Consider the following 144179-nt stretch of genomic DNA (forward strand, 5'->3'; position numbering starts at 1 on the left):
ATAAAAGATTTTTAAACAATTTAGAAAATGAGATTTAAAAATTTGCAAAATATAGAATAATGGATAAAAATTTAATAATATTTTTATATGTTTTATGTCATTTCCATGCATTTGATATTAGCATTTATTTTGTGTTGTTAGAGGAATCCCTCTAGATCTCATAACATTACAAAACGTGGTTGAATGTTCAAAAAGTATAAGTATTTCCTTACATCATTAAATCTTAATAATTGTCATAGACTATGTGCATTAAAAAAAATTGAACCAATAAGAAAACCAAATAAGAATGTCAATAAATACCATTTCTTAAATAATTTTATTAAAAAATTTACATCCCAACTGTACTGAAAATGAATATTTGTTTTAAATAAAAATCTATTTTTTAGTTCCTGCCCATGGCAGGAATACTATTGCATTCATCATGTTTTTAAAATGCTTAACTAGTTATTATTTATTGTCCTTGACAACCAATCAGTGTTTACAATTTTTTAAACTAAAATAATTTTTTGTTTTTCCAAAAGTTGACATGCACAATTTTTAAGAGAAATATTTTAAAACATGATTTATTTTTCATTTGATTGGTCTACATTAATTTCAGTAGGCCTAATATTTAATTTTTATCAAAAAAATAAAATAAAATTTTCCTATAATTATTATTACTGACATCACTTTTTATACTCCATTAAATTAAATATCAAAATCACATTTAAAGAATGAAGTACATAACTAAATATTTTAATATAAATTTGACATGCCATTAATTACGAAACTTCCAATGTAACATATTTTAATATTTTAAATGTACATGATAAACCATGTGCATCGTTTAACATGCATGTGGGCTCTAATTTTTTATGGATGTTATTGCAAATTTGGCTGCTGAGTAGTAGGTCCCACGTGGAATTCTACAAAGTTCATTGCTTCCTTACATTTATTTGGAGGGAACAATGTCACGTCATCCATGGAGGATATTATTAAATTTTATTAGAAGGTTTATATTATTATTTTTTATAAGAGTTTAAAATTTTAATTTGTTGATTATGTGGCAATTTGTATTTAACGATAAGTTGGCATTTGGAGGTACAAGTTCACTTCAAGTAAATTAATTTTATATTATAAATTATTATGAATAAGATTATTTAATAAATTATATATTGTCATTTATTTTTTATTGTTATATTAATTATACATACATTAATTTTTATTATTTTAAAATATTTTATATTAATTATATGAGAAGTTTTAAATTTATTAGATTTCTTATAAAAATAATAATATATAATTATAAATATAAGTATATTATTATTTTAAAAATTGATTTATATTATATAAAAATAAAACTTACAAAATATGTTTTAATGTCTATATAAGGTTCATTCAAACGGAAATTTTTGTGGATATTATGATATTAAGATTTTTATTAAGAATTTTATGAATCCAAATAATATTTTAAATAATATAACTTATATTATTATATCATGTGTAAATTCATTTAAAAATATATATTATGATTATATATTGCATTTTATAGTAAAAATTATTAGATATAAATATAATATAATATATAATTATTATTAGAGGGATGAATATATATAATCTAGTAACACTCATTTTAAACAATTAAAATTAAATCTTTTCAACTACAAGAGTATTTTAATTAAAATTTTCTAATATTCATTTTCTAATATTAAAAAGGAATTTTAATATATTAAATTAAAATTTGATAACACTAACTTCTCTTCTCTCCCTTCTTCTCCCTCTCTACCTATCTCACTTTAGCTCCCCCCCTCTCTCTATGTGCTTCTATCCCTTTCTCTCTCTATCATTTTATCATATTGCCACATATACCTCTATTTATCCCTTTCCCTCTCCCTATATACCTATCTATCTCTTCCACTCCCTATATACTCATCTATCTCTCTCTCTCTCTTTCTCTCTATCTCTCTACCTTTATCTCTCCCTCTACCTCTTCCTCTCTATCTATCTATCTCCTTATCTATATCTCTCTCTTTTTATTTTTATCTTTTCCTCCACCTTTCTCTACCCCTCTATGTATTTCTCTCCCTCTCCCTCTCCCTCTATTTCTATTTTTATTTACTCTAAACTAATTATACTAATGGCAAGAACTTGACGCTTTGCGTCCTTGTTTATAATTTGTCAACCAATACAACTAATTATAACTCCCTAAATACATGTCAATTGGCTTTAAAGGCTGGTACTAGTAAAATTTAAAACAACAGTGAATGCATTGAAGTGGCTGGCATCCATTCTATAATTGTTCTTCTGTTTGCCAATAAATTATTGAGAATGGAGGGCACTACAGTAGAAGGCAGAGGATCTGCGCGAGTTAGACGATATCCCGGCAATGCCTGAAAATCCCTTAGATCGTCCCTTGACGTTGGCACAACATATGCCAATCATATCTTTTAGAAGTTTGCTTTGCTGATTTTTAGGTTGAGATGCAAATTCTTCTATCGCCATCCACTGAAAAAAAATGTTATTTGAACATCAGTTAAACGAATAGAAACTATCCTGCTAAACAATATTGAATCACCGCCGCATGTTTAAACGCGTACCTTGGCTGCAGAAATTTCGGTATCTTGCACAACAATATTAGAAGAAACAGATCTCAACATACACACGAAGAGAAAATCTGATTTTCCGAAAGGGGCATTATGACCATCCCTGCAGTTCATCCAGGTATAACTATTAGAGAACTAAAAATTACTAGTTCAAACTTATCCTTCTTTGTACTAACTATGAAACGAGTTACAACTTTGTGTAATGAAAGTTTTGCTTACCTAAACCCAACCACTTCTACGAATTCTGCATCAATATTCTGTAAAAGCCCAAGAATATAGTTTGAACTATAAAAAATGTCGAAAATTGTATAGCAAAGAAGTTAAAAATTCTGATTCAAAGAAAAAAAGTAAGCTAAGTGACAATTACCCGAGTTTCTTCGTGAACTTCTCTTATGGCCCCTTCCTTAATGCCTTCCCCCTACCAGAAACAAATTGCCCATAATGCATTAGTCGGCGTCTTGTAATTTCATGTAAAAATTGCAGTGTCAGAAATTTAGTTTGATAACGGAATCTGACCCTGATACCTGCATCTTCCACAACCGGGAATGTTTGTAAGGTCCACACTTTTCCTGAACTACTAGAGCCTACGTTGTCATTGCCATCATAATTTATGTATTAGATTTATCATTTCAAGCCACTGAACCACAACCGCTATTAGAATAACATTAACGGGTAGTCATTATACTAATTATACATTTTCCCAGTGATGTAAGAAAAGCAAATCCTCTTAACACGAACAAACACTTCAAATAGTGAATATATTTTCGCAGTTACATTGCTATGGAGAGGAAGAGAATATTAAGCAGAACAAATTCAATATACAAGAATAATAGAAAGCAGAACTGCGCTACATTAAGACGTGCTTAATATTAGAGTTACCTGTCCCTCCTCGTTGAATACAAAAGCTGCAATTCCCACTTGATGTGAAGCATTATCAGGGATGGTAGGAGAAGTTTGAGGGATCTAATAAACTAACATCACATATGAAGGCTCAGCATGGTGGTACCAAAATCCGACCTGCAATTCACCAAACTCTATTGAAGCTTAAACAAATGGCTTGGAGTGAAAAAAGCATGAATGGTGGTAGCGGATTTTTGAAAAACTGACCTCAATCGCAACGGGGACTAGCTTCGCCTGGTCCTTGGGCACTTTAATCCACACCCCCTTCTTTCCCTGTATACCCATTGACCCAACAGGTGTTATGAATTGAAGGTATTATTTACTATTGGCTTGAGGGATTTGTATTTAGAGTTAACAAAGCAGTAAGCACTGACCTGGCGTGCCCATTGAGAAAGTGATGCCTTGAGTGAAGCTGCAAAACGAGAAGCATCGTTCTGCATATTCTCTATGTCAACAATTACACCATTGTATCTGTCTTCATGGGCTTTGAGCACTTCACATATTTCGTTCAAAACTGTTTCAACATCATTAGCGGTAGCCGAAACCTCGTTCGTTGGGAATGCCGTTGAGCAGTGTAATCAGCGACCTCATGCCAAAAAATTGTTCAATAACTAGCACATTGAAATGAAAAGGAACCATAGTAGTGCAGGAAGAGATGCAGCAAGATTGAATTTGACTTCTTTCTAACAGATTATATTAAATCAGTAGTGCAATAGCAATATGCGTTAGAGGGAGGAAGTGTATATATACAATATAGGGAACAACCAGAGGAGGTTTCTGGGATTTCAGACGAATTCTTCCGCGCTGGTAACAACCAACTACCGCTACCCTTCCTTACAGCTTAAGCGTTGCAAAATCCAAAAAAGAAAACTGAAAACTTGTATGCAGAGCAACGACAAATAGTGAATAACTTATCTTAAAAAAAGCTTGGGACACGCAAGCTATTTATTAGTTTTCTTCGTAATTTTGCAGAGGGGCTATCGAAACTTCTTATTAATGAAAAAGTATGCTGCTAGGCTTTCGAAACTTCTTGATAATGAACATGTATGCTGCTACGTGATCTTAATAGTAATAATAATACGGAAAAGCGAAGTGATGAAGCGTTTCACCCTGCTACGCAGGTTCTTGGGACTGTCCTACCTCTTTCCGCTTGCGAATTCCGTATTTTATTGACTTTCAATATACGACGACTATTTATTCACGTTCACATCACATCACACCATGCATTGTTTCTTCCTTATCCCTAGTGTTTTCCATTACATCACATCATCTATCTTTCAAAATTTCACTTGAAATTTCAATCCTAGTCGTCCTCATCTACCTATAATTATTGTTGGAAGATTTAATTTCTCCCATGAATGAAATGTAGTCATTAAATGAAAAGGAAAAAAAAAAACCAAAAATCTAGATAAGGAGGGAAATATTTAAGAAAGAATAAAATATAATTAACATTAAAAAATACAAAAAATTGTGGAGGGTAAAAATGAATCTCTTCTATGAGCACACACTAAGCTTTGACTGCTTAGGTGGCTAGTGTGGGCCCTTCAAGTCGTGTTGTTCACCATTCCGCTTGCCATTACGTGGTATTGTGAACACATAATAAATCATATAAAAACAAAAATTATTTTATTGAAAACATGTAAGAACCATACAATTTTTGGCAAACTCTATGAAAGAGAGTTGTATGCCCTTCAGTCTATCCAATTTGGGCAAACTCTGTAAAAGAGAGTTGTATGCCCGAAATCTATCCAATTTGGACAAACTCTTTGAAAGAGAGTTGTATGCCCAAGCCCGTACAAGTTAGCCAATCTTGTGAAGGAGCGTATGCCTGTGGACTTCATGAGAGCTGATACAAATTGGCTAACTCGACAGACGAGATGCATGGCATAGTTTTACAAACTCGTTCTATGAGTTGTATGCATGTAACTCTCCAATCTCTCTAACTCCCTCCAATTGGATTCGAATTGGGCTTATTTATAAGCTTTCAAAGAAGCTGAACAACCACTACATTAGAAATTGAAGAGACAATCCAATATTGAAAGATTTGAACAAAAATTGATTAAAGATTAAAATATTTCATTTAATTGAATACTCAAACTTATTTCTGATCACTCCGTTAGCCGTTACTTCCGCGTGCACTTTATTTTTTAACCGTTTTCCCACCCGTAACATCTCCATAAGCAGTTTTCTAACCAAACAATTTTCATTTGTGTAGGTACTCCCGACTTCTACTAAAATGGGAGCTTTGGGATAGGGTATGGGCATTTATTGAAGCGATTATTGCCAGATTTCTATAGTCACAAATGCTCTCGTAAACATTTATGCAAAAATGTGGACGCATAGACAGGCTGTGTGTATTGTTTGATCAAAGAAATTTGGTCTCGTCGACTGCTATAATTGAAGGATATGCACAATGTGTGTTTGTTCAAAAGGATTTAGAAACTTTCAAACAAATGCGATTGGCAGGTGTAAAGCTAAAGTCCGCAACTTCCGCCAACATCCTCTCAGCCCGTGCAAAAATGGGGGCTTTGGAATAGGGTACGGACATTTATTGAATTTTTTATCATGTAGGGGAAAGGACCCAGTAGTTGTGCACCCTAACTTCGTGCTTCTCAAAATCCTACGTGGAAATTTCAAATCACTCTGATTTTTTTACAGCAACTTACTTGGCAAGTCCCCTACTTATAACTAAGGTTTCACGATCACATCATCAAATATGATGCCACATCAGCATGCTTTTTGCCCAGGTGTCCAAAACAGCCCCCCAAAAAAGTGAGACCAATAGGTGTGTCAAAGGGCCCCAATACTTGTGCAGCTAATGTGGCATCACATGATTGGTTACTTCTCACAACAAATAGTATATTTCATTCAACTATTGGTACTTATCATACAACTATTGGTGCAATTTTGTACAAAAGTTGGACATTAAATCAGCAAGTATGGGCGTATTAAATCAACAACTTCTATCACAAGAATTGGAACGCACTCAACTACTGGGTCCTTTCCCCTAGTCTGGCAGCGGCACAGAAATTTGATTTAACATTGGAGATGTTCCTTTAACATTGGAGATTTGCTCCTTTAACTTTGAAATAAGATGTGCTTAGTGGGAGTTGAAAGATTGCCCTCTTCCTCTCTATAGTTTCGCTAGATTTTATTTTAGACAAGCCCAACTGCAAATGAATTGAAGAAAGCTAGATTTTTTTTAGATAAGCCCAGCTACAAATGAATAGAAGAAAGATCTGCTCAATTTAAGTTGAAAGTCAGTCCCCTTCCTCTGCATAGCCCATTTATTTTTGTTGTCTATTTGTTATTGTGGTTTGGTAGATTTTATCTCAAAAATGCCTTTTTTCTAGCATTTCCTACTTTATTTTATATTAAAATAAAGTAGGAACTCCATGGCACTACAATATGCATATTTTGCTCTTAGATCATTTCAATGTCATACTCTATCTTTTTTTTCTCTTATGGTAAAAAATAGTTCCTTACCATGAATAGTTTTTAATCTTTTCAATCCGAGAAATAATTTTAATAATTTAATTCAAATAATTAATCTTTTAACTCAAATAATTTTACTAATTATAATTAATATTAAGTATAATTTAGTAGTACAACCTACTCAATATATATCAATCAATTTATTTAATTGATTAATATTTATGATTAATTAATTTAAATTAGTTAATTATTATTTCACATTATAGCATTTTTCGTATATGAATGAATGATAGAAGAATTTTGCAAATGGTGTAGTTGCAGCTGCCCTTAGAGACATGCATGTAAAATGTGTAAGCATAAACAAGGCATTTGAATTGTTTGGAAGAATGCATCCAAGATATTTGTTTCCATGGAATAACCTAATTGTAGCATATACAAAATGTGTAAGCACAAACAAGGCACCTGAACTATTTGATAGAATTCCTTAAAGTGCACTATTCTAATGGAACGCCTTGATTGTTGGATATTAGTAGAAAGGGTTTATTGAAAAGGCTTTGGAATCTTATCCTTCCTAGGTTCCTCATAGGAGAAGTAGGTAGCAATTACATGCAAAATAAATCTTCACAAGAAAGCTTTGAAATGACCTTTATGCAGAATGTCTTGACATAGAATTTTAATTATTTTCTTTAGTCTCTTTTATTAAAGGTCTATTGTGTATTTGATGCAATAGTTTTGGATGGGTAGTGTATTTGACATTCATTAGGAGTTTTCACAATAAAGAAGTGTAAAATTCAAATATGAGATATTGAGTAAAATTTATAAATCCCCATGTCTGTAGGAAATTTTAAGTATCATCAAATGTCAAGATTGAAATTGAGCACTCTAATAATTTAAAATAAAATTCTTATGTCCATGATGGTATACTATTTTTTCATAAAATCATACTATTTTGGGAACTAAGAGCCTACACATGTATCAAAAAAATTGAAGTCCCCACATTTATGGCAAATACTCATGGATTTTCTAACTTTGATGCCCTATTTGAATATGTATCAACTAATCTACTAGAGTAAATATTTAAATACATGTGTTAATAGATACTTGAGGATTGGAAGCTAATTGTTAGTAAATTCAAACTTAAGTGCACATATTACTTAAAGTTCATAGGCTTCTTAGGTTGGTAGAACTTAGAGATAAATCCTTTAAGGTCCAAAACCAAGCTCCCAAATAAATTAGGATCAATAATATGTTTGTGCCAAATATGTTGAGAGTTAAGAAACCTAACAATTAGTGCATGTCATGTATTTATATTAAACAAAGCCCTAAGAAAACAAATTTTAATTATTAAACTTAAACTAAAAGTTCGTCAAATTAGCTTGAGATTTGATGAATGTGAGAATATATCAATTGGAGTTGGCCATGTGTTCACATGTCAATTAATTTAAAATTTGATGGTTCAACCTATATTAAATCTTGTCTTACAGCCCATCTCTTAGATGTCACCTTAGTTTAAGATAAAATAATAGCTTTTTATAAAAGAGAAAATAGTCAAATGCTTAGTAACAGGAGAAAAGTCCACAAAAGGGAAGTGGAAGAGAATGTAAGAAAATTTTGTAGAACTAGGTATGGGAACAATAGGATAGACAAATATTTGGATTTCTATTAGGATCCCATAGAAGAGGGAAAGAACAAAGATTAAAGGAAGGAAGGGATTAATAGAGTTTGTAGAAATATTATGACATAATATAGTGGAGGAATAAAGGTTGAGAAGAATGTCTAGATCTAGGGGTGGAACAAAGAGAAATGGAAGAATTAAAGAAAGTGATAGAGCTTATAGATATTTTAGGTGGGAATTGACACTAGAACCAAATATTAGACTAGTAGGAAGTCTTGATGTCCACTAAAAGTCTAGAAATTTCTAGAAAACTAGAAAATATAAAAAAGCCACATATACATAATTTTCTTAGGGTTTTGAAACTTTCAATATATGGTAGAAATATGGGGGGTAAAGGATAACAATACTTGAGAATTTATTTTACAAAAGGGAACCTATTTGAAGATCTCTCAAATCAATTGTCTATGATGGGGAAATGACGCATAAATGTGCAAAGGGTCTATGAATTAGGAAGAAATGCATAATAGTGAGTCCTACTTGTGGGACATCATAATTTTGGATGGGGAGGGGAAGGAAAAATGTAAAACGATTTTTTCTAAGATGAATACATAAATACCTTCAAATGACTTTGTCTATTCAACATTTAATATTTAACATTTTTTTGCACATGGAAAGGACCCTTTTGCTTGGTTTCTTATTGTTTAAATCATACAAAACTTACACAATAAATATGAAGGGAAATTTTATTGGAATAGTTCTATGTAAATAGAAAAGATGCTTTATTAATTAAAGACTAAACATCAAGTTTTGAATGAAGTTTGTGTTCTACTAGGTAGTTTAACATATTTACCTATTGCACATTGTTGTCAATGGTTGGCCTAGACTTATAAATATATGGGACAAACAACACATTTAATCTTGGTGTTTTTTATTAAGAGTAGAGTAGGTTTTTAAGGGACCCAAAACCCTTTTTTATAATATGTTGCTTACAAGATAAATACAACCTACCAATAGTGAACAAGAAACTAAAAACATACAAAAAAAGACACTAAAGGAAAATCGTATTGCATCTTTTTGAGAGTTTCAACTACCTCCAAGTCCTGTTGATAAAAGCTCTTGTGCAGATCGACTAGACCCAATAACTCTTGTCTCATCATCAAAGGATTCCTTCATGTTATTATGATTTCAAGAACTCAACCCTTCTTTTGTTTCCTATCTGTACTATGATTAATTTTTTTCTACTAATCTGTAAATTTTATATTCAAAGCTTTGTACTTGAGAAACTTGTGAGAGACTCCAAAATATTTTGCATGTGTTCCTTGATATTTTGATTAAGATGTTGCACAAATTGATGAATTTCAAAATGGAATTGAATTTAATATCTATTTGAGATATTTAGGTCCAACATGAGGAATATAATTTCTAAATAAAGAAAGTATAACATGATGATTATTTTCTAAAGCATTTCATGATTTCATCATCTTAAATTTATTGGATAGAAAATCTCCTAATGATCAAAAACTATTTTAGAAATCTTTTAGAAATGCTAAACTGTATCATCTTGAAATGTATCTCAATACCCATATATCTTTAAACTATCAAAAACTTTATTTGTTATATCACCACCTCATAAACTATCATACTAATTTATTAAAGATATGAACCAAAGAGACTAATATATGTAACAATAGATTTTAAAAATCCATGTGATTGCCAAAATATATATAAATAGATAAAAAAAATCTTAATAATATAGTTTTTATTTTATTAAATTATTTTAGCTGACTATCTCAAGTATTTACCATCTTTATTTTATAATTAGGAAAACATGCAGTTTATTGTTTTAGAAAAAAAAAATTTAATAATCTCATTACTATTAATTTATGTGATGTTATTTGCTAATTAGTTTCAATGATATATTTCTTAAGAAGTTAAATATAATAAATATCTTTTTAAATTTTAAAGAGTAAATATTAGTTAGTGGTTTTATTAGTATAATGTGATGTTTTCAATTAAATCAATCAATTTTATAATTTTAAAATACTTCCCAGAATTTAAAGTATATTATGAAATATTTTTAAAAAGAAACATTTAAGATGCAAATTAATTACATAAATAGTAATAAAATAATAAACTAAATCAATAGATTTTATTGTTGATAATTTTTTTTACCAAGTTATGTCATTTTTTCAATTTTACTTTTTATTTCTATGTATGATAATTTATTATAAATTATAATTATAATTCTTTAAAACCAAACTATATCACATTTTATCAACCATTTGATAAGTATTAAGACTTGGATTTATAGAGAACCTAAAATAATGATGAGAGAGTACTCTTTGCATCATGCACTATTATATGATGATTTTCAACTAATAACTTTGCATCTTACATATAACACATTCTTGTTATTCATCCTTTTTACATTTATTTCCCCTCCAAACATCAAAATTTCATTAACAATATTATATAACTTCAAAATTACCCAGCAACAATGGCACTGGTAAATTTAGCTCCCTCCCTAATTATTCAAGTGAACCTACCAAAGCAATCAGTAATGATGAGGAGATCATTAATGCACAATGTAATAGCTTCCAAATCTTGGAGAATAGAACTGGGGCTACTGAAAAAAGGCTGGAAGGGATTGAGAATACGCTCAAGAAGATTGGGGAGCAGAGACATAAGATCTTAAAGGCTGCCTCTACAAGCATGAAGGTTCTTATCAGCAAGCTTGATAATGATCAAGGGGAAAAGGCCTCTGGGGACATCACTGAGGTAAAGGAAGACACCCCCGAAGATAAGGAGATCGATCATGGTAGATGAACTCGCGCGAGTACCAGAAAAAAAAAAAAAAAAAAAGCCAAAGTAGGGAGATTGAGGAAATTAAACGGATTGTTGAGAACATGGAGAAATTGGAGCTAGAAGTTACAGAGCTACTTAAGAACTTTACCTAGCCTTGGCTTTTTCTTTGTCGGTCTTGTCCATTGTCTTTCTATTGCTGACCTTTTGGTTACTGGTCAATTGTCTTTTCTATGTTTGTTGTCTCTTGCTTTGTGTAGTGCTTTAATGGCTATCTTTTGATCTTATGTTGTAATGGGTTTCAGGGGCCCATCAAAACCTTTTTTCCCTTAATAAAAAACAATAAAATTCTTAATTTTTTACTTTTTTCCATGTCACAATACAACAATGTGTTACAAATTAATTTGAGAGTACTTGTTGACATGTATCAAACATAAATACATAATCATTAAACCACATGTTTGACAAAGAAATAATTATATTGGTTGTAATGTAATTAGTCCTATATTAGTCTTTTGTATTAGTAATAGTTATGATAAGGTTTTGTAGATCATTATAGCCAACAATTATAGGCATACTATGTTTTTCTTATAGATTATGTCTTTTTGGGTTGATGAATTTTGATCTCTTTATCTATTTTTCTAATGAATTTCTTTTTATGCAAATATCGAGTAAGCATAATAAAGATAAATCTAGATTAGAAACACAATTACTGAAAATATTTATATTATATAAATATGCTCAATATTTTTATATAATTTTAAACATATCTATTATGTTGAATATTTTTATATAATTTTAAACATATCTATTATGTTGAATGTGATGTTTTATGTTTGTTTTATAATGTTAATTTAAATAGCTAGATTTATGTCATCATTATCATTTCTTTCATATACATTTACATGAAATCTAAATAATATTATCATGAACCAACATAAAATATCTAAAAATATTTATAAAATAAATAACAAATTGAAATATGTTTAAAAAAAAAAATCTAACAAAAGCTTGAGTTTATTTTGATTATTGTAATTGAAATTATTGTCAAATATGTGAAAGCTAAGAAACAGAATCTTTTCCTAAAAAAACCACACTACCTAGAAAATTCAGGTAGTGGAAAAAATCAACAATAATTAACATATGTTTCATATGAAAATTTAATAGATGATGTTTCATTTGAAAATTTAACAAATGAATGGTAAAGGCATTCAAGAAGGGAAGGCTATGAAAACATGTTAGTGGTGAGGTATTAAATGACAGTTGCAAGGTAGATGAGTGCCCTCTATAATTCCCTTTGTCCTATGCAATCAAACTAGCAAGAACATTGTTTATTGAATTTGAATGTTAACGGAGATTATTTAAAAAAAAAAATGGGAGTGAACGTTAAGAGAGAAGGAATGGGCCCACAGCCACCCAAGCAGTCAAACCTTAGTGTATGTTGTTTAAGGTTGGCCCTCTTCGACAGGTGGATAACAACCTCTCGAAGATTCACTAACTAGCCACTCCACTCAAGATGTAGTATGTCTCTGTACATCCTCTAATATCTCTCTGTAGAAGGACACGTGAGCAAATTATGGACAACAGCACGACGTGCTAGCTTCTTATATGGACAAAATGCAGAGTTCTCATAGAAGGGCACAATATAACATATATGTGTTCTAGATTAATTTAAATGTGATAAATGTATATAAAAGAAGGTAAAACGATTTATGTAAATGAAATGAAAGCCACAAAGGAAAGGCTTAAGATAATCTCACAACCGGTCCACGATATGAAGCCTCCAGCTAGATAAAACTTCTCTAATGCAACCTACACACAAGCCAAAAAGTAAAAATGTTTGGGGCTGCTTGGGGACTTGCCTCAGTCAAATCCATGTTTTGGTGTTTCCACCTCCACAGATAGCTAGATAGATTGATAGAAAAAAAGATAAATGCAAGATAAGATAAATGATAAATGATAAATGATAAATGATTTGATGGATAAGGGATGTGATGAAACCCAAGATGCTCAAAGATGAGATAGCTAGGATGATAGAAAGATATTACCAAAGGGGATTCAGAAAGCCAAGAGTGTAATGCCTCACCAAGAACCCCAAAGGAATAACCACAACAAGGGGTGAAATAAAAAAAAATTTAAAGTATAAATCACATAAGTGCATTAATTACTACATTGCACAATAATAACACAAGTGGAAGACTTACACCAAAATTCCTAAAGGGTTACCAATGAAGAATTAAACTAAAAGTTAAATTCCACAATTACAATTAATCCAATTAACCATCATTACTCATAGAGAAAAATGAGCCATATCCAATGATAGGTTACACCATTTAAGATTGAAAGGATACAATATAATTTCTCTTCAATAAAGCATATACATCAATCATATAGAAAGTTGATATACAACATCCAAAACTTAGGATTACATTGATCTTCCCATACATGGCTCTCAATATATACATAAAGTTAACAACTTAACCAAAAACAATGTTACATAAGTTCATTGATACAACTGACCAGATAGGTCTCCAAAGACTAATAATCTCCAACATGAGATAGAGCATGAGTCACAAACCACAGGAACACCTACGAAGCCAATCCTCGCATGAAGGTACGAACAAGAACATCCAATGGGAAGTGGCACTACCACCTGACCATGTGATCCCAAACTGGAATCACCCCACCGTGCTAGGAGATAGCAGAGGACCCTCAAGAAAGCAAAAGAATGACATGGTCGACAGAACAAACGACTCCATGACAGTACAATACAACTCCACAATATTCCAGGTGACTCAAAATGACAATACACAAGTGGCTCAACATCACAATACATAAGTGACTCGACATCACAATACACAAGTGACCCTAAAGAAAGAGTGTCATCGCATAGCTTATGATGGTTACCATGGTAGGTCTCCATAGGTCCCAGCCCCCATCCTGGGTTATCCTGGTAACCTTTCCCAAACCTCTGGCTCCATCTAAGTCTCATACGGACCCTACCAACCCTTCATGAAGACAAGGTGGTCGGTTTGCCATTTCAGGCCTTCCCACTACATCTAGAGCCTATATGACCACTCAACCATGCACGGGGTATAATATCTTATATAATGTTATAAACTACCCACCTCCTAATCAATTATTAAGTTATCACTTATTAACTAACTTTCGAGGGGTTATCTTGCCATCCACTTCGCGTGCGGCCCCCACTCAAAAATCCACTCTCTCAAAGGACACTAAATAAAGATGGTCACTCCATGAGGACCCTATGGCAAAGCAGATAGCCATAACACCACTATCCAAATACAAGTGGTCAAAACAAATACATACTAACTCTTGGTTAACCATAAGGAAAAGACACTACATGATTAAGGCAACGAGGTCATCATATATCACTTGATCAAAAGGTACCAAATACGCCACAACAAGACGACTGAACCACATACGAGAAATAACCACCAATAATACTTTTTGCAAGAAAGGCTAATTTCACTAAGTCTACACACAGAGAATCTTTGAGAAAATCAGCATCATAAACACTTGCAAATTCATTGATTGAAAATTCAATAAAAACGCCCTTCATTTAATGCATCATTCAGAAACGTCATTCATTTCTATATAATTTCCAAATTCAACACTTCAACAAGAATAAAATCCATATTAAATATTTCACCGAATAAAAATATGAATTATAATAAACATATGATCTATTTCCAAAAATACATCCAAATTTATCAGTTTGAATTAAAATCCCAAGCCTTGATTTTCAATAAATAAATCTATTAAATAAATATTAAAAACCAACATATAAAAATCAAATTATAAATTACCATTTAACATAGCATTTAAACAATCTTAAAAATTCATTGCATTTAATAAAAATAATCAACGACACACTAAATTGTGTTGCGAAGGATAAAAGGGCACGCGGTGGGCCAAGGCCCTACCCATGGTAGTGTTTGCTGCTACTACTCATTGGTAGTATTGGTACCACCGGTAACAACCACTACTTACTGGTAGTATTGCTACCCACATAGCAGACACTACCGACCGGTAGTGCTACCTCGGTAGTATCTACTACCCGCGTAGCAGTCACAACCGACCAGTAGTGTTGCTACTACAGTAGAAAGAAAATACCATCCCACGTGGTGGGGCTATCTCGCCACATGGGTAAGGGTTAATTAATTTAATGAAACTTCTTTTAAAAACAATTTAATCATAACATTAAAACATCCCCTATTCATCATTTTCACGAGAGCACATACAAAGTGCCAAAATCCAAAATATGAAAAGATTATTTTTAATAAGGATAAATTTGCAAATTAATAACACACAAGAGTCCCTATCATAAATATTTCAAGCAAAAATAGAAGACTTTAAAAGATAGGAGAAGGACTAAGATAAATTTCTTCACTTCCATTACACATGAAGAATTCCTTCCATCTTGCAAGAGGCAAATAACCAAATTTTGCCAACATAAGCCCCAAATCTTGGGCAAATAGATACTAGAAAACACACAGCAAACTAAATCTATTCCTTTCTATAACAAATAGAAGAGATAATTCAAGAACTTGATTTTGCAAGAACAAATAACAAACAACAAATGGAAAGATGAATCATTTCTTTTTAACATGCACCCATTTGATATGAATTCAACAAAATCATTAATAACAACCACTCTTTCTTTCATTCCAATCATTCAACAAGAATTTATAAAGAGATTTACACTTTTCCAACACACGGGAAGCAACTAAAACATTCAAAATTAAATTGCAAAACAAGAAGACATTATCCAACCTTCAAGCAAACCAGGAAGCAAATGGATGGAAGAATCCCAATCTTGCAAACCAAAACCAACTCCAACTCCTCTTCCAAAATGGTTTTCCAAATTTCTCCTTCAAAATTTTGCCTCTCTTCTTCCCGTGAACTCCGAGGAATATATGGGAAAAATATATTTCAACCTAAACTTCCTAGGTTAAAATTTTTCTCCGCCAATTAGATTAAACTATTTAAAAAGTAAAAACAATCAGATTTACCTTTTTCCATAAACAATTCTTTTCCAACAAAATAAAATACAAAAGTCAAATGGAAAGGTAAAAGGTAAAAGCTTTTATTTATTTTATTTTCTATTTTCATAATACTTTCTTTCAACATAAGCATTTAATATTTAAATGGCAAGGTGCCCAATCACTTATTTCTTTTCACAAAATAATAATACAACTATAACACAATGAAATAAGCCATTTTAACCATTTAATTCTAGCAAATCTTTTATTTAATTAAATCAATAATCTCAAGATCATAATAATTAACTAATTATGCCAACACAAAAATAACACCATTTAAATAAACAGAAACACGCAAAATGAGAAATGATCAAACGATGACCCACAAGATGAAACACTAAAGCACTCTTACTCGCATATCGATCAACCAGGAAAAGACGACTGACTAACAACACTCACATGAGTGTAACTGCGAGTCAAGCTAGGGTCCAACAACTATCTCCTCCACTCCCCATCGGACATATAAGGCACGCTCAGACCTGTGAAACTAGGTGGAGTCAATACCCCATACCTACCTAGTACTTGTACCGGCAATGTCCTGCACCAAAGAACCACACATGCATATAGACAAATATATAAATAGACACGACACACATACTAATGAAGGAGAATTGTGGTGTTCCCTGTCTCACCAGAGTGAGTGAAGGAAAATCATGCCCTCGCATCCCATACACTTGCAAACATGAAACATATAATAACGCATCGCACATATAAGGTAAAAGTGTCAGTCCATGATAATGATCCATATAATAACATTAATCATAAGCATTGAGATACTGCATAAAAGCATACGCCACAAATCCAGATAAAGCATGAAATAACATCCATAAATCTTAATCAATATACAATAATGTATCCACAGAATAGTCAACTGAAGTCAAACATAAATACAAATAGAGTTTGATCAAGGAGGTTTACTACAAAGAGAGTTTCAAGAGATTATTGTGAGAGCTTGAGAGCGTTGTAGAAAACTAGAGACTTATGTAGTAAGAGAAAGTTGTGAGAGTCAAGAGAATGAGAGAGATTGTGTCCAGAATCTAGATAGCTTGAATGAAGAGAGAGGATGGGTTTAAAATGAGAGAAGAGGAGGGAAAAAGAGGGTCACGAGCTATTTCAGAAGATTGCAAGGCATTTTCAACGACATGTGCAGGTAAAAAGAGGAAAGGTGTGCTCAGAACCAGCATTCGAATGTTAAGGTGTTGCAGGATGAATGTGCATCTCCTGGACGTTCGCGTGGTGTGCTAGTATCTAAACAAATCACTATCATAAATGACAAGTGACAAGAGAAACACATGGTTGATAGGAAACATAAGCAAAAGGATAGCTGTCGAAAGGTGTCTTGACCATCCTAAGAGGGAAAAGACTGATGAAAAGGGTTGAAGTGAGCCTACTCAAGTGCTAGGGGAATGGACACCAAAGTGGTTACAAAAGATGTAGGTCAAATTACAAAGGGGTATGCAATTTTTGACACTACAAAATATATGATCAAGTCAGCCTTTGTTGCAGAATCATCTACATAATCTCTAGAATTGCCTCTGTAATCTCAAAAGATGTCTATATATTGAGGCATTTGTCATTATATTAGGCATTAGGTATTAGTTGATCAAGATGATCAATTTATCAAGAAGATGTGAATTTTGTAGCATTTAGAGTATTTGTAATATTTATAATCAATGGAAGTGTTGTAGCATGCTCAAGTGTTTTGGTAAAATTTCGTGTTTCCTCTAAACAACATCGATCATGTCCTTTTGTTTTAGTTTCTTCACCATTGGAATGACGATCATAGTTTTTTTATACATCTTACAATCTCATAGAAACTCTTAAACATCTCAAAAAGAAAATAGTGTCTTACATACCATACTACAATTTTCAAGTGACATTATTTTTTTTTGTCATTCCCAAAGAATCATAAGATTCCTTCCAATTAGGGTGCCTGTTTCCATGTGGCCTGCATGATTACAATGTATTCTAATATTAAATAGATACAATTTATACTTGGATTCACTAGACAAGAAAAATGAAATCCTAGAAATTTTAGCATACTTTCCCATGGTGAATAGAACACTCTTTGTTCCACAAGTGGAGTTAGCTACTTCAACACTAGTTAATATATAAGAAAAAAATTTGAGTACATAATAACATATCACACTTATCTCTTATGTAATTCAAGAAAATATTTTATCTCGAAGCATCAAATGACACACTCTTACCATCTATGAGTGGTTTGTTTGAAACTAGTGTTTTAGTAAGTTTCTCCTCTCCAAGCAACTATCCATAGAGAGCTCAACTTTACCATACTTAAGGTGAAGCTTTGGATAGAATGTTTATCATACTTTTAAATCAAAATATTTCCATCTAATACTTGTTATAAATCTGCAAATATATAAATTAATTTATTGAGTACCTTCCTTGAGTGTGCCATGACCTTTCTCTTACCTTGGCCATGGTGACTGGATTCATATTTCCCCTCTTGAATTTGGGTCTTTCTTTGATCTTCATTTTTGCATTGTTACTCTATCTTTTGAGTTATCTTACAATTATCTTCTGGCATTACAAAACTAATTTTAGAGAAAAAGAAATTAAATCTTTTAGATTTCTCTTGATTTGTGCTTAGTGAAAACCTCTTGGAATTTTCTCCACTATTCATGCGTGTAAAACAAAGGATCATGCGTATAGTAATTTTACTTTGCTATGATATGTTGACATGTTCTTTGGTCATCCTTTCCAAATCCTCTTTCATCATATCACATACTTGTAAGCAATTTAGAGCCTACACATTTGATATACATTTCAAAATTATAACATGTTTTTATTTGTACTCCCTTGTTTATTATCCAAAAATGAATTTCACTATATGGTGTATCATTTACTTTGATGGATCTCCTTTGCAAGGTTTTGTTTGGTGAATCCCTTCTCTTTTCTAGATAATATTCTCTATTTATATTTTATATTGGTAAAAGTCCCCCTTAAATGGACTTTCATAACCCTTTTTTTACTCAACACAAATTGCTTTCTCTCTATTCATCATGATATACAATGATGTGGGAATATCATTAAAATAGAAGCACTAGGGACCTTCCTTGGAACACTACCACATTTAAATAGTATTATAGAGATGTTGTGACCATAAAATAATAAAAAACTCAAATGCTAAAGGAAAGGCAAGTTTAATTTGTGAGACACTTATCAATGAAGTAGTAAGAATTTAGTGCCACTATACAAGTTCATAGGGCTTTCCCAATTTATTCTACTTGTGACTTGTCATTTTTATCAATTTACTATAAATGATGAGTATTTCTTTAAGTGAAATATTTTAAAACTAAATAATTATTCTAAAAGACATTAGAGGCTTCCTTTGTCCCCATTTTTTTTATAACATATTACATCATCTATATTTAAGGTAATTTACTTCAAAATTCCAATCCTAGGCATTCTCGTCTTCATCATAATTTTGTTGAATATATGTCTCCAAGTGAGAGAGCCATGAGACTAGTTGAGCTAATTCAAATTACACAATTGTACAAATCATAATTAAAGGATAAATTAAGATTGCATCATTACACTATGAGTAGCTACATATATTAGAGAACTATTGACTAGAATAGAAAATATTATCTAGGGAATCGGTAGAAGATTTCATGCAAGATTGTACAACTAAGCCATCACTATTCTAACTAACATCACCTTACAAACTTATGTATATGAATATTTTAGGAAAAATATTCAACACTAATACCCCCTTAAGTGTATCTAGGTGAATACATAGAAAACACTCTTACAACTTTAGTGGTTAAAATTAAGATAACCTAGTGGGAGAATGTGTAAATTCTTGAGTGATAATATGTCTAGACCTATAGCTATGTTTCCTTGAGAGAGTGTCTTTGATGATGACAAATATTTTCAAAATTCTAATGTTGCCCTAGATTATTTTATCTAATGAACACCCAAAAAATTATGAAGCAAAATAGGAATGTAGAGAACATTTTCAAAATACCCAATGGCAACTCCAACTCTCCCTTGCCCAAATATATTCTCAAAACATCCATCAATTACGAATTTGGTATAGTTTGATGAATAAAGAGAGTTAAGAAAATATTGAAATGGAGATAGGTGGTTGGAGATCCCACAATCATAAACTTCCTGGAGCTATTCAAAGATTATCTCTTCTATTTATTTGAAGCTATCCATTGCTCCCTACAAACACTTTAATCACTCAACCATTGCTGCAAAAGTCTTCTTCTCAAAATTATTTTTCAAGACATTCTTCTGACTAACATACTGATGCAATATACCCTCTATTTTCTTGTTGTATTTCTTCACTTAAAAATATTCTTGCACAAATTTGAAATTCAAATTGACCTACCAACATTAAGAATATCGGCAAAACATTTAGTTTTAGATGTTGTTTGTCAAGAGTAAGTTGGGGATGAGATCTCAGTGTCTACAAGCTACTCCTGATAGGTAGTTGAACGAGAGTGTAGTAAGGCTCTAACAATTAATAATTCCAACACTACTCCTTTGTCCTAAGTCACCTGACCATGCTCAATCTTCATTCTAATCAACAATACCCAAACTTTTTCTTGGGCATTCTAAGCTATCCCTACTCAACGGCTTTGTAAAAATATTTGCAAGTCACTTGTCAGGCCTACAAAACTAGACTTTGATTTCACCATTTTCAACCAGCTCTCTTATGAAATTATATCTAGAATTTCAGTACGTAGGTTACACATTCCATAAAAACAAGGTTTTTCATAAAATCTATTAATGAAACGTTGTCACAAAATATAGTTCTCCCCTATTCTTGTTCTTCATTCAAATCAACTAGAACTCTTCTTATCCAAATAGCTTGACATGAAGCTACATTTGGTGCTATATATTCAGCCTTAGTTGTAGATAGGGAAACTATGGATTGTTTCCTATAAGCCCATGAGATGGCTCAAAATCCCAAATCGGACATATATCCAAATGTGCTCTTCCTATCATCTACACTTCTTGCCCAATCACTATTCATGTATCCAATGAACCATACATATATTAAGGTTCTCTTACTTTCTAATGGGTGTCCTTTGGAATCTACATAAATCTAAAAATTAGACTTATTACATGTATTATATCATGCCTATTTGTTGGTAAATATTGAACCCAGGATAGGATTGAGAGGGTGGGGGTGAATCAGTCCAAATCTTATAAAAGTGGTCAATCAAATTATAAGCAATATTTAACCATTATATAACAAAATGAACACCAGATTTACATGGAAAAGCCAACAAGCAAAAACCAAGATCAGAATTATGCTCACAAAATAATTAAAATTGAATATAATGTTTTAGCCTCATTGTCAAGGAGCATCATGAAGCTAATGGACTTGCAAGACTAAGGCACACTACCTTAGGGAAAGATACATGGACTTTCACAACCGAGGTTCACTACTTCAAGGCAAGATACAAAGAGATTCCAAGAGACCCACTATCTTCTAACTACAAAGAATAGCAAAATTGATATGAGAATAATCTCTTGATCATGAAATTGTCTTTGAACCTTTGTGTCAAGCAACCAATATTAGGGAAAATATATCTGACATCCACCACTATCTTACAATGCTATCACACTGAATATATCACCTTCAAAAACTCTTCAGTAACTAACTTCCGCACACCCACAATGTCAAATATGCTTGCACATCATCCACATTCACTTCACATCAATTCAAACTCTACCACCTATATAATGAATACATCCACACTCCTTGAATACATGTTAGATCATCAGAAAACTTGGTTGAGGATTGACTACAGTTAGAGTAAACAATATTACACAAAATAAGCCACCTGGAAGAAAAATACTCAAAGCAGACCACTCTCAGAGATAAAGGGAACCCAAATACATCATAATACATCCTTCCAAGTCAAATGCAATGAACCACACAAGCTACCTCATCCTCCAAAGTCACTACCAAATGTAACGTGTAGATTGGTAGTAAAAATTAATAATCAATTAGCCAATAACATCTTCCAATGCAAATTACCTAATGTAGATCTCCACACACCATAGTGAGACCCATAACAATTTGTTCTAACTCAGCCTCCAATGCATATCCAAACCAAAAGGTATGATCCAATCAATATAATCCAATTGGCATACTAAAAACATATCAGGATTGAATATACCAAACACAAAGCAACATAACTCATTTGAGGAAGACTAACACCACCAAAAAATTAAATTGAAATACTGCATGAACCAAATAAACATATCCACCAAACCACAACACAAGATTCAACATATTCAAAGGCCACTAAGCACTTTCCAAACTAGAAAGACTAACACCATTAATATCAGAGAACAACAACAACAACAACAACAACAACAACAAGCTTCTATAATTCATGAACCAAAAAACCAAATAATGCAACCATAGAACATAGATAATATATATTTAAAACCACATAATGTAACCTTCATCATCTAGAGGAACGAAAAACATTCTTCCATTGGTAAATTAAGTACTTTTTCCTACATATTGAACTTTCCACAACTATAAATTTTCAAATATATTTCACCAAAACAAATTCAATAGCAACACCAAATAGAGAGACATGCATCAAACTCAACAACAACACCACAAACTCAACATTAACACCAAAGAGAGAAACCTGCAATAGTACAAGATCATATTTGGGCCAAAGTCCATCTAAAACACCAATTTTGGCATCAATGGCAAGATAACTCAGATTTCCAACAATCTCCCCCTTTTTCATTGATGGTAACACTTGAAAAATATGTAGAAGTTTGCAAAAAAGATGTAGAAGGAATTGAAATGTCAATGGTTAGTAAGTTATCATTCTTCCTTGGTTTACAAGTTATGCAATTAGAAGATGGAATTGTCATTTCTCAAGCCAAATTTGTCGAAGAGATGCTAATGAATTTTAAAATGAAGAACTGTAAACCAATTTCAGCCTCTTTGGTTGTTGGTTGAAGTTGAGGAAAGATGATAAATTTCTAGAAGTTAAATAAGAGAAGTACAAATCCATGATTGGAGGATTATTATACTTAACCACCTCTAGACCATATATCATGTAGGTCGTTTGTTTAGTTGCAATATTTCAAGTTAATCCAAAGAAATGGCATGATCAAGTGAAAAAGAAGATTTTTAGGTACTTGAAAGGAACTCCAGATTTTGGTCTTTTGATATAAGAAGAATGGAACTTTAATGATAAAAGCATACACAGATGTTGATTGGGCTAGAAGTATTGATGATAGGAAAACCACAAATGGACATACATTTTTCTTGGGAGACAGGTTGGTCTCTTGGTTAAGTAAGAAGCACGATTCAATATCTCTATCTACTGCAATTTTAAAATACATTGTAGTAGCATCTTGTTGTACTCAAGTTATGAGGATGAAAAAAACTTTTAAATATATTAGAGTAGTGTATGATGAAGTTATTCCCATCATGTGTGATACTATTAGCTCTATAAATATTTCAAAGAATCCAATAATGCATCCAAGAACTAAACAATCTCAATATGGTATCGATTTCTTAAGAGAGAAGGCTGTAGAAAAGGAAGTCAAATTGGAGCATTGGCAAATGATACCTTTGAGTATCTTAGGCTAAAATTAGGGTCACTACCCCTCCTTTCTCTAACTAGATGTGTAGATGAGGTGCATCTTTATTGGAAAAGATTCAAGGTTTATTCTTTGACTAATGTATTGATGCTAACACCAAAAGTTTTCTCCTAATGTGAAGAGTTCTCTCTCCCTTTGACATCAAAGACAAAGGGCACAACATGACATATTGATCTTTGCATCATTCAGTTTGACACCACTCTCTAATAACTAAAAAGAAACCACATACTCTATTGCTCCCCCTGAGAGAAAAAATAGCATATTTGAATGCCTTAGAACAAGGTAAATGCCAAAAAATGGGGGACCAAAAAGGGGCCTTAAGATGCCACTTTTTTTTTAAATCAACAAACCTTGAACTTTGACAAGAAATTGAAGATAGGTACACTCAAAATTTGAAGATGCAACAAAAAACTAAAGTTGAAGTGCTCTAAATATACTTTTTAAACTACTAATTTGTTTTGAAAATGGTGGAGATTAAGGGTTTCAAAAAGGGGCACCACATTTGTTGGTCTTATTTTTATCAGAAAAACATAATATAGCAACAAATGTGGTGACCCTAAAATGTTAACTTATTTTTCGAATTTTGCAAATCACCTCAATGAGAAATTAGAAAACACATTGAAATTTATGCCATATTTTTCAGCTAATTTTTTGATGAATATATGAATTTTTACAAATTTTTTAAGTGGATACTGTATGCGGGAAAAGCGGTGCAATGAAATGGAAATTACAGAAATTCAAAGACTTGCCCACGTACCAATGGGACTCTTGGTGCAAGTTATGGAGCTATGTGGAATAGCTCAACTTCCCAAGGGGTGTTCCATTGTTCTCTATCTCACAAGACCCCTCAAGCCAATGCCTTTGCTCTCAGATCACTGAGAAAAGTGACTTAGGGATGACAATCATGAGAATGAGGGATGCTTTTGATCAATCTTAGTATGAATGCATCCTATCTATGCATGATTGTAGATATGAACTAAACTAGTGATGATAAGATGAAGAGATTTGTAAAATACTATCCTAACATGATATACTAGTTTATATTATTAACTAAGATAATGGAAATGCTTCTAAAAATGATTATTAGATTATATTTTTATTCCAAAGAGAGACTAAATGCTTTGCTAAAAATGAGTATAAGTGTGATGCTAAAGACTTGGATCCTGAGAATGAGGAATGAGGGCTCTATTTATAGGGAAAACAGGGCAATGGATGGTCAAGATTGGATGATCTTATCAAGGGCCAGGATTGAAAGTTATCAATCCATGTTTAAAATTCTCACCAATGAAATGGTGACAATTGTCAACATAAGACTGCTTAAGAGGAGATGTAAGAAGCATTAAATGCTTGAGGAGACCTCATGGCTACCTTAGGAGGCAAGGGTCAAGGTTAGGTTAGGTTTATCCATTAGATAAATCTTTTACCCAAGGGGTAAACTCTTGTGCAAGGGTTAAGGAGATAACCATGGTCAAAACAATGAATGCTTGATGAGACCCCTGGGTTAGATGAGAGTTGAGTTAGGCAGAAAGTCTCTAACCATGCCACAAAGGGTTAGTTAACCATTAATGGTTTGAAAGACTTTGGGGACAAATTTGTAAGAGTCCTTCCAAATTTCGGGGTATTCAACAATTTAGCTTGTTGAAGGCATAAAGGCTTTAATGCCTTTGGAAGACTTTACTCCAAATTCGAGAAGTAACATCCTCAAATTTAGGGAAAGGGGATAATTTAAGGGTTTAGGCTTAATTGATTAGGATTGGATGGGTTCTAGAAGAATTTAGGAAGGGGGTTTAGGAGGCAAGTGGTAGATGTAGGAAAATGCAAGTGGGTGAGGGATAATAGAATTAATCAAAATAAATTGCTTCATTTCAATTGTGTTTGCAAGTGGAGGATTTAAATAAATTAGATTTATTTATTTAGAGTGAACAAGTTAATTAAATGTAAATTTAATTAGAGAAGGGATTTAATTAAATAAAATGATTTATTTAATTAAATGATGTGAAAGGCTTAAGTGAATTTAAATAAATAAATTGAATAATTTATTTAATCAAATAGAGGAATGTGTATGATTTAATTAATTTAGATTTAACTAAATAGAGGAATGAGAATAAAATGAACATTAAATATTCATTTAATAGAAGTAGAGAGAAGGGATTTAATTAAATAAAATGATTTATTTAATTAAATGATGTGAAAGGCTTAAGTGAATTTAAATAAATAAATTGAATAATTTATTTAATCAAATAGAGGAATGTGTATGATTTAATTAATTTAGATTTAACTAAATAGAGGAATGAGAATAAAATGAACATTAAATATTCATTTAGGAATATGGTCATTTTTATACATCTACAGATACATCCTAAAAAACAAAAATTTGAGTGTGTGCTCTTCCCAAAATTTTGTGAAAATTAATTAAAAAATCAATTTTTATTTATTTTTAACTTGTGTAGAATGGAGTCTAGTTTCTAAAAACGTAATTTGTTTCAAAATTTGATAAATGAGTAAAAATTTATGCCCAAAATATGACATGTTGGTTTTTGATAAAAACCGGACACACTAACAAAAGAAATTAGAGATGAAGATTGTAACATAATCAAAATTTAAAAATAATTATATGGTTGGATAGTTAAGAGATATCTCAATGATTGTATGGTGTTTATTTTTATTTTCATTTGAAACACATGCAAACCTGACAGAGAGCACAAACAAAAAGGTGAGAAAATTTTGTATGTTTGCTAAAAAACATGTCTTAAGCCTGAGAAGAACATCCAAGCCTTTGGGTTGGATGCCCAAGGAAAATCCAAACCTAAGGATTGGTTTTTACTAAGGAAGTTACTTTGACACACACCAAATATGGCATGTGCCAAATTAAACAAAATGCAAATTTTGCTTTTAGTGTGTGCCTTATTTGGCATGCGCCATATTTGGCACAAGCCAAATAGGGAGCACGCTAAATTTATTGCATTAATAATTTTTCAATCCCTCCCTCTCTCAATTCGACAGTGCAATATATACTTAAAATATAACATTTAAGTATCATACTTTTAACTTATATTTTATGTATATTTTGGTAGGATGGTTGAGAGTGGTTTCAAACCTATGAGAGTTATAATGTAGAATCTAGTTTTTTAGATTATTCATATAAATTTTAGATAGCCAAATTTTTGTAATCAGTATGCTTGTATCAACATTCTCTCCCTAGTCTCTCCCTCCCTTTCCCCACATTACCTCTCTCTCAGGTCTCTTCCTCTCTTGGACTTGGGCTCTCTCTCTCTCTCTCATCTCTCTCTCTCTCTCTCTCTCTCTCTCTCTCTCTCTCTCTCTCTCTCTCTCTCTCTCTCTCTCTCTCTCTCTCTCTCTCTCTCACACACACACACACACACAACACATGGGCTCTCCCTCTCTTTGCATCAACCTCTCTCTCTCTCTCTATGAGCTATCTCAACCCCCCTCCCTCCCTATAGTCTCTCCCTCTCTTTATATCCCTTCCTCTCTCTCGAGCTCTTCTCTCTAGTCTCTCTATCTCTTTTTATCCCTTCCTCTCACTCAGGAATCTCTCTTATTTCTCTCTTTCTTTCCCTCCCCCTCTCTCTCTCCCTTAACCCCCTTCATAAAGAGGGGGAGAGAGACATGAGAGAGAGAGTACCCAAGATAGAGAGAGGGAGGTAGGGAAAGAGATATGTGTAAAAGAGGGAAAGAGGGAGAGAGGAATGTAGGGGTTGAGGAAAATAGAGGGAGAAACTTGAGAGGGAGAGGGAGGGAGGAAGGGGAGAGGTTGAGGGAAAGAGAGGAAGAGATGAGAGAGAGATCACATGTGAGAGAAAGGGAAGGAGGAACAGAGGGGTTAAGAGAGAGAGAGCCCCAAGTGAGAGAGAGGAAGGAAGGTATGGCTCTCTCTCTCTCTCTCAAGTCTCTCCCTATCATTTTATTAACCCCTACCTTCCCCTCACTCTCTCTCCTTGGTATATCCCTCTCTTTCCATCAACCCTCCATCTCTCTTACTCTCTCTCTCTCTCCTCACTCTTTCCTTTACCCCTCTCTCTCTCTCTCTCCCTCAACCCAATCCTCTCTCTCTCTCTCTCTCATCTCTCTCTCTCTCTCTCTCTCTCTCTCTCTCTCTCTCTCTCTCTCTCTCTCTCTCCTCTCTCTCTCCACTCACTCTCTCACACACACACACAAAATTAGGCTCTCTTTGTGCTCTCTCCCTAGTATATCACCCTCTCTCCATCAACTGCTCCCTTCCATTCTCTCCTCTCTCACTCACTCATTTGGGATCTTTGTATCCCTAGTAATTATCTTTCTTTCCACATCTCTCTCTCTCTCTCTCTCTCTCTCTCTCTCTCTTCTCTCTCTCTCTCTCTCTCTCTCTCTCTCTCTCTCTCTCTCTCTCCATCCCTTCCCCTCTCTCTAGTCTCTTCCTCTCTTTCCCCTCTCTTTCCCTCAAACCCCTCTCTCTTAGGTCTCTCCCTCTCTTTCCCTCTCTCTCACTTGGACTATTCTTGTTTAGAGGTGAGATATGAAGAGCTTATGGAGAGAGGGGATAGAGGTGGGTAATGAGATATGGAGGGAGGGAGAGAGGAAGGGAGGCATGAATAGAGATGAGGGTAAGGAAGTAAGACAAGGTAGAAAAGGAGAGATAGTGGGAGAGACCTAGAGATGGGAGAGGTAGAGAGGTGAGTGAGAGAGATATTTTCACAAGAGAGAAAGAGGGGTAAGGAGAAAGGGAGAGAGATGGAGAGGGGGGTCAAGACCTAGAGCCTAGGGAGTAAGGGGTGAGAGACCTAGGGGGAAAGATACAAGTGAGATCGATATGTCAAGAGAGAGGTGGGTAATGAGATAGGATGGAAAGATAGAGAGATAAAGCTAGAGGGAAGGCTAGACCTAGGGATGGGAGAGATGGAGGGTGGGAGGAAGAAGTAATGATCAAGAGAACAGAGAGAGGGGAGAGAAACAATAAGAAAGGGAGAGAGAGGAAGAGAGCAAGGGATAGAGATAGGGATAAAAAAATGAAGGTGAGGTTTGAAGGGAGATAAGGTGGGAGAGACCTAGATAAATAGAGAGAGAGAGAGAGAGAGAGAGAGAGAGAGAGAGAGAGAGAGAGAGATAATATAGTATAGAGTGAAGGGTAGGAAATAGAGGTAAAGAGATAGTGTAAGATCTTAGGGTTGAGAGGAGAGAGTTAGATAGAGGTAGAAATGGGATAGAGGAAGAGTGATAGAGAGATATGATCTATAGGTTTAGAGTTTGTGGGAGATAAAGACATTTGCATAAAGACAATGAGAGAATGTTGATAGAAGCATGTGATTACTAAAATTTTCACTGTCTGAAAATTAAATGATGGTATAAAACCCTAAAATCTACATTATAACTCTCAGAGATCTAAATCCACTCTCAAACATCTTGCCAATATATAAATGAAATATAAATTAAAGTATAACTTAATGTGACTTATACTTAAATGTTATATTTCATGTATATATTCTCGTTGGGAGGGAGAGAGAGTGAAAGAGAAAGATAATTTGCCACCTTTCAAAATGCATTTCTATTTGGCTAGCACTAAATTTGGTGCTTGCCTTATTTGGCACATACCAAATAGAATTGGCATGACCAAACCTTAGGTTTGACACACCAAATATGGCAAGCTGCCTATTTAGCATGTACCAAATGGCTTCTTTTGGGCAAAAAATATTTTTGGCAACGTTTTGGTCCCCCATCTCGGTGCACTTACCCAATAGGTCATTTGGGAGTGTAGCATCATAAGTAACCAGTCCAATTTACACCTCATTTTTGTGCTCCTACTTTAGTGTGTCCTATCTCCATCCCCTCTCTAGATCCATTTTAGTTCTAAATTATCCAATCTTTGATGTCATGAACACCATTTTGTGGACCTTATCTTGGAGGTTCCTTCCCCGTTTCCCTTTGTGTTGGTCCTATTTGTAGGAGGACCAAGGTGTGGAGCACCCTTGTCTAGACTAGGGCACCCCAAAATACCCTGGTCCCCCTCAAACATGCCCCAATTTGAACTAGAGAAGACCCTTTATCTCCTTAATGGCTTCTGGTCCCCATGGATACACATGACCATGGGAGGTCGGCCTAATTAGTAATTTACCTAGAAAACCCTATATAACTTAGACATCCTATTAATTCATTTTCACCTAGAAGCAATCTAAGTCTTCATACCCTATTATTCATGCATCCATTAAGCATTCATCATCAAGAATTTTCAAAGGTTCAAGGTTGAATTTGATCCTTCAAACATTGTGGAGTAAAGTTGCATCAATCTTCATGCAAGCATGTGTGTGTGATTAGAGTTTTTCATTTTCATGTGTTTGTCATGCCATTGCATTCAACATTTTTGTTTACATTCAAAGAACATTACATCATCATCAATAATTGTAGATCTGAGGTATATCTCCTTAACATTTCTTTTAGTATTTGCATTATTTCATTCAGGGATAATTCCTACACTAGGGTTTCAAGTAGGCAAACCCCTATCCCTGACATCTTTCCATTCCATTTAGTGTGCAGGAAATAGGTGTAGGGTATATATTTGGGAACTCTGATAGAGTCAATAATGATGAACAAATTCATCTTTCGATGGAGGAAATTTCAGAGGAACAAGGTAGATAATATGTGCTACTTGGTCCCAAATATTCAGGCTGAACTTCTAGGAATGGGTTCTAAATCTATTCTTTTGCCTAGATATCAGTTTGTCGCTCCATGGGACATTTGTATCATTCTATATTCATCAATTTACTTCAATTATCCCTCAATTTTCCCTAATTTCACAATTACATTCCAAAGTCAACTATGAAAGACGATAATCTTTCCCAATCAATGTATTTGATAAAAATTTTAGCCCTTTCCCTATTTGGATTGAGGCTAGATCTATCAGGTCCCTTCCTCTTTCAATGTATTGGGGTTAATCTAGTTATTTAGTGAGTTTTTTTATCTTAATTAGTGAAACCCTAATTCAAAATTATACCATTATAGGGAGATGAAGGGACACATTACACAAGTGGTCCAGTTTGGACTCCTCTCACCATTTCTTGACAACAAGATCAAGTTTTCCAAAGATCAAAAGTTGGAATTGCTAGAAAATTATTATATGAATTAGATATATTTCAAGAGTTTGAGCCCATCATCATGTGTAACAAAAGTGGTGATAGTTCTTCAGGCACTTGTTTAATTACAATTTCAGATGTTGTATGTGATTCATAGCTTGCATAATTTTCCATTTAAAGAAACTATTAATTTGGAAAGTCTATGAGACTCTAAAGAAAAAGTAACAATTATCTAAGTAGAGTATGAATCTCTACATCTTGCCTTTTAGAAGCTTTGAGGTTGATTTTTCTTTTATCATTTTTTGTTATTTTATAATTTTAGGTGATTTTGGGTTCCTTGTGAGTCACAAAAATTGTTGAGATGAAATCTACATTTTGATTTGGTGCAAGATACGTGATAAACAACATTTTGGGATTTTAATAAATGCATCAATTTAGAAACAATTTTCTTGATTTATTATTCCTATAAGAGATTTATGGAGGAAAGTGTGTTTTGTTGCTTGATTTCCTTTCATAACGATACTTTCCTTTTAAATCAGGACTAATATCTTGTCATTTCTATGTGCATCTTCATACAAAGGATTGCTAACAACTTCTTTTTGTTGTGTCATTAGTTGGATTAAATACATGAAATCATGGTGCAATTGTTAAAGGGCGAAAGATAGAGCTGTTAATTTTCTCAAAGCATTGTATCAAAGATCCACACATCATTTAGGTAAAATATTTTGAAGAACCAAAAAAGGCACTTCTAAAATTCATGGCATTGTTCCAAGGTTTTAAAGATAGTTAGCAAGTGAAGCCCAACATAGGAGAAAGAAAAGATCCACATGTTTTCAGTGTGATTCTTTGGAGTGAGGAAAATTTTAATAAGATAAAGCATTGTGGTATTAGTCGAATGGTTCTCTTTGGGCACTTGCTCATGTTCATGCAAAATCAAAGGGGGAATGACTATAAATTTCAATAGTCATATACAATGCATGTTTGTGATTCTCATATGATTATGATGTATACATCTAGTTATCTTTTATTCTACTCAAAGATAATTGCCATGATTCCCAATTGCATGTCTTATAAATATCCATGTAATAGATGTAAAATTGATTACCATCTTTTGAAATTAATTATTATTTTTTTATATTCTAGTGAGCCTTAATATGTGCTTCTTATGTAATATTTCTAATATTTTACTTTATGCATGTATGGCCTAATGTATTTTGTTCTCCTTTCAACACTAAAGAGTTTGTGGTTTTTTGTGCTCATAATTTATGGAGTCATTGGTACTTATTTGCTATAGATTTAAATATCTTGTGTAATTTTTGACATAAATATATTGATCAATTCTTTTAAATCATGCGATTTGTAATGCCCCGCCAGGAACCCTAAAGGAAAACAACACAACTAGGCAACTAAAGGGTGAAATAATTTTTTTTTTTGTTAAAGACTAAGTGTACTAACTATAATCATTGCATGTTTAACAACATAGCGGAAGTCAATCATAAGTTTTTCCTAAGGGTAACCAACGAAGATTAATTTTCATAGATTATATTAACACCACAGTTAATCCATTTAATTAAATAAATTGAACTCTTAAGTTTAAAACTACACATACATCCAAATTTCATAATAAAGAAATAAAAGTATTCCAATGTACCCAATTTCCATAAACCATTTAAACATAAGATCAAAACAATAACATTCATTTCACTGACATAATAATATTACAATATCCATAAATACATGGCTTCCAATAATATCACTGGTTACAAGGATACAATATCAAGGTTACATAAAAGTCTAATACAATGACCAGAAGGTCTCAACTGAACAATGATCTCGAACAAGAGCTGGTACATAAAGCACGATCCAAGAACACCAGCAAAGCCTTTCCTCGCCTGAAGATACAATCCAGAACATCCGATGGGAAGTGGCACTACCACCCGACCATGTGATCCCGAAATGAAACCACCCCACCATGCTAGGAGATAGTAGAAAACCCTCAAGCAAGCAAAGCAAGACAAGTACAAAAGGACTACAAGACTCTGCAACCATCCATGTTACACAACTCACAAAACACTAGTGACTCTAAGAAGAGAGTGTCATTGCATAGCTTGATGGTTACCATGGTACAGCCTTCATAGGTCCCGGCCCCCATACTCGGGTTTCTCCTGGTAACCTCTCCCGAGCCTCCGGTCCCAACTAAGTCTCATGCGGACCCTACCAATCCTTTTGTGAAGACAAGGTGGTAAGTTTGCCATTCCAGGCCTTCTCGTAACATCATGAACCCTGTACAAGCACTCATCTATGCACGAGGCACATTTATCTTAATTAATATTTAAATCTACCCACCCCCTAATCAATTATTAGGTTATCACTTTTTAACTAACTTTCGACGGGTTATCCTATCATCCACTTTGGGCACGACCCCCGCTCGAAAGCCACTCTCTCTCTTAGGACATTAACAGGAAATGTTTCTCTCTACGAGCACTCTATGGCGAAACAGGCAACCATAAACAATCTTGACAAACACAGGTGATGGATACACAAATACCAACCCAAGAATGACCATTTGGACAAAGACACACAATGGCTCATATCAAATAGGTTATACAACAACACCTAGTCTAGGAGAAATAATATCATAGGACACAATGACAATTTAATCAAAATTGCAATAAAACTTGACTGAGAACACATTATATGCAAGATCCTATTACAGGCAATCTTTCCTTAAAAACAGTCAAAGCATAAATGACATGCAATTTACAAATTTCCAGATAACAAGAATTTACAACTTTTTAAAAAAAAAACATTCACTTTGTCATTTGTCCAAAAAGATTTAAAATACAAATAATTCTCCTAATGTATTTTCAACATATTTATTTAAATTAACATTCCAAACTGTAATTAAATAATATTTTGAATAACATTTAAAATATTATAATAACTACCAAAAGAAACACACACACACACACACACACACACACACACACACACATATATATATAATAATAATTTTTAATTTATTTAATCCCCTGGGTCCAAAACCCGAAATAGTGAACAGGGTTTAGAATTTAATTTAAAAAGACTAAAAAAAACACTTTTACAATTACCGAAAAGCCCTGTCATGGTAGCCTATGCTACCGCCGGTAGCTAGTACTACCGTCCGGTAGCACTACTACCATAGGTAGCGGCTATCGCTGGTAGCACTGCTACCGTCGGTAGTACTGTGTACTACTGCCGATAGCGGATGCTACCGTGCTGTTTGTTTTATTTTATTTTTTTATAATTTATATATATATATATATATATATATATATTATATTTTTAAACAGGAAAATAATTAAACAATATTTTTTTTTTAATAATTTCATTTTAATAAAATTTTAACAATAATAACAAAAAACAATATTTTTCCAATAATTCCATTTTAACAAAATTTCAATTCTTTTTTTTTTTTTTCAAATTTAATTAACCCAAATAAATTTAATGTGTAATTAAATTTATTTTCTTAAGGTAATTAAAACCATTTCTCAGGTAAATACCCTTTCTCCTAAATCATGCAATTTCCATGCACCATAAAAACTTGGCAAACTTTCTATAATAATTTTCTTAATTTTCACAAAATTACATTCTTTCCACAAACAAGAAATACACATCAGGCATGAGTTTTCAAACAAAACTCGAATTCACCAAAAGAGAGTTTTGGATTTGGCAATTATTTTACACACACATCAAGCAGAGAAAAATAGAAACATTTTTAATAAAACACAAAACTAAGAATTCATCCAACCTGGTATAGCTTTCCTGGAAGAATTTTGTAGAAGAGCCCTAATCCCTTCAATATCTTCCAATAAATTTTCTTCACCTAAATTCTTGACCTGTTCCTGTGTGTTCCTGTTTGTGTTTCTAAAATAAAGACCTAACCCCTATTTAAACTAAAATTCTAGGTTCAATAGCTTTTTCACAAAAAACCTAAATTTAGAATGATAGTATTTTTTTATTTATTTTTCTAAATTTATCACATGCAATAATTTAAAACATTATTCTTTCATTACTTTTCTCATGCACATTAATTAATTTTCTAAATAAAGAATTAATACATAATTTTAATTCCAATTAATTATAAAGAACTAAAACAATACTTTAATTCCAATTAATCCTTTTATTCATTTATTTAATTATAACTTTAGAATACAATTAATCTAATTTATTTTTAAAATAAAAATATATTTTTAATACCATGCAGCTTAATTTAATAATTCCTTTAATTAACCAAATTTATAATCTCAATGCAATAATGAGATAATTTCATAAACTTAATTAATTAATTAATTAAATCCACTAAAACACTCAAATTAAACAAATCTCAAGCAATTACCCATAAAAGATAAAATGACAAAATACGAAGACCGAACTAACTGACAAAACGACTAACTGACGACACTCATATGAGTGTAACTGAGTAAAAATAGGGTCAACTACTATCTCCTCCACTTCCATCAGAAAATATAAGGCACGCTTAGACCTATGAAGCCAGGTGGAGATGATACCCCGTACCTACCCGATACTTGTACCTGCAATATCTTGCATCACCGAACCACACATGCATACATACATATAATATAAAAAACATGGCAAACACATCGATGAAGGAGAATCGCGACATTCCCTGTCTCACCAAAATGAGTGAAGGAAAATCATCCCCTTGCATCCAATACACTCGCAAACACACAACATATAATTGCACATTGCATAATTAAAGTAAAATGTCAGTACATAGCAATAATACATAAAATGCCATAAATCACAAGTAGTGAAATACTGCAAATAAATTATACATCTCATCTCCAAATAAAGCATAATGTCATAAAAATCCGAATAATATGTCATGGTAATGTATCCACTGAAAAACAACCAATAATAAAATATGAGTCTAATAAGTTCAACTAGTAGGGGTACTACACGATTTGCTCTTTCAAAAGTCTCTAGTTACTTTATTACTATTTTTCTCTAATGCTATCCTTTCATAAATACAAAATATCATATCAATTCTTGGTGCATTTCCTTAGGATTAGATAGTCATCTAGTTTCATTATGAGTTTATTTTCTTCCCTTTTCCTAAAACTTAAAATTGATAGAAGAGATGAATTATATAAAACTCCGAGGCTATATTATGAGCCATAATCCCACATTCCTAAGATTTCTTATTGTCAGTTCTTGAATGTAAATTTGAGCAATTAACAATGCCCACAATAGAAATTCATTTTTTTTTGTTAGTTTCTCTCATTTTGATGCCTAAATAGGTGTTCTTAAGGTTTTTAAGGCAGACTAAATATAATGATGGAGTCCATTTCTCTCCAAGATGCACCATTTGATTACTCAAAGAAAATATCACAAAAATAAAGATAATGAATTGTAGATATAGAGCTCTATTATCATGTTGAGTTGATTCTAGAATCTTATAGCTCCTAAGGATCACCCATAATCAAAAATTTATCTCAAAAAGAGAAAAAAAATGAATACATGGATGCAAAGATATACTGATCCAAAAAAGCATGAAACACCATTATGCAACCTCATAATTAACAAATAATATGATGATGAATCATTATAAAAGGAAAAATAAAAAAATAACCCTAGAGAAACCCTAAGTAAGGATAAAAATAGATCATGACATGTGTTGTTGTCATGTGACTCGAGACACAAAAAAGAATATGATCTAAGTCAGATTAAGTAGCTAGTGTAAAAATAGACCTATCTAATTAACAATTAAATAGGTAAATACCTTGTTACTCTAACATTTACAATATCATACCAAAAACTCTAATCTCTCAATTAAGAACTCTAGATCTTAAAACTAAAGCTTTGATATAATGTTAGAAATATAAAATATAAAAATAACCACAATTTTTTTAAGAGAAAAATGACATTTAAAATTATAAATGAATAAAATAAATACATATTAGATATTTAAACAGAGGTTAAGTTGAAAAGATTGTATAAAGAGCTCACAAAGTGAAGCTATAAGAAAAAGTAAAACCACAAGCTTGTGAGTTTTTATAAACTCAAGGAGGGGGTGGAGGTAGCAAGTCCAATCATTGAGTGACCAATAAACGATAAAATAGAAAATATAATTACCTTTTAGGATGATTACACCTAAACAACCAACTTAATCAAACTCACTTTATTAACCTAATAAATATTATTAAAAGTGTAAAAAAAAACTAGGAAAGGGAAACAAAAACCTACACTAACATGTAATCCCTCATCTTTCTCTTATCTCTCAATATCATGTAGAGAAAACCACTTCCATTTCTATGATAATCTCTAGTCATCTAGCTCAATATATTTTAAGTGAAAATAATTTTAGAATGTGTAAAACTTCTTTTAAATATTCATTGTGAACACTAAGCTCTTTTGTTATGTGCATTGTAGGTTTGAGATGAACGTTGAGAAAAATGTGTTATTTGTATCCTCTTTTATAAAGTGTGAGATTTGGCTATGGAGGTAGCCACTCAAGATCTAGAGGCCTAATGGAAAGAACAATAACAAGATAACTAATATGACAAGAATAAATTGTATTCCTAAACAAGATAACAATAACAAGATAACTAATATGACAAGAATACAATAGAATCAATAAATATACATGTGAGACCCCTCGGTTGAATAGGCCAAGGTGAAACATAGGAAGGCATAAGATTTTGAGAAATGTATTAATCTTGTGACATGAGACATAAAGTGATAACTTTTCACCCACCTAAGGTGGAAAAGTGATAACATGATAAAACCACTAAAGGTGGAAGTTCCACATGAGGTGATTATGAAAAGTGTCTTAATCTTATGACATGAGACATAAAGTAATAATTTATCATCCACCTAATGTAGAAAAGTGATAACATGATAAAACCACTAAAGGTGGAAGTTCCACATGAGGTGATTATGAGAATTGTCTTAATCTTATGACATGAGACATAAAGTAATAATTTATCATCCACCTAATGTAGAAAAGTGATAACATGATAAAACCACTAAAGGTGGAAGTTCCACATGAGTCGGGAAGTAATAATGTGATAATACCATCAAAAGTGGGCATCTTCCTATGTGATCCTAAGTAAACTTAAGTGATAAATGTAATTAGAACCGAGGTGAAGAACATACAAGGTACAACACCTTAATTATAAAAGCACACCCTCTTAATTAAAAATTAAGGAGAATACATACACAAAAGAAAACAATGCAAGATGGCTCCCAACTACTAGGCCATGTTAGGTACCCATGTATAAATGAAAACAATCTCTTGCAAATGGAGAAAAGGAGAAAACATAGTAGGGACAAAATCCTCCCCAAAAGAGGGATGGAGATACAAAATACTCTCAATGAAGAATGAGAAGGACACAAGCTCATGTGAGAAAAAATTCCCCTCCCATAAGAGAGAAGAAGAGAGAGCAAATAGCCCCCCCTTAATGTAGAATGTGCACCAAAGGTACATGCTTTAAACTAGACATAGAAGATGGTCCATGACCCTTTGAACAATGTTCCTCCCCTTAGGGAGAAATGAAACCAAAGGTGTATAAATAAAGTCTCCCCAATCCTAAAAGGAATATGTAGGAAGAAATCTCAAAATGTATGTTGAGTCTCTAAAAGATGCTCAAGTGTCCCTTATCATTGTTGAAATTTTTCCCCTCCAAATCAGATGGTGTAGGCCACATCATTAAAAAATACAATCCAAGATCTATTGGAATCAAGGAACATTGAGAGGGGGGGGGTGAATCAATGTTCTACAAATTTTAACTCTATTAATCTGTTCATTCAACCACTTAATACATTAAGCCAAAAGAAATATGCAAGAACACAAAGCAATCAACCACAAAACCATAACACAAAAAATTTATACATAGAAAACCCAATCAAGGTAAAAACCACGGTGGGGATGAGACCCACAAATGAGTATACTCATATATAATGTTTTACAATGGAATGCACATGCATTCAAGCACATTGCCTAGAGCTCACTGCTCAAAACAAAGAAGGGATACAACCCTAGGAAGGCTCACTGCCTTACAAATGAGTTACAAAAGATCACAAGAGAATTTGAACTATTAAACAACATCTACAAATGCTTGGGTATAGTTTTGGTTAAGCATAATATCCACTAATTTTACACTCTGCCTTATATAGCTCTGTTCCACAATTCTGCAATATTTAGAAACATAAATCTTTAACTTGCACACATGTAACTATGCACAATTGATCATGAACATCTCTCACATAACCACTGACACCCAAAATGATCATGACAATCGACCTTATATATCCACAACAAGAAACTAGGTTAGTTACATGTCGGCTTCAAGAATACTATACAAATAATGAAACATGTACACATTGTCGATTGAATCCAAACCAAAATACTCATGTGAACCAAAATTATTGTCCACATGCTACCACAACCTTCAAAATAAACACCTAGACCACAAAAATAATCACCAAAATTGATCCACATAATCTACATAAGGATTATCAACACAAGACTGTTGTATTACATTGATAGACTGAGAAAAGATATACCAGATCTTCTAAATTGCACCACAATTATCACCAGAGGCTAAAATCATGGAATAAGGTACTCCAGATATCTATCAAGCTTCCCTTAGCTCTTCCCTTAGCTCTGCAACACAAAGTATTCAACTGAAATGAAATACCAATCAAGATACTATACTTTGTCGAATGCTCTGTACTAACTATCAGACTTAACCAAATCTTCACTCTAACTTTCGGTAGGATCAAATCACATACTACGGATGGGATAATTGACTTGGTTTGCCATCAATGACAACACTAGATGACCTGTGCAACTTGTCTCTTGCCAACAAGAACTAGTGAAGATGAATGTAGAACAAGATCCAAAGACTCGAGTGTCTGCTTTGAAGATAAAGAGACCTCCCTTAAATGTTGTTCTAAAGCATCTACAATAATGTAAAAAATGAAAGAATGATTATGTAGAGAATGAACAAGAGGGCCATAGTGTTCCCTCACAACAACTAAAGAGGGATCATCTCAATCAAAGAGATGATGAATGTAATCAATGGTGTCTATGAAATCTACAAGATAGGACTCTACAAACAAACTTGCAATGTTTGTCAAGTAGTCATGGGTGATCACACAATACCATGTTACACTTTTTGGTACATCCCAATTTTTGTTGAAATCACACATTTTTAAGAAAATATAATGATTTAAGCCTTGAGAAGTCTCATTTGGAGTAATTTATTGAAGAGTGTTAGATCAAAGATTCCTAGATCAAAATAGCTTGCATAGAACCTCTCTACTCTTAAATCATACCTACAATGACATCTCCTTCATGCTATCAAAATGTTGATTAAAAACCGGTTTTACATTAGCTTTTGGGGGGTCAAATGAATTCATTTAGAAGTTTTGTTTTGTAAATATGTAGTCCTTATTATTATATCTTTTCAATTTTTTTTTTAATATATTTAATTTAATTAATTTATATATATATATATATATATGAATGTAAACTTTTTCATCCAATATTAAGGTTTGTGTTTCACACATGTGGAAAAGTTGGAAAATAGAGAAAAAGTGTTATTAAAAATATCTTTTCAGTAGATATTGATATCCTCATTTAACATAAAAAGAAGAAGTTAATTTAAATGCATACAAAAAGGTTATGCTTTACGAGATACACCTTTGTCCAAATTACAACTACTCTAACTTCAAAAATTAACTAAAATAACTATATGTAACAATTCTTTTTGAAAAAATATCCATCCACTAGATATTGCTATGACAAATGTATATGTTAAAAATTAGAATTTCATTCTTTCTATAAAAAATATTATGCACTACATAGTAAATGTCATTTCTAAAAAACGTTGATTACTATAAATATTAAGTTATTAAAAGTTACTGTAAAAATATGGATAGTTTATTTCTAATTTTAATTTTTTTTTTCTATAATCTCTATAAAAATTCTCACAAATCAATAGTTTACGTCATCTTCAAATTCTTAATGGTTTAGCTGTTATAAGTGTTAGAAAGTGAAGGTCTGGTGCAAAATCTTGATGTCATTGTCAAGTTTGGCCAAAAAGTCTAACCTAGTATTATGGAATCACCTTCATCCCAAGGAATTGTATTTGGAAGATAATATATATCATGTTACACTGAATCATAAGAAGCCAAAATTGTAGCAACACATGTATCATCAAATACAACAGTTAATGAAAGAGATGGAATATCAGCATATGCCTCAAAAACCTTAGTAGAAAGAACTTCAAGATTCAAATGACCATACTAAATCTCCTCAAATGTATCCACACTAGATTCCATTATGTGTACATCAATTGAATTTGTTTTTGTTGAATTTGAATCTTATTTGTAAACCCTAAAGATCCAACCACTAAACCCTATGTTTACAAACTCATTCAACAAAACATCAAGAGATATAAAAATGCATGCAAATAACAATGAAATAAACCAATATAACTTCACATGCACAAGAGGCTTGTCTCCATTGTTCTCTTATCTTCCATGATCTTGCATTTGATAATGTTGCTCTCAAATTTGTGTTGCACTTGCACAAGAGCTCAAAGAAGAATGGATGTGGTTGTGACAATGTATTTCTAGATTAATTTTGACAAAATGTAAGTATGCTCTATATATATGTTATGAAAAATGAGGGGAGGTAACCTCTTTTATAAAGATTGTCCTAAAAATGAAGAGTTTAGATTAAGAAGTTCAAAGATGAATGATGGGGATCACATAGAGGAAAGAGACTCAATAAGATTTGAGGGTAGGTAAAGATGAAGGGAGAAGATAAAGAGGGGAAAATGCAAAGGATAAAGATGAATAGGATTAAGAGGTTAATTTGAAATGAAGGGCTAAAATTAAAGAGTAGGTAATTTAGAGAGATGTGTTGTCATGTGGATAAGAAGAAAAATGTAAATTAATTAATTTATTAAATAAAAATATTTATTTAATTAATAGAGGAAAGGGCTAAATAAATTAAATATATATTTTATTTATTTAATTTAGTAAAGAGGTGGAAGGATTAAATAAATAATAAATATTTATTTAAATTAGAAAGAAGAGGTTTAGTGAATTAATTAAATAAATTAAAATATATATTTAATTAATGGAAGACATTAGGATAAAACAATTAAATAAATAATAAATATTTATTTAATTAAAAGGATAATTTCAGGTGTCTACAAAATCAAAAATAGGAGCAACAATAGATGTGAACTCAATAGGAGGAGATGGAATGCAAGGTTCAAGAACTAGATCACATGTAAGAATACCCAAGTTCAAGTAACCAAATTTCTCCTTAATATCAGAATTCACACTAGAAGTGTGATCATCTTCTGAAGAATCAAAGTCATCAATAAGAACAAAGTCTAAAATGAGTACAACTGAGATGCATGATACACCACCCTAGTGTGATCATCTTCTGAAGAATCAAAGTCATCAATAAGAACAAAGTCTAAAAGGAGTACAACTGAGGTGCATGATACACCACCCTAGTAGCAATGATAGCTCTACTCTCCAAGTCTCTGATGAAAACTAAATTGAGAATGAACTCCACAATCTTTTGTGTTGTACCATGAGTGATTTGATAGATGGAAAGGAGATTGTTTCTCAAGTGAGGTACACACAAAACATCATTGAAGGTGTCATCCCCAATATCAATATAACCCTTTCCAATTACATATATGTATGATTGCCCATCAAAATAGGTGGCATGTTGCAAGACTCAAATGTAGAGAACATAGATTGTGAAGACGCTATATGATGAGAAGCTCCTAAATCTAGAAGCTATCTCCTTGAATCATGACCTGCAGTAGTACAAAGAGCTTTTCCTTTGTTCTTACTTGTCCCAAAAGTGTGTCTCTTATCAAATTCTATTTGTTTGGAAGAAGAAGCTGAAGTAGACATTCTTGAAGGCAAATTGATTCTATTCTTCCCAAGAAGATGCTTCATTTCATCAGTATCCAAGAACTCCTATAACAATAGTGTTCTTCATGTCCCATCTTCTCGCAATATGAACAAGAAGACTTCTCCTTCTTAGATGATTCCCATTGAGAAGGAGAGGATTTATATTCTTTTCTTAGCTTGTTCTTTTTCTTCTCTTGCTTCTTATTAAGATTCTCTATTTCTTTCTTCACCTAAGGCTCCACTGCCATTAATGCTTGGTGTGTAGAAGACTTGATTAGACCCATAAGGCAATATCATGCCCCTTTAGACACTTTTGCATCACATAGGACACCATTGATTATAATAAAAACTTTTAGAAGTTGATTACAATAAAAAAATTTAGAAGTTGATTTTAACGAACCACAAGATCCTTTTATTGTCTTCTCAACTTTTTATATTTTATATAATAAGACAACCTTCCTTTAACTATATCCTCCTCCTTTTAATTTTTTAATATTAATACAACCTCAATTCTTATATTTATTATTAAAATTAATTTTAATACATAAATAAATGCACATCTAAAGTAAACAAGCATACCTATCTTTAGAGGAATACATGTATATTATGTCAAAAGATATCATATTTGTTCATTATTTCACTTAAAAATTTATTATATTATAATTAATCTTAAATTATTATTATATTATGAAATTGCAATTAAACTTAAATTATTATTAAGATATGATTATATTATTATATTTTTATTTTTATTAAGATGATTATGAAGTTAACTTATTGCATGATGGAGATAGATAAATTGATTTATCAATTAAATTCACAATAAATAGCAATAGTTGAATGGTGGAAGTGAAGATATAATTAGCATTAAATAATTATAATTCCACTATTTTTTTTTAACTATTCTATACAACCACTTAAAAAACAAAACAAAACAAAATCCTCTTTAGATTCAAAACCAAACAATCATTAAAAAAGAAGTGGGGATTCCTAGATTTTATCTATTCATAATTTACCTCTAATCTAACGAAAAGGAGAGATGTCCAATGCCTTTGCTTTTAAAAAGCATAAAGACATATTTCAAGATCTAGTAAAAATAAGATATATTAAAAAAAAGCTTATGTGGAGATAGATTTAAAGTTCTAGTGAAAATAAGATATATTAAAAAAAACTCATGTGGAGATGGATTTAAATATGTGTTTTTTTTTTTTGGAAAGTGTCTTGCCTTTTTACTTGAAATCTTAAAAAATAAGATATATATATATATAAAGCTTATGTGGAGATAGATTTAAATATGTGTATTTTTCTGGAAAGTGTAGTAAGGAGTGGTTTATATTTGAAGAAAATTGGTCACATATTCCATATGGCAGATGGGCAAAGTAGAGGTAAATTTGTCCTAACTTATGTAATTTTCGGGGGGTCTGCTTACTACAGCTTTTTTTCTTTTTTCTGAAGGAGTGTTTATCCTTTTCTCTCTGTTGTGGTGTTGTATTTTGATTTACATAGAGAAATGCAGTCATTTGTGCCTACGCGTATGTATGGAAACAGGATGTTCAGTATTGGACTGGAGGTCTTCAATTCAGAAGGGATGTCTAACACTGTTGGTAAGGTATGCAATTTCTGGCTTTTGAGTTTGATTTTCACCCCCCTCCACCCCTCAAAATTCCCTGTGTGAAATGAGCATTTGTGTTGGTTTTAGGGTTTATAGTTAATTACATTGATTTTTTGCAGTGCTCAGTTTGTGTGATCGGTTTGGTCGTTTTGGAATAAAATTGCACAGTGGTGCCAAATCGACTCAACGATAGTAGTATGAGGATTTAATTTGAGCAGTTGGCTGTTTTACCTTTAGCTATAAGATTTGTTTGCATTTTAAAATTCAGCTGTAAAATTTAACTCTTTCGATTTCGCTTGAGAGTTTTTCTTTGTTTTAATTTTTTATAAACTAGGGTTTGGATCAAAGATTTCATTGTTTGCATCTTGCCTTAGAGAGGATATTCGATGCGTTTTATTAGTTGTGTTTTGCGCGGAGGCCTTTTTGTAAACTTGAATTTGTGGCGAAGTCAGAAATTGATTTGTTTTTGTTGGTAAGATACAATTGTTTTTTATGGCAGATGGGCCATGATATACGACTCTTGGTTAGAGAGGTTGAGGTTGCTAAGGGCTGGTTAAGGTTTTGTGTGTTTACAAGAAATGAGGCTTCCATGGGGGATCAACAGGTCATAATCCCAAGAGACATGTTTAGTATTGAATGAAATTTGGTTATATACCGAATTTTAACCCTGGGTGCAACTTGCCAGGCGCAAGTCCGCAAGTACTTCGACTGGGAAGTTAAGTTCAAGTTCTGGGTGACTTTGATTGGTGAGGGAATATAAGGTGGATGGTTACCATGCATGGGGAATTTACAAGGAATGTGGGTTTCATAGGGGATATACAGGCCCATTATCCTAAGAGACATGTTGAGTATTGAAATTTGACTAAATAGTGAATTCAACTCTAGCTGCAACTTTCCAGGTGCATGTTGGCTGATTTTAACTGTGATGCCAAGTGTAAGTCCGGATTGACTTTGACTCGTCATCAATTCTTAGCTAGATGGTTGCCATGCAAGGGGAGTTTACTGATAAGAAGCAAAATGAATTTCCGTTGCATCCTTTTATACCTTGCAAAAAATGAATATTTCCTCTGTCTTGTGAGATTAGTGATCATGTATTTCTTTGAGCATGCTGCAAAGATATGCTATCAAGTCGTTATGTGCACTGAAGCTAACTGTATAGTTCCTGGGCATGGAATGAATAAATACTGGGTCTTTGAGTCTCGATGCTTAGCATTTCTTCTCAGTATTAGTACCTATGAGCTGTCATTTGCCAAAGCTAAATGATTTTGCTGATTAAATGGAATCGCAATGAGTGAAACACAATGAGATTGTTATTTAATATTTATGTTATTGGGAAGTTAGGTGGTAAAAGACAGTCAAGGCATCCTATACATTGTGCGAAGTAGTCCCTTTTATAAGCACAAGCCATGTAATTTCGCTGTCATAAAGAGAAAGGTTTATGTGTAGCTTGACATTAGGATTGGCATCTAAAACATCTATAATATATTACCATGGGGCAGTTGCAGCATTTATTTTGATAACGTGATCATCAAGTTCTGTTTTCTGTATGGTGTTACTGTTAACCACCATGTTTTTTTTGTTAGACATAAGTCGATTGAGAGATTTCTAGTGTTAATATTCAGCTGGGAGAATTTGTGATTGCCGGCCAATATATTAATTATGCCAAAATTCATAACTACAATGGCAGTAAGGGGTCTGTAATGGAGTGAGTAGCTAGTAAAAACTCTCTAACGTAAATAATTTATAGATAATTTATTTAGGTAATGTAAATGCTATATTTGAATATTTATTGTAATTAATAGTAATATTAATTGACTGAGCTAATGAAGGTTTGATATTTAAACCATATCTTTTACATTACATTCTATTTTTAACATATAAATATTCTATTATATATTTAAGTATTATATATATTAATTTTCTTTTGATACTAAGAGAGGGATCTATTGGGGTCCTCAAATGATAAATTTTCTAAATCATAGTAAACGGATTCTCCAATTTGAATAATTTAATTCCTACAAGAGTCTAACTGAAACTAATTCCTATCAAAACTATCCTCTATGGTAGATGCAAGAATCTATCTAACTTAAACTATAGAAATCAATAAATCCTAATGACTGTCAAAATATTATCATACTAAATCATAAGTCTGCTGCAGAATTAATAAAAAAACTACTTATATCTGTTTTGCATGTCTGTTCTTTTAATTATAGACTTGGAAAGGGGTATACAAAGAAGTTATCTGAATATATGAATGATCTCTATGAAGGAAAAGTCTATGCCATATCTCAGTTGACTGAAACACAACAAACTAAACAGAAGATAATCTTACCTTAGACTTAGCTGGTTCTCAGGGTTTGAGGTGCAGTCGAATTTAGTGGGTATCTAAAACTGGCACATGGATTAACCGAGTCTTATTTACAGCTGCCTAAAAGCTGCATTCTAACCGGAAGTGAAACTCAGTCTTTGGTAACTGATGCTGCATGCTACCTGGAAATGTTACCCAGTCTTTGTTAATTGATGCTGCATGCTAACTGAACTATTATTACTGAAGAAGGCTACCTGAGGTACTCTATATTAATGTTACCTATATAATATCAAAAAGCTATTAACAGATATCCAGTATGGACAACAATAACTACATACTAGACCTCCAAGAGGTTGAAGGAGCAGAGAAGAAGCTGTGGAAGAGCCTTTTGGTAATAGGGGCATTCAGCAAATCCAGAAATACAAAAAACATACAAAACCTTTGAAGGCATGAGGGCAGGCGACCAATGGAGCTGTAATGTCCATCACTGTTGTGGACCAATTTTTCACCTTACTTCTCAAGTTCAGTCAGCAGTCATTAATTCAAACAGTTGGCATGCTGTGTATGAATGTTATGATGATTGTTTGCTGTTTGGTTTATTTTCCCTTGAACAGTTTTAAGACTTCATGGAGCATTGCATAATGAACAACTGAGAGCATTTTTTTGAACAGTTTGCACATTTTGTTTCCATTTTTGCAACACCAATGAAGCATATGCTAAAATAACCTCAATGATTGCACTAACTGATTAAACTAGTAAATAAAAAGGATGCTACTGAAAACCAGATTCTTTATGCTTTTAGTCTGGAATAACATTGTAACTGAGTACAGAAGTAAGGTCTATTTCCTGACCTTTATGAGCAAGCTTAGATTGAGAGATCAGATGTTTACATTATACATACCCTATTTCATTTAAAGGTGGCTACTGTTTCAGAAGTTGCTGCAGATGTATTCAGTCTTCTATTCGAGGTTTCAAGATTTCTTTACACACCCCCAAGCTGGAATTGAATCTCTACACACCTGCCCATGATCTGCTCAAAATTACAGAGACTATGGTCTGAATTCTGACCTCTTGTGACATAAGTCTAAGAACTTGATTAGATTCTCTGCTTGAGTCAATCCAGCTCCCAATTAATATTCACAACAGCAAATATAGGTCACTACAGTTCTCCACGATCCTGTTGTTGCTTATCAACTATCCAATGGCCATGTACTAAGTGCAAAATCTTCAATTGGCAGACTCAAATACACACAGAAAGCATGAATATTAAATTCTTACATGAAATATTCCCACAGCCAACATATTGAGTCTCACACCTTATAGAAAGCAGGAAATTAAATCAAGAGAGTTCACAATCTGTTGAGACATGGACCAGCTAGGGCTCGAACCTAGGACCTTCCATATGCTGCTGAGGTGCTCTATCACTGAGCTACTGGCTCCTCTTGGACCAGTCCATCGTCGGTCTGGGTGTGGCTTATTTCCAACACCAACACCCCCCCCTTAAGCCACACCTCTCGTGTGCTTGGGGCTCCTAGCCTGGACTTGGCTCTGATACCATGTTGAGATATGGACCAGCTAGGACTCGAACCTAGGACCTTCCATACGCTGCTGGAGTGCTCTACCATTGAGCTACTGGCCCCTCTTGGACCAGTCCATCGTCGGTCCGGGTGTGGCTTATTTCCAACACCAACACCCCCCCTTAAGCCACACCTCTCGTGTGCTTGGGACTCCTAGCCTGAACCTGGCTCTGATATCATATTGAGACATGGACCAGCTAGGACTTGAACCTAGGACCTTCCATACACTATTGGAGTGCTCTACCACTGAGCTACTGGCCCCTCTTGGACCAGTTCATCGTCAGTCCGGGTGTGGCTTATTTCCAACACCAACACAATCTGCATATAAGAAGGAACCCTATTCAAACTAGGAAGATGTTATAGTCGTCAAGTTCTGAAGAATAACCACAAACTCAATATAGCTTACGCAGCATTGAAAATGAAAAAAATGCTTTTCTGCACATCAAAGAGGAAGACAGACTTGGATGAAAACAACACCTCTTAATATTTCACAAATATGAGCTTTTGTGCTAAGAATAATATTTCCAAGTCTCCATGATATTAATTAATAAATACTGCTTCTATTGATAATACGAGAGGCAGGCTTTCTGGTGCTCACAATTCAATACATAATCACCTGAATCCATTGTTCCAAAATTCTCATTTTGTATATAATTGCAAAGGAAGTATTCACATCGATGACTTCAATCTTTACAGCCAAATATTAAAGGTTGACCACTTATTTCACCAAATAACATACTTTCATTTGCCAAATCATTTTGTTGCATACACCTTTCAAAAACCTTAATGTTCAAGCATTCATTTGCAATGTCTGTGGAAGAGTGAATCGATTCATCTAAAATCGATTATTTTGGCAGCCCCAGAAAATATTATTGATAATCATACAATATCATACAATTACGGTTTATCTTCATGCCATTATTGTTCTCACAGCAGTGATGATAATGTAATACTTCAAATATTAATCCCTTATCATAAACTAACAGCTTGGTAATATCATTTGAAATAATATTAATATCATTAGAAATAATATTACACTTGCCCAAACTGAAACTTATTCTTCTATTAATAAAATATTTATTCCACTAAAGACTTACTTTCAGCCTTCAAGCGTTTTATGGAAACTGAACATGAAATAAATCTACATTTGGATGCTGATAAATATTCTCCTAAAATTCATCTTCACAAGAAGACTTCACATCTTTCTTTGTGTTGATGCCCAAGTCTGAATCCTGTGATATGAATCCACCCAGAAGTGTGATTGGGTTTCCATCCAATCCACTATGAGTCTCGAGGGATTTTGTCCTTAAGTTCTCCTCTGAAAGCAAAATTCTCTCTCATAATCTTCCAAGATAAATTCCTGAATAATGCCAAACCTTTCTTCCACCACCTTTATAATATCTTATTTGGCAACCGTTTGAATAATAAATATTAAATTAAAATAATTTAATATTTAGATCACAATGTGACTTTAATAAGATTTTAATTTTTAACTTTGAAAAGTCAATATTAAATAGTTAATTAAATATTAATTGTCTTAAATAACTTAAAGACAAATTAATAATTTAATTAATTAATTAATTATTTATTCGTTACAGCTGGCAAAAATAGGACATTACAAGTCCTCCCACCCCAATACTGCTTGCCCTCAAGCAATCTGTAACTGTTTACCAAATCAACTGCCATTTGCACTTGAATGCCAAAACAAAATACCAGGATCCTAATACAGATGCAAAAGCATATGGATTTCAAAGAATCGATGTTGTTCAATTAATCAAGGAGACAAAGCTCCTTTAAATAGAGTTACAAAAACGATGTTTCTAAAAGAAACAATCGTTAACTAGAGGCGAAATTAGAAACAACTTAAATCTCTTGGTAGTTAGAACGATGACCATTAAGGGAGGGTATTAGAATAATATCTTTCTCTTTGTGTTATTAATGGTCATTTAAGTTGTTTCTAATTTCGCCTTTAGTTAACAATTGTTTCTTTTAGAAACATCGTCTTTGTAACTCTATTTAAAGGAGCTTTGTCTCCTTGATTAATTGAACAACATCGATTCTTTGAAATCCATATGCTTTTGCATTTGTATTAGATCCCAAATCAATATTATATCTTGGTAGTTAGAACGATGACCATTAAGGGAGGGTATTAGAATAATATCTTTCTCTTTGTGTTATTAATGGTCATTTAAGTTGTTTCTAATTTCGCCTTTAGTTAAGGATTGTTTCTTTTAGAAACATCGTCTTTGTAACTCTATTTAAAGGAGCTTTGTCTCCTTGATTAATTGAACAACATTGATTCTTTGAAATCCATATGCTTTTGCATCTGTATTAGATCGCAAATCAATATTATGTATAGTTCACTAAGAATCGGTTGTTCCACTCTACTATAACTGAAATTTGCAACACTATCAATCTGCATTATTCTGTGAAGGACTCCATCAATCGTGCAAAATCCACAGATCCCAAGTCTGCAAATCTTCCCCAGCATATATCCTCAAGGAAAAAGGATAAACATCACTCATCCAAACTCCATCATTTGGTGCCTCATCAATGCTTCAAGGCTTGAAGTTGGAAGAGCAATCCCATAGACACCATCCTGTGCAATCAGTTGTACTCAACAATGCAAAGTCTGGTGAGATTGATATACCATTGTCATCCTCATGAGTTGACATGTCCTCCAGGAAAGAAAATCTGGAAGACTCATAAGAATGGGCTACCCATGCAACCTCATGACATCCAACTGCAAATCTCTTCATACTCGCTACTTTTGGTGCATCATCCACTAAAGCCCTCAACAGTATTTGTAGAAATTCCTGATTGTGTCGATTGTGTGAATGCATTCGCTAGACTCCCAATGCAATATCGGAATCACAAAACTCAATCATATAGAGATCATCAATGCTGATGTAGCCATGGAACTGAAAACTCATCTATGGTACCACACCATAATCTGAAAATCTGAATTCATCATGCCTTGAGCCAGAAGGAGAGATAAGTATGCCTCCTTTGTCATCCTTGAGATCTTCTTTTGCACCATTGGAATCTGTAGTCTCATTAGTAACTTCCCCAATATGTAAACCATCAAGCTTGTGTTCATCCCAAAACCATCTTGACTTAAATTTCTCAGTTCCTCTTGCGAGCTAGCTTGTGAAAGATCTAGATGTCCTTGCTGTCTCTTGCTCTCTTGCAGATTATAACTTGCTTGAACAGCTATCATCTGAACATGCTTAGCTTTCTCTTTCCACTTGTCATATTGTAGCAGATTCCTCTTTACATCTTCAATACTATCCATCAACTTCCTTGACTCCTTATTCATGGCTAGTGTAGAGGAAAGTTTTTCATCATCCGCCATAGAGGAAAGTGAATTTGTAGTCTCATTAGAAACTTCCCCAATATGTGAACCATCATCGCTTGTGTTCATCCCAAAATCATCTTGACATAGAATTCTCAGTTCCTCTTGCAAGCTAGCATGTGAAAGATCCAGGTGTCCATGCTGTCTCTTGATCTCTTGTAGATTCTAGCTTGCTTGATCAGCTATCATCTTAGAATGCTTAGCTTTCTCCATCCACTGGTCATATTGTAGTAGAGTCCTCTTCACATCTTCAGTACTATCCATCAACTTGTTAATTTTGCTAAAATTTTAGTGATCAGAATTAACAAAACGCAGAAATAAACAAATGCACACTCATACGAACACAAGGTTACCCTGGGAAAACCTCCCTCTTGGAGGAAAAAACCCAGCAACAAAGATCCAGATCAAAATAATAATAATCAGCAGTGTTACATGTACAATTCAGCTTGCTTAGAGCATAGAAAATAAACTTATCTGATCTGGAACTTTTAGGCGATCAATATAGGGGCAGACTTATTCAATATCCACACTCAGCACATATGTAATCCACAATACAATGACTCAACCGGAACTGAAGTATATGCTGATCGAATAATGACAAGTAACAATTCGGCAATCTCCAATGATGTTCGCTGAAGTGCAAGGTGTTGATTTTCCCAGGTTTTATTGGATGTATTTTAATGTATATATCTGATTCAATCTGATACTTGCATTCTTGGAATTCTATGTGTTCTCAAATTGAATAACATTATACTATATATATTCCTTTGGAGAGGCATGTCCTTGAACGGACATGTCTCTCCTTTAACTATAATAATTTAATCAATATTATAATGTTTCATCAATCAATTATTAATTTAGAATAATATAATAGATTAATATTGAATATTAAATTTTATATGATTAATAATAATATAATAATATAACATAATAATATATTATTATTAATCAACATATATTATATGTATTCTAAATGATCATTCGATTGAAGCTACAAACATTAACACTCCCTCTTAGCTAGGGAGGATGATTAGACAGAATGTGTAGTGATCTCCCATGTCAACACTTATGACCCTCACCATAGCTACACAAAACATAATTAACGCTCCCTCTTAGCTAGGGAAGATAAAATCAATGCAAATGCATTAAGTCTAGATTAATTATGGAATAGAGAAAATAATATCTCACTATGATATCAGGAAGTATGGTATAAACAAGAATATCAAGGCACATGATATTCACCATAACTCAAAAATATCATCTCATGATATTGGGAGTATTTGCATCAACCATAGTCTCAAGGTGTGAATTTGCCTCCGTCGGCGATTCTATTCACAAGCTCTTGCGTGGATTGCCTTTGTCGGCGATTCTATCCATAAGCTCTTGTGTGGATTGCCTCAGTCGGCAATTCTATCCATGAGCTCTCACGTGGATTGCCTCAGTCAGCGATTCTATCCATGAGCTCTCACATGGATTGCCTCAGTCGATGATTCTATCCACAAGCTCTTACGTGGATTGCCTCAGTCGGCGATTCTATCCATGAGCTCTCACGTGGATTGCCTTAGTCGGCGATTCTATCCACAAGCTCTTATGTGGATTGCCTCAGTTGGCGATTCTATCCATGAGCTCTCACATGGATTGCCTCAGTCGACGATTCTATCCACAAGCTCTTATGTGGATTGCCTCAGTCGACGATTCTATCCATGAGCTCTCACGTGGATTGCCTCAGTTGGCGATTCTATCCATGAGCTTTTAAGTGGATTGCCTCAGTCGGCGATTCTATTCATGAGCTCTCTCGTGGATTGCCTCAGTCGGCGATTCTATCCATGAGCTCTCACGTGGATTGCCTCAGTCCACAATTCTATCCACAAGCTCTTACGTGGATTGCCTCAGTCGGCGATTCTATCCATGAGCTCTCATGTGGATTGCCTCTGTCGGCGATTCTATCCACAAGCTCAAGTTATTGTAAGATTGTCACCTTCCAATAACCTCAAAATTACAAGTGGAAATCATTTGGAAGTCGTCACTTCCTTATGATTTACACAGGGCCCATAAGGCATTAAATGATTTCATTAGTATAATAATCAATTGAATCAAGTTTTACCTTATAAGTGTTTCACCTTCAATAGTGAAAATACCTCTCAATCACTATGATCGAAATTGTCACAAGTTGACTGAACCATCTGCTCCCTCTGAAGCTCAAGTTCTTATATCAACCTCTTGTCCTCTTTTGAAATGTCAGACTCCCTTTGCATCTGGTCTCAATCATCAATTCGTTTATAAGCATCAATTTATTTCTCCATTTAATTCAATTTTATTGTGCTTTCGTCCTTAAACATTTCCTTTCATAAGGTGAGCCCATATAAGAAATATCACGCATGAATCATCTCTCATCATAATTCCCTTTGAATGATGTAGAACATTTTCATAATTTTGATCAACACTTTCATTATGATCTGCCACACACAGTCATTAATAACTTTTGCAATTTACCAAATTTATCCAATCTCTTCGGTGAGATGTTATAAAATCTAATTACAAACATTTCCTCCAAGTTATAGCCAGATCCAACAGTTAAAACAAAAGTTATGACATTTTTCCCAAAACTGCTAACCCTAGGTAGGGTTTCAAGTGACCTGCACCAAAGTCGTCATATCTTGCACAAAACTGAATCAAATTTGATGAGATAAACATATTTGAAAATTAGAAACACAGATCTTTCCATCCATATATTATAGTCCTCATTTTGAGGCCAACCAAGGGCCGTACAATGGCATATTTCAGACTGAAAATTCTAGAAAAAAACTGAATTCTCCAACCCTCTCCAACCTCCAAATTAAACTTCACAGGCTTGAGCTCTGATACCATGTTGATTTTCCCAGGTTTTATTGGATGTATTTTAATGTATATATATTTGATTCAATCTGATACTTGCATTCTTGGAATTCTATGTGTTCTCAAATTGAATAACATTATACTATATATATTCCTTTGGAGAGGCATGTCCTTGAACAGACATGTCTCTCCTTTAACTATAATAATTTAATCAATATTATAATGTTTCATCAATCAATTATTAATTTAGAATAATATAATAGATTAATATTGAATATTAAATTTTATGTGATTAATAATAATATAATAATATAACATAATAATATATTATTATTAATCAACATATATTATATGTATTCTAAATGATCATTCGACTGAAGCTACAAACATTAACACAAGGTATATTCGCCAGTGATCGCTGATGTTAAGTTGCGGATAACAAGTTTGTTATGTTCACCAATCAATGTTACAAATTCGTTGATGGCAGATCGCATATATGCAGAGATCATTCGCTGATTGTGATTATATTGTAAGGCATCAATATGCTTTTGTTATATACAAGACACAAGTCTTCTTATCTCCCAAGTCGGCCTTGTATCTTGCCGCCAAAAACAATACTTATGAATATTCAAATACATATGTGTTTTACCGCCCAAATTGGGCCTACCCCATTTACAAGTTACATGAGTTTGGGCCCAGCCCAATTGCATAATTGATCGCTCTAATTATCACAATATATTTTAAATTTTAATTGCCAAAGGCAACATTAAAATTTAATCAAGTTAGAATCCGATTCTAGCTATATGTTTCAACACTCACTCCTAGCTAGGGAGGATTCTAATAAATAACCAAGTTATATTGTGATAACAAAACATTATGAACCTTCCATCTTGCAACCTTCTCCCTGGGAAGGATACAACACCACCTTGCATTGCCCGCAAAGGGTGTTTCCACCTTGCATTTCCTGTAGAGGGTGGAAGATACAACTTAATGTATCACTGGAGCCGAGACTCCCTCTCAGCCAAAGGTTTGTTCTCCACAACTCCAAGTCTATCTCTGAAGTATTCAAACTTCACTCGAGTAAGAGGCTTGGTGAGAACACCTGCTATCTGTTCATCAGTGCTGATGTATTTCAGCTGTATGGCACCTCTTTGTACCATATCTCGAACATAATGATAATGAGTCTCCACATGTTTTGATTTGTCGTGAAACACAGGATTGATAGACATCTTTATACAACTCTGATTATCACAATGGATGACTGTAGGTTCCCAAGGTTGTCCAAACAACCCGACAAGAAGCTTACGAAGCCACGATGCTTCTCTTGATGCCACACTTGATGCAATGTATTCAGCTTCAATAGTACTCAATGCAATTGAGGACTGTTTTTTGCTACCCCAAGAGATCATGGTGGATCCCAAGCTGAAATAGATCCCTGAAGTGCTCTTCATGTTTGTGACACTTCCTGCCCAATAAGAGTCAGAATAACCTTCCAAGGTGATGACAGTGTTGAGAGGATACTTCAGCTCATAACCAATTGTGCCTTGCAAATATCTCAGGATATGCTTGGCTGCAACAAGATGAACATGCTTGGGTTTGTTCATGAATTGGCTGAGAGCATTCACTGCATAACAAATGTCTAGTCTAGTGTTAACTATATACATCAAGGATCCAATTAACTGCCTGTACTCAGTTGTATCTGCAAAATCAGAGTTAGCTGCAAATATACTTAACTTTTTCAAGTTAGTTTCCATAAGAGTAAACATAGGTTTGCAATCCATCATTCCAAATCTTTTCAAGATATCAACAGTATATTTTCCTTGACTTAGAATGATTTCTTTAGATCTTTGCCATACTTCTAATCCTAGAAAGTAATGCATTAAACCTAAATCCTTCATTTCAAATTCTGAAGCATGGAAAAAGAGTCCCGAAGACAATGATCTTAACAAATATAACATAACAAGTTAAAGTAACACCATCAAGAAGGTGTCAAGAACGTTGAGCAAGCAAAAGACCGCTCGGGGTGGCGGTGTTATGAGACACACCATCCACTACTAATTCATTAATATGAAAGCTCAACTTGATTGACATCATAATTAATAATAATGAATTCCATTCTCATTAATCTAATATATAGACATTCACACTTGGAGTCATATAACTTACATATAGACACACACACATATATGTACATTGTTCCATAATAATAGAATGTACATATACATATACACATATATGTATAGATATATATATATATACTACACGTACTCTTATTTGTATTTATATATATATATATTAAATTAATGCACTTAATGGCTAGATGAGAATTATGATATAGTTATATCTTTCATTAAAATTAAGTTTACACAAACGTCTAAAAACAATAAAGGAAAAAGGTCAACCGCCTATTGACTGACAAGGTAAGACAACCTCCTTAAATGCCAAGGTGACGACTGACTTTTAACAACTTATCTTATGACTCAAGGCTTGATGGCAAGTTTGGTCTCTTTCAAAGTCTACAATCCTTTCCTTGATGATACTCTCCCTCCCTCTTGAGGGCATAGCTTATCTTGCATCCACTTGGTCACATGAAAATAGTTTGACCGATCTTATCTTCTCATCAAGCACACATATACTTACATAAAGAAAAGATAAACATTGCCAAAATTATCATTCATGTCTAACTATCAATTTATACTCAAGATTACTCATCAATATATGGGAGTAATAAAATATCAATGTTCAACCAAACACACAATCACATTATTCAAAAAAATAAAACCATTGTAGAAAGAGGGATGTAACATTTGTAGTGCTTGCCATGCAATGTTTTTCTTGGATTGTAATTGATTGGTTACCATACTTGCATTTGCATTTGAGTAGCGTCAGTTGTTATCCATAGCATTCTCCACTTTGGTCCTTGCTTCACGAAGCCTTTCCTTTTTTGTATGTGGGTTTGGGTACATTGCCTTCTTTTCTTGGGCATGAGTTATGGCCAAAACTTAGTTTTGCCTTTCAACATCAATTAGATTAATGCCAGCCTTTTGCGTTGGACATCCAATGTCTTCATGGTCGCTAGGGCCACACCATTTGCACAATAATTGTATGTATTCTTTCTTATTTTGGCAGTCTCTTGCAAAGCGTCCCCATTCGCTATATTATCGACATTGTATGATAGAACATTCTCTAGAGTCATATTGTATTTGATTTTGCCCTCCTTGTTGATTTCGATAATCACATAATGATGCATTCTGTGGTTTCTATGGGGTGGACTCTCCTTATGTGAAGAGTACTTGTGTACTTCTAGTCTTGAAATTGTATGGGTACTCCTTTATTGGATGATCCATTACTTGCCAAATCTCACAAAAGATCTTTCTAGGACAATTACCTTTCGTGGGCCCCTCAATTAGTTTCTTTATTTGTTCCTTTCTTTGCCTTCAATTCTTTCATCATTCTCATCATATCTTGTCATAGGGCTTGGACAGTCTTTGATTCTTCGTTGCTGCTATCCTTGGTACTCTTGTTTTCCGTGTTCCCCGACAGAATGTTTTGGATTCACTCTCAATGTCTATTGTTCGATTATAAGCATTGGCATACGATGATACTAGTTATAAAACGACATTAGATTTTGGCTTGATACAAACATTACAACATTAAATCTGTTATTACTTAAAAATTTAAAATGAAAACAAAGTGTGGATTGTGTCTACTTGTATGAATATTTTGAGAGACAACTTGGACCATGAGGGCGTTGAAATTTTAGACATTGATGTCAAATACTTTAATTGTTTTTAGCCTAGTTGAGCTGGTCAGCTTATGCAAGGTGTTTGCTTGCTTTGTTCTTGTCAGCAACACAGTCAGATTTTATGCCATATCAGCTGCCATATCATCAACCTTTATGTGTTGTGTGGGACCCAATTATTTTCTAAGTCCCTATTACTTTTCAATGGGTTATTTGATTGATGAGGTGATTTTTTTTTTCTGAATCATGGTTCATTATTTCTGAAGTATGCTGTGAGAGATTTTGTGCATTAATTTGCTGCCATTACGGCTGATTTGTAAGGCTACCGTTTCTTTATTCTTTGTGGTGGTCTTAAGTCGTGGATTTTGTGAAATTAGAGGATATGAGCTGGACGATGCTTCATAGGTTGAATTTATTCACTTGTTGATGCCTAAGATGTTTTTGGCTGAGTATAGTCGTGGTTCCTTAACACAAACTAAGGAGTTTTCTCTAATGATTGAAGATGCGATTTTTTTAGTACACTGTCTATCTAGTATATGTGCTTCAGCGCACTTCTCTATTCAAGCTTTTTGTGGTATCGATTGTGAATCTGAATTTACTCCATCCAACATGAGTGTGTGGTCTATTAAAGAAGACATCTCAGGATTTGAAAAAGGCGTAAAAGTTTTTTTAAATAAAAATTCATGATTTGTGAAGTCCAGTAAAAGATGTGTGCAGAATACGTTTGGAGTGGTTTCTATTTTCTGTGATCATGGGCTGTATCACATAATTGGGAGCCGTTTTTCATGTCAGCTATTTTAATTTATGGAAGAAGACGTGTCTACAGGGAGTTCGTGGCTGCTGGAATTTGAAGTCAGTTTTTGCCAAGAAAGTTATAAGACTTTACGGGTGCATGGTTTCTGTGTCTTCCAGCTGTAGGCAGCTGGATTTATTTTTCATGGTCTTTCTTTGCAGGTGATGGTAATTTTGCAGTCGGAAAGTGGAATATAGAAATTTTTCTGTGCTGAGAAGTGTGTGACGTTGGTGCCCAGAAAGACATTTTGTGTTCAAAGGTTGGTGTGGATATGTTTTTAACAGAAGCTATATCGGGTTGACAAAAATGAGACTGGGCGTTTCTTATTATTGAGACGTGCTGTGTTGAAGGAGAGTGTGGATGTTTTGAAATCTTATGGTTATCGGGTTGATCTTGATTGAAATTTAAAGAAAAAAAAACAAAAAACAAAAAACTGCTGTATCTGCTGTAGATGTCTTCTATCTGTGTGTATGCTGATCGAACTCCAAAAACAGTGATATGGTGTTGCTCGATGTATGGTGTAACCAAGTTATGATCATTTTATAAAGGATTAAATGTATCCACAGACTGTTTGTTTTGCTTTATATGAGGAACAAGGAGGTATAGGGAATCTTATCGAAGTGCTGATTGTTACCAAATATATTTTGATCATTTATACTGAGATTTGTTTCAGATTGCTGTGTGATTGAGTTGGAGCTCTCTTTTGCTGAGGTTGGTGCCTCTGTACACTGGAGTTGGTGCTTCAGTTCATCAGAGTTGGTGCTCTGTGTTTGTAATCTGGGTTGGTGCCCACTTGTTGAGATTAATAAGAGCTTGTTTATGCCCTGTTTTTTTACCCGAAAGGGTTTTCCATGAGAAATTCTTGTGTTTGACTCTCACTGCTCATATATCTTGCTTTATATCTGTATTTGTGTCTTTAAGGTTTAAAATTTGCAATACTGATTCACCACGCCCCCCTGCCCCCCCCACCCCCCCCTCTCATTGTTGCCTGTGAGTTATTCAGAGAGATCAAGATATTTTAACTACAATTTTTGTGTCTTGTAGTTATTTTTTCCGCTAGTTTTATTTTTTTACATCTCTGTTCTTGTTACTCTGCCTGCAATAAGAAAGATTTTTTCTGCTTTGTTTCAAGTTTTCCAACTTTTTGTAGGAGAAGATAGTAAAAGGTTTACTTGTAGAAAATATTGTTACTAGTTATAAATGTGGTTATTGAATTGCTTTCCTTTTGCGTTTATTTAATTAATTCTAATGTTTCCAGCTAAATATTTATGACATTTTTTTGTGCAGTCCACTTCAAAGGAGGTGATAACCAAGGAAGAATGGGAAAAGAAGCTGAATAGTGTAAAGATTAGAAAAGAAGATATGAACAAATTGGTGATGAACTTTCTTGTTACTGAGGGCTATGTTGAAGCAGCTGAGAGGTTCTGTCTGGAGTCAGGAACAGAACGTATCCATTAATGGTCATTGTTTTGTTTGTTTTTCTGCCATTTTGATTTGTGGGAGTAAGCTAGGTGATAGTCTAAGTTTTGTCACTTGGTGAAGGATAGTCTAAGTTTCATTACTTCGCGGTTCCTTCAATGTGTAATTATTGTTACTCACTTTTACTATCTTACATCATATTTTGAAAACCATCGAATTACACTGCTCTTATTGCCATTGGGAGCTTTGCAATTGTTTCATTAATTAGTTTTCAACGGACCTTAATTAATCTTTGAAGATTTGATAGTCTATCATAGGTTGTTGACTACTGAGTTACATTGAATGGGTTCAAAAAGATTTATGATCTTGTAATCCTTATCTGCAAATAGCAGAAATAGATCTTGCAACAATAACTGATCGAATGGCTGTGCGAAGGGCAGTCCAGTCGGGAAATGTGCAGGATGCTATTGAAAAAGTTAATGACTTGAATCCAGAGGTCAGTTTATTGAATTGTTTTCCCCTTTGCATATTAATTGGAAGAAAGTCCATCCTTTTTTTTTTTATGTTTCAGTGTCTATTTGCACCTTATTGGTTGCACTCCACACATTTTGATGAAGAAAATTTAATAGCATGTTTTTGTAGATTCCTTTTTATTACTCTGGAGTCTGCATGTTCAAATTGACATGTTTGTTTGATAAATCCGAATCCCATATCAGACTCTATCTACATATATATAGATCAAATAGTTTTTGTTTGGGAAAATAATATGGACATGCATATATTAGTGCTTGGTTTGGCGTTCCTTATTTAATTTTAATAACAAGATGCTGTTTCTTAGCAATGCCCTGAATGTCATGCATGGACAGGGAATCGGAAAATCGAATCTCTATGAAATATCTATAGGAAAATATGTGGGCAAATACAAGTTGCATGCTCAAATAAGGAGATCCATAGAAAACGATTATATAATTATGTGTGCATTGAAATAGATTTGCATATCTAAAACAAATGCATATGGTCTGTTTATAACTGTAATCTGTTTTGACAGCACATGCAATATAGCTGAATTTTTTTTTCTTTGATTTTTAACTATAGTTTCCTAGTTCTTTTAACCTTATTGGGCATCTTCCTTTTTTATGGTTGTGAGGATAGTATTTTTCCTTCAAAAGGCTTCTTTTTGTCTTTAAGGTTGTTGGTTTAAGATATAGTTGAGTCCTTATGGAAAAGGTTTTAGTCATTGTTCATTCATGTTCCATATGCAAGTAAATTTAGTTGGGAATGCAAAGAGTATATATTTGAAGGTATACAGTTTCAAGGATAGTTCTCTTTAAAGAGCCTAAATTAAGCATAGCTAAAGGTTATACATTTTTAATTGAGAGTAAAGAGGTATCACTAATGAACATCATCATTGAGTTCAGTAGTCGCAGTTATCCTGTGCAATGTAGGAGTAGGTCTTGAAATTAAACTTATGAAATGTTTGGTTTCTACGGTCCAACAGACTTCTACTCTTTTATGCAACAAGTTTTTTCTTATATCTTGTTATGTCTTCTTTTTTGGAATTAATGCCATGGAGAATACTGTTGTCGCATGGGACCCTTAACCCTTGCCTTCAGGCTCCCAACTGCCTAACCCATCCGGTGGTGCTCTCACTGATATTTTGAGCTTTTGGTGCAGTGGCAGTTAGTTTGTGTTAACAAAATTGGTGAGGAGGGTTCGATTCCTGCCCTCGATAGCTTGCTCACCTTGTGGTCACAAGGTGTCCAAAAAAGGAGACATAACAAGATATAAGAAAAAACTTCTTGCATATAAGGGAATAGAAATCTGTTGGACCATAGAAACCAAACAATTCATAAGTTCAATTTGAAGACAAAATTAAAACTCAACACTTAGAAAGAATAAATCAAAACCCTAAGGCAACCCCCAAGGCTTAGGCAAAACTCAGGATCACTCTAACATTTTGACATTTTAAACACATGATCCTTTTCAAAATTCAAAAAAATTTAAAAAACTCTCTCATCGGCAAAGGCAAACACTAGGAAATTAGGCAAAACTTAAAAAGCGAAAAATGGGGGTCCCCATTTGCAATGGGGCGATGTGTGAATACGTCACAATAGGTCCTTATGTTGTGGTGGGTCCAATTAAGGAGGCTTTTTGAAATGTATCAAATGTATCTCTCCACCTTATGCCAAACGTGTAAATTTAATGTCATAGGCTTATCACATTAAAGACAGCCTCACATCTTAAATCGCACTTCATCAAAACGTGATAGGGTAGGGTTAATTTGAAACGTGTCTTGATGTTTGTTACACTAGCAAGTTTGTTTGATTGATTTTTGATTGCCTTATTGCACTTAATCAAATCGGCTTTTTAAGTCTCATTTGCATCAGATGATTTGACTGATCGAATTTTGCTTGCCTTACCTCACCAAGACAAATCGGTCTTTTGGGCTTGGTTTGCACAAAACAAAATTTGAGGAACACATTACTTATCTCCTCAAGTAGCAATTCTTTCATTGATAATCAGTATTTTGTCTTCATTTGCATCAACACACATGTTTGATCAGATTTTGATTGTTCAATTACACCAAAGCAAATTGGGTTTTCAGGCTTCATTTGTACCAGTTCATCCATTTTATCATATGTTGATAATAGATCGGTGTTTTGCTCTTCAATTGCACACTCTCAACATGGGCGGTATTTTCACCTTCATTTGTACCACTGAATGCTAGCGGCATTTTAACCCTCATTTGCACCATGAACTTCGATGGCCATTTGGTGTTGATTTGTACAATGTCTTCAAGCTTGGGCGGCAACTTATCCCTTAGTTGCGTTAGCTGATCGGTGATTTGGTCCTCATTTGCACAAGGCTCAGATCTTGGATTTGTTTACACAACCTAAGTGACATTTTTGCTGTTGTTTGCACAGCTGAATTTGACTAAAGTCTTGATCAGATTTTTTCATGTTGTGAAGTGCCATCATCTTGCCTAACATCCAATTCCTCCTCATGTCTTTCAGGTTATGCAATGAACTTAGACATCTTAAGCTGGCGGTCCTGATACTCTTTGTCTCGCATGCTTGTGCTCCATTCCTGATTCATTTACAATGATACCTTTCTGGACTCGCTCTGCTATTAATATCAGAATTGCATTTGAATTTGGTTTGGATGATTGTGGAATTGCCTCTTTTATTCTGTTCTGATCTGACTACTTACACACAACTTGCACTTACCTTCTTGGCTCTGGAAAATCAGATTTTACAAATTGGAAGTTTGTTTCAGGTCTGATTTTCAGACCTGACTTATGTATGAGCCCACTTCTAATCACTGTCTTCTTGTGTGCTCCTTTGGTTTTCATTTTCAGGATTATGGATCATTCTTTTGATTTCCTGTTAATAACATCAACTTTAAACTTTGATTGGCCCTCATCTTGCATCTTGTTTCTGACTTGTTCCTTTTGAAATGCCCTGCTCTATGTTCCATTCTTTGATCTTCAATCTGAATAGAGAACGTTATGAACCCTAAATCATATATAAAAAGTTAAAACTTACCTCAACACTTCATCAAACAAGCCTTGAATTCTCCCTCGAATCTGGAAATGAGTATCTGATCAAATAAATAAGATTTCCCTGAAATCAGGACATCATAACTCTGCCTTCTTTATAATCTGATTTTGAATTTAAATCCTTAATTTTCTTGTCCAAGTGACACGTCTTTTCTTTCAAAGGCCAACTTCCTATTTCTTTAGAGCCACACCTTGCGTCATGGTTCATTGTGGATTAAAGGGGCTTAGGCATGTGCTGGGGATGGTGAGGTGGATGCTCCTTCTTAAAAAAAAATAAAATGCTTTAAAAACTTTTCTTCTATCTTAGAGTTTGGTGGGGCCCAAGCAATGACCTGGCAAGGGGGATGAAGAGATGTTTTGGGGAAGGGAAGAGTAGTAAAGAAAAGTGCCACGTGAGAAAAGGAAGTAGAGGATGTTGGGGGAAAGGGAGACATAAGGGATATAGATGTGGGGGATGTAGGGAAGGGCAGGACATACCGTGGGGGGTAAGGTAGATGAAGGATGTGGGAGGTATAAGGGGTAGTGAAGGGTTAGGATATGTTAGGGAGTAAAGGGAGTTGGTGGTGGGAAGTAGAAGGATAGGCTAGGATGGGATGGGGGTTAGGCTAACGGAAGGAAGGTGGGTTAGGATAGGTAAGCTTAGGGGAATATGAGGGGTAAAGGGTATGGGGTGTGGATGGGTAGGTTAAGAGGTGTGAGGTATAGGTTAGAAAATGTAGGGAATGGAAGGTATGAGAGGTAGAAGAAAGGTAGGAAGTGAGGATAAAGGTTAGAGGAAGGTATGGTGAAGGGAAGGAGATGGGAGTGGAAGGTAGGAAATAGAAGGTGTAGGTGAGGTGGAAAGGTAGATGGAGGATGGCAAGGTAGGTGGGTTAGAAGATATGGTAAATGGAAGCTGGGAGGTATAAGGGTTGAATAAAAGTAGGTAGTGGGGTGAGATGGAAGGAAGGGTGTAGGGATGAAATGTTAGGAAGGTGAGAAGATGGAGGTGGAAAGGTGAAGTGGAAGGAATGAATGATGGAGAGGTAGAAGAGATGAGATGTTAGGAAATGGGGAAGGTCATTGAGATGGAATGAAGTTGAAGGGATAGAAAGGTGAAAAGAAATGGAAATGAGGGGAGATGGAAGGAAAGCAATTGGGCTTGGGCACCCACTGGCAGTGTTGGGAGAGGCAGTTCGGCAGCTTGGTTGTGCAAAGGAAGCGTTATGCCTCATTTCATTCTAATGAGAGAGACTAGACTTGATCAGCTCCTGACAATCTACACTTCTTCAAAGCAAAGGCTAATAGCCAAAAGACTCCACAACTAACCTAGAAAGCAGAAAAAAGTGGGGGTCCCCATTCGCAAAGGGGCGATGTGTGAAAATGTCACAATAGGTAGTTGATAGAATGACCATTAAGGGAGAATATTAGAATATTTTTAGTTCACAATTTTTAGTTCTTCAATTAATGGCCATTTAGGGGTTTTATTTATTAGTTTATTTTAGGCTTCTATTTTTAGAAGGCGTAGTTCTATTTTAGCTTCAATTGAATCTCTTGTAATTGCCTTATATACTCTTTTAATTCATTCAATAAAGTACACAATTGATTTTTTGTTTCATAACAAATGATTTTTTATATATTAGACATTCATCAAATACCCAAGACTAGCGCAATTCAAATTTAGATCCACAATTGAACTTGTGCTTAGCAAGGTTCAGACTAACCATGCATTGCAACTTGCAATCAACAAATTACAAATGGTATGAATCGGAATTCCATCAAATGTCATCACATTTCTCCATTATAATCCATGAAATTTAGCTATATTCGAGAAGTAACAAGAAACCATGCAAAATGTTGCAACAACACATAAGGATTTACCGTGCTTCAACGAAAATCATGTATTAATTTCAACAAGTCTTTGCAACAACTTTGAGCTTCCTCCTCCTACTCTACTGCGAACTACTATCTAACAACTATCAACCTTTACTAACTGAGCCTTATATAGAGGTCTCGTTTACAATAAAATGGCTCAGATTGATTCAAGATCAACTATCGAGATTGCATGGCAAAACCCTAATTAGGGTTAGTTACAACTAACTTTATTCAACCAATGAGAAAATTACATTTTGATGGATTGATGTGCTCTTTCGATTATGAACAAATAAGAAATGAGGTTAGGTATGTTGAACAATTTTCGATGTAGTGCCATGTGTCACTTTCTCCTTCACTGGGTGATCAGGTTCATCGAACTTGGACATGTCGATGTGAAGCAACTTCATTGGTTGATGATGATTGGATGCCACCTCAACTGGCATCTTGTAGATCATCACAAAGAAGTGATTGTGTTGGGGCAATATCTCGATACTCAACATTTCCAATTGCCCCGATGTGATGATGATGGGACATATTCCCAAATTGTATCATTTAGATCAAGTCTCTAACTTTACTTAACTCTTTTGTAACTATGTCTATTTGATCACGTTTGCATTTTCATTTCCGTACTTGGGAATTCTCTTCTTTGTATGATGAATTTCACTTTGAACCTTGCCTTGATCCTTGGACACATTGACTCCTCCCTTTGACATTCTTCATAATGTCTGGAATTCCTCGGGATGCTTTGGATTTGATATCCATGTTAGGGAATCCTCCTTGTGTTGTACCTATCTCACATTCATCCTCATCATGACACAAAATTGCCTTTCCTTGGTGAAAATATTGAATGTGGAATATCCCTTTGATGTGATTGATTTCATTGACGTTGGAGTGCATGTTGCCCAAGTTTCACCATCATGGTAAAGTCTTCTCCATATCACCTTTGAGGATCCATGATTTCCTTGACGTGAATTCACATGTTAGGCTATGGATCTTGGATTTCCAATGGAAATTTAAGGCAATTGCAATTGTATCCTTCCTTATGTAGATCCTAACACTTGCTCTGTTGAAGTGTTCCTTCCTTGATGACTTTGATCTCTTGCCTTGTGAAGACCTTCATGCTGAATGCAATCCCTTTTCAAGCTCCATAAGTTCCCTTGAAAGGTGAAACATCTTCAACATGATTGATTTCCTTTATCTTCTTTGTCTTGGATGTGAAACACCTCCTCACTTTGGAATGTAGGCCTAGTCTTGGAATTTCCTTGATGAATTGCTGAGTTTTTTGCTAATTCTTCACTTTATTTTTTTGGAATCCTTGGTGTTCAGCTATCCTTGTTTTTGATTTCCTTATCCTTATCGTATCCTGAATTTGTTTCTTCTTTTGTGCACCATCATTGTTCCTCAATGGCTCATGTTGTCCTTGACTTCATGTTGTTCATTCTATGTGGTTGAGTCATCTTCTGTCAGCTGATTGAAACACACTTGAACCTTGATTTATCCTCATCACTATGCCACCTCAACCCTTAGTCGTAAACCTGTAAACAAACACATTTTATTTAAGACATTAAAAACGAGAACAATGAATTGAATTTCTGATCTAACATTTGCCTATGTCTGCTGGTCAGCTTCTTTAAATTCGCTTTGAAATTGCATGACATTGTGGTTAAAATGAAAAGTTTTCATCCTTCTTAAATATGCTCCCTTAATTTAAAATCATACCTCCTTTAGCCAGGCTGACTCGCACATTTAATTTGTTTGAAATTAATCATATAAAATTCCTTCAGGTCGGCTGCCTTAACCATATTTATTTTGCCCTTTTTAAGAATAATAATTTTCCTCTCAATTAGGGCCAACTTAGGCACCTATTCTCTTCTAAGTGGGTTTTATAGGGTTAATAGGACAAAACATAAGCTGAGCGCACTTTAAGTCCTCTTAAGGACATGCTTGGGTGGGATTACTATATTGTGAAGGATCAGGAAGTCGACTCAGTCCACTCCCTTATCAAGTCGGTTAAAGAAGAACATTGTGGCGTTGATTCATATAAATTAAGGTTAAATTGCCCTCCATATCACATTCTCTTATCGAAATAGACACACTTGCTTTGCACTGCATACAAGTTTTAGGTCCAATTTTTAATTTGCAGGTCCAATTCTATGTTCTTTGACCTGATTTTGATGTTTTTCAAGGCCTGATTTTGAAAGCTGACTGCTGGGCGGGATTTAGGAGATGTCAAGGACTAATTGAGGGCAAATTTTTGGTATGGCCTAGGACAAGGAGTGAGTGAAAATGAGGTGAACTTATGGACTGATCAAGGCGCATATGAGGGACAAGGATAAATGCCAAGCGCATCTAAGGGTTGCCTAAGAATAGGGACAAATGAGGGGTGTCTTTTAGATGTACCTAAGGATTTGTTGTGACCATTTTCACACATCACCCCATTGCAAATGGGGACCCCTTGTTTTTGCTTTTTAGGGTTTTGCTTTGGCGTCGCAACTGCTAATCACCAGTCTTTTTGCAAATGAGGAGTTTTGAGTTAGACTCATCTCGAGCCTAATAGAGAAATCATGCTCATAATCATAGATGGAACACTTTGAAATTCGTAGAGTTTTTGAGCTCTGCGAGTTTTTACGATTTTAACTCACAGTAGAAACTCGCTGAGTAATCCCAAACTCTGCGAGTTTCTTTTAAAAACTCGGCTAGACTAAAAAAAGAGGCCCAAACATGTGAAAAAGTTATCAATTTTTGTTTTTTCAGGGCAGTTTCATTCTCTTCATCAGAATATACATATGAAATATAACATTTAAGTATAAGTGGCATTTCAATATGTCTTTTTCTTTTCTTATATTTTATAACACCCGCAAGGGGCGATGCCCCTTGACCCCAACTTGGGGGCGCTGCCCCCAAACCCCCGTCGAAAAATATAGGGGGAAACTGCGCTAATGGAAGTAGGGAAAATTTAACCTCAGAGTCTGACTAGGCTCCATATAACAACATAATTAGCATTGAAGAAATCCTGGTATTATACATTTTAGAGTTGAAAGTTTGAAACTATGAGTATGAATGATGAAATAGACCTATCTCTCTACCCCTCTTTTTCTCAACCTCAAACCCCGGCGAGGGGTGCTACTTTCAACCTAATTTTAATTTGCAGATGCTTGGTGGCAAAGTTGGGGTGGAGGATGAGCCAACCATACCGAGCGAGGAGGCACAGTCACGCCTACTACAGACTTTTAGGACTAGACCCTCTAGTTTACCTCTCCCCTAGTTTTAGCTAGAGCTGGGAAGAGGAAGTTGTAATTGTAATTTCTAATGATGTATTTACTTTTGGTTTTACAAAAACTATTTACTATTTTGCTTCCAGCCATCAGCATTCCTCATGAGGATGCAATTTTGTAGATACTTTGCATTTAAATATATCTAGAATCAACTTGTTTCTTTTGTGTTATCATTTATTGACTCATTGGATGCATTTTCTCATTAAATTTTGCAAAAAAATTGCATTTTTTATTAAAATTAAGCGTGTTTTTACGTTGCCGAGTTTTTTTCTCAGGGGCTTGGCGAGTCAAGCCGAGTCGCGAGTAGTCCAACTATGCTTAGAATCATGTTTGAACATTGTCAAAGTGCTTAGAAGGTCTGAAGGACGAGGATCTCAATTGCTTTGGGTCATTTCTAACAACTTTCTATTTTTAGGAATTTCTACTTTTTTGCTTTTTTCTAAAAATAGAAAGTTTGATTTTTTGGCACTTTGGGCACAATCCAAGAAGCAGCTTTTTTGGCTTGCTTTTTGCCTTTTCCTGCATTTTTAGAAGTAGAACCTGGGTTTCGTTCCTCATGTGATTTGATCACTGCCCATGTCTTCAGATTCAAAATTTTTTGCCTCTAAATACAAAAAGTAGGGTTATGTTTTTTCTGCTTTTTTTTGAGATTTAGGGTTTTGACCCTGAGGCCATATCATTGCTGCCCATGTTGTCAGAATTGAAAAATTTGGTCTCTAAGTGTAAAAGGAAGGTGGAAACCCTAATTAGGGTTTTGTTCCAGAAGATCACTCCTCAAGCCATTTCATTAGTACCCATGTCCTCAGAATTGAAAAATTATGTCATCAAGTGTAAAAAGCAAGGAAAGAGCTCCGAGCTAGGGTTTGTTCTAGAAGTTCCAAGTATGGTCATGGTTGAGCAAAAGAATCCATCTAAGTGTTGTGGCTATGAAGAGATTGTCCAAGAGCTGGTTCAACAACAAGCATGGCTTAAGGCACCTAAAGGCTGTCATCTTCAAATTTGCCCAAGGCAAGAGAGAAGATCATTTTCCAATCAGTAGTTGCAAGGTTTAGCAATGTCTAAGCATGTTCCATGTCAGCCTATGGCAAGGCAGCCATGAAGTCCGCCCTTCCTAAGAGAAGAATATCCAAGATTAACATCCACAAAGTCCGCCATGCCACGGAGAGGATGGCAGCTCACACATGAACTCTGCCTTGAACATGTCCATCATGCTGCCAAGTCTGCTTTGGCATGAATTCTTCCAAGTTCATTCATGCACAAACAAGTTGGCAGACACATGCTAAACTCCTACCTTTAGTTAAGAAACCCATGGCAAGAGTTAACTAGACTCCTACCTGCAATTAGCATGATGGGAAGGTTAGAGCAGCAGCTAAAGAAATCCAAGTGGCGCATGAACCTTCAAGTCCACCAAGAGGAACTTGTCAGATGATGCATGAAGTCCGATCTGCCTAAGAGAAGAATGTCCAAGCTTCATCAAACTCCGCCCAAGGCAATGTGTCCAAGATGCTTCCAAGTCCGCCATTGGTAGAGACTCTCCAAAGTCCGCCTGAGACATGAAAAACAAAGTTGGCAAGCAACCTTCAAACTCCGCTCAATAGCATGAAGAGGTGTCCAAGCCTATTCAAAGTCCACCTTGTCCATGATGTCATAAAGTTTGCCTAGGCAAGAGGACTAAAACAATTCCAAAAGCATCCCAAAGTTTGACATTGGTCAAAGACATAAGCAAGGTTCGCATGGAATAAAGAAAGGATGGCATGAGGTTAGGTTGACAAGTAAAGCACTTGGAAGGAAAGTGCACAAGCCAAAGTAATGTCCAAAGACATGTAAAGTCCACCCTCCTAAAAGAAACTTGGCATGATGTCTTCAAAGTCCGCCCCTATGATGGATGTCCAAACTTCTCCAAAAGTCTTACAAAGCATAAGCAAAGAACATCCAAGGCATGAGTAAGTCCACCTTAACACAAGGAAGATCCAATGAAGCTTGAAGACCGCTAGGCACAAGAGGTAGATGGCACAAGGGGAGCCAAGTCCGCCTTGGCTTGTAAGCTATAAAGTCCACCCTCTAGGAGAAAGACTAAAGCAAAACAAAATCTTGGCTAATGCACACTCCAAAGTCTGCCCAAATACATGGAAAAATGGCTAAGACTATCTAAAAGTCCGCCTTGGCTAGTGGACCATGGAGTCCGCCTTGGGAGAATTGTCCAAGCTAGTCTTAAGTCCGCCTATGATGGGAGAGGGTTGGCAAAGACAAGGAGGTAAAACACAAAACAATTTGGAAGGAAAAATGAAAAGAATTGTCTAAACAACTCTAAAGTCCGCTCTATGAAGGATAGGACAAACAAGTTGGACGTCCAAACAACCATCAAGATGAGCATGGCATAAAACTTGTGAAGTCCGCCTAGCAAGATGAAAGAATGGTGAGACATTCTCGAAGTCTACCTTGGAAAGAGGGCAGATAAACATTCAAGTCCGCTCTACTCAAAAGATTGGCATGACAAAAGAAGATAAATTTTTACCAAGACGTATTACGCAAAGTTTGGAAGTTGGCAAAACATTAATCTTCCAAGTTTGCATAGGCATAAATGGAATATTTGAAGATGCTTGAGCAAGACATAAAAATTTGCCTATGGCCCAAGGATAAGACATAAAGACAATTGACTTGCCACATTGAAGAGAGAAAATGGCTAAAGGGAAAAAACAAATTTGACAAAGTAGCACATGAAATCAAGGGTCAAACAAAAGAACAGGTTGGAAAATAAAAGTTTGACACATGAAAAATGGCTGTGTGGAATTTTCCACTACCAAAAGAATCAAATTCTGACCAAGTGTTGGAGAAGAAACAAGAAGAAAGAAGAAGAATAAAAATGGAAAATAAAGGAGAAGATGAATAAAATCCTTGTCCAAGGGCGGAGTTTGTTCTACTCAGCACAAGCCAGGTCCAAAATTGAAGTCAAATCCACAGGCAAAGTTCATTCAGGCATAGAAATGGTCAAAATCTTGGCTAGGTGTTGGAGGTTCCACATGAAGGTGCCACAAAATAAAATTGACTAGCCAAAATTTGGCTATGGGAAATACTTCATAGAAAAATTTCCAATTATCTTCATTGTGGCAAAGACACAGAAGAATTCTTCTCCAAATTCAGGACACATGAAAGAATTTCAAGGCACCAAGAAAGAAAAGTCTTCAAACTTGGCGAAAATATAGAAAGAAGTTCCAGACTACTTGAAGGATTTCATCTCCTGAAGAGTCAAAGACAAGCTCCCAATTAGAATCCGATGGTGGCAAGAAGAGTATTCCAAACTTATTTCCATACTTGGACAACTTTTTCGTCACAAATTGGAGAATCCAAGGAGGACATTCAACAATCAGATTGTTCTAAGTCAACATGTCCAGGTTCAATGAACCTTACTTATCCAGAAGCTTCTAGAAGGAACACTTCACAATGCAACAACCTTCTATTTTATTATTGGTGTATATTTAGCAAAAAGGACAAGTGTCCTCAAATGTAATTTTCTCATTGGTCGAAGGGTAGTTAGTTGTATCAAACCCTAATTAGGGTTTTATTTTGTAATCTCAAACGTTGATTAAAAATCAATCTTAGCCATTGAATTATAATTGGGGAGCCTATAAATTTAGCTTGCCCCTCATTTGTAAATCATGGGAGCATGTTGCAAAACATGTTGAGATGAGCAATTGTTACTCAGGATTGCCAAAATAACAAGTAATGCATCTGTTCAAATTGATGGTGATTATTTCCCTTATTTTGGAGTTTGCATGGTTCTTATCCCTCATCATAGTTTATATTTTATTTCAAGTTGTTAGATGAATGAAGGATTGATAGTTTAGATTGGTGAAACTTTGCTCATACTTTCTTTGGATAGATGATTTTCATTCAATGTGTAAAGTTAGCTTGAGCTTTGATGTGGACGCCTAACTTCTACTTTGAGTAATATTGTTCAATTGTTGGTATTATTCATAAGTATGAAAATCTTAAGCACAACCTTAGAAGTTTGCACATGCTTTGCATGGTTGTCCTAAGTTTGGCGAAACATAGTGTTGTTATTAGTTTCACCCAGTCTTTACTGTCTCTTAAATTCGTAGGAATAGATTAGAATTTTTAAACCCTTATCTCCTTTTCAGTTTTCTAGGAATCCATGATCCAAAACCCAAACGATAAATCTCCATTGTGAATTGAATGAGCCAAGCGTAGGTCCCCTTTGTATTTTAGCATACATAACCAAGGTAGCTATCCAACACAAAGTCACCCTTTCGTACATATAGACCTTGGAGTTGCCTTGTGGTCTTTCTCGCAATCTTGGCACAAGTAGTGATTTTGTTCAGGAGAAGATAGAGTATCCTTGGATATTTTATTCTAAATGTTCGGTATATGATAAGACGTACACTAGTAGGACTATGCAAGGAAGGGCGCATTTTAGATGTGGATAGGGACAAATGGTGAGCGGTTTGAGGTGTGCCCAAGGACAAGGACAAATTAATCAAGTTGAACGCATGTGAAGGGAACACGAGGACAATAATTGCTATGTGCAATTTCAAGTGTCCTAAAGGTAGTCAAGACTTTGGGTGCAATTTTCACAAGATACATGGAAATGTTAAGGTTGAGCGTATCCTAGGAGGTGGCAGGTACAACAAACAAGCTCCATTTCCACATGTTGAAGGACTTTAAACCAAGTAAAATGACATGATGGTTGTTTACCGCTACAACTGATAAATTAAATACAGGAAATAATAATGTGCATGACAATGTATTCCAGACACAATAGTAAAATATCTCTTTATTCACACATGCAATTATTATAGAGAAGAAGACTAGAGATGGTCGGCCAAGGATTACAATAGATCCGACTATATCGTACTACCTTCCGTGGTGGTATACAACATATTTAAAGGACTTGATGGTTGCCGAGAGGTACATTACTGTCAACCAACTGACACATAACTACCCAAGAGTGACAACCCACTTAATAAAATTAATTAATACATTGTCGTATAACAAATATTATCAAACATAACAATAGACAATTTATGTTGACTACATCATTCCCCCCAAAAGAAAAAGTCGTCTTCCAGACGACAAGTAAACATCAAGTAATATATAATGACAAGAGTGTAGGCAAAGACTTGTATTGGACAACCCCAACATGTAGTGTACCTGCCAAATCAAAAGGGGGTTTGGGGCCAACGCCCCCAACAGGGTCTCGAGGTAGTGCCCAGGGCGCGCTACCTATCGTGGTACAGGGCAGGTTCGAAGGGAAGCGCCCCCGTTGCCAATGCCAAATTTCAACCTTCAAAACCACACAGAAATCCATGGCGCACATGATTTTCGTGATTTTTTAAGACGCCAAAAGCATTGTTGATGAAGCGAGAAAATGGATATTTCCTAGTGTTTAACCATGGCCCAAGTGGCATTTCCACGTACGGCTTGCAACTTTTACTCACTTGCGACCTTGACTCGTTCTTCACATACAGGCTTGTCTGGTTTTCTACGTACGGTTTAATGTTAACGTAGTGTGTGTTTGAATTCAAGTATGGCTCCTCTGTATCGTACAACTTCTCTACGCCATACAGGCTTGACTTTTCTACTGTCACATGCGATTTTATGGACGACCTCAACCCATGCGTCCTCTTTTCTTGTCCGTACGGTATATGGCTGGTCCCATGTACGGTTTTTCATGTCTGTACGACTTATTATCTATCCTTTTGTATGATGTATAGGTTTTCCTTCTATTGGCTTGTTTATGTTTTCTACGTACAACCTCCTCCCCATTTGCTCGTACGGTGTATTCACGTACACCGTTCTCTTCTTCACTTGCCTATATGGCTATATTTCCTCGCTCGCATACAAACTGCCAATCTTTTCCTCGTATGGTTCAATGCTCTCGTATGAACTTTCATGCAACGGGAACAACCTCGTACGGGTGTCTATGCATCCAACACCGTACATATGTCTCTTAACTTGGTACAGTTCACTTCCTCTTTGTTGTCATATGGGTCCAACGTCATATGGATAGCTAGTGTTTTTCTGCCATACGGATTCCTGCTCATGTACGGTAACCTTCTGTACGGTATTTGCCTTCTCTTTGTGCAAACTCTTTTCCCTCGTATAGTCACTTCTTCCTGCGTTTGAAATCCCTTCCATCGTACAACCACTACCTATTTGCTCCTTGTCTCCGTACAATTTCACATTTAACCTTATTTTCCTTCGTGCAATCTTCACTCTCGGTACGAGAGGATGCCTATCGTACAAATTGGTCTTGCTGATGTGCTCGTTCCCTTTTGCATGTGGGTTCCGTACGACGTATGGACAGTTCATGTCTTCACGATGGTATATGTTAACTTCCTTACCATTATCTCCATCTCAACAACAGTCGGCTTCCTCCCAATGTTAATCGTCAACAACATGGGATCATTGGTCTCATTCCCCTCGAGTGGTGGTTTTCCTGTTAGTTTCTCCTCGTGTCTTACATTGTTTCTGGGTGACTGTGTCGTCTGTGTTGGCAATTGCCATTTTCATTTGTGGCATAGTTTGAAGAAGGTCTGCCACCTTGATGGGTATGGTCGTCTGTAGCACCTACCGAACTATGTTCTTCTTTGACTCCCGCAATGATGTACTTGTAGTTCCATTGGAGGTTACTTGTTCCTTCGCCAACACTTGTTCTACTTCAGCTCTGCCTTCTCAAGATCGTTCCTTTTCCGTACAAGAGTCTGAACACATCGCCACCTTTGTCCGTGTTGTCGTGATTGCCAAAACTGTGTCCTCTTGTTCCTCCACGTCCAACATATTAATACCCTTTTGCTTTGAGTAGTTGGTGTCTTCATGGTCACTTGGTTCACACCATTTACACAATAATTGTACGTTGTCTTTCTTGTTCTGGCAGTCTCTAGCAAAATGTCCCCATTCGCTGCATTGTCGGCACTGTATGATAGGACGTCCTCTTGAGTCGTATTGTATTTGGTTTCGCCCTTGTTGATTTCCATTGCTGCTAGCCGATACATTTTGTGGTTTTAGGTTGGACTCTCCCTGTGTGAAGAGTACTTGCGTACTTCTCATCTTCAAATTGTATGGGCACTCCTTGATTGAATGCCCCAACATGTGGCAAATCTCACAAAACATATTTTTAGTACAATTACCTTTCGTGTGCCCCTCGCTGTTTTTGCATTCAGTACACCATAGTTCATTACTATCTTTATTGGTTCCTTTCTTGGCCTTCAATTCTTTCATCATTCTCAACATATCCCATTGAAGGGCTCGTACGGTTTTGGATTCTTCGTCACTACTACCTTCGGTGCTCTCGTCATTGTTGGTCTTTCTCTTCTCTCGGGAGGAGGTTTTGTTTTCACTCTCGATGTCCATTGCTCGATTGTAAGCATCAACCTACGAGGACGAAGGCACGCTTTCGTCTTCTTGCTTTGATTGCACAAGGACTTGCTAAACAATGACAAATTATTGAATGATTTTGCGTGCATTCCTTATGAAGTCAAGGACTTGAATTTAAATTTCAAAATTCCATACTTGGACAAAGACTTTACCCTTTATTTCCATCATGTCAAGGTCGGAAAGTCTAACCTTGACAAGAAATTCTCCTTGTCAAAACATTTCATCCTTAGACTTCATCACTTTCAACACTTAGTGTTCTTCAGACATCAATCCTCAGGACAACCTTCCTTGACAACCTTGCAACCTTGACAACTATGACAACATTTTGCAACATTGACGACATTTCCAATCAATCTTGATGCCTCAACCATGGATTCCGGACATGAAACACGACTCCCTGAATTGACTAGATCATTCAACAAGACATAGCATCCTCACAGGTAAAAGGTTAAAGCTACAATTGTTGCCAAGTTAAAGACGACTAAACTAGAACACTATGTTGGGAAGCGAAAAAGTGGGGGGTTCCCATTTGCAATGGGGTGTGTATGTTTGCAACATAACACTAGTGCCAATTTGAATAAATTAGCCTGAACATTTCAACGATAAAGACCCAATGCAAACCTAGAACCTTTGAAAAATTCTTTTCAAAAGGGAAGAAGAATTCCAATTCTGATCAAGGCACCTCATCTTTGATTACCCAGGTGTGTGCAAATGTATTCATTCCTTCTCGCAAGAACATTGTGACGTATGTTACCTCGAGTTTCCGGGACAATTTTTTTTTTCCTAGAGTAGGGGGATGGCAGTGGGGACAGCTATATAAAAAATAGGGAAAATTTAAAATATATATGGAAATTTTAAATATTCGTATAAAAACATGGATAAAGCATACTTATATACATTATAAAACCTTAACATATAAAGAATGTGTTAAATAATTTAGATTGAGAGTTCGCATGAAAGTGCAAGTCAAACAAATAATCAAAATTTAATCATTAATTTTATGGGACACCCAGAGTACGGGTTTCCGAAAGTTTCCGAGTTTCTGGGACGTCTCCATTTCTGAGATGGGTAAAATTATGCCGGAAACGCGTCCCCGGGTAACAGTGATTGTGACCCTTTGATTCAATCGTGAAAAGCTATGTGAGTAGTCTTGACTCCAAAAGCATCCCGGATAAAGCCTCATTGCCAGTGAACATCTATAGCCCGACGAGGTTATAATTGTAATCTTATGAATATTGCTCCATTGCCAGCCAAGCTTCCATAGCCCCAATGGAGTTACGTGCATGTTCCCAAAGCCAAATACTTTGATATTTCATTTTTTAATTTTTTTTCTTTCTTTTGATACTGCTTTTCTTTTTAACTTTCACACTTTGCAATTTGGCTCATAAGCAATGAAGCTTATAAAGGGTTTGAGAATTACAGTGGTGCTGAATTAGGATTTTAGATTTTTCACTAGCCACAACTTCACCTAAGGAAGCACAATGACTTAGAGCAATTGATAAGGTGTGTAAAGTATAGCAATCGAAATACATCAGTATCAAGATACAATAGGTGATTCCCTTCCGAGTCAAGTCCAAATCCTAACCAAATGATAAAGCTAGAGAAGAATAACCTCGGACTCTAAAGAACTTAAAAAATAGTTATCTAGGAAATGGACCGAACATAAGATCAAAACTTGTGCTAGCGAATGCTAAAACAACACAACACCTTTCTCACAGATGAAGGTTCCCACTAAGGACACCAAAACTAAGCAATGACTCAAAGTAAACTATACTAAAGAAAACCAAGCAAAAGAAAAGCAAACTAACTACTTGAGCCACCTAAGAATCTCGAGCCAAATGATCCAAGACAAATTAATTGCTAGGCTCACTCAAAACAACTAAACTAAAACACACGAAAGGAAAACCTACTCTAAGCTATATATAAGACTCCTGGAATGGGCAAGACTCGAAAGGGTGAAATATGTACATGACTTTACAAGATTTCTCAAAATGTGCAACAAGAGCATGGCAAACGTGATGGTTGAGAGTTGTGCAAACTTATTGTTGAACTCGGAGAAATGATCTCTCACAATGCAACTCTTATATACAATAACATGATCAAGTAATATCAACAGTTGAGGCAATTCATAAGGTCCAGGGTTAATCCATATGCAAGTTTTTTTTTTCCCAAAACCCCAATAAAACATTTCACATTTGTTCCAAACATGATTGCTCATGAAAATTAGGTAAATATTACTTATCCTATATTTTTTGATGAAATCAATGGATTTATTCAAATGGCTGCAATAACTTAATCTCTGAAATATATTTATTGTTGTTCTTCTAAATTAATTTTATTTCTGCTGTATATACTTTTTTTTTAGACTGCAGGAATCGGGTATAGCACCCCCTTATAAACTGCAGTGCGCTGGGCAAACTTTTTAACGTGACTGGTGACGCTTGCGCGACACGTCCTCCGGTACCACGTGGGCTCGGGGGAGACTAGACCTCGTGCTTCACCACTGGAAGCTCTCGCCAATCGAGCTAGGCCCCCAGCCCCTCTGCTGTATATACTTATGCCTTTTTATAATCTGATTTATTTCAATTCTCATTTTATTTCTATTCCTAAATAGGTTTCTTAATTCCCAATTCTTACTTCCTTCATTCATGCCTTCCTCAAGTGAGGCTTTCTCCTTTGGAAGGGTCACAACTGATAGTTTTGAAAAGATGCAACTTACGCAATTGCTGCCTTTTCACCTTGCAATCGCTGCCTTTTGTTAAGGTTAATAAAGATTGCTGCTTAGACTACCATAATTAGCCACTACTAGGGGAAATTGCTGACCAGCAATGGTAATTACTCTTTTTTGTTGTACGTGGGTCAGCCTGTCACATTGAACAGCTATTATTTGTCTATTTTTTGCCTAGACTTATTTATAAGGTCGGCCACTTGAATTGCTAATATACTGTTACCCAGGTTTACTATTATTAAAGGCTGTAACTTGTTTTTATTAAGGTTGCTAAGCTTAGTGTGGCAGGGGCATGACGATACGATTGTGGATGTTTGAATAGTAAGTTATTGGCTATGGATTGGATGTATATGACATATCTTTTTTCTGTGATAAGAACCTGATTGCAATGTGTGTTTAACAAGTAAAAGTCCTATCTACTTGTGATTTGTATCTAATAAAATTATTATTATATCTTCTTTTAACTGCTGTATACAACAATGAATTCTTTTAGAGGACAGAGAAAAACTGGGATTGTTTCTATTGAGGACCAAACACTTTCACGTAAAAGACAGAAAGTTCCTCCATTGCTTTCCTTAAAGAGATTACATTTTTTATTGTTCCTTATTGAACTTGAAGTTTATTTGTGCATTGTGCATCATCTATCTAGAATGATAATTTGTAATCTGAAGACAGAGTTTTAATGATTTCAAATTGTGGTTTTTTATTAAATGAGTGTTACTTTTGATGCAGATTTTGGACACGAATCCTCAACTCTTTTTCCATCTACAACAACAAAGGTTGATAGAGCTTATACGCAGTGGAAAACTACAAGAGGCACTTGAATTTGCACAGGAGGAATTAGCCCCAAGGGGAGAAGAAAACGTAATTATTTGTATTTTTTCTCATCTTTTTCAAGGTTGATCTGTTTTGTGCTATAGCTCTTTTTGATGCATTAGTTATATGTCTCTCTCATCTGTAAGTCCATCAATTTACTATCTCCTTTCATCTGTATACTTTTGAACTTGAAGTTTATTTGTGCATTGTGCATCAATTTACCATGCAAGTTTTGAAGTTTAATTGCTCTAAATAAATGCCCTTGCAAACAAAAGGTCAATGGTGTAATAATGCAATGCTTCAACAGGAAAATTTTCAGGACAGTTTACTTTTGGCATTATATTATTTTTCTTAACGGCCTTATTCTTTGTATCTCAAGGAATTAAAGAATTTAGAATCTGTTCATAAATTTATTTTCCAATAGACATTTGTAGTGCAATTTACTCAGCATTATAACTCAAGCAGATATCTGGAACAATATCACCTTAGTAAAGAGGAGTGGTGTAGACATAAAATATCAATGTGATTGCTTGAACTGGTTAGTTAAAACTTAAACCCATTATTAACATCATGCCATGTGTCTTGAACCTACTTGTTGACGTGCGTTTTGTGATCACACCCAACATAGAATAAAGTTTTCCAACAGTCACTTTATCCTGTCTTGATCAAAACCAGATGTATGCTAAGATTGCAGGAAGATCATACATTGACTCCAAGGTTCCAACTGCGTACTAGCGACTTTACTGTGGATATAGATTCATTTGGCTTTGATGTTTGTTTGTGATCCAAGGGGACTTACATTTGGATCATTCTTTCACTTCTTTGTTGTGGCTGAAACTTCATCGGATATAGCAATTCTGTGATGTTTCTGTTTCAAATGAACTAAATTGGAATAAGGGGAAAGGGTTTAGGAAGACTAAGCTAAATCTAAGAACTCAATAGATAGCAATGCTTCGAATGATATCAACCATGCTTTACTTCACCACTAGTAGACAACTAGATAAAACAGGTGCAATCTGCAGAGGATATGTTTGAAAGATTCTAAACCACTAATGAACACCATCAAAGAACAATGTTCATCAAACAGTTTAGGTTAAGCATGCACATAAAAATAACCCAGTCCAACCTTGCACTGTTGATAGAAATCATATACCAACAAAAGGTATGAGCATTCGATCTTCACCTTAAAACATTACAATCAACTTTGTTCATCTATCTGCTTGGAAAATAAAATTCTACTCTAAGTGAGGAAGGTGAAACCATGCAAGTTTTGAAAAATAACTTAAGTGGACGCTATCAGAGAGCAATGCATCACTATTATTATCTCAGTAACTTATTGCAACAATTTCATACAATCTCCCTCCTTTACAAATGAAGGGGTGAACCCCTTATATAGGCCTCCAACCTTGATTACTTGCAAATCCTAATTAGGGTTTGACCCAAAAGATTCAACACACATGATGCAACAAGGTGGGAATAAACATTAATGACCTATCATGTCCATTATCAATTAATTACATTCCTGCCAAAAATGGCGTCCATTATACATTAAATGCACCACCTCTTTCAAGTTCACCCAATGTGTAATAATGTTCCATCACGTAATAAATTGCCCATTGTGCAATAAATGCACCATCACTTCCAAAATTGGTTACATACAAAAGATGCCCCACCATTAAGTACAATGGCTGCCATGTAATGAATTAGCTGCCACCTTGGTCAAATATTCCTATTAGAATAATATCTTTCTCTGTGTTATTAATGGTCATTTAAGTTGTTTCTAATTTCGCCTCTAGTTAACGATTGTTTCTTTTAGAAACATCGTCTTTGTAACTCTATTTAAAGGAGCTTTGCCTCCTTGATTAATTGAACAACATCGATTCTTTGAAATCCATATGCTTTTGCATCTGTATTATGCTAAGTTGCCGGTACGGGTACGGGTACGGGTACGGGTACGTGGGTACGGTACGCTGGTACGGCATTTTTTTTAGGGGGGGCCTGGGTACGTATGGGTACGTCCGTACAAAAAAATGTAAAAATCATAAATATATACATATATACACTCTAATAAGTAGAAACAAAAATTAAATTTAGAATCCCACATATCATCCATATGCTAAACAAAACTTGGAACTATCATATATGATTCATATTGATATAACTATAAGTCTATAACAAAATTACAAACTTTGAATGTTATGATAGATATCGAATTCATTGTTCACTGGCTCAACCGTTCAACAATAAAATGACACAACTAATAATCAGCAATAGCATCATATGGGTCACTAGGAAGATCAAGATCAACATCATCATTGACATTAGATGATGTAGGTAGAGTACTGGAACCACATGCAGCCTCACTGCCACTTGCACTAGCAGCACATTGGCTATTAGACTCCCCAGAAAGTAAAGATTGTGTGGCAGCTGAAAAATCCAAATCAGTTCGCTCTGGATCTACATCCCAAAACTTTGTGCTCCCATCCTTATACTCATTTTGTTTATGAGTAAGAAGGCGCAAGTTTGAATGCACATAAACGAGCTCTTCTGCCTTACTTGCTGCCAGTCGGTTGCGTTTCACTGAGTGGATAAAGGAGTATGTGCTCCAATTTCGCTCAGATGAAGAGGAACTAGCAACCTATTGAATAATTGACACAAAGTGAGAGGGTGACAATTATAACTATTTTATAAAAAATCTAAATTTAGAGAGCAATAAAAATTAAGAAACTTACTTGCGATAAAACTTTGATTGCAAGAGTTTGAAGGTTTGGTGATGTATGGCCATTGAGGTACCACCAAGCATGAGAATCCTTTTTATACTTGTCACGGAGAGCGGAAACACTTTGACCATTGGAGGCTACAAAATCAGCAAACTCACTTGTCATTAAATCCTCCATTTCAGAATCTGGGAAGAGTTTAGTAAGTGCTGTCCTACACCCTTCACTGACTTCTGAATCTCTATATGGTGGTACCCTTGATGGCTTAGCAAGCATTTCATCACTATAAAATTTGGGAGTCAATGCAAATGCAAGAAGATGTAGTGGGGTGGTCATTTTGTTCCACCGCTCAACACAAATTGATTGAACCTCTTTGAAGAAAGTTTCTTCGGGATCTTGCTCTTTTGCATTGATGATGGCTTTCATTTTCTCAATCATCGAGTCAATGCCATCATATACCTCTCCCAAACATGGGTGATCCATGTCAGTATAACGGATCATACTCATGATGGGCTCAGTGAAACTCAAAAGATATTCCACTCGATCCCACCAAGTGTCATCTAGGATCATGCGCTTTACATTTGCTGCCCTTTCAGTATTGGATTGCCTCCATAGGGACCAACTTTGACTAATTACCATGCTAGCAAGTGGCTGTCGCACCTTCACAAGTCGCCTCAAGACGATTGTGTTGGATGCAAATCGGGTCTCGGCAACCTATTCAAAAATTAAAAATAAAAATTAGAATACAAAGAAGACATGATAAAAAAAATAAAATTAAGTAACCATCAAAGTGAAATGTAGATTTTAAAAATTGAAGTGTTTCAATTACCTTTAGCAACTCCAACTGTGAAAATGATCTGAAAATGGCCTGTGACATGTTATGGTTTGTGATGAACATTTGGATCTCTTCAGCCTCAACATAAATTTGTTTGATCCAATCTATTTTCCTGCCTATCTTTTGTAGCATGAGGTTGAGAGAGTGGACAGCACAAGGTGTCCAAAATATGTGTTCAAACCGTGTCTCAATCAACATACCTGCAGCTCTACAATTCTTTGCATTATCCGTTATTACTTGGACAACATTTTGAGGTCCCACATCTTGAATGCATTGTATAAGGATGTTAGCAATAAATTGTGCATCCTTCACCTGTCCTTCACAATCCACAGCTTTCAGAAACATTGCCCCTTTAGGGCACACTGCAATTACATTAATTAATGGCCGATTTTTGGTATCCTTCCATCCATCTGAAATGATGGACACCCCTGTTTGTTTCCATGAATTTCTAATGGGAGCCAATGCATTGTCTATGTTTTTTACCTCCTTTGCTAGTAAGGTGCTACGCACCTTCTCATAACCTGGCCCTATGTACCCTTGTGGAGCCTCATTTACCTTTTTCAACATATCCTGCCAATATGGTGATCGTACCACATTAAATGACAAACCGTTTGCATATAGACATCTTCCAACGGATTGATCTGCAATCTCTCTAGCATCATTCTTAAATGCTCTCTCTAATGGTCCCTTGCTTCTCTTCACAATAACAGGTTCTTCACTAATTGGGTCCAAGAATGGGTGGCTCTCTACCACGATATCAGGAAAATCGCTATAAGATGGAGAAGTAGGGGGCCTCTTTGATTTACTTCCTCTTCTTGTCAACAAAGGATGGTTTGAGGCACGACCAACTCTTGCATCTGCTTCCTCTTGCTCTCTAATATATCCTGCTATTTCTTGAGGTGACATCCCATTTCCATTCTTTCCTAGACATGGTTTGATTCCTTGTTGGGGAATGGCACAAAAATGGGCTTTGACACGACTGTAGGAGCTAGTTTTTTTCGTACTACAGAAGTTGCATATCCATAAAAATGTTCCACCACCTTTTACTTGGTCTATTATTTTGACATATTTCCATAAAGGTGAATTTGGGTCAGTTTTGAAAGTCCGTTGAGGAGTAGAGCTTTGAGGAGTAGAGCTAGTAGTCGTTGCCATTATGATTTCTACAACAAATTAAAAAAAAAATATTAATATTTAATATTAAACAATAGATTATAAATGTTAAATATATAAATAATAAAATTAAATTTAATAATTTATTTAAAATAAAAGTGAAATTATTATAATTATGAAAGTTATTAGGTTTTTAAAAAATATACCTATTATTAAATTATTATTATTTTTAATATTTTAAAAATGAGTAGTTTTTAAAAAAAATTAATTATAAATATTAAAATTTAACAAATTAATAAATTTTAATTATTAAATTAAAATATTTAAAAATATAACAAACTAATATAGTTTTTAAAAAATATACCTATTATTAAATTATTATTATTTTTAATATTTTAAAAATGAGTAGTTTTTAAAAAAAATTATTATAAATATTAAAATTTAACAAACTAATAAATTTTAATTAGCAAACTATTATAAAAAAAAAAAACTATAATAAATATTAAAATTTAACAAACTAATAAATTTTAATTATTTTTTTAACTATAATAAAATTTAATAAAATATAGCACACTATAATAAAAAAATTAATATCATACCTGATCCCGAAGCCCTCCCGCCGTGGCGCCTCCCGCCGTCGTCGCGCGCCTGCTCTGTGCCTTCGCCCTCCTGCCGTGGCGCCTCCCGCCGTCGTCGCGGGCGTCCTCTGTGCCGTTGCCTCCTGCCGTGGCCCGTGGCGCTTCCTCTGTGTCTGCGTGCCTTCTTTCACCACTGTGCCATCGCGCGTCCTCAAACCCCTGTGCCGTCGCGCGATATGGTTTCAAAATTTCGCGTTTTTTCGGTTTTCACGAGTTTTTATTTTTGCCTTTGCTTTAGGGTTTTAAATGTTAAATGACATATTCGACCCGTGGAAAAACCCCTCGAAATTTGCGAATGATGCGGATTCGTCAAAAAAACCGTATGGAATCGCCACGTTTACACCGGATGCGTCGGGATTCGTGAGTCAAATATCGGATACGTTTCAGGGGGAAAAAATCGGTACCCTGTCCGAATCCACAGGGATTCCGGGGCGAATCCGAATCCGATACGCACCGCATCCGGATTCGTGGGCAAAATGGGAAGTACCGGTAACTTAGGTATTATGGTATCAGAGCCTTGGTTATTTTCGAAATAGTTTTTTTGAAAAATTTCTTTGTTTATTCGAAATTGCTACTTTGGCAGTTCGTTTTGGCTGCAGCTACTAGGGTTTTCTGGCTATTTTCTGCCCTCTCTCGCGACCTGTCTCTCTTGCATTTCACGCAACCACGTGGCTCGTTTTTTCCCGCCTGCAGATTTTTTTTCTGAGCACAGATTCCTGGTGGGTTCTTCGAGATCTCAACTGGGTCATCGTCAAAATTTTCTGGGTGGCTCGATTTTCGAGCCAGCGGATCCAGATTTTGGCAGCAGATTCGTTCTAGGTTTTTCGCAAGGATTTTTGGGTTGTCTTAGGATTTTTCTGGGTCAGCCGAAATTTTTTTCTTGAAATTTGTGCTCGCCGCACTTCATTTTTTGAAGTCTGTACCTACATCTGCCTCTGTTTCTACATTGGGATTCAAATTTTTTGAATTCTGTGCCAGCACCTCTTCTTAGTTTTTCGTTTTTCGTGCATTGGGAAACGTGTAAGATGGCGTCATTGACCAACTTGATGTTGGAAGGCAGTCCAAGTTTTGTGCACTTAGCATCTTCTCAATACCTTGTTTTTCGTGCCTCAAAAAGCATGAAGATGGCTTATGGGCATCGATGTTTGTTTCGGTTTTTAATATTTTTTTACCTAAAAAAAATTCTGATGGGTTTTAATATTTTTTTCCCTTGAAAAAATCTGTGGGTTTTAATAATTTTGTCCTAAAAAATTATCTGTGGCTTTTTAAATATTTTTTGTCCCTGTAAAAAAAAAAATCATGGGAGGGTTTATGATTTTCTCCTCAAAAATTGTACTTTGCTGTAGTCTGTTTTTAGTCGCACCTGGAGTTGTTGTGCGAACATCTGCACTAGTCTCTTGTTTGCAGTTTATTTTCGGGCATCTTGCTCATCTGCAATAGTTTGAAGGGTTTGCCGATTTTTTCCTCAAAACTGTGACAGCTGTTCTTGGTGTCTCTCTGATTACAGGGAGGGACAGTTCTCCAACATCAGGTTGGACGGTTGGTGTTGTTTTGGGTATCTCCAAAAGTTCTGCAGTTTCTGGGAGGGTTGGTGGCAGACTCATCTCAAGTGGCAGAGTTAGTGGCAGGCTCTTGTCTTCTGTTAGAACGTGTTCTGAGAAGAAGGGGGCAACCTTTATATAGCACACTTTCAGCATAGCAAAGGAAGTTGTTCAAATCCTTATGTTGCACATTTAGGGGGTCAAAGGAAGTCACTCATTTGAGGTGTCAATGGCAATCACTCAATCTCTTAAGTTGCACATTTGATATAGCAAATGAAATAACCCAAAATGCTTAAGTCACACATTTATCTAGGCAAAGGAAATGACTCAATTCTTAAGTCGCTGATTTGGTGGGGCAAAGGAAATGTCAACACTTAACTCGTGCTTTGAAGCGGTCAAAGGAAATCCTATTTCGTGCTTTTTGGGAATCATAGGAAATCACAAGGCTTAGTTCGCTTCTCTTGGTGATCAAAGGAAGTGGTGATCTGGCATGTAAAGTGGCATTGTAAATGCCTTTAAAAACTTTCGCTCTCTACCTTAAAGTTTGTCGGGTCCAAGCAATGGCGTGGTTGTGGAAGGGGGTCGAAGGTAGTAGGGTAGAAGGGAGGAAAGGAAGGTGGGTAGTGGATGGGTAGGCTAAGGAAAGTAAGGGGTAAGGGATGTGAGATGTGGGTTAAAGGAAAGGGAAGTTGGGAGGTATAAGGGATGGAAGAAAGGTAGGAAGTGGGGTGAGGGTGAGAGGAAGGATAAAGGATGAAAGGAAAGAAAGGGTGTAGGGATGGGATATTAGGAAGTGGGAGGATGAATGGAATGGTTAAGGGGTGATCAAGGAAGAAAGACAAAGGAAGATGGAGGGATAAGGGATGAAAGATAGAAGATGGAAGGAGAAGGATGGGTGAAAGGTGAAAGATAAAGAAAGGTAGTGGAAGGAGATGGGAGTGAAAGGTGAAGTGAAAAAGTAGGAAGGTGAAAGGAAGGGAGTAAGGATGGAAAGGGGAAAAAGGAGATGGAATAATGAAATAGGGATGGAAGGAAGGAAGTGAGGGTGAATGGAAGGAGGTGAGGGAAGTGGAAATGAAGGGGTGAGATGAGGGGAGATGGAAGCATGTGCTAAGGGAAGGAAGAGGGAAGTGAAAGGAAGGGTAGATGGATGGGAGAAGGTGAAGTGGAAGGGATGAATGCCAAAAGAAGGATGAGAGGAAAGAAGGTGAAGAAAGGATGGAAGGAAATGGAATTGGAAGGTGAGGGTGGATAGAAGTTGTAGGAGATAGAAGTGAGAATGATTAGAGTTTGAGCATCCACTGGAAGTGATGGGAGAGATAGGTCAGAGGTTTAGGAGGGCAAAGGAATTGCTGTCAGTGCCTTGGTTGAGAAAAGGAAGTGAAAACCTTAAGTTGCACTTTTGGGGAGTCAAAGGAAGTGGAAAACCTTAGGTCGCTGATTGGAAGGGGCAAAGGAAATCATCTCAATATGGCAATTCTCGCTGTCTTGATCATTTTGCTTCCAGCCCCTTATGATAATTTGAACTTTAGCTCCTTTTCCCTTAGAATGTTGACCTCTAAAACCAACTGGCCTTAGCCAGATTTGCATTTCAACTCTGATTTTGCAAGCAAAAGATGATGATCAAATGGAATGATCATCATGAGTTGTTCATTTTGTAAGCCTTAAGAACTAACTGACCTCACTTCATTTAAAGAGAGAGCTTGTTGTGCGATGCAAACGCTCCCTGTCGCCGACAGGGTCACCCTTCTTGTTTTTTTGAGCCTTTCGTCTTCGCCCTGTTGAGTTTCGCACAGAGTGTCTCACGTCCTTTCGAGCGAGTCCGTGACCGGTCCTTGAAGTAATGATGTTGAAAGAAAAAAGCCAGTGATTCCATTAGGCTAGTCTAGCCCTCGGGCACGATGCTAAGAGATAGTTCAAAATTGTGAAATTGCCTTGGATAGGCGTAAGGTGGTAGAAGTTGGTGAAGCCCGCCAAGCAAAAAGCAGCGCATTTGAAGGTCGCATGACGACCCAAAATTGTCATTTCCGTGTAAGAGCGATGAGATAGATCGCGTGAGGTTTTGTTTTTTTGCGGAGTTTACAAGGTTTGAATGAATGACGATTTTCGCCTGCTAGTGGAGGAGGAACGATTTTCCTAGCAAAATGCCAAGGTTGACAAAACTTGCCCAAGTGCCCAAGCTTGCGCTTCTTGAGGAGAAAAGTTAAAATCACCCAGGGGGCCAAATTTCGGACCTTGGGGTTAAATTCTCAAAAAATTCAAAAGTTAACAAAACTGGCAAAAGGTCCGAAAATGCCTTTAAATTTGCCAAAGACCTCCAAAGGTCCGAATTTCATTTAAGTCATCTAATTTTGGACCCTGGGGTCGAAATTTGAAAATTTGGATAAGTTTGCAAAATGTGCCTTAAGGTCCGAAATTTGGATAAGTTTGCAAAATGTGCATTAAGGCCCGAAAATGCCTTGGATTCCAAAAGGCGTTCAGAGGTCCGAAGTTCTTTAAAAATTCCAAAAGTTGCATTAGGGTCCGAAATACTTTAATTCGCCAAAAGGCGTTAAGTCTCTGAGATTCGCCAAAACTGTGAAAAACTCCGAAGTTCGCAAAGGCGGTTCAAAGCTTCGAAATTTCAAAGTTTAAAAGTTGCAAAAGGTGCTTTAGGGTCCGAAATTTGTATAACTCGCAAAAGACTTGAAAACCTCGAAAATCCCTAAAACGTCCAAAGGTCCGAAGTATTTCAAGGAAAAATGTAGTTTAAGGAATTTGAAATTGGTAAAACCCCTCCATTCCTTCGAAGATCACAGCGCCATAGCTCCAAAGTTCGCGATTTGGGAACGAGGCGTGAAGTTTAGAAGTTTGCAAAACCCCTCCATACTGCCGAAGTTCACGTAAGGGAGGATCGTGTTCGATTTTGAAAGGGAAGCCCATTCCAAACTTTCAAGTTCAAATTGCCATTTCGCCTAAGGTAAAAAATCGCTTAGTCTAAACTCGACATTGAAAATTCTTTTCCAATCCAAACTGCGAAAATTTGAATTAAAGGATAACCGTTGAAATTCCAAAATTTGCAGAGCTATCCATTCGTTTTTGCACAACAAATCGGGCAATTTCTCGCCATCCATTCTCATTAGGTAAATACGCTTTGTCTTTCTTGATCATCTGAAATATTTATAAATTGCAAAATGCATTAGAGTGCTTAAGTCTTCAAAATTCGCATCTTTTTCCGATCATTAAAGCGTCATTCAAAGCAGTTGAAAATTAGAATTTATTCTTGAGATTTAACCAGAAATTGCATTTTTTAAACTTAGGAGAACTTTTCGAGCTTTGTCCCTTTTGAAAATTAATCCAGAAAATGCTTAAATACCAATTCGTGATCAAAAGCTTCATAAATAAATGTTTTGCTCTAACAAGCTCTCAACTAGCCATGTCACTTTGTTTCCAATCTAAATTCTGAATTAATCCTTGAATGCTGGAGTATTCTCTATCTAACCCGCCTTACTTCTTTTATATCACCTCGTAGTCCTTGTTCGGCTGTGCAGGATAAATGCCCAAATCGGCGGTAGAATCATCAAAGATGCTTGCTACTGAGCATCCAAATCAGATATCCCACGCAAATTTGAAAGGATGAAGTACCAGTATCAAAGAGGGGGATTGAGGGAGTCAAAAGTTCAGAGTGTCTGGGACAATGTCGGTGATACCGACCTAGGCCATATTGACATCCAGGAGTTCAGGAATCGAGTCTTCTCCCCTAACGCATATGGCAAGCCTAGACAAATGGTGGAAAGTGGCATCGCCCAAGCGGCAGGATTTCCTCCAGCAGTACAGAACTACGAGTTAGTGGTAGAGGCTGCTCGGCATTATCAGCCAGGGTCCAGATTAGTGCTCCTCGAGAATATGACTCTCGCCAACTTCACTCCTGAGGCCATTGGCGACGCATTTGATATTCCCTTCCCAAACAATCCCACAGCCACAACTATAGATGAAGCACAAGGGGCATATGATATGAATCCCGCCAGGTGCAGAACACTAATGAATGAAGAGTGGTACAAGGAGAGAAGGCTTCCAAGCGCTAGAATTGGGAAAAAGACCCCAAGAAATGACTTTCATAATGAGCATGGAGATATGGTCACATTACTCAGCCGGGCTAATCCAACTACTTTGAAGAGTGGATGTTTTATTTCACAGAGCAAGTCTTTGCTGGGAAGTCTAAGTTTGAGTGGGCCCAGATTATAAGTGACAACATCCACACTCAGCTAATAGAGCTTGAAACAAAGAAATACTTCACTATGACCTCTTATTTAGTCTACATGTTCGCCAAGAACCAGTCGTTGCCAGGTTTGATAATGAAAGGTGAAATCGGGAATGGGCCTGGTCAGGTAAAGGTCTATGATTGTTACCCGCAGCTGCACTACCAAGATATAGCTCAGAAAGAAAAGAGCAGCCCAGCTTATGCAGTTCGCCAATATGAGCGCGTCAATGATGCCTTCACAATGTGCCTGGTTAGGCTAGTGCAGGGAGGATTACACATAAGGCTCTCAGAGCAAGCTACTATTCTAGAACAGAGATACAGAGCCTGGTTCATTCAGTTCCCAAGGTTCTCCTATATCCGAATAGTGGGCTTTGATGGTGCCCCTCTCCGACTTCTAGGGTACCCAACCGACAAAATAGTTCTTATGGAGGTCACAAGGCAGTCACGTTCGGCCGGCATCTTACTCAGAGAAAGCAAGCAGGCTAGATTCACGTTCCCCATGATTATAGGCAACCAGGATGTCCATCTGAAGACCCCCACCCTAGCAGAGGAATCCCTCACAGAGCTAGCCTCTTATGGCCTACAGGAGCATTTTCCGAGAAAATATTTTGATCACGATAATCTGGCAAAGAGAGCCTATGGCAGGCGATACAGAGCGAAGGAATTAGTTGAAGACTATTGGAAAAATTGCTTTGATGACTACGAGGTCCAGAGATGTGAATATTCTAGGCTGAGTGTGCAGCAAATGCGGCTCTTTGAATACCGTTGGGTCCCAGATCAACTCACAGATTCAGGGAATTGCCTCCAGGTCTGGGAATTTGAGGTAGTAAGGCATCTTTTGCCAGGCGTTGATTGGTCCCAGGACCCGATTAGCGATTTTGAGGCAGTCATGGCAGCCCCGACAAGATATACAGACCAATGGTTGCATCAGCAGATTGAAAGACTAATTCATGAGGGAGTCCAGTTCACTTACCACTTAATGGGCAACCTCGATTCTCAGTCTTCCGAAGATGAAGGAACGCCCAGTGCACCCAGGGAAGAAATTGAAAAACCCGAGAAAAGAAAGAAAGGTAAGGCTTGCAGAGGGATTCGGACGTCCAAGAGAACAAGAAGGGAGAAGATTCCTATAAGGAGACCAGAGGTCACTTCATCGTCAAAGGACCCTAGTTCGTCCGATGATGTAGTAGAATTAGATTATATACTTGCTTCGCCTTCCCAGAGTGACATTGATGCATTTGAAGTTGATGATCCTCTTGCGCTCGACTTGCTAGAAGCTGAGCTAAGAGCCATTGAATCAACCGAACCGGGTAACCAAATAGAGGAAGGAGAGATTCCATCCATTCAAGGGATCGAGGTGCATGAACCCACTCAACAGAGCCGCCATGAATTGCTGCTCCACAATACAACCAAAGATGACTCTACTGTTGAAGGAGAGCAAAGGATAGAGGAGACTCACGAGCTCGAAAGGACCGAAGAACAACCATCACGTGAATATACCAGATAGTTGTTCAGTGAAGTGGGAGAAAATTCAGCTGCAAGCAAGGAACTTGGCACCTCTTCCACCCCTCTGGTAGCAGAACAGCTGCGAATCTGTGATGAGTTGGCTGAAAACATCAAAGAACAGAATGCAGACTTAACCATATCATCAGCCCAGACAGTAACTCAAGAATGGTTTATTGCTAGAGCCCATCGCAAGGCCGCCACCAAACCACCTATTGATCTGGAGGACATCTTCTCGCGCATAGACCAAGCTAAAGCTAAGGGGAAGAAAAAGCCTAAGGCATATTCTAGAATGACTAAGGATGATCAAAGGAACCACACTCTTCACATTGCCACCTCGCCTGTAGACAAGCTAGCAGATCAGATTACACTGGCGGATTATAGCATCACGACTGTCCCCATTGGACGAGCCACTAAGGAGCAAGAAAAAGAAGAATTCAAAGATTTAGTGCAGAATATACTCAAACAACTTGAAGAGATAACAACTGAAAAGGACATGTATCAAGCTCGTGCTGAGCAGGACGAAGGATACATTAATCAACTCTTGAGACCTTTACACAATGCTTCCGAATCCCACATTCCCCCGGTGGCCTTGGCACAGAGAACCACGATAGAATTTGAAGGAGTACGAGATACTGCAAAGGCCGTCAGGGAATGGATTCAAAGTCTCAAGGAAAAGGGGGAGCTAATCATTAAAGATGTAAAGGAAATGGCCCACCATCGGGAAACCATTTTGGTCAAATTATATGAGATGAAGCGGGAATGTCTCATAATTCATGAAGCCGTTACTACAACTCTTCCCCTCATGATGGCTCTTTTCTGGACCCATCCGCAAATTCCTACATTGTTTGACATCTTGGGCCCCCACGACATCAACATTTGTAAAGAATGGTACTGGGCTATCAGCATGAAGAATGACACAAAGGCCACCATTAACAAAGAGCAAGAGACATGCGAAGAAATTCTGAGAAACACAAGGGACCTTGGTGGAGTAATCCTCCAATCCATGGTTTTGGGTTGGCAAAACAGTCTGTCCGATCCCATAATCCATCCAGACTGGGAGGACAGATTAAAAATAGACAAGGTCGCCTACTCTACAGAGGACCTAGGTTTTGCTAGTAAATTACACTCTGATATCTTGAGTTTTGAGGCTAATCGGTCCAGTTGGCAAGACGGTTTGAAGCACATAGATCATTATCTAGAGAGCATGCAGTACAAAATTCATCATCCCCCTATGCCTCCATTCAGTTTGCTATTTCAATTATGAATCAGGTTCTAGGTGTATTTTCGCGAGGAACGTGTAGCAGGTCGGGACCTTTGGCAAGAATATTTGCATGGAGAGGATTAATTCTTGGTGAAGGCATATGAAATTGGAAAAGAAAAAGTACTTTCCTAGAAAGTGCTTTTTTCCCTCTTAATTTTGAAAAAGTGCACTTTTGCACCAAAAGGTCATATTTGACTTCCAAGTCAACAAAAAATGTAAAACTTTATGTGCGCACCTTTTTGGATTATTTCTGGATATGTTGTAATTACCTATTTTTTAGGTAGTTATTGCTCCCTTTGGGGTGGTTGTTGATATTTGCCTCCCATTTATGGGTATGGGCAGCCATGTTTTATGGATGAATCTGGGCCGCTTGTTTAGATTAGATCTTGGCCATTCATCCATTTTTGAAACCTATTTAAGGGACTGGTCTTCCTTCATTTTGTAAGAAGTTCTTGAATTGTTGCAAAAGCTCTGGCGAAATTTACAGGATTTAATGCAAAGTTAAGACTGTTTTCAAATTTCCTTGTGAGTGCATGGTCTCCTTCTTCATTAATTTAGAAATTTTTCAGTTATGTTTATTTCCTTTGTATAGTATTTTCAAACAAACATCCGACAGAATCCTCACAGTTCACACCATTAGGGAATGGCTGATTGCCTTTCTCTTTGCATGGTTAATCTGAACCTTTTATATGCTTAGTTCGGTTATTGAATACTCACTATGAATGTAAAAGTTCTAGTAGTTGATAACATGAAAATCCTATTTTCCTTTGAAGATTGCACTAGATTTATGCAAATATTGTGCTTAAGTAGCTGGTGATGCTAGTCTAGTTATTTGGAGGTGTTCGTCTGTTTACTGAATCTGCTATCTTAGTTAAAACTTATATTTCATGTATCTCTCTCTCCCTATCCTTCCCTCCTTTTTCCCCTTTTTTTTTATCAAAGAGAATCCGCAGGCCCATTGAAAACAATATCAACTCAACTGAAATCATTTGATAAGAAAGATCATAAAGATTCCAGGGAACTCATCTATCAATTGCCTATCTCACCGTAAGTCCCCCTTGTGTTTCCGGCAATAAACACATCAAACCTTTGAGAAATCCCGCAGTCAAGACCTGACAAACGAAACCTTGAGGTTGTTCCCTTTGATCAAACATAGAAAATAGCATTAGGGATTTCCTTATCTCAAGAAAGGATAGGATACTCAGTAGGTTTATTCTATTTTGCGTTGGCCGTATGGAGTTTGCAACAATGCGATTTCAGACACGTCAACAGAGCCTTGACTTGATTACCTCTTAGCCACTTAAGTTACTACACCTCTTCCAAATAAAAGGCTAATAGCTAAAAGACTCTACAACCAACCTAGAAAGCGAGAAAAAGCGGGGGTCCCCATTTGCAATGGGGCAATGTGTGAAAACGTCACAGTAGAAAGCAAATACAAGAACTCTACTAGTTAGACCACCCCGACTGGATGTCTGTGTTACTTGCCACTAGGGCCAAGAGGGTGAGTGTCCACTCTTGGGCTTAGTGTTGGGATGGCTTTGGGTAGACCTATCATGCTTCCTCCCCCAAACCCTAATGTGTTTGGATTGTAGGGAGATATGTATTTGTATATAATATATTTATATAGATACTGAATGTATATATTGGTTATGGTTGCAGGGTGTAAATCAAGGGTCATCTTGTTAAGAAGGATATTTTACTTGGTAAAGATATAACCCTAACCCTATTTCATCTCTTGCTTTATTGCATTTGTGATTCTAGGGCAAATTCTAGGATTAGTCCAGAAGGGGACATTATAGATTGATATTGTCTATAAGGCATCAAAGAAGCAATTTCTTGTCCTTTGGGGTCAAGTCTAAAATCAATGAGTTAAGCTCTTTCAAGATATGTTAATTGTTAACTGCTCCACTGGCAAATACCTGAGCATTGATGGTAATCATGTTACTGGAAAGTGGCTGCCTGAAAGAAGTCAAAATCAAGTGTCTTATTTTTAATTTTCCATAGAAAAAAGGGCAAATCTAACTCTTATTCTTGTGTTGGGGCCATATGCACTGAATCCTGGACTGCAGAAATAACAGATTATTTCTCTGAAGTTAGTAGTGTCCCAAGATCTATTATGGGCTTTATTAGAAATTCAATCTTCAAAATCCCCACAGCATAGTTTGTAATAATTACCAGATTCTTAGAAATCATCTTACAAGGCAACTCAATGCTGCTGATCTAGCATTTTGTCTGTTTGTAGTGAACGGAAAAATTTTGGAATTTCAGTTGCCTTACCTTGACAGGGCAATCCTCATATTTTGTTTCCAGAAAAAACAGTCAGTTTTAAAAGTTTTGTTGAGCTCATTTATTTGTTCTTTTTCTGTGTGGTTTGTAATAATTACCAGATTCTTAGAAATCATCTTACAAGGCAACTCAATGCTGCTGATCTAGCATTTTGTCTGTTTGTAGTGAACGGAAAAATTTTGGAATTTCAGTTGCCTTACCTTGACAGGGCAATCCTCATATTTTGTTTCCAGAAAAAACAGTCAGTTTTAAAAGTTTTGTTGAGCTCATTTATTTGTTCTTTTTCTGTGTGGCCAGATCTTTGCTCATAATTCAGACTTTTCTTTTAAGTGTGCCATGAAGCTGAATTTGGTTGTCAAGACCAGATCTAGATATGTACAAATTTCCAAATTGAAGCTTTTTCTACTCTTTAATATTATGAAAGAATAACATCTCAGGGCCTTCAAGGAGTTCTTACAACCAAAAAACTAACATATTTTCCCATTAAATTTGCATAGAAAGGTGTTTCCTTTTGGTACAAGGAGTGTTTATGCTTACCCTTAAATTCAGATTTGAAACACCAGATCCTTTTTGAAATGCATGCTTCTTTAATAGAATTCTACACAGTTCTTGGTACCAACATTTGCAAGTCTTAGCACGACACTGAGAATGAAGCGTCCAAAATGTTTCGTACTTGAATGAGTGCTTTGTATGTATTAGTTTCTTTGAAGTTACGTGGTAAATGGGTGTATGTTTTGTTGTGAGTCAACGCAATCAACACAGTTAGATAGCAATATAATTCCTCTGCAATACTAGATCTTACACTTTTGTCTATTGCACAGTTAGAATGGTACTTTGCACAAAAGGATAAATATTCATAAGGTGTTGAGAATCTATAAAATTATAGTGTTTCAGCTTCCCTAGGACTGGAAGCAAGCTCTCCTTTCTTTTCTTACCCTTCTTTATATATATTATAGTCTCAACTACGAATGATGAAAGGGGTTGGAGCTGGATATTGACTGATTTCCATTTTTATAAATATATCAGGTACTGCATTTTGATTTCCTGTAGGGTAGATTGTAGATAGCAAAGTGCCCAATATATAATGTTATATTCATGGGACCTGAATTCAACTGCTATTTCCCAGTAGTGCCTGTAGTTTTGAAGCACGAAATAGTTGCAAGGGGCTCAGAAGATCAATCTCTCTCCTACTGAATGTCTTGTAGATGCCCTGTGCACATTTGGAGATCAAACAGTTGTTTAAATGCAAACTACCTGTGACATTATCATATCTATGAACAAATAAAAAATTGTTCAAACTTCAAGGAGTCTGCTCTAGCTGGTTGTTCATGTCACTGTTTTTTTACATGACATTATCTCTATAAGCGACTCTATAGAGGGATGGGAAGAGGTTGCTCAAAATCAAGACTTTTCTTGCATCAGATTTAAAGGTGGACTGATCATGCATGCTTCCTCATTTTGATGGACCTGTTTTCTATTAACCTTGTTTCCCACTTTTTCAAGCATTTTCCTATTTTTTATCTGGTTGAACAGGGTGTGATGATGGTGGCTTTTGGGCTGACGTTGGGTAGGATAGCTAGTGATAGAATGAATGTTGAACATGTTGATTGTAATTAGGGATGGCGGATTCCAATTGCCTTAGGCAACATTGGAATCTGCCCAAGGGGCCAGCCCCTTCTCCAACGTGTTGGGCTGGGCCCTATACCTCACGGCATCTCATAAAAACCCCACACTACAACTCCACGCCACATGCAAGTTAACACGCTAACATGAATAGGGCCAACCCTATCTTATAATGCATTTCGGTTAAAGAAATTAAAGGTCATTAATTTATAAAGCAAGCTGACATGACTAAAGATATTGCTCCCCATATAAATGAATATCAACTTCACATTATCATTCACTCAATCATTTTTATTCCATGCGAAATACATATATCTGCCTAACGTGAATTTGGAGAAGCAATATTACAGCGAATTACATCTGCCATTACAGCGAAGTATAACTATCATTAAAGGTGCGAAATTCATTCATAAGGAGAGCGAACTGAGGTGCTAAGGTTGCAGTCCAACAAAGTGGAGACTTCAGATGCAATATAATGCAGACCTAGGGTTTGGACCTGATTGTTGTTGAAAGTGATAAAGTGGGCAGACTTGACAACTCGATGCTTGTGAAAGTGATAAAGTGGGCAGACTTGACAACTTGATGCTTGTGAAAGTGCAGTCTTGTAGAAGACATTATCAGCCCTAAGTGCAATCATCTTCAAGTACTTGAGATAAGTGTTGTAATCTTCATATGAATATAATCCATAATCAGATATGAGGATCTTTTCTGGCTGGGTTTTTCCTCCTAGGAGGTTTTCCTAGGGTAACTGTGTCTTGTTTTTATTTTGTTCATTTCTTTGTTATGTCTAAATCTGGAAAACTATAAATCTTTCATCTAATCAATTTAGTTAGCAACTAAATTCTGATTTTCTGAGTTTACATTAATCTGAAAGTGTTAAAATTAACATGGTATTAGAGCTATAGGCTAGATCAACTTTCAGATTTCAGAATTTAGGACTCCTTTATTTCTAGATATTTTGTCTCATTCACAGGTCAGGTTAATGGGGCTGAAAGTTGAAGATAGGCTTGATGGAAATATCAATTTTGCTGTATCGAAAGTTCGAATCATGTTGGCTCTAGAGGAAGAAGATCTTCTCCACTTCATAGAAGTGAAAGAGCTAACTGAACCTATGGATGCTGTTGAGTTAAAACAATTCAAAAAGGATGCGGTCAAGTTGAGAAAGATTCTCATTGTTTTAGTTAAAGACTACCTAGTCACCTCCATTGCCTCATTTTCTACTGCAAGGGAAATGTTCAATTATCTACAAGGTACCTATGAAATTAACAATCTCAGTAGGGCAATTACTTTAAGACAACAACTACTTAATATCAAAATGTCAAAAGAAGATTCTGTTATTTCCTATTTTATGAGAATTTCAAAACTAAAGAATCAATTAGGTTCAATTGGACATAACATGGAAGACAAGGACGTTGTCATGATTGCCCTAAATGGTTTACCAAACTCATGGGAGTCTTTTATTCAAACCATAAGTGGTAGAACTGAGTTACCTACCCTTGATCGCCTTAAGAATGATTGCATTCAAGAAGAGTTTCGCCTTATCACAAGAGGGCAAACCAAAAGTCTTCATGTAGATGACCAACACGTGCTTGCAACCCAATGCAAGAAAGGTGCAAATTGGAAGAAGCATTATCGAAAGAGAAATAAGGAATTCAGACCATCTAGTTCTCAGCACTCTTGGAAGAAACCAAGAGATATCTCTCGTGTTCGATATTTCAAATGTGACAAATTTGGTCACTATGCTAAAGAATGCTAGAATGACCCTTCTCAAAGAGAAGCCAAACTAAATGATGACTTTTTATTCATCTCTGTTCTGTCTAGCAGCATACCTAAAGACAGTAATACATGGCTAATTGATAGTGGTGCTTCCAGACACATCACAAGTTACCGTGATCATCTTTCAGACTTAGTAGAAAAAGATACCAGCCTTCACGTGGTAATTGGTGATGATGCTCGATATTCGGTAAGAGGTTCTGACACTATTTCTTTAAATTTAGACTTTGGTATTTCACTTTACCTTAGCGACATCTTGTTTGTTCCTGGAATTAAAAGAAACTTAATTTCCATTTCTGCTCTAGAAGATAAAGGTTATCAAATTGCATTTTCTGAGGGAAAAGTACTTGCTTGGCCTAAGAAATCTAGTTTAAATCTGCTCGTGTAATTGGTAATAGATATGATAGTCTTTATAAGCTCTCTACTAACCCTGTTCAAGCCCTCATTAATGAGGCTCTCGAATCTTGTGAGCTATGGCATAGAAGACTTGGACATTTACACTATCAAGCACTTCCCTCTCTTGAAAAGTTAGTCAAAGGTATGTCTAAACTTAGTCAAATTCATGATAATACTTGCAAAGGTTGTGCTATAGGTAAAAATGTTAAAAGTCATTTTCATAAAAGTGAAAATAGAGCTAAAGATAAACTAGAACTTGTTCACTCTAATTTATGTGGTCCTATGTCTATAGCATCTCCTAGTGGATTTCTTTATTACGTAATCTTCATAGATGATTTCTCTAGGAAAACTTGGATCTACTTCTTGAAATCTAAAGAATCTGATGAAGTCTTAAGTAAATTTAAAGAGTTTAAGGCATTAACTGAAAAACTCGTCTGGTAAAAGAATTAAATGTTTAAGATCTGACAATGGAGGTGAGTACACCTCCGGTAGCTTTTATGATTTTTGTGTGGAGTCAAGAATTAAGAGGGAGTTTTGTGTTCCATACAATCCTCAGCAAAATGGAGTTGCTGAAAGGAAGAATAGAACTATTGTTGAGGCTGCAAAGGCTATGATTCATGATCAAGATTTGCAAACCTTCCTATGGGCTGAAGCTTCTAGAACAACGGTATATATTCAGAATAGATGTCAACACCGTGTTCTTAAGAACATGACTCTTGAAAAAGCCTTCACAGGATCCAAACCAGACATTAGTCACTTCAAGATTTTTGGAAGTCCTGTTTATGGGAACCAAGTTGGAGCCCTCCGGGAAGAAAGGCATGCTAGTCGGATACATCGAATCCTCTAAGGCCTTCAGGATCTATATTCTAGGTCAAAGGTATGTTGAGGTAAGTAGGGATGTTACTTTTGAAGAAGATATTGCTTTTAAGAAATCAAAAGGTTCTTCTGTTATTGATGAAGCTAATGACTATCAAGATATGAATGTTGATACTAACCCTGAGATTTAGAGGGAGCCTGTTGAACCTACACCTCAAGAAGAGCATAATGATCCACCAGAGCCTATGAATCCCACTGACATTCCTAGTGACATTCTTGTTACCAAAAAGAGGCCACTTTGGGTAAGAAACACCATTCAAGAAGCTGAAAGATTTGTTGCTCCCAGTGGCACTTTCTGTGAAACCAAGAGACCTCAAGTATTCTCCAACTAACGTTGCCTTGATGTGCAATCTCATTGAATTTGAACCTTGCAATGTTGAAAAAGCCTTGGACCATCATGCTTGGAAGCTTGCTATGGATGAAGAGTATCAGTCAATCATCAAGAATGATGTTTGGTATATTGTGCCCAGACCCAAAGGTAAATCTGTTGTTTCCTCTAAATGGTTATTTAAAATTAAACATAATGTTGATGGTAGTATTGAAAAATATAAGGCTAGATTTGTAGCTCGTGGTTTTTCTCAAAATGAAGGCATAGACTATGAAGAAATATTTGCTCCTGTTGCTAGATATACTTCTATTAGAACTATAATAGCTATTGCTGCTGCAAGAGGTTGGAAGCTACATCAAATGGATGTTAAGACTGCATTCCTTAATGGTGTCATTGAGAAAGAAGTCTATATTGAACAACTTGAGGGTTATGAGATTCAGGATAGAATAACTCATGTGTGCAGATTGAAGAAAGCCCTGTATGGCCTCAAACAGGCTCCTCGTGCTTGGTATGAAAGAATTGATAAATACTTGTTGAGTTTAGGTTTTTGTAAAAATGATGCCGACTCTAACATCTACTTTAAGTTATCCAATGATGAAATGCTAATTCTAGTTCTATATGTGGATGATTTATTTCTTACCGGTAAAGATGAACTTATCATTAGATGTAAGAAAGAACTAGCTTTAGAATTTGAAATGAAAGACTTAGGTCTAATGCATTATTTTCTAGGTCTAGAAGTATGACAAAGATCTAATGAAATTTTTCTAAGTCAAGGGAAGTATACTATTGATATTTTGAAAAGATTTAGAATGATGGATTGTAAACCTATGTCTACTCCTATGGAATCTAACTTAAAGAAGTTAAGTGTTTCTGTAGCTAACTCTGATTTTGCAGATCCATCGGAGTACGGGCAGTTGATTGGATCACTAATGTATCTAGTTAACACTAGATCAGACATATGCTTTGCAGTGAATTCTCTCAACCAGTTCATGAGCATGCCCAAACATGTTTGTCTTGTTGCAGCCAAGCATATCCTAAGATACTTGCGAGGCACAGTTGGTTATGGGTTGATCAGATGCAGATTGGGCTGGAAGCGTCAAAGACAGGAAAAACACTTCCGTATTTGTTTCAACTTAGTATCCGCAATGATCTCTTGGGCTTGCAGAAAACAATCCTTAGTGGCACTAAGTACTGCTGAAGCTGAGTATATTGCAGCAAGTGTAGCTTCTAGAGAAGCAGTGTGGCTTCGTAAGCTTCTTGCTGGGCTGTTTGGTCAGCCTTGGGATCCTACAGTTATTCATTGTAATAATCAGAGTTGTATCAAAATGTCTATCAATCCAATGTTTCATGACAGGTCAAAACATGTGGAAACTCATTATCACTTCATTTGAGATATGGTGCAAAGAGGCGCCATTCAGCTAAAGTATGTCAGCACTGATGAGCAGGTTGCATATATTCTTACCAAGCCTCTGTCCAAAGTGAAGTTTGTGTACTTCAGGGACAGACTCAGGTGTTGTGGAAAATGAAACCCTGATTGAGAGGGAATCTCATCCTCAGTGATACATTGTGTTGTATCAAACCACCCTCTACGGGCAATGTAAGGTGGTATTGTAATCTTCTCAGGGAGAAGAGTAATTGTTAACCATCCTCTGTGGGCAATGTAAGATGGTAGAAAAGATCCTCTCCACCCTTTGCGGGTAGTGTAAGGTGGATCCAGTCTATGCTTGTGTGCAAGCTGGAAGATTATATTATGTAGTTCCATTATATGCTTGTGTGCAAGATGGAAGACTACAATATTCTAATTATTTAATCCATTCTTTGCTTGTGTGCAAAATGGAAGACTATGGTTATGTTTCTCTTCCCTAATTAAGAGGGAGTGCTGATTGTAATTAGGGATGGCGGATTCCAATTGCCTTGGGCAACATTGGAATCTGCCCAAGGGGCCAGCCCCTTCTCCAACGTGTAGGGCTGGGCCCTATACCTCACGACATCTCATAAAAACCCCTCACTACAACTCCACGCCACATGCAAGTTAACACGCTAACATGAGTAGGGCCAACCCTATCTTATAATGCATTTTGGTTAAAGAAATTAAAGGTCATTAATTTATAAAGCAAGCCGACATGACTAAAGATATTGCTCCCCATATAAATGAATATCAACTTCACATTATCATTCACTCAATCATTTTTATTCCATGTGAAATACATATATCTGCCTAATGTGAATTTGGAGAAGCAATATTACAGTGAATTACATCTGCCATTACAGCGAAGTATAACTGTCATTAAAGGTGCGAAATTCATTCATAAGGAGAGAGAACTGAGGTGCTAAGGTTGCAGTCCAACAAAGTGGAGACATCAGATGCAATATAATTCAGACCTAGGGTTTGGACCTGATTGCTGTTGGAAGTGATAAAGTGGGCAGACTTGACAACTTGATGCTTGTGAAAGTGCAGTCTTGTAGAATACATTATCAGACCTAAGTGCAATCATCTTCAAGTAGTTGAGATAAGTGTTGTAATCTTCATATGAATATAATCCATAATCAGATCTGAGGATCTTTTCTGGTTGGGTTTTTCCTCCTAGGAGGTTTTCCCAGGGTAACTGTGTCTTGTTCTTATTTTGTTCATTTCTTTGTTATGTCTAAATCTGGCAAACTATAAATCTTTCATCTAATCAATTTAGTTAGCAACTAAATTCTGATTTTCTGAGCTTACATTAATCTGAAAGTGTTAAAATTAACAGAACATAACATAAACAATTTGTAAAATCACAGGTTCAAAAGGGGTTAAGGGAACGAAGTAGGAATTGGATTGGGTTATGAAAGAAGTGAGCAGATTTAGAAATATTGAGGAAGAGGTGTGAGTACAAGCCTTTCCTCCTGTGATATTCTATACCATACTCTAGAGTCTGAGGCCAGTACTTGAAATTTATTGGAGGTGGCAAGATTTTACTGCTTGAAGATTCATTTGTTTGGTTACTAGAGGGGGCACTTAGACTTTCAAGGAGCCTTTGCTGAAATTAGCTGAGCTTGTAGTTGAACTTAATCTATTTGCCTTGGGTGGGTTCTTCCTGTTGATGTGTACACAATAGACTTATTTGTTGGTTCGTAAGGCAAGTCCATGCCAAATGACCATGGTGGTGAGACATGGCAATGGAAGGGGATGTTTTCATAAGCCACCTGTTACTTCCATTCAGTGTGTTTAAACTTGAGCGTACTAGGGAGGGGCTGTTTATTGTCAAGATTGATACTAATCCAACAAAATGTCCCATTCTCACACCTTGTCAGTTGTGCTACCCACTAGCCTATTCCTGGGTTCTTGTAGGCTATTCAGAGCTGGTTTGGGGGACTCAGAGCTCTGTAGAAAGCTTGATCTTGCAGTTTCAGTGTGTTTCAATGGCATTGCTATTTATATTTAGTAAATGCTATTTTGGGCACTTGGTCTGATTTTTAGTTCCCTCTTTGCTTCTGTGTGAAGTGTTCTGAATTTCAGTGCCTTGGCAAAGTTTCTAAGGTGATGGAAATAATGTTTTATATTTCTCACTTAGGTGTTCAAAAAAGTAACTTTAGTTTTTAACTTAAGTGATAAATATTTTTTATGTATGTCTCCAAAAGGGGGACACCCAGGCAAGTGGGGGGGACATAAGGTATTTTTAAAATATATTATGATGGTCTTTTGAGGGAAATAAATATTTTAAATTTTAATTTCTCTAATTTTATCTTTAACTCTATAAATTGGAGTTTGGGTTCTCATTCTTCGATTCTGAGTTTGCACATATAAGGAGATGCTGTTGAAATGAACCTGGAGAGTTCTTCTGGAGATTTTTGAGGACGAATAACCTCTACAGTTGATCTGGTTTCAGTGGTGCAATATCCATCCTAGCTGGTAGTTGCTTTCAGTTTGAGTTTTCAGTGATTTCACCTGGAGTTTGGTGATAAGGGTTTGATGTGGCTGAAGATTTATGAAATGTTTTGATTTGGGTTTCATTTTTTGTGTGAGATTTATGCTTTTCTTGAGTGCTGCTTGAGTTTCTAGAGCTTTGGAAACATTTTTCTAGTGCTGGCCATACCATTCCAGCTACACAGAGAAGTACCTTTTGGCTTGTATCTCAAGAAAGATTAATTTCTCGCTTATGGGTATGATTCCTATGGATTTCTTGCACTTGGGCAATGGATTTGCCTTTGTTGTTTGAATTTATTGGTGAGCATTTGATTTTCTTGCCCATCTTGGGACAAGCATGTGGGAGTTTGTGAAGAGTTTAATTTGCATTTTGGGTCTGCATTTTATCTCCTATTGAGGCACCTAGGGCTTCTAATCAGGGTTTGAAAAGGACATATCAGTTTGGAGGTCAAGAGAGGTGATTATCATCATTATTGTGAATTGCCCCTGTGCATTTCTTACTCACAGTTTGCTGGAGCAGACTTCTGAGTTGATTTTCTGAGTTAAAAAGGGCCTGATTATGTTGAATGGTGATTGAGATGTGACTGAAAATCCTTGGCAGACCTGTGGTGGCCTTTGAAGGAGTGTTTTGTGATGATTTAGAAGGCTTTTTAGACCTGTAGCAGCAAGAAAATACATTACTTTGAAGGTACTCATGTTTAGTTTATTTTCCAAGTTCATACATGATTGCACTGTCCAAGTTGAATGCCAAAACATCCTGATATTGTGAACAGTAGTATGTATGGTACATATATTTCAGTTTTAGGTGACGTTAATGTTGCTTTTCCATAGACGTACATTTGCTATGAATGAAATAAAAAAATCAGATCAGTTATTGCAAGCATTTATTTGTATTGGCAAAGCATTTGTGTGTCAAATTTCAACATCAGAAAAAAATAAAATCAGGGGTATACATTATATCCAAACTTTGTAAAAATGCCATGTCATAATCTTTAGTTGTCACAGGGTTCGCCAAATTTCAGCCATGGAGTTCGAAATTCGGCGAACTCCAAAACATGAGTAAAAATTTGTTAAAATTTGCTTTATATTCGTATATGTTAAGGGCATAGTTTTTTTTTAGGGATTTTCAGGTTGAGCGACGTGATTGTGCTCATTTGTGAAAGTTTTTTTATCGCTTTCATTGTTAAACATTGTGAATGAGCATACTTACTGCTGATCAGGATGGAGTTTCATATAGTGCTTTACAATGTCCAAAAACGGGAGTGGAGCCTCATACTTCAGCTGCCGAAACCTTAAAAAAATAAATTAGTGCATGCATGGAAATAGGGTCGACGATAATAGAATAGCACATATTTTGTGCTTTGCAGTTGGAGAAGGGTTGGCTTCTTTTTTAACTAAGTTTTTTGTTTATTTTAAATTTAGTTTTTTGAAATAAAATTTAATATCGTTTTATTTTATGTTTTAAATCATGTAGATTTGTAATTTAATTTGCTTTTTTATTAAATGTATGAAAATTTAATATTCCAAATTATAATACATTTATTATTTAGTATATAAAATTTGACATAATTATTATTTATATATTTAAATATTTAAATTGAATTTTAAAATGTTATAATATAAATAGGTTTTAAAATTTATATTAATCTATTCAAATTTAACATAATGTTATTTTATTTTTATGGAATTATTATTTATATTTAAAAAAATCAAATTTATATAAGTCGAATTTAATGATGAATTTTTTTTCAAAGTTTTTGATCGAGCCGAACTTCATCCAAATTTTATTGTCGTCGAACACAAATTCGAACTCGAACCTTGTGATGCTATAAACTTATTGATATAATTGCCTATTTATTTAAAATTTTCAATGATTTTGCTCTCTAGCATTTGCTGGGCAGCACTGCAAGTTTCACCCAAACCACATCGGTCTGGGCATATCATGCCAGGTTGAACGCTGGAGCCCATGGCTTTTTGGAAGCCTTGGAAGGTTGTCTACTTCTCAAGTCTTTACAAAGGGCCATAGAATAGTCATTTGCATTATGACAATGTTGATAGATCCTAGGGACTTCCAGGCGTTGTTTACCCAGGCTTGTAAAGTTTTGGTATCTGGATGTGATCGCATGAGTATTCTTCCATCTCTTCCAAGAGGAAAGATATAGGAGTGGGAACTATCGATTGCAAATAATCATATGCTTTTCTGGAAGGGAAAGATGGTTTAATTATGGACTTTTGGGCATGCTGGTAAACAAATATCAGCAGATTATTCTTTGATAATCCAAGGGAATTTTTTGTTGTGGCAGCTTGAAGAGTTGGCAGCCTTCCTTGGTTGGGATGACCCATTGAGTTGTTAATAGAGAAGCTACAGTTTTCTGGACTGACCAATGAGAAACTAGTAGTGAGATGCCTATAGAGAGTAGGAGTGCATTAGATTTGTCCATTTACTCCCGCAGACTAGAGGCAGGTTAGGCAAACCTCCATTCTACATTGTCATAGTCGTTCATAGTCTCATGATTAAATGCTAAATTTTCTTATGGACTTTTGGGTATGCTGGTAAACAAATATCAGCAGCTTATTGTTTGAGAAATCCAAGGGAAGTTTTTGTTGTGGCAGCTTGAAGAGTTGGCAGCCTTGATGGGGATGATCCATTGAGTTGTCAATATAGAAGCTACTGGTTTCTGGACTGACCAATGAGAAACAAGTAGTGAGATGCCTGTAGAGAATAAGAGAGCATTAGATTTGTTCATTTATTCCTACAGAAGAGAGGCATGTTAGCAAAGCCTCCATTCTTCATTGTCATGTGAGGTTGTGAATCAGCTATCTGTCCCAAACAATAATTTTATTAAAAATATACTTTGAATAACAATTATGCCAAGAATGGTCGTTCATAGTCTTCATTCTTAAATGCTGATTTTTCTTTATAGAAGTTTGATACCTGCAATATTAGACTCTGAGAAGCTGTCCTACTATCTTGTATTATCCAATGAATATATATTGGCTACCTGTGGTGCTTATAACTGCTAAGTCACCAGGTTCGAATTCGAATTCGAAGTTCGACAACTTTGAAATTCGAATGAAGTTCGATGAGGGAAAAATTCGAAATGTATATATTTCGAATTAAATTCGCCATATGTAATTTTTAAATTGTTTTAATAAATATATGTAATATATCTATAAAATTGTCTAAATAGTATAACATTGATAAATATATTTGAAATTGTTACAAAAAGATGACATATTTATAAAATATAAACCATAGGAAACATATGCTAGGGCAAAAAAAATAAAAAATAAAAATTAAATTCGAATTTCAACGATTTTCTTTTTTTTTTGAAGTTCGGCAAATTTCGAACTTCAAGGATGAAATTCGGCCGAACCTGGTGACGAATGTCAACTGTGTCTCATTTGTTTAGTTGGTTTGTGTATTGTAGTAATATTTATATATGCTTGATTGATTCTGATGTTTTGAGTATATGATTTTTTTCTTTATACACGCTTAATTGCTTTTGATATATTTTATAGTATATGATATTTTTAAGGTTTGATTTTTTTTAGACTGTTTCTAGTATAAGCATCCCCAAATATAACTTTGACAGTTCCAAAAATGCTGTTTTTTGGTAACAAGTTTTCTGAATATCTAGCTGTATTTGCAGCATGCTTTTTTAGAGGAGCTGGAACGTACTGTTGCCTTGCTAGCTTTTGAAGATGCATCTAATTGTCCTCTCTCTGAGCTGCTTGACATATCTCAGCGTCTGAAGACTGCAAGTGAGGTTAATGCAGCAATTCTTACAAGCCAAAGTCGTGAAAAAGGTCTTTTCTGAGCTATTTCTTTTGACATTTCATGTTTTGAAGGCAGTTTGTTGCATGATTCTGGTTCCTGTTTTGCAGCAATTCATTCAACCTTCGATTAATACATGACATTGACATAGTGAGAATATATTTTGAGATCACTGCTTATCATTACAAAAACACAAACAAATCTTTGGTTTGGACAGAGCTTGGTTTTCTTGTGTAACGGATATTCTGTTTATTATACATTGATTTGATGAAGCTTTACTTTTCTTGTAGATCCAAAGCTTCCCAGCTTATTAAAAATGCTGATATGGGCACAGAATCAGCTTGATGAGAAGGCATGCTATCCACATATATCTGACATTTCCAGTGCAACTCTAGAAGAAACCAACATATAAATGTGGCAAGTTCTTCTATGGACTCTGAAATATAGCATGGGATTCCAACATTTGTTGGTTGTATTAAGGTTTATGTATTTATAGAGCATTCAGATGCCATAATTTGTAAGTGGTAGGAAATCCACAAGTTGGTCTAAAAGTTGTATGCTTGGCAAAAGTGGTCAAAACAGAAAACAATCAGTCTGTAAAATTTATTTGACAAGAAGTCCATATAGAGAAATGGCAACCTATTTATTGGTTTCAGAATAGTTATCTCCATTTGGAATATGTTCTACGTTTCCAATAGGACACGATTTATTTATGTAGCATTATTATTTATTTTGAAATTTGTCGTGTCTTGTAGATTTATCCTCAATATATTATATTTGTAAGGTATAAGAAAGGTTTATTCACTCGGGTGTGAAAACAACCCTACTTTATTTAGTGAGATACCCCCTTGCACGGAAAAGGGACTATTTGCTCTACTTATATATTGTTTTAATTTGCACTAATTTACGCTTTTTGAGGGTTATGGTTATGTTCGATTAAGACACAGCTCTGCAGTTCCCATATAGGACAAAATATTTATATAGAATTAATCTGCTTTGAAGTATGTTATATCATTCAGATTGTCCTTCAAGATTTATCATATTGTAAACATAAGGAAAAGTTGTTTCACTATTTGCACTAGAGAGAAGACCTGCTTGGTGTATGAGATGACCCATTGGTGTATGAGATGACCCATTGCATGAACGATAGGCCATTTGAACTCCTTGAGGGTTTTACCTTGTGAGGAAACTGGGTTATAAACATGACTTTGCGATGCCCTGAGCTTTGGGCCATATGGCATCTCATATTCATAACAAAGTGGGCGTGGTTATGCCTCTATATAGGGTTTCTGGATTTCCTTTGTTAATCAGAATGGTCCAAAATGTCGACCTGAAAGTGTTTGACACAGGTAATTCACAAACCATGAATGCCAACGGTAAACGCTTGAAGCAGGGCATTTTATGGAATAAAAATATAAACTATTGTTATATGGTAGGTGCTTCTTGTGCTTGGTCTGGTATTTTTGCTTCTTGTTTTCTTAGGAATCATCACTTATGGTTAGATATGTAAGTTAAATCTCTCAAACCTATTATTTCACTTGATAATAATTTGGTTAGCATTTGTTAGTGGTTTTGACTATCCTAGGAAGTGGTGGTTGTATGTAAATCAAGAGTTGAGAGATAAGTGGGTTTGGGCTTAAAAGTAGCATTTGGATCCTTGAAAACATGAGCATAACAATATAAACATTTATCATTAGATTGAATGATATGGCGACATGTGTTGAATATTAGAATCATTGTATTTTCCATTGTTCACACCATGACCAAGTTCTTGAGAGAAATCATAAGAATTTTGTACATAAATGCTAATTTTTTATCCCCTCCATATTCATTCAATCATATCACATACTTATAGGATTACCATATCCTATTTTATAGGAAACACCATGGATGACCTCAAATATATTGAATTTATTTTAACAACTCAATACAAACATGTAGTTGTACCACTATTATAATAACCTATCTAACAATCTATAGAAAACCTTACAAATAATTATTATATGCATCCTATGATGTAATATTCTTAACACATCATGCTCGTGAGAAGTAATAGTGGAAATAGCTTCACTATATTTACTGTGCTTTCATCTAAGGATAAGGACAAACACATCTATCCATGAAACTAATGATAGGGATTAATACATCTACCCAAGGTCTCACAATGCTTTTGGATAGGGAAAAACACATCAATCTAATATCAAGGTTAAGAACAAGGACATACACTCTTGCTCACAACAATTATGATTGGGGGCATATGTAATCATAATTACTCAATAAATGTGATTGGGGACACATTCAATCATAATCTCTCAATAAATGTGATTGGGATAAATACTTCCATTATTTTATGAATGAGAATAATGTAATGTCCTCTTACTAACTAGTCGACAAAGTGAACCATTAGTCTAGTTAGTTGAGTTCTTGAAGGCTAATGGGTAAGTGAATACAAAGTTGAAGAGGCTTTGATGGCCTACCTAATTTGGGCGTAATTTTATATTTTATGTGGTTTAAGACTTTATAATTAAATAAAATAAGGTCTTAAGCGAAAATTAAAATATTCACTCATATTATTTAATTAATCGAGGGTCCCATCGGGGATGTTTAGGGAGTCAAGGTGACTTAATAAATTAAATAATAAAAGGACTTAGGGTGGCACCCAAGATAGAGTTGTAAGGTTTTAAAAAAAAAAATAGGGTGGCACCCAAAATTGTTGGTGTAAATAATTATTCATCACGGATATTATTACATTTTACTTAAGTTTACTTAGGTACATGCATTAAATAGTAGTTTGGGTATGAGACACGTGAGTGTTTGTGCCACATTGGGATAGTGTGTAGGAGCCTTTCCACTTTTTATAGTGTTGATCTTATCTTGTTGTTACATTCCACTTTGAGTGGGTGATCCACCTCATGTGGAATATTATATTATTTCTCCTACCTACCCTTGTTTGTTATTGAGCCACATGTCATGTTTGTGTGCTCACATATCCATAAGCTTTGCTTATATAAGAAGACTCATCTACATTGTTTGTACGAAATATCAATCATTGAACATCTTGTACTGATCCAGTTGATCATATTTTGCATCTTGATAGAATACAGTTTATTCCTATCATCTATTTTGTCTCTCTTATTTGTGCTTTCCATTGCCTCTAGATCTTGGCAAAATCTCACATGGTATTAGAGCTGGTCCATGTCTCACATGGTATCAGAGCCATTAGAGTGTCATTGGTTTGCCAATTGAGAGAAATTTGATGTTGTTTGGGATTTGCATTTTGAAGCTTTCTATTGCAGGTTATTATTGAAGCTTGATGGGTCAAATCTGCGGACACCATTGGATTGAGGAGCTCCAAGAAAGTCAGTTTTGCCTTTTGTTTCATCCAAATCGGACTTCGAAGGCCAAATATAGAGGCATTTGAAGTTTGAAGCTGCGGCGGAAATTTTCCAGAAATTATAATTTTGCAGACAATTTTCAAATAGCGATATCTCACTCATCTAGACTTTTTTTGTCGAGCAATTTTTTTTTGTTTTGGGGTAGAATTTTGTGATTTATATAGTGGTGCAGGATTTTTTGGATTTTCGGATACAGGTTTTTCAGAAATTGTGAAATCTCAATTTTTACAACTTTGGAGGCTTCATTTGGGCTCAAATGGACTCTTTTTCAGTTTAGATCACTAGCAGTATTTGTTGAAGTCTCTTACATATCATTTTGAGAAGTTATAAGTTCAAATCAAAAGTCCACTTTGCCATTATTTGCAAGTGCCAACATGAACTTTTTATGGGGGGTCAGTTGTTCATTTATATCTCTTGGTGAAATTCCATTCGGAGGCATCTTCATCTGCAATATTCTACTTGGCTTCTTTGCTGGTGGCATCATTTTCATGTTTCCACATTTGAGTATTTTATCATGATGTATGCTCGCTCTTGAGAAATGTTGTACTCGCACTATCATAAAGTGCCACACCTTTTTGTATCTTGTCATTGTTGACATATTTGATGTAATCTTTTTGTACATGTAGATTAGGTATATCTTGTGAGACTTGGTGCATGGCTCCAATTGAGACTTAGATTGTACACATTTGTGCATGGCTCTTGTGAGACTTAGATTGTACTAGTATTTTCTGCCATTTATGAGTATCTAGATGATGCTCAAAGCAGGTTATCTCCATGCCTGATCTTCTTTTTGTTGCAACGAGTGATTCATCATCATCGACATGGTACCTGGTTTTGTCACACTTTGAAATTTTTGGTGCAGCATAGGCTCTCTTTCTTCCATAGAGGTATTTTGGTCATCATCATTGGACCATCCTTGCAGGAGATTCGACATTGAGGGGGGGCTTCATAGTCTCTTCTTCTCTCTTATGGGGGGGACAAGTTTTGTTCTTCTCATTCATCATTGAGAGCATTGTGTTCTTTCATCATCTCTCTTTGGGGGAGGGTTTTTTCCAATTGGGTTTTTCTCTCTTTTTCTGCTTTGTGAGAGATTTTATTGCATTGGTTTGCATACATTTGCATTTGTACATGGGTACCTAACATGGCTTTGTATCCGGGACCCATCTTGCATTGCTTAGTTGTATTGTAGACTTTAGTGCATTCCCCTAAGTTGCACTTAAGGGGGGGTGTTGGTGTAAATAATTATTCATCATGGATATTATTACACTTTACTTAAGTTTACTTAGGTACATGCATTTAATAGTAGTTTGGGTATGAGACACTTGGGTGTTTGTGTCACATTGGGATAGTGTGTGTATGAGACTTTCCACTTTTTATAGTGTTGATCTTATCGTGTTGTTACACTCCACATTCAGTGGGTGATCCACTTCATGTGGAATATTATATTATTTCTCCTACCTACCCTTGTTTGTTATTGAGCCACATGTCATGTTTGTGTGCTCACATATCCATAAGCCTTGCCTATATAAGAAGGCTCATCTACATTGTTTGTACGAACAATCAATCATTGAACATCTTGTAACGATCCAGTTGATCATATTTTGCATCTTGATAGAATACAGTTTATTCTTATCATCTATTTTGTCTCTCTTATTTGTGCTTCCCATTGCCGCTAGATCTTGGCAAAATCTCACAAAGATAGAGTTGTAAGGTTTTAAAAAGTAATAAAATAAAAAGCCTAGGGGTGATGTCCATGATGGGAGGTTATAAGGGGTTTTTAAAATATTATTAAAATAAAGTATTTGCCTTCTAAATTGGACCTGGGAGTTAGGGCGAAAGTGGACACCCTATTTGAGGTCAATTGAAGATTAGATGATTTATTCAACTTTCTTTGGCTGCAGCTTTTTTGGAGTCAATCTTGTGGTTAATGAGGACAAAACCCCTCATTGATGACATCTTCTACGTTGTTGAATGATACTGTTTGAGAGATTTGTAACTACTATATTACTGTTTAAAAAATATAATTATTTAAAAATTTGTATTTATATTATGATGTTTAAATGTTAGAAATTTCTAAAAAAATAAAATTTATTCTTTGAAATAAAGAAAAATTACTGATATATATTAAATTGTTTATTCTTTGCTAAGTTTCAATTAATAAAAGCAAGACAGACCCATACGATTACACCAACATTGCTAAGTTTTGTTTATTCTTTGCTAAGTTATTAATATTTATATTTTAATATTATTTAAATTCATATTTAATTATTTAATTATAGTTTATATTTTTAATTAAGATTTAATAAAATTTAATGTAAAGGTGAAATTTTAATTTTTTAGTTTATATTATTATTTTTTATTTAGTTTTTCAATATTTTTTTTAATATATATCAGAGAAGTGTTCTTTCATATTGATATACTGCAATGCCCTTACGAAAAAGAGTGTTAGGAAAAAAAACACAAGAATGGTCTGTTGATAAGTCCCCAAAAACATGATAAAACAACAAAGTTATAATGTTGTGATCACAGAAAGACACTTTTCTTAGAAATTCCTACGATGAAAACTAATACCCCTTTTGTGGTCGCTCTGAACAACATATGGTGTTTCTGAGAAGATAATTTATTTCTCTTAACCTTTGTCCATTCTATCTTAGATTGAGAAGAGGCCAGAGTATTTGGGTCAACTTCTGCTAGGGTGTTCTTTTGCCCCAAAACTCTTAACTCTGCTTGACCAATCTGAATATCATCCTTGGAGCCAAACTCATCAAACATTGGAAAGCCCAAAGAAATTGCATAAAGTTTTGAAATTGTAGATGAATTGCTTCTTGGAGAACTATGCCTGTGATCTAAAGGATCAACGTCCTTTGAAATTTGGGTTGTGGTAACCATTGATCCTATCTCCCCAGGTTGTATTTTTGTATCATGCGAAGGAAGGGTATCCCGAGAGGAATCAAATTTCTTCCCCAAATGCTTTGAAGGATCATTTACTAAATAATGGTGTAGAAGAGCATCATTCCACAATGATTGATACTCAACAATGTTTTAGGATCTGAAACAATTATGAGCCATATGTCTAGTCACAAAGCACCTTCTGTAGTGGAAGGGTAAACCTTCATAGTCCAGGCTATGAACAACTATGATCATCAATCCTGAAAGTAATTTTCATAGGGAGATTTCTAAAAATATCCAAATACACTAGAATGCGGGCAAATGTTAAGTGGGAAAATTGGAGGTATCAATATCAACAACCAAAAAAAATCACCCAAATAATTACCAGTAGATTTGAAACATTCCTCAAACTAATATTGCAGTGGAAGATTTGGAAGATAGACCTAAATTTGCTTCATAAAAAGGGATTTAGTGAGGTTATTGAATTCACGATACCATGGTTTGATAAGAAGTAAAATTTTCCCACGACACCATCATTCCTAGAGTATAGCATTTTAATCCTATTTGTAATTAAACGCTACAATGAAAGACCCCTGAGCACCAAGATAAACTTTAACATTACCTTTAAGCATGGATTGTTAGGCAACCATGATCTAGTTGTGTAGATCATGATGTTTTGGCCAAATTTGATTGAATCAACCAATCAAATCATTAGAAACGTAAAACTTCTCTCCATCATAAACATCCTGATTTGAATATTTGGAAAAAACCAGAATTGGAGGGGATGCAGCCCGATTAAGATAGATTTTTGAGTAGGTCTTGGTGAGCACCTACGATTCAGAAACCAAACCACTCATTTTGGGCCAGAAATTCCATGTAGTAGACCCAAGCCCATTGCACAAAACCCCATTGGTGATGGCATCCCTAAAAGAACCCAATGAAGCATTCTAGCCCATTGTATCAATAGTCCCATTGGCTTGGAAAGGAGAATGAACACATTTCCCAGTCGAAGTGGCCATGGGAGAAGAGGGTTTGGATTGCATAAGATTAAATGAATCAAAGATTCTCGATGAAGATCTAAGGCATGGAAGGTTTTGACATTCTAAGCCTTCCCTAGAACACATGCAGCCAGAGGAACCTTCACCCAGATCCAAGCTAAGCATGCTGAGGGAAGAAACTGCACCATAATAGGCACAAGGAAGGAATCAAGCCTTCTTGAGAGTTTGGAAGCTTAGAGGATCCAAGGTTTGTGGCAACCATAAAAACCCCCAACAGTGTGTGGAATGGGAGCCTTATAGGTGGAGGCTCAGACATGACCAACATCTCAGGCTACAAAGTCTACTAAACATTCAACGCCATAATTACTGTTGGGAAAACCAAAAGCAGAAGCACCAGGAAGAGCAAAAGACTGCCGACCATGCACCACGGGGGCCAAAGAAATCTAAATTTTTAATATATCTAGATATTTTCCATTTTTTAATTTATTTTACTTAATTTGATTTTGATTTAGACTTAATGATATTATTGTTAATTTAATTATAGGTACCGGTTTGAATATATTTTTTATATTGTAAATTGTTAAACAAATTATAATTTTTTATGTTGCAATTATGTGTCCATATTGATCTTGAAGTCATGAAATCTCCTTGAATAAATTACAATATTTTGCTAAATTTATCTGTATGTAGTTTTTAGGAATTATATATGAATCCATATCCATATTGGGGTCTTGAAAAATGTCCATGTCCATATCCAATACTATATTTGTATTCATGTCCATTCAAATTTTCCTTATCCACACATTGCAATGTCATGGAAAAGATGGAGGCTCCAAGAATGTTAGAAAACTCCAAGAATGTTAGAATGCTCCCAGATTTTTAAAATTACATCTATTTTGAACCATTATACTACTTTTGGTCTTTTTAAGTTTTCAAGTATATTGGAATTGACCAAAAAAGAGACCTTACAAATCCTCCCTCAAAATCTCTTGTCCTCAGGCAATTTAGTCTCAATTAATTGCTCAATCCTTAAATAGTCAATGTGACTCAAGGATCCCAAATCAATCTAGGAAGTTTGTGAGTTATGTTTGTTGTACTATGTTATATTACACTTTCAAAATTAATTTTAGTCTTCTTTCTAAAAGTGAAACAATATTTTGTAAGAATTTAGTCATTTCCTTTTTTTCAAATTAAGATTGTATGCGGGAAAAGCGGGTCGATAGAACTCAATATGCAAAAAATGGAGCTCTATGGAGCCTTGCTCACACACCCACAGGATTTCTTGGTGCAAGCTACGGAGTTATGAAGCATAACTCAGCTTCCCAAGGTTGGTCCCATGGTTCTCTATCTTACACGGTCCCTCAAACCAATGTTTTTGCTCTTAGATCACTGAGCAAAATGGTTTAGGGATGGCAAATGCAAGAACGAGGGATGTTTTTTATTGATTTAATATGAGATGCATCCTAAGCTATGCATGATTCTAAAAATGCAACAAACTAACTATAAGATGACAAGGTTAGTAAACAAACTATCCTAGCATACTATATTAGTTAATGATTTAAGCTAATGATAAAGAAAATACTCTAAACATGCATATTTAAATTAATTTCTATCTAAAAGAGAGGCTAAAATGATGAACATAAAATGGTATGAAAGCTTGAATGTATTTGAGCATAAGTATGATACTACAAACTTGGATGAACAAAATGGAGGAATGAGAGCTCTATTTATAGCAAAAATAGGGCAATGGATGGTCAGGATTGAAAGATATAATCAAGGGTTGAGTTTGAAAGTTTGGAATCCATGTTTACAATTTGTACCAATGAAATGGTGATAAATGTCAACATAAGACTGGTTGAGAAAAGGGGTTGGAGACATTAAATGCATGAGAAGACCTCATGGTTATCTAGAGGGTAAGGGTCAAGCTTAAGTTAAGATTACCCATTGGATTAAGAGTTAATCCAAGGATAAACTCTTGTACAAATGATTAAGGGATAACCATAGTCAAAGCAATGAATACTTGATGAGACCTTTGGGTTACATGGAGGTTGAGTTAAAATAAATTCTTTAATCATGCAAGGGGGTTGAGTTAACTATTAATGGTTTGGGAGACTTTGGAAAATTAAGTGGTTGAAGACTTGAAGCCTTTAATGGTTATCAAAGACTTTAAGGTTTTGAGAAGTGACCTCCCCTTGCTTAGGGATGTGACAAAGTTTAGAAGATGGGTTAGGTTAATTTAGAAGTGATTAGAAGGGTCTAGAAGAAATTAGGAAGGGGTTTAGGAAGCAAGTGGGAGATGTAGGAAAATGCAAGTGGATGGAGGGATAATAGGATTTAATTGAATTTAATGAATTTCCTTTAATTTGGTTGCAATTTGGGGAAATTAAATAAATTAGATTTATTTAATTTAAGATAAATTATTTAATTAAATTTGAATTTAAGTAAAAGTGGATAGAAGGGATTTAATTGAATAAAATGATTTATTCATTAAATGGTATAGTGAATTTAATTTAAATAAATTGAGTAATTTACTTAATTTAAATAGAAGAATGTGGGTAATTTAATTAAATAAAGAAATGAACATAAAATATTCATTTAGGAATATGGTCATTTTTATACATCTACATTTTGCCCCTCTTTGAAGTGACGTGTGTGCACATGTTGTTTCAAAGAAAATGATGTGTTATCGTGATTTATGATCAAATGGAATTTTTGTTTTTATGATTTTTAAGTCGTGCCCCAGATTTAATGTGATGTTTGATGCCCCCTCAAGAGATGAATCAATATTTTAAAAATTTTGGATTCGATTTGGTGTTTTGTGTGTGGTGTGTATGATTTTGTCTATGTGAAATGTGTAAATTGATTCATCTCCCGATAATTTACATGTTTTAGGGTATAAGGGAGACTGCGAGCAAATTACATGCCCAGTTCCCTAACCCTAATTTCATTTTCCTCCTATAAAAGGGGGAAAAGTGCTTTGATTTGATTCATTTGTGCATTGTTGACTTTGGAGAAAGAGAATTTGGAGAGAAGTCAAAATGCCTATTCCGTATTCCAGGCATCGTTTTGAGTGTGTTCGGAGGTACCGGATGCCTGCCGCATATGGACCACCAGTAAGTCAACACTTTTGACCCTTTTTTGATTTTTTATTTTGTCGTTTTTGGTTAGTTTTTGATTTTTGAAATTCGGTTTTATCGGTTTAGCGTGTCAAAGTCGCAATTTAGCGCATACGAAAATTTAGGTAGCGCATAAAGTTTGATTTTAGGACTGCGTCGGAAACAAAATAGTGTAGCGCATAAAAGGTCTAGGTTACCGCATGGAGGGAAAGTAGCGCATTTTGAACATAGGATAGCGCGTCAAGTCAATAGGATAGTGCGTGAGCAAGACCTAGTGCATAGGGGTCACAGGGGTTCGCATGGGTAAGGGGTTTTAGCACGTAGGGTAGACCTAGCGCATAGGGTCAAAGAGGTAGTGTCAGCAAGGTATAGGTTAGTGCATAAACAGGTTTTAGCGCATAAGGTAGGTTGGGTGGCGCATTGGGGAAAAATGATAGCGCGTAGAAGCATTCTAGCGCATAGGGTAAATAGATTAGCGCGTGGGAAAAACAACTTAGCTCAAGTTCAAGTTCATCTAATAGTTCAAGTTCTTGCAGTCGGTTAACTCGATACTCTTCATCTGGGATTAAACCTTTCAAAGATACTCTGAGAGATGAGATTTCTACCTGTAGGGGTAAAATGGCCTTTGATCCATATACCAATGCTCCTGTAGGTGTGCGGATGCTGGTTCTGTATGCCCAAAGTGCTGGATTAAGTTGTACGTGCCAATCTTTGCCTGCATCATTCACTGTTTTTTTTAGAATTTTTAGTATTGTCTTGTTAGATGCTTTTGCTTGACCATTTCCCTGTGGGTAGTATGGTGTAGAGAACCGATGTTGGATTTTGAATTTTTCACATAGTTCTTGTACATCTTGATTTTTGAAAGGTCGTCCATTATCTGTGATGATTGAACTTGGAATACCATATCTGCAAATCAGATAAGTTAGGATAAAAGAGGCAATTTGTTTCCCAGTCACTGTGGTCATGAGAACTGCTTCTATCCATTTGGTAAAATATTCTGTTGCAGTTATAATGAACTTGTGTCCATTTGAAGATGAAGGATGAATTTTGCCAACTACGTCTAGTCCCCACTGACAAAAGGGCCACGATGTTGTAAATGGCTGCAGTTCCTATGCTGGTGCATGTATCAGATTGCCATGGATCTGACATTTAGGATATTTCTTGGTGAAGTGATATGAATCTTTCTCCATTGTAGGCCAGTAGTATCCCATCCTTAGAAGCTTTTTAGCAAGAGTAGTACCACTTGAATGCGTGCCACAAATACCTTCGTGAAGCTCGTGTAAAGCGGATTCAGAATCATTACGATCAAGGCAACAAAGAAGAGTACCATCTAGACCTCGATGGTACAAAGTATCAGCGGTAAGCGTATAACGGGCAGCTTGCCGGATAAAATTACGTTTCTGGTTACGGGATTGGTCAATAGGTAAGATATTGTTCTTAAGGTAGTCGTATATTGGTCCATATAATGGAGAATCTAAACTAGTCAAGGCATAGATAACATGAGAGTCAGAGTGGTCATAAGCTGGGGAGAACAATTGCTCTACCAAGAACTCGTAACGACTTTGTTGCTCTGGAATTTGTAGTAATGAAGCGATAGTAGCCATGGCATCGGTTGCGTTGTTGTTCAACCTTGGTATTTGCTCGAAGGTGATGTGCACAAAATACTATTTGAAGTCATCCACCATTCGCTTGTAGGGTAGCAGCTTGTCATCCTTTGTCTGATAGTCGTTGTTGATTTGATTGATGACTAGTTGTGACTCTCCGTAGACCTTTAACTCTGTGATTTTCCATTCTATGGCCATTTTGATGCCTATAACCAATGCCTCATATTCAGCCACATTATTTGTTGATGGGAACATAAGCCTATATGATCTTGGTATAGTGTGTCCTTCAGGAGTGATGAATAGAATGCCAGCACCTGAACCATGTTGTGTGGAGGATCTGTCAAAGTATAGGGTCCATTGTTTGGTAGAAATAGCGAGAGCGTCCCTGTCCGGAAATTCAATCTCCATAGTTTGTCTTCCTGGTAGCGGTGCTTCAGCCAGTTGATCTGCAATTGCTTGTCCTTTGATGGCTCGTCTTTCTGTGTATTGGATATCAAATTCACTGAGAATCATGACCCATTTAGCCAATCTACCTGTAAGAGCTGCCTTGTTGAGTAGATATTTGAGAGGATCAATTTTTGCCACTAGCTTAATTGTGTGTGTTCTGAGATGCGAAGACCACTGTTAGGCAAGCCTTTTCAATGAATGTATAGTTGAGTTCATAGCCATTCAATGTCCTACTGATATAGCATATGGCTCGTTCCTTTCCTTGTTGATCTTCTTGTGCCAATAGTGCCCCCAACGATATATCTGTTGTTGAGATATATAGGATAAGTGGCTTTCCTGCGACTGGTGGTACTAGAACTTGTGGATTCATCAAGTACTGTTTGATTTGGTAAAAAGATTCTGCACACTTAGTCTCCCATTTGAATGGTACATTTTTGTGTAGTAAATGGTTAAATGGTAGACTTTTATCTGCTAGCTGAGCAATGAATCGCTTGATTGATTGAAGTCGTCCTTGTAGAGATCTGAGTTGACTAATATTATTTGGTGGTGGCATTTCCATAATGGCTTGTACCTTTGCTGGATCTACTTCAATACCTTTAGCTGAGACTATGTAGCCTAGTAACTTGCCTGATGTAACCCCAAAGACACGCTTCTTAGGGTTGAGCCTGACTTGGAATTTCTCCAATCGATCAAAGATCTTTGTTAGGATGCTGAGATGTTCCGTTCTAGTGAAGGATTTAGCTAGTAAATCATCCACGTAATCTTCCATAAATGTGTGCATCATGTCATGAAATATTGATGTCATTGCTCTTTGATAAGTGGCCCCTGCATTCTTTAAGCCAAAAGGCATAACATTCCAACAGTACGTTCCCCAAGGACAGGTGAACGTTGTTTTATCTTGATCTCCCGGGGCTATTTTGATTTGATTATACCCTGAGAAATCGTTCATTAGTGAGAGCATTGCATGTCCTGCTGTGAGGTCTACAATTATGTCGATACTGGGCAGAGGAAAGTCATCTTTTGGACAAGCTTTGTTGACATCTCTGAAGTCAGTGCATATTCTGATACTACCATCTGGTTTTGATACTGGAACGATGTTGGAAATTCATTCTACATAGTCAATGGGTCGGATGAATCCTACATCGAATAGTTTCTTTAGTTCAGTTTTGACCATGAGTGCCACCTGTGGATTCATCTTTCGTAGCTTTTGCTTGACTGGTTTAACTCTTGAAGAGATGGACAAGTGATGCATGATCAAGTGTGGATCTACTCCGAACATATCGACATATGACCAAGCAAAGTTAATTTGCTGTTCTTTAAAGAAAATGATGAATGTTGATCTTTCCTCCTCTGTCAGAGATTCTGCAAGGTGTATGTTTCTGACTGCTTCTGTGGTACCAATGTTGATTGATTGAGTGGGCTCAATCAATATGGGTGATCGCTCATGAAAGTGCTCAGGAAGAGTGTCAAGTCTCCCATCGTTAGGTGCCTTAAAAAGGTTTTCACCCTCAGATGCGTCCTTTATTTTTACTTTTTTGTGATCTAGAGCTGCCATTGACTGGTTTTCAGCATCAGATCTTTTACTTGGTTCATTTTTGCGACTGAGAGACTTGGCACTCCCTGATTGGCAGACATCGTTACTTTGTTCACTGGTAGAGCCTATTTCCGGATTAACGATACATAGGTAGTGGATAATACATTCATCATCTGGGAAAATTGATATATCATGGATTTCAGGTTCATCCTAGTTTATGAGGTCAGGAAAGACAAGTGGTAAGGTATCGTTTGGTGGATTAAGTTCTGCTAATGTAAGTGTCAAGACAGAGGTTTCATCGTGATTGTTCTTGGTTTTAAATAAGTCCAGGATTTCATTGAGGTCTTCGATGGTATTATCTTCTGTATAGACTTGTTCATAATGTTTCTGTTCGCTTTCCTTGGCGTCATAGATATTCTGTGGTCCAAATTCAAGAGGTCTATCTTCTGCGTTATGTTCTTCCTGAGAAAGGGGTATGGTGTCAGTATCATTAGGGATATCTGCAGTAGTATTTGAGTAGGTACCCCATTCATATTCATTGGAATCAATCTCAGAGGCATCATCCCAGATTCTATCAGTGCTGTAAACAGGTATGTTGTATGGTGAAAACAAATCTTTGATGATGGATACCATTTTGATAGTTTTTGTTGATTCGGTGTCAGATCCTTCTTCTACTTTCTGTATTTGTTCATAGAATGTGCCTCCTTGGGGAGAAATAATGGTATCCTGAGATGATCTTATTTGTTCTTGACATAGTGGATGAATTACTGTTGCAGATATGGCCTTCTTGTGGCTTAGAAGCTTTTCTTGATGTAACTTCTATTCTTGACGTTCCCGTGCCTTGCAGATTGTTTCTTCTGACTCAAAGAGTGCTTCCTGCCAGGATTCTTCTTTGTACTTCTTCTTTACTTTCCATTGAGGTTTCACAGTTATGCTTGGCGGTTTTCTTAATAGGAAAGCGAGCTTACAACCCAATCCTGTTTTGTCTCTACTGGGCTGCGAAGGAAGATCTATGGGTTCAGTGACTCCTCCTTTGCATTTCCCAATAGGTCCTTTACTGTCATATCCCATTTGCTGCATGATTAAGTATCCTTTGCCATATAGGTGTGTAGGTAGAACAATGTCCAGAGCAGCTGCTCTGTTATCTTTTTCCTCATCTTTGTATAACCAGCTAAGAATATCCTTGTCTTCTGATTCATGTGCTAGAGTGCCCAATTGGATGAAGGTACCATCAAATTTGGTGATGGGCTGAGTTACCAGATGTGTTGATGTAGTAGGCAATCCATGAGATCTGGGTGATGTCGGTAATTTGGCCAAACATAAAGGCTCCAAAGAGTATTCTCCCATACCTTGGTCTTTGATTTGCATTTGCTGCTTGAAATCTTCAGATAATGACTTGGGCTTTGTTGTTTGTAGATCTGATGTTGAGGATCTCTGCTTTTCTCTATTATGAGGAACTAAACTGTCCTGGGCTGCCCCCATTGCGTTGCAATGTTGAAATGGATTGTGATCAGCAGATATGGAGATTTCTTGTCCGTTATAAGGAAATTTGACACACTGGTGATACGTAGAAGGTACTGCTTGCATTTCATGTATCCAGGGTCGTCCTAACAAAATATTGTAGGTGAGATCTATGTCTAAGACCTAACACATAGTATCCTTTTGCACTGGTCCCACTTGAATAGGTAACGTCACGGTTCCTTTAGAGGACCTTTCCTCATCATCATATGCCTTTATGGTAATCTTCTTGCAGGGATCAATAGACTCTTCTGAGAAGCCTAATGCACGGATAAGCTTTAAAGTACATATATTAAGTCCGGCTCCTCCATCTATTAAGACTCTTTTTACTCAGTGTTTGCAAACAATGACTTCGATATGGAGAGGAGTGTTATGCGGATGACTCAAGGAAGCATTGTCAGGCTCTGAGAAGGTGAGGTTATGAGGTCCTGTCATATGGACGACCATGGCTTGAAATCTATCTGCATCCAGATTTTGAGGTACATTGGTTTCCAATAGCACTTGTTCTAATATGTCTTTGTCCTTCGATGATAGTTTCAACAATTCTAGTATAGATATCTGAGTTGGAGTTTTGCATAGTTGGCTAACCAAGTCATATTGAATTTTTGGTGTAGTAGTTGTAGGCGCAGTATGTCCTTTTAAGATATATTTCTAAGTTCGGGTTGTCACATTAATAGATTCATGATCACGCTGATCTCGGATGGTGATGACATTTATTTGATGATCTTCAGCTGATATGTGATTTATGGTGTTGTTGTAGATATGGTTGATACGAGCTCCGTGTGTTTCATCCGAGGTTGAAGCTCCATCTTTGTTGTAATTTGGAAGAGGATTTTTAAAGGCTCCGTGATCACTATTTGTTTTGAGACCATCTACTGTTAAGTCACCTTGATCAATCATGTCTTGCACAATGTGTTTTAATCTCATGCAATCGTTCGTCCGATGACCCTTGTTACGATGGAAATCACAATAGTGTGAATCATTCCACCAAGGTGGTTTGATTTGGGGTTCATAGTTGCTGATCGCAGGCAAGGAGAGAGTTTTGTTTGCCATAAGTTCTCTGAATGCTGATTCTAGTGATTGCCCCAGTGGTGTGAAGATACGCTTTTGGAAATTGTTCATGCTGTTGCGTGAATTGTTGTTAGGTCTTGAATTCATGTTTTTGCTTTGAGTATCATTGGTGTTGTTTGTGTTGAGTTGTCCTTGATCGGTGTTTGGTGCATATGTGTTAGCATTTGGATTAGTATTTTTAGGATTCTTCGTAGTTTGAGGATTTCCGGATAATGCAAGCACTGGTTGCTTAGATTTGGGATCATGTGATTCATTGTTGCCTTCGTTTTTGTTTCAAGTCCAAAATCGAGATTTGTCCAAGTTGTTGTTGTTCTGGTTATTGTAGTTTGATGAGTTTGTTCCTTCTTTGAAGAATTTGAGTGTTCCCTTTTTGACACACGCTTCCTCTACTTGAATGCCATTTTCAATCAATTTAGCGAAAGATGGTATGCATTGGAGTTTTAGCCTGTAACTCATTTCACCATTCAAATTGTCAATGAAGATTTCCATTTTCTCCTTTTCAGGAATATCTCGAGGATATCGTGATACCATACGTCGCCAGCGTTGAAAGAATATCATGATTGTTTCGTTGTTCTTTTGTTTGGTGTTGCAGACGTCCAACATGGTTATGGTGTGTTGAATGTTATAGGAGTATTGTGTTATGAATTTGTTAACCAATTCATCAAATGATCTGACAGGTGGTGTAATTCTGGATAACCATTCCATTGTTTGTCCTTCCAGGCTTCTTGGGAATAACCTCATCAGATAGGTGTCATCATGAGCAAATTCAAGACTCATGGTACATAATTCTTTGACATGATCACGGGGATCACTTTTTCCATCATACTTGTCAAATTTAGGCACGTCTGAGTTTGGAGGAAAAGGGATCATGTGTAATCTCCTGTCAAAAGGATAAGGACAGATCTTGTTTAAAGAGTACTGTACTGTTGTCCCTTGTTGTATGTCTTGTATTTGCCTTTGTAACATTTGCATTTGTTGAGTAAGGGCAGCTAAAGGTACATTGTCTTGTCGAGGGCAAAGTTCTTCCCTTGTATTGATCCTGGGTTGAAACGGTGTTTGGAACGGTATATTTTGTTCGGGAAGGTATTGTCTTGGTGTATGTTGCTCCGGTATGTTTTGATCCAGGATGTTTTGCATTGGTGTATGTTGTTCTGGTATGTTCTGATCCAGGATATTTTGTTCAGGGTCTCTCCCTTTCTCACTGTCGTTCTTGATATTCGTAATGCTGAGGGTGTGTCCTAAACATATCTGCGTCAAGGTTTTCAGGGAGTTTTACTCCTTTACTTGTGAGCATGAGCAAATATTTTTCTTTGTCATTTTCCATGAGCCTTTCTACAAGTTTTTGGAATGAAGGGTTTTCCTAACATTCCTAAAGAAGCGCTTCAGAAATTTCAGTCTCTTCTAGGTGTGGACCTTCAAAAGGATTTGATAACCTTCGATTCATACTAGACTCTGCGTGTGTCTTGTTTTGTTGGTTTCTTTGAGAGTGAGTAACAGACATTTTAGTAGAAACTTTCAGTGATGAAGGGGACAAAATCCTCATTGATATGTTGCTCAGGGGTGGGTGGTTTTGGTCGAGATGTGTTATAAGTGATACACTCGTCGGGCAAGAATGTCGGATTGATCTTTCCTCCGCGGTTTATGATTTGATTAGAAGAAGACTTTTGACAATATGCTCTTGTTTTTAAAGGCTCTTTGTCAAATTCGTTGGATTTGTTTTGGATATAATGTTTGACATGATGAAGGAATACCCGATGAGATTTGAAGAGTTGACGATTGATGTATAAAAACTTATTTCTCTTGATGAATTTGGGAAAACTAGGTTGTTTCTTCAACGTGATGTTACGATAAAGGTTCTTTCTTCTCAGAATATGAGGATTAGTCATGCATGAGTGATCAAGGGTTTCCTTTGATTGGTTTGGATTCAGTTGATCTTGTTTGGAAAATTTCAAGTCTTACTTTATCAAAATGAAGGTTTAGATGCCCCTTCACGACAAAGCGTATCAAATAATATGGATAAAAGCCTCTCGATATGGAGACTTAATTTGACAACCTGAAAGTTTTAAACAAGTGTTTTTGAGATGAAATCCATAAGATGGTAAATGATTCTGTTGATACTGATGATGAGGTTTCTGGATTATGATAAGATAGATATGTTTTATCGTGCGAAGCTGAAGAAATAGTTTTTTAATGGTTTGTTTTCGCTACTCCGCTTTGATGAAAAATGTTGTTGATAACAAGAGGCTTCTGAAAATGTTTTCAAAAATTTTAAAATTCCTCACTGTTTTGCCCTCTGTCTATATATTTTTGGTCATGCGCTAAAACAGGGACGAAATGCGCTACCAAAATTACTCCACGCGGTAAAAGAATGACCACATGCGCTATGCTACCCCCATACACGCGCTAAAGAGTTGACTGCTCAAAAATTTGTTTTCTGCCTTTAGAAAGTTACGTGCTAACCTGGGTTTATGACGCGCTAACTTTTAAACTTGATGCGCTAATGTTTGGTTGCTACGCGCTAAGCTGATGCTTCCACGCACTAGACTATTTCTCTGATGCACGAAATGTTTTAACACTGTTTTGATTTTGGGATAAAATGCTACTGTTTGGAACAGACGCGCTAACTGGATGGTTTGATGCACTAACTGGATGGTTTGATGCGCTAATTGAAATACCCTACGCACTAAGGAGTTGTCCTCACACGCTAATCTGCCCTGATTTTTCTTTCAGTTGGTTTTTCTACAATTTTTGGTTTTGATCATGAGTTTTTCAGTTTAGATGGATGATTTTCTGAAGTAATAAATGCAAGTACAACACAAAAAGTACAACCATTTTGCCTAATCTAACAAAAAGTGTATGTTCTACGAGGATGTGTTCAAATCCCCAATATTTCAATAGGTTTGGATACGAATAATACACTTCAGAAAGACTCTTTATTCAAAGGACATAAATAACATCATAGCCCACTAGTCTTGATACTCCGTTAGCTCAAACAGCCGTGTCACCCCATAAAGGGCGCCCGTTTTTTTGCCTTTTGCCAGAAATTAACTCAAAGTGAATCGCTTCACAATTGAGTAGTTATCTTGGGAGATATATGGTGAGTAATCGTGGGGGCGGATTCTTCCCCACCCTTGCACTATGATGTTATAAATGTCTGGTTACTAACTCGGTTCAAAGCTTTTATTTCTATGGTTCGTAATCAGATTTCCTGTTCGACCGTCAGTGATAAACTCCATCAGGAGGCTTCCCAACCTTTAGAACAAAGACTTTACGTATCTCGAGGATACTGGGGGAAGGCTAATTGCTGCACACAACCATTGAAAAGGACTTTCATCACTTTTCACTTTTGATTATAGTGGGTTGGAATACTTGGCGTCAAAGACGTTCCCCACTTAGGTCGTTCCCTTCACACCGACCATAAATGGATTTAAGAGTTGATTTCAACTCCTCGGGAAGGCAGGCCTACTAAAGGATGTAAATGCTTTTGAAGGAAAGAAAGCTTTTTAAGAAAGGTCTGGCTTTTTGATCACCCAGTTAAGGGGAGAGCATATACCTTCCTCTTTCGATTCAAGGTAATCAAAAATTCTTTTTAAACCTTCAATTCAGTGATTTGCTAACCTTTACTGAGAGATGTTGCTCCAAGAAAAGTATGGTGTTCCTTTTAGTTCCTCAAAGCAATGATTATTTAATCTAAGGAAATAACCGAGTCAACAAAGCAAAAGGTTCGATTTGGTCAACAAAAGAAAATCGAAAAAGGGGAATAACTTCCCTCTTTTGATTGCAACAAAGCTTTTGAGGTGAAGTTCTTTCCTTTGTACAAAAATTGAAGATGAATCCTTTTATACACCAAAGGATGGTGAGGTTCTTTTTATAGCTCTATTTTTGCAAAAGGAAATTTTTGTTTTGTTCTTTTTAGAGCCAAAAAAATAGGTTTTCTCCTATGAAAGCAAGAAATTTTTTGATAGTGGTTCTTTTTATAGCCCAAAAACAAGGTGAGTTCAATTTTAAGGAAAGAAAATCAAATTTTAAACTAACCTAGATAAGTTAGTAAAAATCTAACTATCCTAATCCGAAGATGAAGCTTCTATCTGCAATGAAATTGTTGGAGACCTGCAAAATAACCAGTTAGATACCTCGGTGGACTTCTACAAGTTTAATTTCGAACTTTTGGTTACAATAATTGTTTTTTTTATTTCGATCTGTGATGCGCTACAAAACAAACTGTACGCGCTACATAATAGCTGTAATGCGCTAAAATAAGCAAGTGATGCGCTATACTGTCCTCAAGATGCGCTACTCTGTGCACCCAAGACGCTGCTCTGTTTTTCACCCGCGTCGAAACCTACAGGAAAAATTAGTAATCTTATGCGCTGATAAATGGACTTGATGCACTCGATGATGGACTCCATGTGCTAAACAGTGAACCGAATGCGCTAGGCTGTTAACCGGATGCGCTAAACAGTTAACTCAACGCGCTAATTCATTTTTCCCACGTGTCTGCAAAAGTGGATATATTTCAAAACCGATTAGATATATGGGGTAGGGCCCCATGGTGGGCGCCAAAAATGTATGCGGAAAAAGCGGGTCGATAGAACTCAATATGCGAAAAACGGAGCTCTATGGAGCCTTGCTCACACACCCACAGGACTTCTTGGTGCAAGCTATGGAGTTATGAAGCATAACTCAGCTTCCCAAGGTTGGTCCCATGGTTCTCTATCTTACACGGTCCCTCAAACCAATGTTTTTGCTCTCAGATCACTGAGCAAAATGGTTTAGGGATGGCAAATGCAAGAATGAGGGATGTTTTTTATTGATTTAATATGAGATGCATCGTAAGCTATGCATGATTCTAAAAATGCAATAAACTAACTATAAGATGACAAGGTTAGTAAACAAACTATCCTAACATACTATATTAGTTAATGATTTAAGCTAATGATAAAGAAAGTACTCTAAACATGCATATTTAGATTAATTTCTATCTAAAAGAGAGGCTAAAATGATGAGCATAAAATGGTATGAAAGCTTGAATGTATTTGAGCATAAGTATGATACTACAAACTTGGATGATCAAAATGGAGGAATGAGAGCTCTATTTATAGCAAAAATAGAGCAATGGATGGTCAGGATTGAAAGATATAATCAAAGGTTGAGTTTGAAAGTTTGGAATCCATGTTTACAATTTGTACCAATGAAATGGTGACAAATGTCAACATAAGACTGGTTGAGAAATGGGGTTGGAAACATTAAATGCATGAGAAGACCTCATGGTTATCTAGAGGGTAAGGGTCAAGCTTAAGTTAAGATTACCCATTGGATTAAGAGTTAATCCAAGGATAAACTCTTGTGCAAATGATTAAGGGATAACCATAGTCAAAGCAATGAATGCTTGATGAGACCCTTGGGTTACATAGAGGTTGAGTTAAAATAAATTCTTTAATCATGCAAGGGGGTTGAGTTAACCATTAATGGTTTGGGAGACTTTGGAAAATTAAGTGGTTGAAGACTTGAAGCCTTTAATGGTTATCAAAGACTTTAAGGTTTTGAGAAGTGACCTCCCCTTGCTTAGGGATGTGACAAAGTTTAGAAGATGGGTTAGGTTAATTTAGAAGTGATTAGAAGGGTCTAGAAGAAATTAGGAAGGGGTCTAGGAAGCAAGTGGGAGATGTAGGAAAATGCAAGTGGATGGAGGGATAATAGGATTTAATTGAATTTAATGAATTTCCTTTAATTTGGTTGCAATTTGGGGAAATTAAATAAATTAGATTTATTTAATTTAGGACAAACTATTTAATTAAATTTGAATTTAATTAAAAGTGGATAGAAGGGATTTAATTGAATAAAATGATTTATTCATTAAATGGTATAGTGAATTTAATTTAAATAAATTGAGTAATTTACTTAATTTAAATAGAAGAATGTGGGTAATTTAATTAAATTAAATTTAATTAAATAGAGAAATGAACATAAAATATTCATTTAGGAATATGGTCATTTTTATACGACTAAAAAGATAAATAACAAAATTAGTTAAGTTGGGCTAGATAATTTCTAATTTTAAGATAAAAATAACATTACTATTATTAAAATAAGAGGATTTTTTAAATAACGATATTAAACTAAAAAATATTCTTAATTACTTAAAAAGATAAAATAAGAATTAAAATTACTGAATTTTGAAAGTTACACCAAGGAGGTGTCTATCTTCATTTGGGATCATCATTCAAGTCAATTTTTGCATTTAATTTTTAGATTTGGGTAATTTTTTTTAATTTAAGGAATATAAAGATGAAAAACTTCTTGGATTTCATATTTGGGATCAAGAACAAAAACTCTTGTTTCCTATTCTAGGTGATTCTATCTAGGGATCACATATGTGATTAGTTATTAAGGAGTTGAAGACATTTTTCAAGTTTATATGTTGCTACTATAGTGTCACTATATTGATTTGTTGAAGATTTCATCATTTGGAGGTTATATATGTTTTTTCTACTAAAGTTTGAAAACTTGGAATTCACAAAAACTCAACAAGGTTAAAAAATGCAGCTCGATTTTTTTTTTGACAAAAACTTGACAACGTAAAAAGTCCAATTCAATGAGGAGATGAATCCAATGAATAAATATATGAATACATAAAATAAATGAAATGGGTCTAGTTATATTTGATTTATTTAAATGCAAATTGGGTACAAAATGGTATCCTCATGTGGAATGCTAATGTTTGATAGTCTAAAACAAAAAAAAAATAGAAAATTATTTATTAGAAGTAAAAGTAGATACTATATTAAAAACTTACATTACATCTTCCTCTTCCAAGATCTAGTGAAGACTAGGGGAGAGGTAGAACTAGAGGGTCTAGTCCTATGAGTCTATTGTGGCTCTTCCACCTCACTTGACATGATGGGCTATGACTCAAACTCCATCCTAGATGCAGATGCTGGTGGCACTAGCAATGAATCATCCTCCTCCTCATCCTCTTCAATATCATTCAATTATAACCCCAATCCACCACCTTCCTCTATTGTTTGCCTCTACAAATCATAAATCATGTGCTTAGTAAACAATGAAGGCTTCTCCTACCCCATCAAATCCTTATAAGGATCTATCTCGTCCAATTCAATTGGATCACCTAATATTTATTGTACCTTTCTTATGCACAACTTGCATTGCACCAAGACAAGGTCATTGAGGCATTCTCAAGCTATTTTTGTGGATGACCGTGATCAAGATCTAATTAAACTTATAGATGGATGCACTATAAGGTTGGCATAAGATAGAGGGAAAATACTTAGATATTTGTGGTATTTCCACCTCAATTTGTCTATCAAAAATGTACAAAAAATATTGAAGATTTAGAAAGTTAATTCAAAACATATTTTATCAAATTATCAACACTAATAGTTGTAAACTTTTAAAATTAAAATTTGTAACTTGTAAGATGCATGTGATACACTCCAAATATTATACCTAGTGTTTGAGTGGTTCTTCCTCTCCTAGGTAGCTTTGAAGAGAAGAGCTTACCCATTGATTCCTTATAATTTTACAGTTCATTGACAATGAGGTCTCTCTCCTCAACCTCAAGTGTTAGCCTCTGAATGCATGCAATGAGGCCCTCCATAACCTCTTCATTAGGATATGAAAATAAAAAATTAGGGTTGAGGAAGTACCCTACTACATGGATTGGTTGGTGGAATTGATTGTTCCATCTGCTATCAATAATATCTCATATGGGATCAAATGTGAGGCAACCCCCCTTTAATAAAGGCTCCTTAGCCTTATTCATGACCTCATAAAGATACCCTATTGGGGTTTGTTCCCCATCTATTAAGTGGATAACTCTAACCAAGGGCTTTGACACTTATCATTTAAAAATACAAAAATATTAGTGTTACAAATTGAAAAAAGAAAAAATTCAATTTGAATTTAAATTTGATGTTTTGAAGTTACCTTCACAATCTATGTAGCTCTTTGTTTAAATAGGTTGTTGAAGACTATACATGCAATCCTCTCTCCTTCAAGATTCTTTGAATATGTTTAGTCTAGCCATGCTTGACTCACAAACATTAATTTCAAAGTCATCAATAAATAAAGAATGCTTTGCAACATTAATAAATTCATTCCAAACCTTGACTCCCAATCTTATCAAATCTTTCCCTTGGGTGTGGTCTCTCATCAAGTAAAGAATACAAGGGTGATTCTATATACATTTTTTGACCCTCTGACCCTCTATAGTTTATCTCACCCAATCAAGTTTTCCTATGTCCTCCAAAAGAATGTCAAGGACATGTGTTGGACAACATGTCCAAAATAGTGTCTTGTGTTTCTCTTGGAGGATTCTCCCAATTTCCACATATAGTACTATATTATTAGTTATTATTTTTACCACACTTTTAATTCCCACTTCCATGATAGCTTGCTTAACCATTAGAACAATTTTTTGTTTATTTTTCAAATTCTTGGAGGCATTGACCAATTTCAAGAAACCGCATAATTGTTGTGAGAAACCAAAAAAATAATCATAGTGTGATTTTTCCTATCTATCCACACTTTGGAAAGAATAGTGTTGCACTATTGTTTTTATTATTTTCTTTTCTCTTTCACCACTACTCTCGCTCTACCAGCTATTCATGAGCAACCTACAAGGATGAAGTAAAATTAAGTATAAAATTTTAATTTTTAAACATGTAGCTTAAATTCAACATAAATTATTATAAATAAAAATAAATAAATTTAGTATGAACATGAGTTATTGAAAAATTAAAGTCAGCTAAACTAACCTCCCACTCAAGTCTTTGGAAGAAGGCACCTTGTAGCCTTTTCCCACAACTATCATTGTGGTAACCAAATTATCCCAATAAGAATTACTTAACACATGTTCTTTAAGTACCAAAAATCAACACATTCAAGGTGTGCATCCTCATACATCTCCCTATACCATCCAATTGCCTCTAATGATAATTGTGTTCCAAGTGTGTTTTTGGGTAAAAAAATATTATGTGTAGGCTATGATGTTGGTTCTCTACTAGAAGTAGATGAAGTCGTGCCCATGGTTATGGTGTATTTTTTTTGGATATGTAGACCACAAAGAGAACCCACTATGCTCTAAAGTGCATCTTCATTGATTTAAGGTTTGTTGCAGGTATAGATGCTACCATGGATTGCCTTGCCCTCTCCCTTTACAATTTATCCTCTACCACAACTACAAGTATGCCCTTCATTTCTATTTTTATTTCCTTAGTTGTCCAAGAACAACCCTTGACATCGCGACAAGTGATGCTTGCAAGGTAGTATTTGAGGTGATTTATGCTTGCATGGAATACTTTTTCACATTTAATGCAAAAAGCTAAACCAAGTTTTGGTCCTTGATAGGCATACTTCTAAGCAAGTTCTTTGGCTCATATAGGATGAGTTATTGAAAATGATGGTGGCAACACCAAAATTAATGGGCTAGAGCTTAAAGCTGAAGAAGGTGTAGAAATTTCTCTATTTTTCATAATAAATTAACCTAAATATACAAAGTAAAAGCATAAGTTGTTAATGTTATAATAAAAAATAAGAAACAAACTAAATTAGTTTTACTTTGTAAAATCGGTAAAAATTTAATCTAATCTAATATTCTAAACATTTTTTTTAATAAAGTAGGCTCAAATTAAAAAAAAAGGTAGGGTTTGAACAAGTAGTGAAAACACTGAAAAAAAAATGTCAAAAAAGGGTAGCAAATCTTGTTGTTTGGGATCTTAATCTATTTAAAATACTTAAGTAACGCATTGATGATTTTTTATAAACCTAAATGTAATGAAAAAGAAATAAAATATTTTTTAAAAAATAAAGAAATAAAATCAGAAACCTACCTAGAAATCCACTCAAAAACTTCTTCAAATCTTCACTCCTTGGTGAAAAATTGTTGCAAATGTACTTATTGAATGTTGAGAGTTTTTTTTTTTTTTGCTAGAGGACCAAATGAGCACAAGAAAAATGAAATCAAAATTGTTTTTTTCTGCCTTGAGTGTTTAAATTTCCTATGGTTGAGTTATTTTCACGGACTTGCCAAGTTTTTGTGAAAAACTTGCTAAAAAATTGGTGAGTTTATTAGTTGGAAAACTTGGCAAGGGAAAAAACTTGTGAGTTTTTAAAAGCTCATCGAGTATTGGCCGATTATTCTACTATATTTACCACAGCGTATTTACAGTGATTTGTTGAAGGTTTCAACATTTAGAGGGTTATATGTTGTAGCTACAATGATTTGTTGAATATTTTATCATTTGAAGGGTTGTAGTTTTCTATTATAGTGTCACCCATTATATTTGAGAGTTTACATGCTAGATTTTAGGGATTGAGCACTTCTAATGGAGGAGTAAAATTAGACAATCTCATCACCCATTATATTTGAGGGTTTAGTTTTCATGCATTAGTTAAGGGGGGTACATACAATTTCCTCTATAACTTGATCAATTATACATACTTAATCTACCTTTAGTATTCGAGTAAGCACTACAACTTACAATGTAAGTCAAGGGCATATAACATCATGTAACAATTACTTACATCAAGGAGCTATGCTCTAGAAATGAATACACATGATGCACACAATTATGATTTTGTAAAAGAATGAGAGAGAGAGAGCACAAAGCATATACATCTAAAACCTCCAAGGTCCTAACAAATTTTTTCCAAACATAAATATAGAAGGACAAGCACAAGATGAAAACACTATAACACACCACACAAGACTAAGGGCACAACCTTAACCAGAGATCCCAGTGTTTGCAACACAGGCTCTGATAATAGATGTAATGTTAGGATTCCCAAAGATATTGAGAGGGGGGGTGAATCAGTATCTTGTCGGTTTACAAATTTTCTTAGCTTATTAAATAAATTGCATTCTAAAACAGTGTACTGGTAAACCAAAATTAATACAGTAAATAAGAATAATAAAGACAACATAGAAAGCACACCATAACACAAGATGTTTAATGAGGAAACCCGGTGTGGGAAAAACCTCCGTGGGATTTGTGACCCACAATATTCACTCACTGGCCAATGAATGGATATTACTTACAACAGGGGCCTGCACATGTAGGAAGGCCAACTGCCTAAAGCTCACTGCTTAATTACAAGAGGAAGTCTCACTGACTTACAAAATGGATTATGAAAATCCAATATAATGTATTGCTACAAACAACATCTGCTATGCCAGGTTCAGTGTCAGTTTAAGCTCATGCAATAACCAAAAACCTTACTCCAGAATCTACCTTAATATTCACATATTACTTTTGCAATAATCTAATCATGTTCGCATCTCCCATCGCTCTATAATATTATTTTTAATGATCTACAAGACCTCATACTTATATATGAGTCTTATTATAATTCGCCTTGTCGGCTTACAAAAAGATATTACAATTAAATACAAAATTCAATAAACAAAATCTTCTCAGCTGGGGTGCCGGTAATCATCTTTGCCGCTGCTGGTAAACTAACTGTCGGTGTAGAGTCTACCGGTGCCGGTGCCATAGGATTGAAAGGTTTCCATCAATGACAATACCTTCAATCACCTACAATTTCTCATTGGAGTGTGCAATGCCAATAATCCCCCCCTTTGGCATTGATGGCAACACCCTTGAGAAAAATCCAAAAATGTATCCAAAATTTGAAGTCCAAAAATTCTACCAAAACTTTGTGCTCCCCTTGAGCAGATGATCTCTTCTGTCCATTATTTTTTCTCATCTCTACTACTCCCCCTTTGGCATCAATGACAAAGGCTGTAAAAAATGTCAACTGAGTGTAGTTCTCAACTAGAACCCTGTAACTGGTTGGTTACAATCTGAAAAAGTTCTGCTAGTACAAAATTTAGACTCTCAATGAACATTTCACCATCCTTCAATGCTGCTTCTGTCCTTTGAATTGTACCAGTGAGGGTGTGCATTTTCTCTTCTGGTGTCTTTAGTTTTGGAACAAGTGCCTTTGAAATCTCTTTTCTTAAAGAGATGAGGATGTCAAGTTTCAGACCAAGTCTGCATTTCAGTTCCTTTGCCGTGAACTTTATTCTTTCTTTCTCTTTTTCAAGCTTTTCAATTTTCTCCTCAAAACCTGCTATCTCCTGCTCTATAACCGATAGGGGTTCTGATAAGATTATCAACAATATCATTTATCTCTTTTTGCACTTCACTGATTTTCTTGTCTATATCCATTATTAAAATATTTGTCTTGCATGTATCTGTCTTGGAGACAACTGAGAGGGGGGGGGGGGGTGGTGAATCAGTTGTCCAACAAATTCAAACCAAAATTAACTTAACTAAAACTTAATGCTTAATGCCAGTAAACCAAACTTTAATGCCAGTAGATAGTTTAGCAGTTAATTATAGTACCGGTAAAGTTTAATGCATGAAACAGAAAGACAATAATATCCACAACACATAACACAGTTATTTGTACATGGAAACCCTATAAGGGGAAAAACCACGGTGGGAAACCTTACCCACAATTAGATGATACTATTGCAGATAGTATGTGTGTACAATTGGATGATTAAATCCAATGATAATGTACTTCTTGAAATAACATCTTCATATGCTGGATTCAGTACCGGTTAAGTTATGATATGCCTTCTTCAAATACCTTCCTTCAATCTTCAAATGATGTCTGCGTGTATAGCTCTGCTTATTTTTGCATATACCTTATTCGCACTTCTTTTCCAATCGCATTCACATCTCAATCTCACAAATGAGATTTAATATTTATATCATAACCTAAGACCAAATGTGTAGATTGTCTTACTAAAGATATTACAATAAAATCAATTACAAATAAATCGATATCCGATGCATCATGTCGGCTTAATGCATTTACAATAATAATAAGTTATTTCCATAACATGCCATGCTAATTTGGAATAGATATTCTTGCCGGTGCATAACCTGGACCTATTTGCTGGCAACAACAAATATGCAAACCCGAATAGACCAATAACCAAATCGCCAAAATCAAGTGATCAAATAATGTCTTCGACATAACCAAGTAGATTCCAAGTCATTCCATGCGCCGATGAACAACATAACCTATCGGTGAACCAAATGTCGATGACTGTGCATAAATCATTGAACATGTCAGGGAACATAATCAAGAATCTCCAAGTGTTGATAAGTGTTGACAAATGATAACAAGTGTTGACATCAATGACAAAACCAATGCAACACATCCAAAATACCAACATGTAATGCCCTGCCAAGAAATCCTAGAGGATCTAACCTAACTAACATAACTAAGATGTAAAATATATATATAAAAAACATCTTGATGCAATAAATTCTAACTAAAGATAACTTATCAAAGTCAAATTCACATACAGAAAAAATAATACTAAACTATCCTCTAAAGTTCCTTAATGATGTTGCTTAACAATCCATAAAAACAGTAAGGAAACTAAATTCATTCATTGAGCATAAACGAGAAACCTAGCATATCTAAAGATTTATTCTCATTTATTTTCATTGAATTGAGAAACTAATTACATCTATTTAACTATTAACACTAGGTTTCTTTTAGGACGCAAATCCAAATGTTCCTACGATTCTCAAAACAATAAATGATTAACATATACTTAATTGAAAACTACATTCTATCAACATCACAATTGCTAACATAAATCCTACAAGATGTTATCACTTAATTTATATTATATTTACATCATCTGCCTTGAAGGCATGTCCAATATTACAATCACAATCGATAAACATAACATATAGAGACTGCATGAAACTCTTTGATCCATAAAGTGAGCCATATCGAAGGGAAGCAACTGGAGAATGAAGCAATGCCAATCCACGCTCGAACAGGTCCAAAATACTCGATGGAAGAAGACAAATATCACCTAACCATGTGGACCTCGAAGGACCACCCCCCATGCTAGGAGATAGACATATGGCCCACATTCACACAATCAAGGGATAAAAAAGTACAAGTTCACTACTTACATTCATAGGATAATAACCACAAGCAAGGATTACAAAGATGAACAACATCATAGCAAGGACAACTCCAGAGAATTTACGAACAACAATGCGAGGGTAGGACACTAGTTCTCACAAGGAAAGAGTGTCATCACATAGCTTGGCATGGGTTATCCTAGTAAGTCTCTATAAACCTTGGCCCCCATCTCGCGTTATCTTGGCAGTCTCTCTCGAATCCCTGCCTGCATCCAAGTCTCATGTGGAACCAACATACCTTTCGCGAAGACAAGGCTATTGATCTTGCCATTCTAGACCTTCCCAATATCATCTTGGGCCTAAACGAGCACTCCAGGCCATGAGTTGGGCATTACGATTATCTTGCTTAATGTGAAATTCTACCCAAACCCCTATGTTCATTAATTTAGGTTATCACTTATTAAATCACATCTCCCGATGGGTTATCTTGGAAATCGCTTAGGATACCAGCCCCCATGAAGAGCCACTCTCCCATATGACACTATGCCTACCCAAATCCAAACCAAAGCACAAGATGAAAAATGGATCATCATCAATGAACATCATAATATGATTCCAATAAGTGTCACAATAGAGACCGAAACATTATAACATCCATTAAGCATCAGATACAATATCCTCCATCAAAAAGCACAATAGGCCTCAAACCCATAAGGAAAGCAACAAGATAACATGAAAAGACTGATAAGCCACAAAAGACATCCATAAATCAACCCCATACAAAATAATGAACATGATATCACTGACAATTAGAACCTAATATCATAGCCTATCTCTGGAGCCCCCGAAAGACATCCAAGCCAAAACAACTGAAAGGTGTTAAACCCTGACACTTGTTGGTTCAGGCTACTTTTAACATTATTAGTCAAGGGTTCAATTTTTAATTTACGGCAATAAATTTTTTTTCCAATATCAATTAATGTTATAGACTTAAGGAATAAATTTAAAGAACAAACATAAGGAAATAATATAAATAATAATAAATTGTTATTTAACATATATATATGCTTTCGATTAAAAGAACACAAATATAACATAGGTCCAAAAAAGTCATGAAACAACATTGCAACGTGACCACATAAACATCAATATTCCAACAAAAGGCACATAGGGTCACGTTTATAAACAAAACTCAATCCTACTTCCATTACCATAAGCTTGGTTGAAAAGTGGAATGAAATTCAAATCAACTTACTAAGAAAAAATACATAAACACTATTAAATATTAAGTAACATAAGTAATTTAAATTATTAAATTAATTCTATTGAAATAATTAACATCACTTTATAAAGAATTTGATATATATTCAATTAATTTCATTTCATTATATTTCCATACAATTATAATAAGGAACTTAACCACAAAAACATATATTTAAATAAATAATTATGTAATGTCCCTTCCTTAGGCATCTCAAACTTTAGTGGAGGTCGACCTACTATTGGAGTCTTGTAGGTCAGTAGTGTGGTTTGGGGACCAAACTGGGGTTTGTGGAGCTCAACAGGGAGCTTTATGCGCCTTTTAGATTGGAATTCTGGGGTTGAATCCATGATTAAAATTGAAATATTAAAGTTGGCCTTAAGGGAATAGTAACAAAGAAACATAAGATGGATAGTGAAAAATTCCCCCCCATCCTAGCAACTTAAGTTGTTTTAATAGGGGACCGAGTTCACACTGCGGAATTAGATCCTCAATGTTATTTTATGATTTTTAGGCCAAATAGTAACCCCAAAATTGATCAATGTTTCTTGGAGAGGATAAAACAATTTTTTTTCTATCATTTTGATTAATTCAAGTATGACTTCATTTTAAAAAGCAGCAACAAACTTGAGGGTTTGAACAACTTGGAGCTTCCAATAATTTCAAACTTCTGGTAGAATTTGTAGATTTGGACAAAGACCCATCTCTCTTGGTGACATGCTTTAGCATTATCCAACTTTAGTGTTTAGTGGGCAACATTATTTGGGGTTCTAATTACAGATTTATCACTTGAGGGTAGATCCTCTTCAACCAGCTATAGATCAGACCTTCTAGAGGTCATTAATTTCTATCACTAATTTCTATCATTGTCTCAGCCAACCGTTCCATCTTGGAAATAAGGGCATCAAACCCTAGGTTGTATTTAGGGTTTTTAGCTAATATGGGAGCCAATCTCATATTCAATCAACTAGAAATTTGTATCAGACCTATATGCTCAGCTAATGGTATGTCCATCAGCCATTTAAGTTAAAGAAAGTCATCTTATTTGTTTTTATTTGTGTGTTATGCATTATTCTATTTTATAGCAGCTATTTCTTTCATTTAGCATTCAAAAATAATTTAAAAACACTCAAAAATCAAATAAAAACAAGAAAATCAGTCAAAACCCTTTTCATCATACACCGGCCAAAGACTTTCTCAACAAACAAACAGTTGCCAAAAAAAAAACATCATAGTTTGGATCAGATTTGGTAAAGATTGAGTTGGGGACCTTTCAGTGGTATCAGAGCCTAGATCTTGCCAACTTGTTGGGTGAATTCAAAGTTGTGTGTACTTCCATTTGGTTTAGTTTTCGATTGGGCGACATGACGAGTCATCATGGAGAAATTGCTTAAGGATACATAGGTGTGAAAAGAGTTATAACAGTCACAACATAAGATCAACCGTCAATTGTAGCGATTGAATGATATAATTTCAAAGAAATTTGGGCATTCTAGTGGATCATCTCCATCTGTTAGAACATCTAAGAGTTAGGTCATGTTTCACCAACAAATAAAGCAATTATGGTCGGCTATGATAAGTATCGCTCTCTTCCTCCAAAGATACAATAAATGCTTACCTCCACACAATTTATGGGTATACTAGATGCGGATGATGATGATTTGGTATCTGGGTAAGTGCACAAAGATGGTGTGCAAAAAGGGGGGTATAAGTGGACACTTTTCTCTACAATCAAATGAACCTGAACTTGGAGGCGAAAGTTGAAATTCATCCACTCAAGATATGAAGATAATCAAATAACAAATATTATAGTACTTTGAATCTAGTTTCCAAACTACTAAACTTTTTCAAAGTTAGATAAGATTAAGGGGGTCAAATCCTTTGCACACGAAAAACAAACCCTGATTTTTTCTGAAAAACATAACATAGTGTCTGACGTGCGCATCAAAAAAGTCATAGTGAGATTTAATATTTTGACAAATCCTTTGGCAGAAAGATAGTCAAGAGTGAGCACTAGAAGTGTATTTTTTTTGTTGATTTTTCCAATCGAGCACATCCTAAAAATTAGGCACCTGTTCGTGCGCGAAGCATAACTTGTACCAAAACAATCGAAAATACAATTTTTTTTTAAATTGTAAAGAATCAAGTGCACTACAATAATATATAAAGTTTTTAAAATTTGGATAAGTAGATCAAAAGTTTTAAAAAAAATGGTACATGTATGTCTCTGAGAACTATGGAGACACTGGTAAAAGAAATTTAGTAATAATATGTTATTGTTGTTCAAATTTTTTTAAAATTATATGGTTAGAAATCTCAGAAGATGGGTGAAAATATGGTAGCAATTTTAGAAATACCCACTTGATGAAGTGTAAACCTGATTATGAAAAGGTCGAGAAACCAAGTTGATAAAACAAAACATGTCAAAAAGGAGGCAAATGGAGGGAAATCAAACTTCCAAACCCACAACTTTGTCATCCAGGCCTATTCACAAGCCTAAATAGTCAAAAGCACGTATGGGCTCCCTGTACTATAAACAGCGCGTGCGGGCTTCTTCTTGTGTTTAAAATGTGGGTGTGTGCATACATATATGTATCCATATAATATGTAAAATATGATATTTCATGTATATATATGTATATATAATGTGTGTATATATATAATACATATTATATATGTATATAATATATATAATATAATATATTATCTATATATACACACACATATGTGTGTATGTGTGCTTATTGCCTTTTGATATTTTATGTGTATTATATGTATATGTGTATGTACGTATATTGATATATATTGTCATTTGATATCTTATTGTACCATATTTTATTCCTCTCTCTCTCTCTCTCACTCTCTCACATGACCCCACATAATACCTAATGACCTATTCGGACTATGTATGATATCTCAAGGGGTCAAATCGTGTGTTAAGGGGTCATATGGTGTTGTAACACGTGTGGCTCAATTAGGACCCCACATTACCCCTAATGACATCTTGTCTCCCTCTCTCCCCCTCCCTCCCTTCCTCCCTCCAGACCCCACATAACACAACATTACCCTTTAGGAGCATATGATGTCCTAAGGGGTCATACGGTGTCCTGAGGTGGCAAGATGAACCATTATTACAATATAAAAAGTAATGCCAATACTACTTACAAAGTTCAACACCTAAGGGGTCATAGGACACCATATGACCCCTTAGAACACCATACGACCCATAACAACACCATATGGTGTCTTAATGGGTCATATGGTGTCTTAAAGGGTGGTAGGACACAATATGACCG

The 144179-nt window shown here is 35.5% G+C and overlaps 3 protein-coding genes and 1 non-coding gene across 10 annotated transcripts; 1 reads left to right on the top strand and 3 right to left on the bottom strand.

Moving 5' to 3' along the window:
* Positions 1–2298: 2298 nt before the first annotated feature.
* On the bottom strand, positions 2299–9705 carry LOC131856632 (nudix hydrolase 8-like). The gene is made up of 9 exons (XM_059208480.1): positions 9624–9705; positions 3857–3975; positions 3690–3755; positions 3462–3545; positions 3107–3166; positions 2950–3000; positions 2802–2839; positions 2577–2685; positions 2299–2484 (listed from the first exon to the last, which is right to left on the bottom strand). Exons 1-9 carry the CDS (start codon positions 9703–9705, stop codon positions 2299–2301), a joined length of 795 nt encoding a protein of 264 aa, XP_059064463.1.
* Positions 9706–44372: 34667 nt separating this feature from the next.
* LOC131855785 (protein GID8 homolog) lies at positions 44373–109783 on the top strand. 7 transcript variants are annotated; one of them, XM_059208007.1, is made up of 7 exons: positions 44373–44433; positions 44597–44657; positions 60558–60717; positions 61079–61185; positions 80233–80364; positions 108989–109157; positions 109416–109783. In XM_059208007.1, exons 2-7 carry the CDS (start codon positions 44598–44600, stop codon positions 109535–109537), a joined length of 750 nt encoding a protein of 249 aa, XP_059063990.1. In that variant the 5' UTR covers positions 44373–44433; position 44597; the 3' UTR covers positions 109538–109783. The 7 variants fall into 7 exon arrangements, with proteins under 7 accessions (XP_059063990.1, XP_059063989.1, XP_059063983.1 ...); XM_059208006.1 differs by having other exon boundaries at positions 44397–44433; positions 44597–44652; XM_059208000.1 differs by lacking the exon at positions 44373–44433 and having other exon boundaries at positions 44469–44657.
* Positions 48735–48806, bottom strand: TRNAT-AGU (transfer RNA threonine (anticodon AGU)). Its single transcript has one exon. It is a non-coding gene; the product is annotated as a tRNA-Thr (tRNA).
* Positions 82265–85183, bottom strand: LOC131064120 (uncharacterized). The gene is made up of 3 exons (XM_057998149.2): positions 83863–85183; positions 83049–83747; positions 82265–82954 (listed from the first exon to the last, which is right to left on the bottom strand). Exons 1-3 carry the CDS (start codon positions 85018–85020, stop codon positions 82574–82576), a joined length of 2238 nt encoding a protein of 745 aa, XP_057854132.2. The 5' UTR covers positions 85021–85183; the 3' UTR covers positions 82265–82573.
* Positions 109784–144179: the final 34396 nt, after the last annotated feature.

The sequence above is a fragment of the Cryptomeria japonica genome, chromosome 7 (assembly GCF_030272615.1).
Source record: "Cryptomeria japonica chromosome 7, Sugi_1.0, whole genome shotgun sequence".
Taxonomy (NCBI): domain Eukaryota; kingdom Viridiplantae; phylum Streptophyta; class Pinopsida; order Cupressales; family Cupressaceae; genus Cryptomeria; species Cryptomeria japonica.

Bases quoted from the DNA above. Each gene is read 5' to 3' on its own strand.
- LOC131856632 (XM_059208480.1), bottom strand. From the start codon at position 9,705: ATGAAGGAATCCTTTGATGATGAGACAAGAGTTATTGGGTCTAGTCGA. The intron at 3,976-9,623 runs GTAGTTGAAACT...AAATATGTGAAG, and splicing joins TTTATCAACAGGACTTGGAG to TGCTCAAAGCCCATGAAGAC. The intron at 2,840-2,949 runs GTAATTGTCACT...GGGCTTTTACAG, and splicing joins AAGTTCACGAAGAAACTCGG to AATATTGATGCAGAATTCGT.
- LOC131855785 (XM_059208000.1), top strand. From the start codon at position 44,559: ATGCAGTCATTTGTGCCTACGCGTATGTATGGAAACAGGATGTTCAGT. The intron at 60,718-61,078 runs GTATCCATTAAT...ATCTGCAAATAG, and splicing joins TCTGGAGTCAGGAACAGAAC to CAGAAATAGATCTTGCAACA. The intron at 109,158-109,415 runs GTCTTTTCTGAG...CTTTTCTTGTAG, and splicing joins AAGCCAAAGTCGTGAAAAAG to ATCCAAAGCTTCCCAGCTTA.
- LOC131064120 (XM_057998149.2), bottom strand. From the start codon at position 85,020: ATGGCAACGACTACTAGCTCTACTCCTCAAAGCTCTACTCCTCAACGG. The intron at 83,748-83,862 runs GTAATTGAAACA...ATTTTTGAATAG, and splicing joins CACAGTTGGAGTTGCTAAAG to GTTGCCGAGACCCGATTTGC. The intron at 82,955-83,048 runs GTAAGTTTCTTA...ATTATTCAATAG, and splicing joins CAATCAAAGTTTTATCGCAA to GTTGCTAGTTCCTCTTCATC.